General features: G+C 48.6%; 1 protein-coding gene across 1 annotated transcript; it reads right to left on the bottom strand.

Moving 5' to 3' along the window:
- Window positions 1-2,111: 2,111 nt before the first annotated feature.
- Spsb4 (splA/ryanodine receptor domain and SOCS box containing 4) lies at window positions 2,112-66,664 on the bottom strand. The gene is made up of 3 exons (XM_026385010.2): window positions 66,062-66,664; window positions 50,863-51,710; window positions 2,112-3,409 (listed from the first exon to the last, which is right to left on the bottom strand). The coding sequence occupies exons 2-3, from the start codon at window positions 51,554-51,556 to the stop codon at window positions 3,282-3,284; spliced, it is 822 nt and encodes a 273-aa protein (XP_026240795.1). The 5' UTR covers window positions 51,557-51,710; window positions 66,062-66,664; the 3' UTR covers window positions 2,112-3,281.
- Window positions 66,665-121,896: the final 55,232 nt, after the last annotated feature.

Below are 121,896 nucleotides of genomic sequence, written 5' to 3'. Positions count from 1 at the left end.
CATGGGAAAAGCAAGGAGAAGAGGGATGGCTTTTACCCAGAAAGAGGAAGCATTAGATGGGTAAAGAGTGAACCAGGAACTCACCAGGGACAGTGCGAGGTGGAGACCGGGCCCCTCTGGTGCCCGCCATATGTGCTCTTGGAACACAATTAACCCCTGCCAGAAATGGGTCACAAAGAGGGGGCCAATCTGAGAACATGCCCTGGATGGGAGGCTGCTGGGTTAGGATGGGGGGTGGTCGTGAAGCTCCTGGATGCTTCCACACCCTGGGAGCCTGGTGCACTTGTATGAGAGCTCACGTGTGTGTGTGCGCGCGCGCGCGCACACACACGGGGCGCTGATCCACAGGAACCCGGCAGGTGTCGCTCACATCCACAGTGCGCTGAGCTGGGCCCAGGCTGGACGGCAGCCTCAGCTTGGGGACTCCGGCTTTGAGAGTTGGTGAGTAATCAAGGAGGGCTTCCTGGAGCTCCCAAGCCCTCCCTGATCACGTTCAGGAGCAGGAGCCCTTCTGCAGCCCGGCCCTTGCTGCCCCATCTCCTCCCAACATCAGGGCCTTTGCTGTGCGTCTTGGGTCTCCCCAGCTGTGATCTGACAGGGCAGGGTCTGATGCTCCTCTTCATGTTCCCAGGTCAGTGCTGGGGACTTGCAAATGCCCACTGAGTACCTGAGGCGATGAAAGGGTAGGAGACCCGGAGGGATTTCAAGGCCAGGCCCTGGGCTTTGGGCTCCTCCCCCTGGGGACTTCCCTGGGGCTTGGGCACCCCAGCCCCAAGGGCATTTCCACACACTCCTGCTCCACGGGCCTTCCTGAGCCAAGTGTCTGGTCCAGGGCCATGTGGGAGATACAGGGCAGGACCCCTGCTCTCCTGAGGCACTGGGCTTGCTGGGCAGAGGAGGCCACAGGGCAGAGGAGGCCACAAGGGGCTCCAGCCCAAGTGCTCAGGACAGTCCTGGGTACTTGGAAAGGCATCCTTGGGCTGGAAGCAGGAGCTCACTGCTCAGAGCAGGCAAGAGTTGGTGAGTAATCAAGGAGGGCTTCCTGGAAGAGGGCAGATCCAAGTCAGATCCTGGAGTGGGTGAAGGAGATAGGGACATTGTTGGGGTGAGGGAAATGGCATCAATGAGGCTAGGAAACAAAACCAAGACCCATACATGAAGGTTGGAAAGTGGTGTTGAGATGGGACCCCGTGAGTTGGAACAGGATGGGTCCTCAGTCACTAGCTACCTGGTCCACCTCCCTATGCAGAGGAGAAAAAACCTACCAAGGTCACTTGGACTCCGATCCAGGCTTCCTGACCTCAAAGACTGAGGCCCTGCCTCTGCCTGCAACTCCTACAAAGAACTACCCCAAGACGGAGACCAAGCCCAGGCTGAGGGTAGGTGGGGAAAGAAGACTGCCCCTGGGGGCATGTGCCACAAGTCTGGTTCTTTCCCCTTGTACCCAGGAGGGGTGTCATCCCTTAAAATAGCAGTCTGAAAATGGCCTCTTCCTCCAGGAAGCCTTCCTTCACATCCCTCCCCCCCAACCCAGGGTTGAGCTGTCTCGCCTTCTGATGCTGCACTAAGATGTCTCCCCAGGGACGGGATCCACAGACTAGAGCATGGCTCCTGGAGGCTGGCACAGTGCACGTTGCTGGCTGGTGTTAATGAATGAATGCAGAGCCAGTCTTGACCCTGACCCTCGCCTGACCCCGACTCCGGCCTGACCTTGATTCCTAACCTGCAGAGCCTGGTGCTGCCTCACACTTGCCCTTTAGCAACTTGCATGGCTTCTTGGTGAGGATGAGCCATATCCACTCCCACTTCCAGATCTACAGGTGGCTGATAGGGTTTGCCCTGCTTGCCCCTGGACCCCTTGGGCATCACAGCCCTGGCATCGGGAGCCTGAGTTGGTTTTCTATGGTCATGGCCAGCTGTGCGAGGGCTACCTACGCCCTCCTCCAGGGCAGGCCTGGGATCTCTGGGGTCTGGGAGCAGCAGGGACCACACCCAGAAGAGACGAGGGGCTCCTGGAGAAGCTTGTCACGCCTGGCTTCTGTGGGACTGAGGACAGACCAGCCAGAGATGGAAGGCGCTCTCCTGCCCCTCCCCACAGAGCACTTCACAGCTGAAGGACTGAACTGCAAACTTTATTAGAAACGCTCCTCATTCATGGTCAAGTTCACATTGATGAGGGTCGGGGGGGAGGCAGAGCCCCAACTGGGGCTCTGGTGTCCCACTGCTGTGACAATTTCCAGTTACCAAGGAGTCTGGGTGCAGAGCATCTGAAACACACCAGAGATGCCGGACAGTGGTGGCAGCAGCAGCAGAATGGCTTTGCAGGGGGACCAGACTCCCATGGGTGGCCGAGCAGGGTCCCCCGCCCATGTCCACCCTCCAGGTACCCGCTAGGTCCCAGACTGATAAATAAACAGCACACGCCACACACACAGTTGAAACAGGAAACAAACCTGTGGGACTCTCCTAAAGTGAAAAAATAACTCGCTCAGCGACAGCCAGGCTGCACCCAGAAGGGTAGGCAGCCCAGAGGCCCTGGGAGGGCAGCTCAGCCCCAGGACCTCTTCAGACTTGGGTGTCACAATGCCTCTGTCCCCTTTAGCACCTGTAGACTAAGGGCTGTCCTCCACACACTCCTCTTTTAAAATGCAAAAGCAACTTAAGATAATCATCATCACCGAGGCTCAACTGTCCTGGGAGAATCTGTCAGAAGCATCCTCCCTGAACAGAGGGGACAGCCGAGCTGCAACTCAGTGGGACGAGGGCGTGGGGCCTGGGGCCTGGGGCGGGAGGGCGAGTAAACAACGTCAAGAGGTAAGCAGGAGGCGTCTAAAGTTGCTTTGTCCACTCGTCCATTCTGCTGTTGGGCATCCCTGGGGAATAGTCTCTCAAAGTGGCCTCAAGTCCTAAACTGGCGTGACAATCCTGCTAACCTTGGCCAGAGGTGGGGCCAGGAGGGGTGTGGGCAGCGGCTACCCTCATTCTTCTCAGCCCTGGCCCGGTTCCCCTGACCCTGCCTGCAGGGGACACGGAGCAGAAGTCTCCCGCGGCATGTTTCATTTACTCTCTTGAATAGGGAGCGGCCATCGGTCCCGATCAGTACCGGGGGCCACGGCGACCCGGAGGGTGGGCGGGTGGCATCGCCTTAGGGAGGCGTCGACGGCAGGGCCTGCGGCGACAGACGATTCTTGTCCGAACTTGTCCCACGTCCTGGCCTTTCGGACCCCTCCTGCGCGGGCTGCGTGACCGTGGCCGGCGGGCAGGCCGGCCACCGCGCTGGGTCACTGGTACTGCAGGTAGTTTTTGAGAGACTGCGGCAGCGGCAGGGAGCTGATGTCCTGCAGGCGCCGACGGCCCAGGGCGGCGCGGATGGATCTCCGGCACAGGTCCATGAGCGGCAGGGGCTCGGCTGCAACGAGAGGGCAGAGGTGAGAGGGCAGAGGTGAGAGGGCAGAGGTGAGAGGGCAGAGGTGAGAGGGCAGAGGTGAGAGGGCAGAGGTGAGAGGGCAGAGGTGAGAGGGCAGAGGTGAGAGGGCAGAGGTGAGAGCCCAGCGCAGCTCCCCCCACTGTCCAGCCCCCGCCCCTGCGCTGGCCGTCAGGGTCCAGCGGTCTGCGAGCTGGAGACCGCGAAGATGTGGATCCAACTTGAACGAAGCCCACAGGACAAAGGAGCATGGAACCAACTCAACAGGGGTGACTCATGCTATTTAAAAAACAAAAAGGAAAGACCCAGTGCCCACGGCAGGGGTGACTGGAGTTCATCAACTGTGCCACCGTCTACTTGTGACAGTCCCTCTGCTTCTGCACCTGCCACTTGGCTCGGTCCCCTCCCTACTCCTGACTGATGACATCTTCTAACTTCTGAGCTCACTTGCCAGGCGTTGGCCTCCTGGACCTTACCACCCACACCTGCCTCCCCTGGTGGCGGATCCTCCGCAGGACAACTGTGTCGTCACCCAGGTCCTGACCGCCATCCTCAGGGACCCTCCCCACTCTGAACTCAAGAGTGCACTTGGCCTCTGCTCCCTGAGACTGTCGGGCAGCTGGGCAGAGCAGAGGAGCCCGGGGCCCTGCCCGGCCGGCCTTCTCAGCCCGTGTCTCCATCAGAGTGGCAAATAGCTTGGTCTCCAGCTCAGGGGCCTTTGCACAGCTGACACTGGGCAGAACAGAGCCCTGTCCAGTCCTGGCTTTGACATACCAAGTCACATTGGGGTTGACAGGAGAAACCACAGGAAATGCTCCTGGGAAGGCAGGTGGCACCCAGGAGGTAAATGTGGGACAGGCCTTGGAGACCCAAGCTTCCAGTGGGCCAGGCGGCTTTGGCGGGGCAGGGTGCGGTGGCCAGGGCCCAGGCCGGCCCTCACCTGCATTATGACCAAGGCAAGGCCGGCTGCTCAGAGCCTCACTCAGCTCCAACACGCCAGACCCACCTCAGCTTTGGGCTCACAGCCATGTTGTCAAAGGCCCAGGGATCTGCTGCCCACGCTTCACCAGGGGCCTTGGGTCCCCAGGCACCCTCTGCCCTTCTGCCCTTCAGCAAGGCAGGGGCAGCCTGCCCTCCCCTCGCTCTGGGCCACAGCCCGGCCTTGCTGGAGCTCCCCGACTCCTCCGGCTGGCTCTGGGACTTCTCAGTCCCCAAGTGTGAAAGCTGGGGAGCAGGGGTGGGGGGGTGAGGGCCCATCCCTCGCCTCTTCTGGGAGAGCCTGGGCTGGGGTGTGGGGAGCTGGAGTGGTGAGAAGCTTAGCTCGGGCTCACCCCAGTACCAGGCCAAAGCCAGACTCTTTCAGCAGCAAACTTGACATTTCTCTCACCAATACCAGACATCTTTAATGACTCGTTTTGCAGATGGGGGAATCAAGGCATGAAGAATATCCCTGCGTCAGTTAAGGACCTCTCAAGAGGGTTTGGAGGGATGCCTGAGATCCAGTGCCTTTTGCAGACACTGGGGATGAAATCACGTCCAACTGCCTGTGTGTGATGCTATCACAAAACACTCGAGACTGGGTAATTTATAAACAAGTAGTTCTGGGGGCTGGGGAAGTTCAAGATCAAGGTGGCCCTTTGTGGCTGCATCCTCACATGGATGACTGGCTACTTCCCTCGAGTCCTTCTATAAGGCCCCCCATCCCACTTTCTTGAGGCCCCCCTTCTTTCTTGATATTGTTGCATCGGGTTTTTGTTTCAATATGAATTCGGGAGGGGACACGCATGTTCAGACCACAGCAATGTGCGCGTTCATCAAGCTCTACTTAAAACTGCTGCTATGGCTGGACTTTTAAATGCCCCCAAAGGCCATGTGCTAAAGGCTTGGTCCCCAGCTGAGGCTACTGTGGGAGGTGGTGAAACTAGCAGGTGGGACCTAGAAGGAGGAAATTAGGTCATCAGGGTGTGCCCTTGCAGGGGACTCAGGGGCCTCATCCCCTGTCTCTCCTGTGTTCCTGGCTGCCATGAGGGGAGCAGACCTCCTCTATCACACGCTCCCTGCCATGATGTTCTGACTCACTACAGGTCCCAAAGCAATGTGACCAGGCCACCATGGACTTGAACCTCTGAAACCATGAACCAAAGCTAACCTTTCTATCTTACAAGTTGACGGTCTCAGGTATTTTATCACAGTGACGGAAAGCTGTCTCATACATTTGCAGGACCTGAGCGGGGAGCTGGGCACACAGAGCCTCCTGGGGCTCAGGCAGCCTGGGGAGATCTAAATAGCTGGGGATAATTTAGAGGGGACTGTGATTAGGAGAAGAAATTTTGAGGGGAGCTGGCAGAGCCAGGAGAAGGCATCCAGCCCAGCCTCGGGTGTCTAGGATGGCCACCTGGAGGAGGCTGAAGCTTTAGAGGATGAACTGGCTGCACCACAGGGTGAGAAGGCTGTTTATTGGTTTTGAAGTCACCCCTCTAAGGGGTATTTAAAAATCCTCTTTTGTGTAACATTGGAGAAAATTCAGAGTTTTCCCAGATGATATTTTGAGGAAACAATAGCAAATTGGTGGATAAAATCTGGTTAAAAAAAAAAAATGTGAGTTTCCTCACCCTACTGGGAGCAGGGGCTGTACCTGAGGTACCTTAGCCAGGTGTCTGTGGGTGCTGGGGGTGTTCAGCAGACCCATCCACACCTTGCAATGCTGTGTGCATCACCTGAGACCCGGGCAAGGCCAAGGTGGACAGGGAGGGCCATGGTACTCGGCAGGGGCTGTGATGGGCCCACGGAGGGCCTGGACTTCACTGACAGCTGAATGACTCCTCCCAGGGCCAGCCATGCCACCTGGTGTGGCTTAGCCACAAGGTGTCCCCCTAAAGCTCGTGTGAGACAGTGCAAGAAGGTTCAGAGGTGAAGTGATGGGTGGTAACGCTGCGGCCCAATCAGTGGATGAATCCCCGATAGGGATTAACTGGGTGGTCACTGCAGGCAGGCGGGGTGTGGCTGGGTCCCTGGGGGAGTGCCTTTGGGTTTATGTTTCCTCCTTGTTCTCTGCTTTCTGGTCACTACGTGGGCGGCTTCCCTCCTGCCTCACCTCCGCCCGGGGAAGGGAGCGGCCTTCTGGGGACCGAGGCCTCTGAAACCGTGAGCCCCCTAGTAAACTTTCCTCCTCTGATTTTCTTGTCAGGTCTTTTTGTCACAGCGGTGGAAAGCTGACCAAACCATAGCCCCAGGGCCACCGGAGGAGCTGGCGGCCACATGGATCGGGGCCGTCCAGGTTGAAGAGGCCTTCTAGGGTCCCCAGTCACTCTGCCCCCCACCCCTCCCCGGGCTCCCCAAGCCTGGGCTCGTTCTGTCCTGGGCTGTCCCTGGCCATCGGTACTTCTATCTCCTCCATCGAGGGTGAGTTCCCGGGGACGGGCCAGTCTGTGTGGGAGGACATGGAGAGGAGCTCTGTGTGGGAAGGGGTGACACATGGCCCTGGCAGGAGGGACACCCCACAGATGAAAGCCTCCTGAGGAACACAGGACGGTTCTCAGGAAGCCAGGGCCGAGATGCCCCTTCACGGGTGGTGGGAGGGTGGGTCGGGTCGACCTTGGTCACCCCCACAGGACGGGAGGCCTGTGTCAGCATGCCACGTCCGGCTGGGTGCTCTGGACCCAGGCCACCCATGGCCAGGGGTCCCCTCCAGCCATGTCACAGCCAGCAGGGGGCTGAGCCTAGTTCAGAGTCGGGTGTATCTGGCTTTGGGGCCCTGTCTACTCCCCAGCCAGGGGGGTCTTGCAATGGAGCACTGACCAGGGGGCCACCACTGTGATGCCCCCACCCCAGACCAGGCTTCGAGACCTTTTCTCCTCTCAGAATGCACCTTTCGATTTCTGTCCTGGAGAGGCAAATCCTAAAGACTAGTGTCCCTCAATCATAATTTATTAAAAACAACAACAGCAACAGAGACAACAACACCTTGCGGTGCCACCTGACAAGTGTGAATAGACGTCCCACAGGACAGGCTGGGACACACGCTTCGCTCTACCGAGACCCTCTCCTGCGGGCTAGCCACCGAAGCACAGAGGCAGTGCCCCCCACCTGCCAGGCCATCACCAGGTTCCCAGAGTGAGTTGGGCCTGGAAGAGGCGAGGAGCCAGGCACCCTGTGGTTTCGGGCCTCACTCTGCCCGGCGGCGGCCATAAGGAAGCCCCCACCTGAGGCTGACCAGCCATCCCTGTATGCATGGGAGGGATGGTGGGTGCATGAGGGGAGAGCAGAGAAGGACGTAGCCTGTCCTGAGAAGTCACTTGAAAGAAGAGCGCAGTTCTGCTCCTCCACTTGCAACCAAGGCATCCCTGTGGAAGTCGGAACAATGAGCTCTCGAAATGGCAGCACTCTGCAAAGGCACCGTGGTAGATCTCTCCTCGGCTAGTTTCATGTCCCTAAATTCTGATCCGAATGAAGTGACAGGACATGCCCGTGAATGTTGTCAGAATTGAGATGGAGTTACTTTTTACAAATCCTCAAAAAAAATAAATGAATACAGCTGGAGGTCACCCAGGAGGGGACCTTGTGCACCCGTGCCTTCTGACAGAACTGTTCACAGAGACTGCCACACCGCCACCTCGCGCAAAGGCCACACGGCCTTACCCAAAGAGATGCCAGGAATCTGCCCAGCAACTGGCAGCCCTTGTGCGTGGCTAATCCTTGGAGCCAATATTATCGCTTCCAAGTGTCCTAAGCGTCCTCATTTCACACAGAGACACCTCCCCACCATGTACGACCGCCTGTGTGCTCCCACGGCAAGACTCTGCTGTTCCCAGATGGACGTCACCCCCTGTGGAGGGTCTCTGACTGCTGCTCAGCTTGACGTCCCCAATTCCACATGTACTTAGCTCCTGCTCTTATACAAATGAGGGCCCTTGTCACATGGACTTCTGCCCGGGCTGGCTCTGCTTTGGGATTCTTCTCAACCCTGCCCAGCGGTCAGTGGCCAGCAGCACTGGCCTCATCAGGGACCCTGAGACGCAGGACCCTGAGCCCCACCCAGCCCCACTGCACAAGAGTCAGCACTTTGACAGGATCCCCAGTGATTCTGACATGGTGCTCGACAGGCCTGGGCCATGGGGTGCCTTACAGACACCCCGACATGCTGTGAGTGGAACCAAGTTCCCCTTCCTGCCTGTGGCCATGCCAAGACATGCTCCCAGCCTTTCCTTGGCCCCCTAAGTCCGACCCCCTGAGCCCTTTCACCTCTACACACTTGTGTTCGGTCTGAGCTCTCGTCTTCATGTCCAACCCTCTGGTCACTTCCTGATCCCATATGAGGAGCAGCCTTGGGTCCCCATCCCCCCAAGACACACCGCTTAGCCCACAGCGGACCTCCCTGGTATGGGCTTTCAGCAGTGGACCGATCCCAGGATTCTTTGGGACAACCGCAGTTTGAGGTCCTCTGTCCAGCCGCCAGACCTCATTGCCCTGCCTTGGTGTTTGGGAAACACGGTCTTCCTCCCCTGCTTCCCGCCCGTCCTGGACCACCCTGGGCTGCTGTGGGATCATCTCCCATTCGTGCTGGTGTCCGGGCACTGTGGGCAATGGGCTCTCAGCCCTGGACTCTCTGCAGTGGGTATCGTGGCTACAACAGCAATCAAAGCCGAGGGTCTGGCACGGGGCAGCTGAAGTGAGCCTTCATCTCTGCAGAGGACGGCCCGGCTCCTCTGAGGCAGGCAGTGATTTTTTTTTTTTTTTTAAGTAGCCCTTTCATTCTGCCCTAAATTAGCTGGGTCTCTCCAGCAGGGTCCCCTTAGCAGATGGATTAGTAACAGGCTGTGCCAGCTCCACTGTCGGGCAGAGGGGTGCTCCTGCCCCAGCTGAAAAAGTAACCCAAATCCAACTGAATGCAACTCGAAGCCTGCCCCAGGGAGCCACATGGTGGCTGGTCACCCTGGCCTTAGAGAAGGAGCCCCGTCGCCCGGGGGTTGGAGCGGGGGTGTCTCTGCTGGCATGCACCCTGCACATGCATCTCCCCAGTTTCCTCTGCCCCTGCAGCCCTGGAACCACTGGCCGTCCCTCAGACAGTGGAAGAAGCACCCCCACCCTGAGTGGCCAGGCACAGGACAGAACAGTGCTTGCAGACACAGCTGTGCTCCACCTGCCCAGGACAGGGCCAGGGTCCTCAGGGAAGGGGCCCCATCTCCAGGGTGCACCCCTCCCAAAGAAGAACTCGAAGCGTGGGGCAGCCGGGTGTGCCACTAGCTGGCCTGTTACTTGAGTGGACAGCAGTGACCCCGGGAGGAACTGGAGTAAGAGTTTAGGAATTAGGGTCAACTGAAAAATCGAGGCATTGCTGAGGCGCATGCACGTGAAAACCCCGTAAGAAACAGAGCAAAGGAAAAGAAACTCCAAGTTCAAAACTCAGGGAGTGGTGACCTCGACGCGGGGGTGCAGGGGATCTTCAGCGGCAAGGTCTAGCCTTTGGGCTGCGCGGTGGATTCAGAGATCTCCTTCAGCTATAAAGGAGCAGGTAAAAAATGTTAGAGTGAGAGGGGGCCGTGGGTGGGACCGACAGCAGCAGTGCCCTGTGAACGAGGGTCCTGTTTAACCTGACGCTGTGCATCCCAAGGTCATCAAGCCCAGAGAGGGAGGGAGCAAGAGTGAACCAGGACAGTCACGAGCCGGCCCCATCAAAATCAAACCAGAGCCTGGCCAGACGGGGGACCACAGCTGACTGACGTTGGCGTCATCATGGAGACCCTGCAGGGCGAAGGACGCTGGAGGAGGGACAGCCCAGACCTGGAGTGAAGGCCTAGAGCCCAGGCCTGGCTTTCCAGGGCAGCTGCTTCCTCCAGGAGTGGGGAGCGTGGGAAGAGGGGCGAGGGGCAGGGTCAAGGTGCCAAGCAAGGCCCTGACCTGGGTGGAAAATCAGCCAATGACAGGGCATTAGTGTCCCTGGGGACAAAGTGAAAAAAGAGGCGGCTGGCGTAGAGACTGAGGACCAGACACCCCGCGAGGACGCCTCTGGGCTGAGAACCACGGGTCACGGCCAGCAGGGGTCTGGGCAGGTCAGAGCAGCTGCGCCCAGGGGACCCGGGGCTCCAGCCCCACCCACCGGCCCCTTCTACTGCCCAGGACCTTCCTTTGAGGAAACCTGGAGTGTCAACAGGTCTCCACTGTCCATTTGGGGGCTCCTACTGGATTCTTCAGCTGAATTTTGGGCAATAATAACAATATGAACGTGAAGCGCTATAGCAGGACGCAGGACGTCCCACGTCTGTCACATGCACTTGGTCCTCACAACAACCCAGGAGGTGGTTACCATTATGGATGTCCAGTTACTGGAGCCCATGGAGGCACAGAGAGGTCAATTAACAGGCTTAAGGCCACAATGGAGTGATGAAAATGGGCACTCTCTGCTGCGGCTCTTCTGGAGGGGGCGGGGTGGAGGTGAGGTGCCAGTCACTGCAAAGGGCACCCTTCCAGCAGCCGCATGGGTTCTGCTAGCCAGTCTCAGTGGTCCCCTGCCCTGCTCCACGTGGTAGTGCTCCCAGTTTCCTGGGCAGGGGAGATCCCCAAAGGGACTGGAGGGGACACAAGCCACAGGTGAGCTTGAGTGGCCCAGACAGTACAGGACCTTGCTGATGGAGGACAGTTACTAATGGGTCCAATCTGCCCGGCTTCTCCTGGGATTCGGACTCTGCAAGGGGGTCTTCCTCCCAACCCCTGCAGCCAACCATTTGAACCACCACCCTAAAGCCCCTTTCCGAAAGAACCTGGGCTCTGCTCCCCCTCAGGCACCGAGGTGAGCTGGTCCCGCTGGCTTGGGCTGTCCAGCGGACAGCTAAGGTCAGGCCAGCTTCCTCCCCAGGGAATGTGGCAGTGCTAGCCTCCTGCTGAATGGCGTAAGCCCCAGGGGGTCACATGAAGGCCTTCTCATGGATCTATCGTGTTTACTTGACCTTTCCAAGTGTGAGCTCAGAAACAGGCCCAGAGGAGACGGTGGGAACTTGTTTTTCTTAAGTTAAGCAAAACTGATGAGTAAACTGAATTCTTGGACAGAGTCCGACTGGTTTTCTCACCAGCTCCCTCCCTACTTCAGTCCAAGGATGCAGTTGGACTCACAGAGGCACCAGTCCTTATGGGATAGCTCCAGAAGAGGAGAACCGCGTCCGTCCACTAAAACCCGGTGAGCCACGAGGCCTGCGGGTAAGTATTTTCAGTGTGCCCACAGCCATGGTGCAGAACAGGGGCCGGCAGGTGGGCAGCTCTGACTCTGTTTCCACTTCCTGTTTCAAGCAGATGGTTTCTTGTGTTAGGTAACTTCTAAAACAGTTCATGGCCAATGCACGGAGGAGAATCAGCTCAGGTGGCACAAATGTGTTTGCATCTGAGACCAGAGGTCGTAAACCCCAGTGCAGGTGGGGCCAGGCAGGCACCTCAGTGAATCCTGGGGGGCAGGGGGAGCGGGGCCTGTGCAGACCCAAAGCATCCACAAGGGACTGTCACTTAGCTCCTGGCAGGAACATCCTTCTTTTTAGAAGAGCAGATTTTCTGCTCTTCTAAAAAGGTTAGAAACGCTGACTTTTTAATGTGACACTTAGGTTTGGTGTGACCCACAGAATATTTCTAGGCCTAGGCACCCTCAGCTGACACTGTGGCTCCTGTTGCAGGGCGAAACCCATCAGCCACCTTTATTGGAAGTCGGCCCCCACTGTTCCCTGGGGGGCAGCCCTTCCTGGGTGTCTAGAGTATCAACCACAGAAGCACAAGCTCTACAGGAGCCGAGAATGTCATCACTGATCTTTGTTGGGAACAAGTCTAACTAGCTCTCTAACTATGGGACAAAGTCAGGACAGCACTAAAACCCCTCTTCTCTCTCTGTGGTGTCTAGATGTGGATTCTGAGTGCGACGATGGGAGTTCCCACCAGACTAGTAGCCCAAGACCCCCACTTTCCTTGCATGGGCTGCTGTAGACCACCTGGGCATTAGGGGGCGCTGCAGGGACACAGAGACTAGCGGCAACACTGACACCAGAGACACGAAGCCAACCCACTTCACTTTGTGCAGAGAGGTCGGGTGTCTGTGCCTAGCACTTCACCCACAGTGATTCATTCAGTCCCCGCAGCACCCTGTGATGTGGGGACCTTTGTTACCCCCATTGCAGAGGTAAGGGGACTCAGGAGCAGAGCGGGATGAGATTTCCAGGGTCACCCAGAGAGTCTGGGCGGAGCCCTTGGGCTGTAAGTTCCTCGCCTCACAGGACATTATTCAGCACCCAGAACACCTGAAATGCCTACATCTATTTTTTTTCCCATAAACCCAAACATCTTATCTCTTCTTTTACCCCAGATAAGGAAAAGCAGACATTAGAGGTGTATGGACAAAAATGTACCAGCAGAGAAAAAATGACAGATAAAATCAACTTTTTTTCTGTTTGTGTGTGTGTGTGTGTGTGTGTGTGTGTGTGTGTGTGTGTGAGAGTTGGAAAAAGGCAGAACAATACCGTAGTTCAGGTAGTGGCAGAACCAATTTCCCAGAGGAATACAGACTAGGGTCTCCTTGGCCCTGGGTAACAGCAGTCATCATCCAGCCCCAGGAGCAAGGGTCCTCTCTGACCTTCAGATGCACCTTCTCCCTGGGCCTGCACAGCCAACACGACGGAGCACCACCCTCCCATGGCGTTTGCAGTGAGGAAAGCCCTCCTGGGTCACTCTGGGGGCTTAGGGAGCAGGGTCTGGCACCCTGAAACCCGTGTAGGCTCACTGATGGATGGCCCCGGAGCAGGCGGAGAGAAATCAATGCACATGGTTCCCGCAGTAAGAAACAGGAGCCCCTGCACTGGCTCAGTTGCAAGCTCACGGTAAGAAAATATGCACAGCGCTGGTTAAAGATCCACAAATTGGCTCATCCTGACAACAGGCCCTCATCTCTTCCTTTACAGAAGAGGGGATGAGGCATGTGAGTCCCAGGGAGGTCCCTACTGCCCAGGGAGCCTGGGAGCTGGGTAGTGGTCAAGGTCACGGGCAGTCCCACCCACCTCCCTGTGCCACTCTGGGCTGCGCGTTCCAGCTGCAGGGTGAAAGTTGGTCTCTCTTCCGAGGCGTGGAACCCTTTTGCCCAGTGACACTGCAAGAGAACCTGGGTCTGTTTGGCAGACAAAAGAGAAGCTGCTCTGGTGGAGGGGCACCTCGGGCTCCCACAGTGGGGCGGGGCTCTGAGGTCTTCCAAGGAACGTCGTGTTGGAAGTGAATGATGTGACAGAAACCACAGACTCGCCGACGGAAAGGGCTCGCTCTTTTGGTTTAAATATAATAAATGTGAGAATACAGGGCTTACACTGACAAAGCACTTTGTCTTTTCCAAGGACCTTCACAAACGCCCCATTGGCTGTCTGAGTGAATCGTTCCAAAAACACACTCAAGGATTAATGACGCCCTATAGAACCGTGAGTCCTACGACAGAATACCCAGGAAACCGGGAGAGCTGCTGATTTCAGCTCTGTGCAAACCGGAGAGTTCCCAGGCTTTCCTTGGTTGGGTTTCAGCAATACGTGGCAGACTGTCACAGTGCCCGCCTGCCTCATCGGTCCAACCTGGGGGCCAAAACAACCAAGTACCAAGCACTCACTGCGCACCTGGCTCTATGCTCAGAATTTTTGAAAAATCATCTCCCCGATCCCCTCGTCTCTGAGAGAGGCACTAGGGGTCCCTTGTCTCAACAAATCAAGTTCCAGAATGGAGAAACTAGGCTGCTCATGTCGTGCACTGCATCACATCCCCCATGGTTGGGACAGTGCCTGCAAACACATTAATATTTCTCCAGTGAAACCTATGAATATTCACAGCGAGTGAACCAAGGAATTCCTATAAATAGCCGCACACCAGTTCAGGTTGAGTCTTGCTGTCAAATGAGTTGGCCCCAAACTTATGAATATAATTCTGGTTTTCAGAACAGAGTCCAGAACTTGTATCTTCATTTCACTAGTAGATGTGGTTCTGAGAGGTTCAGTGACTTGACTAACCGGGACCACGGCTGGCGAACACTGGAGATGGGATCCAAGTTGAAGACCGGACTTCAGCCACTTTCTGCGTGGGAGAGACAACAGGTTTGGGAGGGGGTGGGCAGGGAAGAGCAGAGAGTTCAAATCCCTGCTCTGCCTCTTAGGAGCTATGGGATCCGGCAAAACACTTCACCTCTAGGCCTCCCATTTTCTATGGAAGTCATTAAGGTTGTTCTCAAATATTCTAGCTTTCACCCCAAGGGACGTGATCAGTTTATGCTTCTCTACCAAGTTAGATGTGGCCGTGAAATGTCAGTGAGAGGCATGTGTGTCACTGCTGGTTGGAAGTTTTCAGAGCCAGCAAAGAAGTTTTGCTTCCTTCTCTCTTTCTCCATCAGTGACCTTTAGGGGCTGCTCCTCCAGCCCTGGACATGAAGTGAGGGTACCAAGCTTGAGAAGTAGATCCTCCAGCTGACCAGCAAAAGGCACACAGAGGGGGTGAAATCCAGGCTTTGAAGTCAATGAGATTTGGGGGTGTCTGTTACTGCAGCAAGACCTGGCCTATCCTGACTGATACAGGTTCCTTCTCTATAAGACACATTGTGCAGAAACTGAGGGAGATAGAACCCAGAAAGCTCCATGACAGTATCTGGCAATGGATGTCTTTGATTCTCCCATTCTCAGCACCAATTTCCCCAGCTGTCAGAAACAGGAGTAATGGCTAACTTGCTCTGCTTTAATTAGTGAGACTGTGTGTTAACCATGAGGTATTAGTGGAAAGGATTTTCTGAATGTATACAAAAATATTGGATGTTGACTTACATATTGTCATATGCATCCCTCCTTCTACTCTAATGGGGAGTTTGGGGAGAGGTGGTGGGAGTTTGGGGACAGAATCCAGCCCCTGTTTGGGAACAGTCAGCCTCCTGAGGACTTCATATTCCTAATGGAAGTGAAAGTTGTGGAACAATAAATATTTCCCAAGGCGGGGCTGCAAAAGGTCTGCCAGTGTCTGGAGGAGGTCAGAAGGGCCAGCTACTCTGTGGCCAGCTGCGGAGCACACAGGCCGCACGGATTCGTCCTCAGGCCAGCAGAGGGAGTGAGTGAGGCTGGGAGGGAGGCGCTCTGTGGGGCTGTGCAGTTGCCAGGGGACTTGCATTAGACCCCATTTAGCAACACCGATTAAGGAGCTATAAATAGCACCTGGGCTCTCTCCCAGGCCATAAAACACACTTGCCTGCCCTGCTCCCAGCCTTCAGCCTGCCTTGCTTAATTGGGACTCAAAATAAAATACCTGGAAGGCTGCAGTGCTGATGGAAGGCCTCCGTTGCCATGGTGACCATCACTGGGCCCAGGATGGGGCAGAGGCCTGACCTAGGGCTGCTGAGGCAGAGGAGGGAGCAGGAGGAAGGCAGGAAGGGTTGGGGGGACAAACATGGATAAGGTCATGATGGATGCTTGACATCACACATGGAGGGGCTGCTGGGCGCGTGGCCTACTTCCCCTGATGGCTGCAAAGAATAGGCAGCTTGTCCATCTCCTGTTCCACCCAACGGCCTGATGCTCGAGGACCACTGAGGCGAGGAGGAGGACCTGGCTATGAGAGGCAGAGGTTCAAGTTTGAACCCTGGCTCAGTCCCTGAACAGGTCAGCTGGGTGACCGGGGTCTGCTGCCACCTTCTCTGGACCTTCTACTGTAAAACCGTCCAGTCTCTTCCATGGCAAACGAGGAATTGAGTGACAAGGTCTCTGAGCTCCACAGCCGAGCTCCCGGCATTGGCAGGGAGAAGGCGGAAGCTCTCTGTGCTGAGTCACCTCCAAGATGCAAGGAGAACAGGAGGCGTGCACATGGGGGGCGGGGGTGGGGTGCTGCTGTTTGTGTGTTTGTGGGGAATATCTTAGAAGAATGTACAAGAATATGACAGCCTTGGTGGCCTCTGGGGAGGGTGGCTGGGAACAGGGGAAGGCAGGAGACTCATCACTGTCAGATTTTAATTAAACCATATGCACATATTTCAATAGATAAAATCTAAATTTAAAAAAATATTCTGGACTTCAAAAGACCCTGGTTTTAAGGACTACGACGTAAATGATCAGTTGGGCCCACAGGGTTGCCCTTCATGATCTGGTCTCTTTGATGATGACCACTGTCTCTCCGTGTGCACCTTTGGACTTCTTGTCAGGTCCTGAGCTCTGCTGTGTGTTTTGGAGTCTGAGGCAGAGGTGGGAGGACTAACTGAGGGAGGAGGGAGAGGAGGAAGAGGAGGTAGAGGGACGGAGCCTCCACTAGAGCTGTCCCCTCCCCTGAAAAGCTCTGTGGCCTCCGTGTAATAGTCACTTTACATCTCAGCTCCAACATCCCCTTCTGTGCCTGCCTCCCCCATGCCACAGCTGGGCCCCTCACCTGGCCTGCCGTCTTCTCCCCGCTGCACTCCCCAGGAGCCTCTCCTAATGCTCCGCCCACTGGGCCATCAGCATTTGGTGGCTGCCCCCATCAGCTAGGGGCTGTTAGAGTCTCTGCCTGAGGGATCTCACACACTCCAGGCTTCTATCCCGGTGTTCCCTGGCTGGTTCTGGAGCCTCTGCTCTCAAGCCACTTCCTCTGCTGGGCAAGCTACTTTTGACCTTAGCTTGAGCAGAGTGCACTCAGGGAGGAAGGGAGCCAGAGGTATCTCAGTAGATGCGCCCAGACTCTGTGCCTGCTCCGCGTGTCTGCCAGATGGTGGAAAGGTGTCATCTGGGTGTTTGGAATCCTTGGGAACCAGGAACTCAGGAGCAGGAGCTGCCAGGCAGAGGGCCCTGAGCTCTGCTGTGTGGCCTCAGCAAGTCCCTGACCCTTGCTAGTCCCCACCCACAGCACGGAAGGCTTAGACCAGAATCCCTAGGGCCTTGCCCCCTTGGACACTCTATCCGGAGTTCTAGCCCAAGCAGGGAAGAACACCGAGAGGAGCCATGAAGACAGAGAAAGGGAAATCTCCAGGGAACTTCAGAGACCAGAGGAAGGGCAGTAGGGATGTCCCGCTGGGCCCAGGTGACATCCACGTGTAAGACATACTCCCAGGGGAACCCCAGTGAATTCCCTCTCTTCTTCCAGGCCTGAGCGGAGGTCAGCGATGACGTGCCCGTGTGTCCCGACTGATGGACGGCAGTGCGGGTAGGAGGGGTGCGGGTCTCGCCCAGCCCCCTCACTACTACTGAAGGAGCATTTCCAGTGAGTGAAGGGACATCGACCGCCCGGGCAGCCTTGAGTTTCACTCGGGCTTCTGTGGAAGGTAAATCATTGATGACCGTCCTCCTGCTGACCCTTCTGTTGGTCACTGATGGGTTTCTGACGGCTCGCCTCCTGCGCCCTCTTCGTCCCTCTTTCAGTAACGTGTCTGCAGAGCCCCTCCGGGAGGCTGTGGGTTCCGAGGCCGTGCCCCGCCCCTCCAGGGGCTGAGCCAATCAGTGCACGCCAATCCAGTGGCCACAGCCATTGGTTCATGGGTGGGCATGTGAACCAAGCAGGGCCAATCAAAATGCATCCCAGGACTTGCCCCAGGCAATGCAGGTCCAAAAGTTCTGGATCCTGCTGGATGAGGAGGAAGCAGGTGGGGGCCCCAGGAGCTCCTTTAAAAGTCATTTGGGATCTTTGATACCCACCAGGGCTTCTGTAAGAGGTGCATGAAGGACAGGCTCAGGGTGGCACTCTGGGACGTGTATCAAGGGATCCATGTGCTATTTCATGTGGGTTGGGCATGAGGCCTAAGGCCCATAAGACATCTCCCTAACAGAAAGGAGAAGAGATAGGAACTAAAGGCCGGAACCTGGCAATGGTGCTGACCCAGGAAGCCGAGGTTGGAGCAAGATCTGCCTAAACTATACAGTAATAAAAACACCTTCATTCCCTTTTCTGACGTGGGGTAGTTTGGGCCAGGTTTTCTGTTCCTTGTAATAAGAGAATACCACCAATAAACCGCCCCACTGTGCTAGGCCCATTCAAGACCTTGAACTTGATTTCCTGGACTATGAGTCAGACTTCAAAATCAGACTGGCCTGGCATTGAAATGCCACTCTGCCTAATGGAGACACATGCTGTATGGTGGAGGATTTCTGCTCTGTGAAGAAAGGCCTGGGGTGAGAAGTGACCTAAGGAGACGGGAGTCAGAGCTGGTCCCCAAGAGAGCAAGAACCCAGAGTGGGCTGCACTGGGCCACCTAAGGCCAGGCTGAGGAACACACTGGGAAGAGAAGGTGCAGCTTTTATGGAAGGGCTGAGAGCTCTGGCAAACCCTCCTGACCCAACGTCACTCCCCAAGGGAACCCGCAGACATATTACTGAAAGAGGGATGAAGAGGGTGCAGGAGGCCAGCCATCAGAAACCCACCAGTAACTAACGGAAGGGTCAGCAGGAGAACGGTCGTCAATGATTTACCTTCCACAGAAGCCGGAGTGAAACTCAAGGCTGCCCTGGCCGTGTCCCTTCACTCACTGGAGATGCTCCTTCAGTAGTAGTGAGGGGGCTGGGCGTGACCTTACCCAACATCACTTCCCCTATTGGTGCCTCAAAACCCGAGGGGGGTCTTTTTCCTCAAGTTCGGTGCATTCCAGGGAGGAAACAGTCAAGGAATGTCCAGGTTAGAAGGGAGTTTCTGGAAAGAGTCCAAACAGGAGCTGCACAGCCAAGCATCTGTGGCCCAGGGGGCTCAAGTGCTGACTCAGAGCTGCCGCGGCCAGACTAGAGCAGGGCAGACTAGGACCCCGGTCTAGTCTCACTTCCAAATCGGAGTCCCTTCCATTGGCCGGTGGCTGATATCTATCTAGTCATCTTTGCTCTGGGGAGTCACATTTCCTGTTATGCACTAGTGAAGCCACCAGGTGGCGATATAGAGTCGCCTCCAAAAATGTGGAACTCTGACCTTCATAGATTCGCCTTAATGAAAATGTATCTTTATTTTATCTCAAAAGGTAATTAGCATATAGAACTATGACCAATTAGATGATCATAGAAAGACCTGAGAATTATAATCGGGGTTACATACAAGGTCTCTTCCTGCTTCTTTTTAACCTTGCCAATGAGTTTACAAGACTTTGAAGTCAGACTGGCCTGGCATTAAAATGCCACTCTGCCAGTTATTAGCTGCATGTTTTTGGCAGGTCATCCCTCTTTGTCCTCCAACTGCCCATCTGTAACAGCAGGCTCAGTACTTCTCTGAATAGGGCTCTCGTGAAGGAGAAGTTCATTGTGTCCACAGGGCTAGCATGTAGTAGGTGTTCAATAAATCTCTTCTGAATGAATGAATGAGGTGCCGACAGAAATGCTTGGCTTCATACAGCTAGTGCCCAGCAAATGGCTATTATGACCATAGGTAAAAAGGAAGCCCATCTACCAATGAAACCACAGGCCACGGGCAGGGAGAAAGGGGGGGCTTTGTAGGGGATGTGGGAACTCACGGGGAGGCCAGAAGTCACAGCACCCAGGTGGCTGCTGCTGATTCACTGTGCGACACCCCCTCCCCACTACACATCTCAGTTTGGAAGCCCCTCTAGACCTGCCCTGCCTGGCGGCAGAGTTCACCGGCACACTCCCGTGCAGGCTCTCCTGTGGTGACTGGGCCCCGGCAGCCCAGAGGTGACACCCCAAGGGACACTGACTGAGTCTGACTTGTGTGCTCCTGGGCTGGCTGCCCAGGCTCAGGGACCCTTTTCCTGGGTTGGTGAACCCTGCAGATGGCTTGGTCCGTGCCACGCCCCTTCCAGAGCTGGGGTCCCACGCCTCCCCTCCCCCAGGCCTGGCCAGGGGCACAGAGGTCCTCTCAAAAAGGAGCCTTGCTTCCCCTCAGCGCCCTCGACTGCTGCGCATGTTCTGGGAGGCTCTATTTCCCAGCCTGAGTGGGCAGAGCTCACACCTCGTAAAGCCACGGGGAAAATATTTGGCTGGTTTCGTAAACCGGGGCCACAAAGGCTCCCTTGTGACAGGAGGCTGTGCAGCCTGCACCGGCTCCCAGGTCTGGGCAGTGGGACCCGCAAGACACCACTGCCCGCCTGACACCGGCCACCTGCGTGCAGGCCACAGGCCTGGCAGCCTCCCTACCCGGCCAGGCTGTCCCCCCCAGACTTCCAGAACGCGAGCTGCCCAAACACACCAGGCCAGGGCCAGGCTGAGGAGTCCTGGGGGCTGCCTGGGAGGCCTCAGAGAAGCTTCTGTGCCCTGGTCAGTGGAAGCCGCCCAGGAGGGGTCTGCAGCATGTCCCAGTCCCAGTCTGGTCCCAGCAGGCTCCTCAAGGAAGCCACCCACACACTTCTCCTGCCAAACTGCACTTGGCGCCCCTCACCCAAGAAGTGTCCCCTCGGCATCACCCCTGCTGTCCCTAGACCATTCCTGCCCTGTCCCCGCACAAGGACCTCTCCGTGTGATTCTGACCCCCAGGGACCCTTCCCGCCCACAGACAGGCCACTCGCTGCCGGCACCCCTCATTAGATCATGAATCAGTCCCTTCTTGACTGGGGGCCTTATTATTGAAAGCTGTGATTATCTATTTCGATGACACCTCATTATTTGAAGCTGTCAGGGAGAGAGCTTTTCCAACACCAGGGATTTTTTTCTGATCTAGTCTCCTTTTAAGTGACCCCTCGACTTTGAGTTGGATCCTTCAGTGGGAACCTCTAAAGCGCATGACGCCCTGGTCTGAGGCCCACCTGCCCTAAATTCGGGCGCATCCCTTCTGGAGGACTCGGGATTAGAGGACAAAGTCACCTCTGGCACTGTGACCTGGGGTGGGCCCCACGCCTCTTTGCTGAGTGGCTGGGCTTGGGGAGCTCTTGGTGTTGCCCTTGGGTCCCTCCGTCCCTCCGTCCCTCCGAGGGCAGGCAGACCCTGGGACTTGGTTGAGGTCTTGCCTGTGGCCTCCCCTACCTGTCCTCGGTTGTAGTTTCTGCTCTGTCTGGGGAGGGAGGCCGAGGGCCAGGCAGGGTGAATCTGAGTCGGTGTAAATGAACTGCAACAGCATCTTAGTCCGTTGAGAAACTGCAGAGCAGGAGGGTTCCTACCAATGCCGCCGAGTCTCTTCCATCCACTCTCAGGATCGGCCTGTGTGGAGCTAAGGGTGCCAGACAGGAGCTGTTCCCATGTGGGTGTTCCCTCGGGGCCACACCCCACTGTGCCCACACTCTGCCAACATGGTGCCTGCCCGTCAGGAATCGGCCCTATCGGACTTACTTTGGGCTGTGGCCTACCTCAAGCTCCCAGGGATGGCCTCTTGCCTTGCGTTGAACTGGGGACAGGGGGCAGGGTGGGGTGTTCAGTGGTAGAACTTCCTTCGAACGAGCAAGGCCCTGGGCTCAAGCCCCAGTATCACAGAAGGAACCAAAATAAATGTGCATCTTGGGAGGCGGGTTGCTCGGCCAGGGGAGCAGGCTGCGGGCAGCCCACAGCAGCTCCAGACTGGTAGCAGCCACTGTCTTCTGAGGATGCCCTTGGGGAAGAGAGGGGATTTCTAAAGACTTATAGTGAATACTTGTCCCGTCTGATCTCCGGTTCTTGGAACAACAGAGATGTCAATCGACCCTGCCCAGCGCACCTGCTCCTCGGGAGGGCGGTGAGAACCTGTCCCACGCCTCTCCCCCAGCCACCTCGGGTGTTCCCGGGATTGCAGGCACGTGGCCCCGCCTCTGCCTTCAGGTCACGTGCCCCCTCCCTGGTGTCCAGATTTCCCCTTGCCATAGGAGAAGGCGGATCAGGGACCAGCCTGACTACAACGGCAAAGACTTGATTTCCAAATAAGGTCCCCAGTGGAGGTACAACCTGGGGGTCAGGACTGGATCACAGGACTCGTGAGTGTGGCTGGTGGCCACCACTGCCATCGACAGTGGCTTCTCGGGCCTGGCCAGGACCAGTCAAGACACAGGGCTGAGGGCTGTCTGGTTGATGACAGTCCCTAACAGAAGGGGATTCTCAGAAGGCGGTAACAGAAGGGTACCTTGTGACCTGGGCTCGGGGGCCTCGAGAGGCCAGCCCGGGAGCAGCACAGGCCCATTCTGAGGTCTTCACTAAACCCGAGTTCACAGTGACACCGCTTCCCTGAGAAAGTCACAACCAAGCTCACGCAACACCAAGTCCCCGCGAGCCCCGAGCCTCTCCAGGGCATAACCAGCCGGGAAACTCTGCAGCAGGTAGGAGGGAAGCCTTCTGCCGCCCTCAGCAGCAAAGACCTGAAACAGCTCCTTGCCCTCGACCCCCTGACTTCATTCCCAACAATCCACCATGTTGCTGTGAATGAAAAGCACAGAAGAGGTTTAAGAAAAGCATTCGCTACAATTTATCATAAAAGGGAAAAGAAACAAACTAAATATACAAAACAGAGACACTTCATTGGACAGTGGTAGAATGAAATGGTGGCCCACTATCGAGTCATTCAAAATGACATTCTCCCACCAACGCCACTCACGTATCGCTGTTTTGGAAGTATTGGCCAAACAATTGGATGGGGAAAAGGAGACAAAACTGTCATTATCTACAGATGATACAGGGGTTTGTCTAGAGTGCCCCAGAGAACCTGGAGAGGGCCCGCTGGAGAAATAAGAATGCAGTGAGCAGGTAATCACAATCATCAACAGTCGGTCCCTCCAGACAAATACCCAGTTAGGAAGTATGGAAGATAGGATTCCTTTCAAAATAAAAATAAGAACAATGAAATACCTAAAGATAAATATGAAAAGAATCTCATAACAGTTAAAATTTAAATACACCAAAGGATGTAACAAAAAACTTGACTAAATCAAAAGACTTTTTTGTGCTTGGATTGGCACAGTCGATGATTCAACATGTCACTGTTCCCCTCAACAAGTCTACAAGTGCAGTATGATCTCAATTAAAATACCTGAAGAATTAAAACTACACCGAGATTCCATCTCACTCCAGGCAGAACAACTATCAAGAATACAAGCCACAATAAATGTTGGCAAGGATGTGGGGGGAAAAGTTCCCTCAAAAATTGCTGGTGGGACTGCAAATTGATGCAACCACTCTGGAAAGCAGTTTGGAGATTCCCCAGAAAACTTGGAATGGAACCACCATTTGACCCAGTTATCCCACTCCTCAGTATATACTCAAAGGACTTAAAATCAGAATACTATAGTGACACAGCCACATCAATGTTCATAGCAGCTCAATTTGAAATAGCTAAGCTATGGAACCAACCTAGGTGCCCGTCAACAGAGGAATGGAGAAAGAAAACGTGGTATATATACACAATGGAGTATCACTCAGCCATAAAGAAGAATGAAATTATGGCATTTGCTGGTAAGTGGATGGAACTAGAAACTATCATGCTAAGTGAAATAAGCCAATCCCCAAAATCAAAGGCCAAATGTTATCTCTTATATGTGGATGCTAATTCACAATAAGGGGAGGGGGATAGAAGTTCATTGGATTAGATAAAGGGGAAAGAAGGGAGGGGAGATGGGAATGGCAAAGACAGTAGAATGGATGGGACGTAATTCCACGGATATATCAATACATGAGCAGTGTAAGCCCACGTCATGTACAACCACAGGAATGGGAAATTATACTCAATGTATATATAAATATGTCAATACACTCTACTGTCATGTATAACTAATAAAACAAAAAATAAAAAATAAAATACCTTCGAGATCTTTACCAAATTGATTACAAGTAAAGAAAAAAAACCAGAAAAATACTTAAAGAGTAACGAGGAGGAGTGATCATCCTGGTTATTAAACATTTTTAAATACAGTGCTTCAGTAATTAAAACCCTTGGGTTCTGATGAAGGACTGGTCAGTGGGTCAATGGAACGTTCCTTTCTCTAAGAATCGGGAGACACTGGCTGATTGGTAAGAAAATGGTCTCGTGAGACAGAAAGGGCATAGGTCTTAGAACCAGGCAGGACTGAGCTGTCCTCCCAGCCTGTGACCTGGGGCATCTCTGAGATCTGCTCTGAGCCTGTTTTTGTATGGTGTGAATTAAACAAGGTAACACACGTGAGGTGCTCAGAGGAGGGTCTCCAACATAGCCAGGGCACCGTCACTATCACTGAGTTTATTATGGGAATCTGCCCTTCTTCTCGGGAGATATGTTCCAAGACCCCAGAGGATGCCTGACTCCACAGCGAGCCCAGAGGCCAGCAACTGAGCGCCTCGTCCATCTTAGCTCAACACTGGTCATCACTGGGACTGCAAGTTTTTGTAGTTTGAGGCAAGAGAGCAAAAGTCACATTAAATTTCTTTCTTAAACTCAACTTTGCAGATAAAAGAGGCACTAGCGGGGCTCAGCAACTTCAGCGTATGTTTGTGTTATGTTTATTTCTCTCCTTATTAAGCTGAAAACTTGGATCTTTTCACTTAAAGGAGGCACTGAGGGCCTGGCCTTCTCTGAATTGCCAGGGTTGCCTGCGCTTCAGGGCCCTTATTAAGTAACATGAGTGACATGAATTCAGGTAGCCACAGCAGAGAGCCTCAGAAAGGACCGGGGACAGGGAGGCGTGGGTCTCTAGAGGGAAGCACAGGCAGTCTCAGAACCGTTGTCCCTGTCCCTTGAAGGCCTTTAACGCGGGTCCAGGGGTGCTCTTCAAGCTCTTCCCGTGCCCAGGCTGGTGAGAGCTGATTATGGGCCCCAGGACCCTGGCAGCACTGCAGCGATGACTGCGGAGGACCGCAGGACACTGGTTCACGGGAGGCCAGAGCTGGTGTTAAAAGCCCCCATGCAGGGGAGGCCTGCCCCTCCAGCACCGTCACAGGCCATCAGGGAAGGAGGCAACAAAGACAAATGGCGTTTCAGCGGGGCGGGGTGGGGGGGCGAAGTGTAGCTCTGGAAGCCACATACAAAGGACCACAGGTAGAGGACAGGGACAGGAAGGCAGATCCAGGAAGGTTACAGGACGCTCCTTCAGCTGATTGGCAGGGGCCAGTTCCAACCCAGGGACACTCGTTCCAGGCACAGGGCTCTGGATTGCAAGTTTTTCAAGGATCTGAAAAAAATATCTGAGACCTGGGCTGAATTTGTTGGTTCGAAATTACTGGGAAAAAAATGTGAAATTAAAATTAATACATGTTTAATGAAACATCTACCGCCAAGAGGTCAAACACAGCCCAACACAGCCACCGCCTCCAGGGAGGTTATGTGTTTTAACATGTTATCAAGAAGTCAGTAAATACGTGGGCTGAAAAAGAGAAAATACAAAGAACATGGCATCAGAATCCCAATGCCCTCCAACTCTAGGAACGTCGGCACCGTGCAGTGAGATGGAAACCATTAGGGACCTCCTCAGGTCCTGCTTTTAGGACTAGGAGGTCCATCCAGCGGCAACCACTTGGTTAGGTAAGACCCACGGAGGCTGCATCAGAAGTATGAGGGTGAAGGGAGGCGAAGGTACCCCAACCTGGGCCTTGCCAGGGCCACTGTCCACCACACCAGCTCTCCTGGGTCATGGAACTCACTGACCCTCTTAGTACCACTGCTGGCTGCTTCCCACCGGGGCCCTGGCTGGGCACCAGATGTTCAGGGCGGCTCCTCCTTCAGAGGGCAGCACAGAGGCTTCTGGCGAAGGCCGAGGCACCCCTGTCCCCTTGCCCCAATCCCGGGCCTGGCTCCACCCCAGATGTGCTCAGGGGAGTCCCCTGGCTGCCCCCCTGGTTTGGATCCAAGGTCTTCACTGATGCCACCTCAGCTCCCTGGTCCTCCCTCACCCTGGAGGGGCGGCAGCCCTCAGGGCCAGCTGCAGGCCCAGCCTCCAGAGCAGGGGCCCCAGGTGGGCTCCCCAGGGTGCTGCTGGGAGGTCCCAGCCATCCCTGTGCCCAGGGTCCTAGCTGCTTCTCAGGAAGGGGGGAGGACACAGACCGCACATCCATCCTTCCTCCCCGGCTGGGACACTAGTGGGTGAGAGTGGGAGCGGGCGGGACAGGTGGCCGGAGGACTGAGGCCCCCCCAGCCCCCGCACTGCAGCAGCTCTGTTTGGCGTAGCCATGATGCTGGCCGCTCCCGGCAGCCGCCCAAACAGCACAGAGGACACAGCTGCTCAGGAGCTTATGGTCTCCAATTTTCCTCCTCAGAGCAACCCGGCAATCCTTCCAGAACATGCCCTCTGCAATCTGGGCCTGGAGACCCTCCTGGGCTCCACACAGGGCTGCGGCATCCCCTTGCACCCAGCACCAGACACACTTCTGTACGGTTCCCAGGGACTGCCCCCACCCGGCCTGCCCTGGCCTCCACCCAGCCTGAACTCAGACAGGAGCTGAGCAGCTGTGCCTGCATGGGGCCTACTTCCGGGCCAGCGGCCAAAGGAGGTTTCTCTGCATCCCCACCTTCTCTGTGGGACAGCCCAGCCACAGGGACAGTGGCTGAGGACTGGGACACAGGACAGCCCATGCAGGAGAGCAGGAGGGGACCTGGGAAAGTCATCTCAAGGTGGCTATAGGAGTGCAAACCCAGGGGCCAGGTGACTCCGGCGAGGACAGAGGGCCACTCCCGGGGGCCGGATGTGCAAGAGCAAGCTCCAGACCAAGAACTCACTGAGGAACAGGGTGAGTCTGCCTCAGGCCCCTGGGAGTGGAGGGTCCTTGACCAGCCACTGTCTCGTCCCAATGAAGGGCCAGCTTCCTCCTGAGAGGCAATGAGTGGTTTCCACCTAAAGTCTTCTGTTACTGCACTTTGGGGTGGATTAAGAAAAGCCAGGCCTGGTGGCACACGCTGATGACCCCACCTACTTGGGAGGCTAAGGCAGGAGGATCGTAAGTTCAAGGCCAGCCTTGACAACTTAGTGAGACCCTGTCTTCAAATAAAAAATAGAAAGGGCTGGGGTGTGGCTCAGTGGTGGAGAGGACCCCTGTACAAACGGAAAAAAAAATAACAAAGGTCCAGAAGCAAAAACAAGGTCCAATTTGGTCTCTTCAAGAGCCTGACTCAGGACTCGTTCTGCCCAGAGGCCTGCTCGGCTCCACCAGCCACCATCTGCGCTCAGGCCACGGAAATTCCTGACCTGGTAAGGATGGGGAGAGACTCCTGGGGACATCTGCTGGTGGCCAGCATAGCTCTGAGACCCCTGAGCACAAATTCAACAATCCATTCACCCCTTCCCAAGCGCCTGCTCTGTGCGGCCCCCAGGCTACAGGTGCCGAGATCTGCAAGCTCACAGTCCCGTGGGAGGTCCTGGCAGACAGGGCCTATGGGACCTGGAGGAAGAAGGGCAAGCGACCCCCAGAGGGCCCTGCAGCCAACCCCCGAGACCAGCCTATGGCAAGTCCCCTACAGACACTCAGCAGCATGCCCAGCCACCAACCCAGGGAGCAGGATGGGCCAGTGGCCCTGGATGTCATGTCACTGAACGGGCAATGCCAGTTTCCCTTCCCACAAGGGGAGCTGAGACTCTGAATGTGGCAGTGACCAGGAAGGACCTAGGAGGGGAGCCAGGGGTGTGGGCACTGGGCTCTTCATGCTGGCCGAGGGGGAGGCCCTCACTTCCTGGTCTGAGCCGTTGCACACTAACATACGAGGCAGGCGGGGGGTAGTGGGGACAGCGCAGGCCTTGAAGTTGACAGGCTGCCCTTCCCCAGCAGTGCTGGTGGCCAGGTGGCTCTGGAGGCCTGGAAGCTTCTTCTTTGGCTGTGACTAACCCACTGTCGGCCTGGAGTCCCCGAAACCTCTCTGGGCCCCCTCTTTGTCACCTAAGATCTAATGTCACCTTTGTTGCTTAAGATCAAAGTTAAATCACCCTCCTCGGGAGGAGCAGCAGAATGAGCATGTTTTTGGAAGGAGACAGACCTGGGTTTGAATGCTGGCTCTGCCCCTAAGTAGCTGGTGACCTTGGGCAGGTGAAGTGCCCTCTCTGAGCCTGGATTACCTCATCCTATAAACTGCAAAAGAAAGCAACACCTACCCTGAGCATCTGCTGGGAAGACTGACCATAGGAAAAGTGCTCTCCCCAACCTGAGGTGTTGCTGCTGCAAACACCACAAATTGCTGCCGTCTTGGTGTCCAGCTGACATTTTAGGTTAAGTTCTGAGAGGCCCTGATTCTCCCCTCAGACTCCTAGGAAAGGTAAAGGCGGCATATTCTTGCGTGACCTCTGTGAATGTCCCTTGCCATCAAGGTCGCTCCACCTTCGGTCTCCTCTTCCCTCCCCAAGTGGGGCTCCTGATGCCTTTCCCCCTGAGGCAGGTCAGGCCCAGTCCTCAGCCCTGCCCACGGTCCATCTCTGAGGCCTGCACCCGGGGCCCAGCCATGGCGCAACCAGAGCCTCTGCTGGGCAGGGCCTGGGGACAGAGGGAGGCGAGCAGAGAGAGAAGGAGCAGTGGCCTGGAGACAGCTGTGTGGCCTTTACCTCTCTGGGCACCATCATATAAGGGGAGCAGCCCCTTGCTGCAGGGGTCAGGGGTCAGGGGTGGCTAAGATAGTGAGTGTGCTGTCACACAGGAGAGGTTCCTTCCCTCTCACTGCCTTGGGACAGCACCCAGCTGGCTCACCCTGCCTCGGTTCCCTCCCTACTCTCCCTGCTCCAAGATGCTGAGGGCCAGAGGCCACCCTATCGGTCATCAGGCTTGGGAGGCCCTTGGAGATGCTGCCAGTCCCACAGCATGAGTCTGAGCCCCGGGCGGGTCATTTCTCCAGAGGGCTGGCTGGTGGGATGTCCAGGGAAAGGGGCACTGCAGTGGCAGCGGCTGCCTGAGGGGGCCCTGCTGGCCTGAGTGGCCGTGGCGGAGATGGCTGTAGCCCAGCGCAGGGGCTCTCCTGCTGCCCCAGGGTGCAGCCATGAGGAAGGCTTGAGATGTGACAGCTTCCATCAGGCCTCCCGACTGATAGCCTGTCCCTGGTCAAGACGGTAGAAGTGGTCAGTGAGGGGAAGGGCTTTGGTGAGGCCAGGGCTGGTTTCCTCCTGAAAGCGTCCCTTCCTGTCGCTAATGCTGCCAACCATCACATGGCTCTCGACCACGCCCGCCAGGGCCACTCGCTCTGCAGAGAGCCACTCCATGCAGAGAGTCAAGGGTGACCCTTGCGTCTTGCAGAAGAGAGGGCTGAAGCGTGGAGATTGGATGACTTGGCCCCGGGTCTTCCAGCCTCGGAGGGAGGAAGCTGAAGAAACCTGAACCCGGTTCCACCAACTCCAAACCACCATTCTGCATCCTGCAAAACCAGGCCATCCCCGGGCCTGCCCTGCTACCCTGGGCCTGTCGCTTCTCCCGTGTGTCCGCCGCTCCGCTGACCACTAGGAGCAGCAGCAGCGGGCGAGCGGCCCCCGGGGCCACGGGTTTGCCTGAATAGCTCTGGTGTGCCGATGGCCTGTCCTGCAGGAGAGATCCCTTCCCTTTAAAAAGTCAACTGTCCAGAATGGAAGTCGCTCTGCCCTGTCACCTGTCTGTGGGTTTCAGCCTGTGTCCCCTGGCCACAGCATGAACCTGACCTTGATGCCACCTGCAGTGGTCACGGCCATGGGCCTTGTCCTGAGCAGAGCTGCACCCAGATTCTTGGAGGCACCAGCACCAGCTCTCCCTCTGAGAGCCACCGACAGCACCAACCAGCGGTGGCAAGAGAGCAGAGAAGTGGGAGCCCAGGCCTTCAGGGGCCCCAGCTCTGCGCCCACCCCATGGCCCCCTGGCCCCTCTGAGCCCAGGCTCTCACGGGTCAGAAGGGAGACCGCGTCCTGCTTACTGCTCAGGACAGTTGGGATGGTCTATTCACAGCGACAGCGAAGCTGCAAAGTGCCCGTGGAGAGCGTCATTTTGATTGCGCACAGTGGGTCTGCTCCCACTTTATAGAAGGAGAAGCTGAGGGCAGGTTCCAGGCTCTTCTCTCCAGCAGCTCTGCTCTTCCCCTGAGGGGACGTCACGCTATTTGGTGGCTGCAAAAAACATCAGTAAGCCACCGGTCCCAGCTAAGAAAAAGAAATTATGATTTTAGGATCAGGAAGACCTGGCTGGGCGCGGTGGCGCACGCCTATAGTCCCTGCAGCTCAGGAGGCTGAGGCAGGAGGGTCATGAGTTCAAAGCCGGCCTCAGCAACCTAGTGAGACCTTGTTTCAAAATAAAAAGGGCTGGGGATGCGGCTCAGTGGTCACACACCCCTGGGTTCAGCCAACGACAACAAGAGAACCAAGGTCAGGCGGCTCCACCTCTGTCTGCATCGTGCCTCCTCTCGGACCCTGACGGGCTGAGGGCACCTGTCCACCCTCGCGGGTCCAAACTGAGCTGCAATCGCCACCCGGCCCCACCTCATTTAGCAGGACTCCCTCCTTCCAGCTGCTTGGGCCCCGGATCTTGGGCTCGGCCTTGACTCCTCTCCAGCCTCCACTTGGAGATGATACACAGAACCGAACATTCCCAGAGCTGCAGCAGCTCTCACCTGTGCAGAGAGAGCCTCTGACCTGGCCTCCCTGCCACCGTGGCCCTGCCACCAACTATTTTTCAAGACCACAGTTAAAGTGATTCCCACAAAATCATGGCACACCTCTTCCAAAAGCCAGGGTGACTCCCCATCCCACTCAGAGACGAGACCAGACCCCACACTAACCTGCCAACCCCTCGCCCGCTTACTCTCTGGTCTCATCCCCGCTCTTCTTCCCCTTTCCATGCCTCAGGGCCTTGGTACCTACTCTTCCCTCTGCCTAGAGAGCCCGTCTCAGGGATATCCACACAACCAAATCCCTCGCCTTGTCAGTTTCTTTGCGCCAATGTCACCGTTGGTAATGAGGCCTTCCTCAACCACCTTACTCAAAATTGTAAATCCCAACAGCCCCTAGTACACTTCCCCTTTTCCCATTTTTTTTTTTCTCTGAAACTCTTACCACTAGACAATATTCCACTCTGTGTTTGCAGACCACATGTTTGGCGGCCTCCACCTACTGGAACGTAAGCTCCACCAGGACAGGATTCCATCTGTTCTGTCCAGTGCCTGGATTGCTGCTTGGTACACTGTGGGTGCTCGATTCATGTGTGTAGGACAAATGGATGAAAGGTGACCTGCCTGGGTCATGTGGTGGGGGCAGAGGCGGGAACTTGAAGTCTGGGCTGACCCCAGGGTGGGAGGCTGGTGGGGGGAGATGTGGGAAGAGCCGTCGGCATTTCCCTAATTTATAAGCAGCCTGGAAGGGGGCAGGTGCAGAACCAAGAAGGCGCAGCCAGCTCCCTCTGCACTCTCCCAGCCTCCCGCCCCCTGCAGTGCACATTCTCCAAAGCAAGAAGAGCAGGGCCAGAGCAGGCCAGAGTGGCTCCCCAGGGTCACCCTGATGATCGATGGCACATCAACACCCATGATGTCTCCAAAATCCCTGAGAACTGGTTCCCAAAGAATAAGTTACAGGCTCCTGTCCAGTGGGCCTGTCCCTCATCCGGTTCCTGCCCTGGAGCTGCTGGTGGCTCAGCCATGTGCAGATAGATGTCCATGAGGAAAGATCTGCTGCAGCTCCAGGTCCGTCCAGCCCGGCTCCTCCTGCACCTGCTTCACGCCAGCCCGGCTCCTCCTGCACCTGCTTCACGCCGCACCTGGACTCATGCTGTCCCCTCCTGCCTTCTCTGCTCCTGTGTCCCCTCTCTGAGGCGTGTGGCACCTGGGGTCCCCACTGGACTGTCCTCTGCTGAGTGTGTGGCTGACCCCTGTCATCCAGCCACATCTCACCCCAGCGCTGGTCTGGCCCGTGGTGCTGGTGGGAGTCTCAGCCCTGGCCTGGCAGCAGGGGACCCACAGAAGAGGACATCCCTTCCCGAGGACCCGACACCCTGGCTGGGCTGGTCCCAACCTTGGGGCACGTGGGTGACTCTGGAGGAGGCTAAGGTTGCAGGAAGAGCTCCCTGGCCGAGGACCAGCCCTGAAGTCCTCCTCCCAGTGGCACTGGTCCCCTCCCCACCTGTTGTCCCCATGGGTGCTTTGCCAAGGTTAGACAGGGACCCAGATGCGCCTGCACAGCCCACAGCCCGCAACAACCTCTCTGATCCATGCATGGAGGGGCCTGTCCCATTTTGGGGACAACAATCTCCCCAGAGACAAATATTTGGGTACATGCAGCTTTGGGGACAGGAAACAAAAACAGGGAGGGAGGAGAGTGAGACAGGGAAGCGAGAAGGCAAGAAACGACACGTGGACGGGTCGGACTTCGGGGGTGACCTCAGCTCCTTTGTGGACCCCTCTGAGCAGCAGTTGGGTGCACCTTGGAGCACGCCAGGGCGGCTGGAGCTGGGCACACACTCGGGGCCTGCTCCTGAGCATGGGGGCCCCAGTGTTTCCTTCCATCAGTTCCCTGTGGTCAAGCCCAGTGTGAGATATTAAGTGGAAAATTCCAGAAACCCGCTGTTCCTAAGCTCGGAATCACTTCTCCCGCAGCACACCATGCCTGCCCTGTCACGGCCCGGTTGTTGCTGGAACCTCCTGCTGTGACGAGTTTGTCAGTCAACGTCACCACGGGCAGGTCTGCACTGGGACACGAATGGGCCTCTGCGGACCTCCTTTGTGGGTTAGATGTGAGGTGTCCCCCAAAAGCTCATGCGTGAGACAAGAATGCCCAGAGGTGAAGTGGGGGGGTTCTGAGAGCTGTGACCTGCTCTGTGGATTCACCCACTTGAGTGGACTGAGTGGTCACTGTGGGCAGCTGGCTGTGGCTGGAGGAGGTGGGTAACTGGGGGTTGCCCCTGGGGGTCACGTTTAGCCCCTGGTCAACTGAGCTCTCTCCCGCTCCCTGCCTCCTGCACTCAGGTTCTGAGCGGCCTTCCTGTCCCGAGGCCATCATGTGCCTCACCTGGGCCTCAGCCATGGCCCGGGCCAACCGTGGACGGAACCTCTGAAAACCATGAGCCAAAATAAACGTTTCCTCCTCGAAATCCTTCTCATCAGGCCCCTTGGTCATAGTGACGAAGACCTGACTAACGCAACCGCTCAGTCTGTGTTACTTCTGAGTGTCCCTGGCACCCTCCCCTGAAGTCGGGGCTGATGGCACCTGCTGTCCATGGGGGGCGGGGGCAGCTGCTGGCCCATTTCCAAGACAGTTCCAGGTCCAGATGGAAGCTGGAGTTCAGGTGGTCTTGGTGGCCACCCACCACCCAACGGCACAAGTCTGGTCACCCGGCACTGGTCCCCAGCGAGGAAACACGGAGCCGCCCGGTTGGCCAATGGGCTTTTTGTCTGTGCTGGGGTCACTTCCATTTTCCTGCTCGCTGAGCACAGCTGCACCTCGGACAGACAGAAGGACAGAAGAGTCTGTCCTTGGAGGTTGTAGGCACAGAACTGCGTCAGCCCCACCTGCCACAGACAAGCAACCCCAACTAGGTGTCTGGGGACATCTGCTGTCCCACCTGGTCCTCTGTGGCAAGAGGGCTCCGCAGTGTGGGGCTGGTCCTGGCTGTGTGACCTTGTGCAAGCCACATGGCCACTTGCATCTGAAAAATGGGTGCCATGCATGGGAACCACTGAGACCAAGTGAGCGGGCTCCTGGGGACGGCTGCCCAGGGCTGAGGGGCTTCTTGCTCCAGCCTGGGAGTCTGTGTACCTGCCTCCTCCGGCCCCATCAACCCACCCAGCCACGTCCACACCGCAGGCCACCCAGCCCCACAGGGCAGCCTCCTCCTGGACAGGCACAGAGAGCACCCTCCAGGCCAGGGCAGGCGCCACAGGAGCACCAACCAGGAAGGCTCAGACCCTGGCCCTGCACCGCGAGTCACCCTGGGCAGTGGGCCCAGAGCGTGGTCCTCTCCACCCTGCTCCTCTGCAGTCAGAGGTGGTCCCAGGCAGGACAGCCAGACCTCAGCCTTGTTTCCCACCAGCGCGGGACCCAGCAGGTCTCCATGCCTCCGTTCCCCAGGGAGGAAGGCCAAGAGCAACTGGCCGGTCACACTGTTATGAGATGACCAAGGTGACCCGTGGAAAGTGTCGTCCACCAAGCCTGGCATGCGGCACCTTGGTGTGTGCCGTTTTCACTGGTCCAGCCACCGTCACAGCTGCCCTGTCCCCGTGCTCACTCTGCGTGGGAGAGGAGGAAGGCCACCCAGAGCCACAGCCCAGGCCTGCCTGAGCCAAAGGACTGTGCTCTTAAGAGTTGTTCCCACCTGAAAGCACTCTCCATGTGCCCTGTACATCCACTGACACATGTAGGTGTCACATGTCACAGGAACTGTCACACGTCTGACCTCAAGACAGCTTCCTGTGGTAGGCACTGTTGCTATCATCCCCACTGCACACATAAAGGAAGGGCACAGAGAAGTCAGGTAACATGTGTAAGATCACACAGCAAGGAAGCAGTGGATCTAGGATGGGAGTCTCCACATTCAGAGGGCAGATGCTGGGCCCCTAACTGCTGCCCCCTGTGTGTCTTCCCTGCTTGCCGCCCGCAGGACGGGGTGAGGTGTGCAGAGGAATGATGGAACTTTCCTCAACTTCTTTCTGGAGGATCATGTTCTGCAACACCTCTCACCAGGGGGATGAGGCCCAGCTGCCTCGGGGACACTGTCCTTCTGTCCTGTCCTCCTGGTCTGAGCCAGCCGCCCAGACTCTTCTGCAGAGCAGACTCCGGCCTTGCTGAAGGTCACGGGCGCCTTCAGGAGGCCGTAGATCAGAAATAAAATCAGCCTGCAGAACACCAAGCAGCCACCGCCCGCATTCTGCTGGGCTCTGCGGCCGGAGGGAGGCTGGCCACCCGCCCAGCTGTTTGCAGGAGCGCACCACACACCTTGGGAGCCCTGGGGAGAGGCCAGCAGCAGCCAGACAGACCCTGGGGTGCACACTGCCAGCCCCACGCCCATGCGGGAGGGAGAGGACACTAATTGGTCATAGTACTCTTTCCCACAGAGACGAGTGAGGTCTCTGGATCCTTTGCAGAACCATAGGAAGTACCTATTGATCAGAATCATATTTTCTAGCTTCCTTGCAGCTAAGAGTGGCCATGAGATAGCACTGTGGCCTTTGAGCTATGGGAAGAAAGGGTATATGATGTTTCTGAGCCATCTTTTTAAAGAGAGGGAGTGTGCGGTCCTTTAGCTACTCTTCCATCCTGCCTGGGCTGTGTATGCAGGGGTTGGAGTTCTAGCAGTCATTCTGGACCATGAAGCAGAGAGCTAAAAGCTAGGAGGGTAGAAGGAGCAGCAGTCAGAAGGGGTCCCACAACACCCGTGGACTGCCCATCTCCAGGCCTCTCTTCCGTGAGAGGGAAATGGACATGTGCTCTCATCTAAGCCTACCCTATTAGGTAGGTGTGGGTGCAAACAGCCAGACTGTTTCTTACTGATAGATTTCCATCTCCTCTACCTGTCCCAGGGGCACCTCCAGCAGGCTCTCCCTCCGGCAGGTCCCCGGATCCATGGAGTTGGCTGCCGTCCTGGGCCTGTGCCGTCCACTGTCCCTTCCAGCTGGTCAGCCAACACAGACCCATCCTTCCAGACTTAGCTCGGGTGCTCCCGGCTGGAAAGCTGACCCAGACCCCGAGGTTGTAGGGCCTCCGTCTCCTGGGTTCCCACAGCACCTGGGCCTCCTGCCTGCCTGTGGGCATCCCCTACATCATCTGTGCCCACAGCTATCTGTGGGGGCACTGGGCAGCCTTCCCCAGGGTCCAGGCAGAGGAGGGATGATCAACATTTGTAGGAAGAATAAGCAACGTGTGAAGGAGTGTCCGGGGAGCCAGGCACACTGAGCTCGGAAGCCCCAGCATCTGTGGCCCGGGAAGGCTTCCTGGAGGAGGGGGGAGGCAGTGGCCGGGCACCAGCCAGCGCGAATGTCCCGCAGACCCTCAGGGGATCTTTACACGGCTCAAAGGAATCTCTCCAAGGTGCCCCTGAACATCGTGGAGAGGTCACCCCCCAGCTGCTTCAGCGCCTGGAAAGCCAAGTGGTGGTGATTGACAGGGCAGCTGCCTGCGGGGGCTCCAAGCCCGGGCAGGGGGGAGGGTCAGCATTGTTGGAAGCTGAGCTTACCCTTCCTGGCGCAGGGCGGCCATCTGGTTTGGGTCAAAGGTCTCCAGGGACTGGTTTGATTTATAGGCCAGTGCACGGCACGAAGGGCACAGGGCGGCCAGTGCTGGGGTAGGAGGGAGGCCAGCCAGGGGCCCAGACACAGGGCAAGCACCCTGCTTCTGCTCCCAGCCTCAGGTTGCTTTCTAACAGAGAAATCCAGCAGAGGAAACTCCACCACCGAGGAAGCCAGGAAGCATTTACTGCGTGCCCAGCACGGTCCATGGGGCCTGCGGGTGCGCTGCATTCTGGACACGGAACAAGTCCCCGAGAGCCCTGTCCAGCAACACCTGGCATTTCACACTGACACGCTCAGGGACCACTGAGCCGCATCTCACGGGCAAAGGCTTCAAAGCGCAGAGTCCTGTGACACTGGACCTAGGAGTCGCACCCAGCCTCTGCCCTCTGAAGCGTCCTTCCCCACAGTGGGCGCATCTGGAATCTGGGGGACAGGGAGGTCACAGGGGCTGAGGCAGCACAGGGGGCCCTCAGACCCCCACGCCCGCTGCAGGTGGGCTCGGGCAGCAGAAGCCCCACAGTCAGGGTGGGCTGAGGTTTCCAAGGGACTTGAAACAGCAGCTGGCCTCGCAGAGCCTGGCAAGAGGACCACTTAGGCCACATGCAGACATGGCACCGACCTCGAGGCAGGAAGAAGCACAGACGCAGTGATGGGCCTGGGGTGCTGGGTGCTGGGGAGGGCTGGGAGCCTGCACTCTGGTGATGGGGGAGCCGGGGAAGTGGGCTCTGGTGAGGGAGGCCGCACATGGGGCATCTCCCTGGGTCTGACCCCTCGGCCTCCAGCTGCAGCCTCCCCACTGGCAGAAGCCTGAGAACAGCAGCTGAAGTGGGACCGAGGCCATACCCATGTCCTCTGCAGGACATGTTCCAGGACCACAAGGGGCCCCACCAGGAGCTGGAGGAGGGGATGGGGGCAACTTGGGAATAACAGTGACTGTCCCCTCTGAGATGCCATGGTGCGCAGTCCCCAGGGCCCCTTCTAACCAGTTGGGGGGGCCACACACGTGGCACTGTACCCAGAGACCCCCGCCTCCCTAGAGACACAAAACGCCTGCCAGGTGCCCCTGCCTCGCCAGGGCAGCCAGGGCTCAGGCGGTCCCTGGGCTGGTTCTGGACACAGAGGTCAGAACACACACCTGAAAGCCACATCCAGAGGTGTCCAGGACATCATGCTGAGACCAAGCGAGGAAAGCAGGATGCCACAGAGTTTTCTGGGTGCTTCAAAAGCTGCAGCGTCTCGGGAACACAAGACGCAGAAGGGACCCTTCGGGACATACTGAGTAGGAGGCTCCAAACCTGGGTCTCCAAGTGCCAGTTCTGGTCTGAGGCCGGCTGGCCGCTCACAGGCTTGGCTTTCTCATCTGTGAAATGGGAATATTAAGGGGCCACCACAGGACTAAGGGGACAAGAGGAACTTCAGGAGAGCGGGCAGCTGGACTGGGGCCTGGAGACAGGCCCCCGCTGGTCACTGTGACTTACTTCGGCATGCAAGCCCCCCTCTCAAAGCTCCCTCCGTCTGTGGTGGGGGGCTTCATGAAACCCCAAAGCCAGAGCTGAAGCTGGGAGCCTGTCTAGGCCGAGGTGGGGGCCATCCATCACCAGTGAGCCCACCAGAAATGTCACCTCCCGGCAAGGAGTGCAGATGAGGAAGCTTATGGGGGGGTGATGAAACCTGACCCAGGGGCACTTCCTGCCCAGCCACCCAGGGGAGATGCTGGCAGCCCCGGCCTTTGACCTCGGCCCTTCACCTGTTCACCCCTGGCAGGGTGGGGGCAGAACCCAAGACGGGCCCTGGTTCAGAAAATGACAACCAGACCCAGCCATGTGCTGACAAGACGAGTGTCCAACATCTCCCAGGCATAAACATGTGTGACCGGAGGCCACCGGGTCAGGAGGGAAAGGCAAGGAGCCAGCACGGGCTCCCCACCCAGTGGCCACCAGCGCTGCTCCGCTTGACTCCAGCCAGAGAGCAGGGACGAGAGCTGTGTGTTCAGGAGTGTGGGGACACAGGATGGGCGACCGGGTCCCCTTCCCAGAGAGTCTCCTAGAGCACCAGGGCCCTGTGAGCTCGTCGCCATTTACCAAGGGCTTCTGCAGGTCAGTCACCTCTTCCCATTTCACCCCCGAGGAAACAGGGCCTCAGGCTCGGCGGGCTCAGGGGCTTCCGAGCTAGGAGGAGCAGGACCTGCCTCCCCTCCATTCCCCACCCTGGAATCCCTGGCATCCCTCCTGTCCATCCATCCCCCTGCTTCCCACCCAGGACCTCTGACATTCTCTGAAGGTTCCCAGACCTGACTGACCCTTCCACATGCTCCAGGTCCCTGAACTGGCCCTGGGGCCCTGGAGGAGTTGGGGTGAGAGCTTCCCCTCCTCACCGCACTGGCCCCAGAGTCATCCCCAGAGGGCAACGGTGCCCCTGCTCTCTCCATCAGGCTCCCCAGTTACCCCGCCCCATGGCCCTAAAGCAGCGCGGCCCAGAATTTGTGCCGTGGTGGAAACGGTCCACTTCCTGTGTCGTCCAACTTGGCGGCCACCAGCTGCATGTGGCTAAGGAACATGTGAACACAGCCAGAGCAACTGAGGAACTGGAGCTTTCGTTTTATTTAATGTTACTTAATTTTAATTAAACGGTTGCTTAGTGAAACACACGTGGCAAGTAGCTACCACGCTAGATAGCCCCCCAGTGCAAAGGGTGTCACCAAGGAATCCGACGTGCGTCCCTCCATATTAGAGATCATACAAATGCAAAGACTCTTTGAGGCCTTCTTGTCCAATCACTTTCTTCCTTTGGGGGAAAAGCCAAGGTGCAGAGGGAGATGGTGACTTATCCAATGTCACACAGCCAGGGGCCAAGCTGGAATCTGCTAGGTTCCCAGTCCGGTGCCCTTTCCACGACCTTCCCTACCCCGGCCTCTCGTACACCCAACACTAGACTCGTGAGAAAGTCCAGTTAGTCCGAGTCAAGGATGCGTGTGCAGCCTCCACACCTCTGAGCAATCCATTTTGGCAAAACACCTTGAGCAGCCTAGCACGGTGGCCCATGACGGCCAAAAAGGACACAAAAGCACTCAGTCCACCATGCACCTCCTGGGTAGCTTGCCCAGCCTGGGAGTGATGAGAGCCCAGGCCAGCCTCGGGCCCTGCCATCCCAGGGGACACAAAGGGCAGGCAGAGCTCACCTGTCCCATTGATGCCTTCCTGGGGTCCAGCCAAGAACATGGACAAGCCAAAGCATGGAGACGGGGTGGCCTGTGCTTTGGCTTTGGCTATTGGTGTGGGGAGGCTCCAAGCCCTGGGTCCCCCACCCACCACCTAGATAGGAGAGACTGAAATGCAAACGTCCTGCCAAAGGACAGCGCTGGGCTGGGGGTGGCGGAGGCCCCCGATCCTCTTACAGAGGCCCTGCTCCTGGCTGGGCTGCCAGAGTCAGGCTGAGTAGATCCAAGGAAACCTACACTTAAAAAAAAAAAGCCCCAGAGTCAACATAGTGGACAAGCAAACGTTTCCAATCAGCTCTGCCACTCACAGGGTGACCCCGGGTGAGTCTTTCCCCCTTCCTGGACCTCAACCCACTGTCTAAAACAGAAAGGTACGCCTACCAGAACCAAAGGCCACCACCCCACCCACCCTCCAAGCAGGCCAACCGAAGACCCGGGAGGCCTGTGCCCATGGAAAACAGACTGTGGACAGCGTTTCCTGAGACAGGGATCGGCTGGAATCCGTAGGGCATGGTGGGCCAGCACCCAGACCCTGGGCCTTGCGGCGCACACTCTCCAACACACCCGGCCTTGCTGGCCGCCTTCTTGGTCATAGGCTCGTCCCCACTGACTTGCTCAGGACCACCTCCACCCCATCCCTGGGGCCTCAGTTCCCCACCCCAGAGAGGACCACGGCCAGTGGATGCCCCTCCCCCACCTTCTCCAATTCTGTTCTCTTAATCACAGTTCTCTATATCTGGATTGATCCAAGACATTTTTTTTTTCCTGTTCCCATCTGTCTCTCCCTCAAATTGTCATCATAACGTCCCCAGGGCCCCATACATAAGAGATGTTCAAAAAACATCCACTGAGTGATGGTTTGGCTAATCCTCTGACCTTGACCACGGCTCCCACCAGACCCAGGGCTCCAGGGCCCGCCTCGCTCACCCCCACAGCTGCTCTGGCTCAGGGTCAGCAGGAACAGAAGGAGCAGGTACCTCTGCACCTCTCAGGCAGGGCTGAGTGTGGCTGAGGAGCCAGCAGTGGTGCCGAGACCCATGTCAAAAGGGTGGCCATGGGCAGGTGCCACTGATGTCCATCTACGATTCCTAGCTCACTGGAAACTCCTCAGGACCGATTTCCACGACGTCTTCTCAAGATGCTCGCAGCTTGTGGTCTTTCTGTTGTGTGCGGATGCTGCAGGAAGCAGGGGCTCTTTCCCTGGACACTGCTGATCACCCGACAGGTAACTGGGTGGATTCTCAGCTCTCTGGCCACTCATTTAACAAGGCTTACTGAGAACCCACCAGGTGTCAGGTGCTGAGGACACAGGGCAGTGGGATGACCAGCCCTCAACTGTGAGTAGAGACACTCAGGGACCCAAGAGGGCTCGAGGCTGCACCCACCCCTTCTGAACTGCCACTGCGGTTCCTCCCTGTGCTGAGGGTCAAGCTGGAGGCCTCTCAGGATGTCCTGGGATGCAACAGGTAGAATAAGACACCCAGGATGCCCAGTACCGACGGCTCAGGCTGGGTGCACGCATTTTTTCCTTTGGAAAGGGAAGCAGCTGAACCCTGCTAAATGCGTGTTTCCTTAGTGCCAGGACCCCCAAGCTTGCTCCAGCCCAGACTGCAGGCAGACCTCCCCCCTTCTGCCTTGGGCTGCGTCTCCCACCCAGTTCCTGGAAATCCAGGGCACAGCTGCCTGTGCCCTGGGCCCCCACCCACCCAGTGGCCTCCTCTGGGCAGGTGTCCCAGTTGCTGACCATGGCCAGCGCTGGGCTAATGGCACCGGCCAACTGGGAAGCTTATAACTAGAGCCGCTGCAAGACTTCTGATTCAACAGGAGGATGACAGAGCTGCTGTTTCCCAGGCTCCAGGGGATGCTGAGGTTCTGGCAGGAACATGAAGGGACAGACTCCAGGATGCCACAGCACTCCCAGAGCTCAGAGGCCCAGCCCAGAGGCAGCCAATCAGAGGGCAGCAGGAGCCTCTGCCAGCACCCTCAATTCCTGGAGTCTGACTGGCCTCCGTGAAGCTTGTAATCCTGGGCCCTCACTCCAGAACTGCCACCTCTAGGAAGATGAACAGAATCTCACATGCCCCTCCTAGCAGGGCTCACACATCCAGTGGAGGGCTGTCACCCACCTCACCAAACAGCAGGGACAAACCTGCTCCTGTCTGTGTCATGAAACGTCACAGAGGGGGCAAGATCTGGAACTCAGCTGTGGCTGCAGATGGAGCCACTCAAAGGAGACTCCTTCAATGACTCAGAGGCTGGGACAAGGCAGAAGGAAGGTCTTTGCTGGCAGCTCTGGCCCCTGTGCCTCTCTCTGGGGGTCATGGGCTGGGAGGCACCAGGGAGGGGCTCAGGTGTGGCCCTGGGGGCCCCTGGCAGGCAGCCCTGCCTATCAGGATTCCCAGCAGGCAGGTCACAAATGGGGGCTCTCGCTGCACTATTTATAGGAAGCAGCCACCGAGAAGGAGAGGAACCTGGAGACCGCGCGGCCGTATTTTCCAAGCCCACGGCTGTCTCGGCTTAATTTCATCCCAAGCAAATAAATCATTAAGGAGGCACCGAGTCCTGGAAGATCTGACGAAGAAAGGCCATTAAACGGCACAGCCTCCCCTTGAATTATGGAAGGCCTCCGACAGCAGCCTTATTAGTGTCTGGGCCAGCCTGTAACTCATGCTAACTGCCCCCGGCCTTAACCAGGGGACAAGCCTGGGCGAATCCGCTGCTCCCTGACCGTGGGCAAGTCAGCGTTGCTGCCCGCCTGGCAGGCCGGCAGGCTCCTCTCTCCCCCTCATTTAAACATCCCCCTGAATTTCTCTGGCTCCATCCACCACTGTCCCAGCACCTCCCACCCAGAATCATCACCGATGCTGATCAGGGGGTCTCGATGAGTGTAGCCCGGCGTGCTTTGTTCAGAGGTACTTAAGAGCCGGGGAAAGGGGGACCACACAGTGCCAGCTTGGTAAACTCCTTTGATAAGCACCCTGAGCCCCAGGCCTGGCACCACTAGCAGCCACAGGAGACATTCAATGTGACCACATGAGTGCCCAGCGGAGCCCAGGTGGAGAGGTGCAGGGCGTGGAGCAAGGACGAGATTCCAGCCCTGGGACAGCCACCTCCCCAGCAGGTGCCATCAGCTGGCCCTTCACCTCCTTCAGTCTCATGGGAGAAATGGGCTGAGAGCATCTCCTCCTCCTCCCTGGGGATTCGTGGAGCCTCAGGGCTGCGGTCTGCAAGGGTGGGAGGTTTTCATGAGATGACGCAGGAGAGGGGCGGAGCAGCGCTGGGCCCTGGGCGGGTGAGTTTAACAAAGAGATGTTTCCATTTGTAGTAATCCCTTCCCAAACAAAGTCACCCCCGCAGGAAAGCTCCTGGATAATCCCGTGGATTTACTGTGTTCCCCGCATGGGCAACTGGGACAGTAAACTGAGTCACCTGCTGGTTGGGGGTGGTGAGGACCAGAGGCTGGATAGGGAAGGGAGGAGAATCAGAGGCACAGCTGGACTGCTGGGACAGGGGGTGAGGCCCCAGGGGGATGGTGGACAGAACCAGGCCCCTGGGCAGAGCCAGGCCCCTGGCATGGGGTTTTACTGGCGTGGTAGAAGTGGGCCATTTCCAACAAAGAGGTCAGCGCAGGCCCAGGCGAGGGAGAGCAGATGGGCCCGGCTGCAGGATCACCCAGTGTGGGGGAGGGGGACGGCGGGGACAAGCCCTGATGGAGGCACCAGCCCTACACCACGCCTTCCACATGCAGTATCCTCAGCATCACCTGGGAGCTGGTCGGAACACAGGCTCTTGGGCCCGGCCAGCCCTGCCAAGTCAGTGGGCACTTGACCAAGACCCCGGGGGCCTGAAGGCACACTGGGGTTCAGAAGGCACTGCTGACGATTCTGTGGGATCAGTGCCATCCCCAAATCCACTTTCCAGGGAGGACACGGACGGTCCAGGGAGCTAGGAGGCTGATGCCCACGTCACCCAGGGAGAAGATGGCAGAGTCCCTGTGACTGTGCTAATCCCCTGGTTCTGGTGTCTAGGAGGGGATTAGGGCAGGTTCTGACGTGCAAGAGGCAGTGGGAAGCCACGGGAGAGAATGGACAGAAGGGGAGACACGTGGCTCGACTCTGCCCAGCTCCAAAGGCCTCCTCCCTCCTGGTCCCCCGGGTCCCGGCCCATCACTGTCCCCCCTGTCCTCAGCACCACATCCTCCATCATGTACGCTGGTTTCTGATACAGAGGCATGAACTGCATGGCTGCCTTTCTCTCTGGGTTTTGGGAAGGAGCATTTTCAGTGGGGACTGGAGGCCTGGGTTTGCATTCTGGTTCTGCTGCTGATTGGCAGGTGACCTTGAACAAGTCCTTATGGCTCTCTGGTCCATTCAGCTCCCACCTGTAAAGTGCAGGTCTGGCGTTGTCTGCTGGACAGTGTGTCTTCTAACTCGGGTCCTTTGGCCCCGCCTTTGTCCCTCCACCACTCCTGAGAATGCAGACCCTCCTTCTCCTCCCTTTCCTTCTCTCCAGTGGTCTTGTAGTGGCCAGCCCATGGCCAGGCCTAGCACCCGTCTGCTCAGAGGCAGATGCTGCACCTCAGGCCTGCCACTATGGGAGCTTTTCCCTGAGGAGTACACATGTACACAGCTGCTGAGTGTCCTTGCTGGTAAAGTCCACCAGGCAAGTGCCCCTGGAGCTATAGGCTTTCAGAGAAACACCCAAACGAGACACTTAGAAGGAAACTTCTAGGACCGCTCAGATATTTTAAAGAGATGAGTCAAAAGCCTCCCAGAACCAGCATATGCCCTTGTGTGACATCCCTCTGATTGGGATTGAAGTTTAATAACAACAATTATTTCCACATTTAACAACACTGTGATTTACCAGTCTGTGGAAGCAGAAGTAGTCAGAAATTAGACAGAATTACTCAGAAAATAGACAGAATTATACCTACCATTTTATCAGCACCTATTATGTGCTGTATACTAGACCAGTCACTTTTCTGGCTATAATCCATGATTCCAACACGGTTTGGCAAAATAAATTGTCCATTTTTCAGATAATCAAACTAAGGCTCAGGGGTAAAGTAACTCACTCTGGATTACAGCTAATTAGAAGCAAATTAGAATTGGTGCTGGGCTCCCTGAGCCCTGGATCTGCCAGGAGACCATGCTGTGGCCTGGGGTGATCACACCTGATTTCAAATGCTGTTGCCTGCATTTCAAAATCCCTTTCCTGCAGGCTGGGCTTGCGTGAGCCTACTAATGAGGGTGCTAAGTGTGAAAATCCTCCTCAAAGTCTTTTCTATTCAGCCGAAGTCTGTTGCTTTTGTGGGTAACAAAGGGTGAGGGCCAGTGTGTGAATTGAAATGCCTGGCCCATCACACAGCCTCCCTGGGCCTGTGTGTGGGGACAGATGTGCCATAGGAGTGCACAATGAGAGGTGGGAAGGGTCACACAGGGGTCAGACGAGGCGGGCAGCACCCTCTGTTGTAGCCAACTGTGACTCAGATCCTGCCATGGCAGGTGGTGAGAGGCCAAGACGTTAAGATGAATTTACTAACCACCTACTCTGCACCCTGTTCCGCGGAGCGCCATGAGAGGGGAGACCAAGAAGACTAAGATGCAGTCCACCTCAAAGAGTACCTTCAGCACAGTACCAGCAGAACCTCGAATCACATCACATCCATTGCGGCCCTACTGTATGCAGGTAAGTCTCCTGGGCACTTATCATGCAGACGCACATCCTACGTGAGGACTGACTGGGCTCTGTGCCTCCAATAATTTTAGTGCCACAGTGTCTCCAGCCTTCTTGGTATCAAATTCAAGTGATTCCACTATTTTTTTTAACCTAGAAACCAGGTCAATCACAAGCATTCACAGGTGCCCAAGATGAGCTGAGAGGTGTGGTTGGAGCTACAGGACAGGCACGATATTGACAACCCCCTTCACTTGGCCTCTACAGGGGACCACATGCTGGGCCACGCTTCATTTCCAGTGCAGAACTTGGCAAGATACGGATAATTATTCCCACTGCACAGATGGGAAAACTGGGGCTTGGGAAGGTTAAATAGACAGATGGGGGGAAAAAGGGGATTCAAATTAAGATCAAAGTTTTATTCTTAAAGGAAACTGCCTAATTGTCCCAAATAGGGATCTGAATAATTAAATGATGATAAAACCACACCATAAAAACACACGCAGCTATTAGTACAATGAGGCGGCTCTCCATTAACTGATATTTAAGCCATTAAATATCCGTGGGGGGAGGGGTGAGATACAGAGCAAGGTTTACAGCATGATCTAAGATTCCCTGTCATCAATACTTCCAGAAGGACGTGGTGGCTGCCGGCAGGGAGCAGGGCTGGAGACCTGGAGTATGGGTGGGGTTCTTCATTACACCACGGTTTGGAGGGTATCCATTGGCTACCAAACACACAGCTTGCCTTTCAAGGGTTCATATGCACACCCAAAGCCCCCCTTCCCGTTGCCCACGTGTGACATGCCCCCTGGACGCCATCCTGCTGGGCTCCCCTGCCATTGAGGGCTGAGGGGGTACCCATCGTGGGAAGATACTGAATAGTGACAGGGAGCACCCAGTGCTGAGCTGACGGTGTAGAGACAGCCCTGGACGGAGACCAGGAAGTGAGCTGGGGTCAGGACCAATTGACAGAGGAGGGGACAAAGGGGAGGGCAGGTGAGGACCATGGCGGAGGAGCCAAGGACAGATACAGGAGGCTGGGGGACCCGCCACCCCAGGGAAGACACACAGAGTCCAGTGCAGACCAGGAGGACAGCTCTGGCAAGGGGACGGTGTCCTTGCAGGCATCTTGGTAGAAAACTCTCTCTGGCCTTCATGGACACTAGAAGCCTTGGCTGGCCGCCAGCCTCCTCGGCTGCGCTGTTGCGCCAATAAATACTTGTTGGCAGATCGATTAAACCATCTAGGAATGACGTCTGGAAATACGGCTTCTTCTGCCTGGCGCAGACGGACAAGCGCCTCGTTTCCACGAGGCTCCAAGATGCCTCGTTTCCACGGTCCTCCCAGGGCAGCCCTGAACGGGGACATATTGGAGGCAGGACTGGCCCAGGCAGCAGAAGGGCAGCAGAGGAGTGGTCATAGCTATCCCTTGTAGGTCTGTGGCCTTGGAAACCCAAGACTCAGTTTCCTCCCTTATGAAACGGGGATAATACAGTGACACTGCCTCACTTATTATGACTAAATTGTTTTGAGTAAAATGAATAAATAGTCAGCCTAGGACACAGAACATGGGTAGAATCCAGCAAAAAGTGTAACTATTAATACCTCCATATCAAAACTGCTCCGGGGCTGGGCGTGGTAGCACACACCTGTAATCCCAGCAGCTTGGGAGGCTGAGGCAGGAAGATGGCGAGTTCAAGGCCAGCCTCAGCAATAGCAAGGTGCTAAGCAACTCAGTGAGACCCTGTCTCTAAGTAAAATACAAAATAGGCCTGGGATGTGGCTCAGTGGTCAAGCGCCCCTGAGTTCAATCCCTGGTACTCCCCCAACCAAAAAATAAATCTGCTCTGGGGCCCCAGGGCCATGTGTCTGCCTGGGGCGGGCGTCTCCCCTCTTCCTATGTCACTCATCACAGGCCACCAAGAACTCCACAACCTGAGAAAACCACCAACATGTAGAAAGAGGAGCCCAGGAACAATTCTGAAAACCAACTCAGAGCAGATTCCAAAGGACTGGCCTACCCCGGGGGGCCCAACCTCACAGCAGTTGGGACATTTTCAGTGACATTCCCCCATTAGCGATCAATCACGCCTGATTCCAACCACCGCTGGGCCTGTCTTTATATGACTTGGCTTTTCAGAACACCCTGCAGAGTGCTGTACTAAGCCAGGGCTTTGAGAGATGGAGATGAAGGGGTAGGAGGAGGAACAATAGCAGAGAAGATGTGTCGGTGCCTCATCCAAACTCACTGCAGAAGGCTGGGGTCAGCCCTGGCTGCATGGCCACCCAGCCAGGTGAGCAGACCCTGCTGAGCCTTCTCTCCCTGCCTTGGCAGACGGCTGCCATCCAGGCTCCCGCAGGTACTATCTGGGCAACCTTGAGCGGCTCATGCTCTCTGTGCCTTAATTTCTTCATGGTGAAGTGAAGATGATATGACAGGTATTCGCTCAGAAAGTTGTTACAGGGATGTGGCTCAGCGGTAGAGTGCTTGCCTGGCCTGCAGGAGGCCCTGGATTCAATCCCCAGTGCTGGAAAAACAACACCCCCCCCCCAACACACACACACAACACAGTTGTTACAATGATCCAATGAGTTAAAATGGCTGAGCACTGCATAAGTGTTAGCTGGCGTTCTTATTGCCATTATTATTATTACTTGGGCCCTTGACAATCTGGGACAGCTTCCCATTTGCCTGGTATAGGTACCATGTTTCTCAGCTCACTGGGATGCCAGAGCCCCTGGGTATCCTGCAGCTCTTTGCAATAAACTCCCAGATGCGGGGCTCCATTTCACTCCACGCTGCAGCAAAAGAACAATTTCACTTGCAAAACTGACAACAGACATTATGTGTTTGCAATATGAAATCGCATCTTGTTTGCCAGAGGAAATCGCATTGCCAGGAGCTCCCGTCCCAGCAAACACGTGCTTCTGAGTTCACTGCGGTTAAGGCCTTTTTCTAAGCCTTGCTTTTACAGTCACAAAAAATTCAGAAATTAAAAGTGATATCCATTAACTTACTTCCGTCTCATTAGAGGAAAAGCCTCTCTGAAAACCACTTCCATTTTATTCCATAGATGAACCCCAGAACCTACCCAGATCACCTAGTTAACTGAAGCAGCGGGCCCCAATTGCTGGGAGTCTGCTCTGTGCTGGTGAGGTTTTATTTTTGTTTTGTTTTGTTTTGAGGTACTAGTGATAGAACTCAGGGCCTTGCACATGCTAGACATGTGCTCTACCTCTGAACGCCACATCCCCAGCTCTTCATATTTTATTTCGAGACAGGGTCTTCTTAAGTTGCTATGGCATCAACTCAGTGGTCCTCCTGCCTCAGTCTCCCTGCTAGTGAATTTTATCATCCCCATTTTGCAAAGGAGAATGCTGAAGTTTGAGAGAGGAGGTCAGGATTGCTGAGAGCCTCCTGCTGAGTGCTGCTGCAGTCTAGCCCAGGCCTTCGGGGGCTGCTCCTCTTCCCCCCAGCAGAGCTCTCTTCCACTATAATCCTGGGGGGAAGGAATCCCAGGGAACATCCCTGTCTTTTCTCTCCCGAGCATGTCTCTGACCCTGGTCCCCCACTTCCTAGTCAGGGCTATCTGGGGACCAGCCACCATGTCCCCAACTAACACTGGCTCAGAATTCTCCCTGTCCACAGGTCCCCACTTTGGGTCTCCTTCCCTGCCCAGAGCCAAACTATTCCCAGTCCCTAGAGATCCATGGTGGACTTTGGCCCCAGTCATTCACTACAGGGACTCACAGCACCTTCCCAATCACTACCCCACTCCTGGGACTCCACTGCAGCCTGTTCTCTGGCCACCCTGTGGTCAGGGCTGGTCCCATGCTGAGCTGGCCCTTTCTGTATCATGTCTTGCCCAAGGTTGAAAACAGTATCCTGCCTGCAGAACAGGCTAGTGCCCCACCAGACATGCCAACCCTCCTCACTAAATGGGAAATGCCAGGTTTGTTACAGATGACACCCTGGCCTCTCTGGCCTCCTGGACGGGTCCTCCAGATTCTGCCAAACTGAAAAATCAAGGCCAGGGGAGAGGAAGATGAAAAGCTCCAAGTTTTAGTCCCACTGAGCTTCTCCAACTATTGCAAGGACCTGAGCTTAAAAATGCCCAAACACAACTGTCCCTCCATACCCGGCCTCCCTGATCGTGGTCTAGGAGGAGACCTAGACCCTAACATCCAGGAGGGAGCCACTGGTGGCCGCCCTCCTCACATCTCAGCTTCATATCTGAAGGCCAAGCCATGGTCTGAATGGTGTGAGTTAACCGCCAAGAGGAAGCCCATCTGGGGGTCTCACCATTGGCTTTGGTAGCTCCCACTGCCTGTTAGGCCTTTAATCCTGACTATTATATTATTGGTGCCACCATATATGACGTCACCACAGATAAGGAAATGGCTGGTACTGTCCCATTTTTTAGAGATGAGTACAGTGAAGTTTATGGAGTTAAGTGGAGTCACCTAAGACAAAACCACTAAGTGTTGGGGAGATATACAGGTGGAAATAAAGAACATCAGACTCCAGAACATTGGTATACCTGGGCCACTCTCTGGTCCAGTGACTAATTCCAGCAAGTAAAATTTCCCATTCCACTCAACAGTGTTTGCTGTTTTTGTTGGTTTGCTCACCTCTGGGGTTTGCCTGGTCACCCTGTCTTAAGAGGACCCCAGACACTTTCCATTAAGACTAATTATTCCCTTCTCAAGATGTACTCTTCCACTCCAAGGTTTATCCAGTAAAACAAAATGGAGTAACGCTTTGCCATTCCATGACACTCTTAGTGCAACAACCACAAAAATAAAATATGAGCAAAAACACTACCAATCATACCAAACAGCTGAGCGTACCAGCTGATAGGCTGGTGTGTGGAATGAGCAGCCCACAGTGCCTGATTCCTGGCCCAGCTCAGTCTAGATTCAACTGGGGACATATGCCCTCCTGGCCACCAAGCTAGCTGGTAAAGTTTCCAGTAGCTGCTAACTTTAAAAATGGGGACAGTTCACACAATCTAGATTTCTGGGTGCTTTTGGAAAAATCCAAAGATGTGACAACATTGAGTTTCCATTCCTATGGGGAAATCGTCAACTGGGGGATGAGAGACAGTTACTCCTTTAACAGTTCACCAGCAAGAGCTGAATTTGGGGGTTCAGCCCCTGCATACAGCAAGTGGTCAATACATGACCAATGCTAAAGTGGCTCATCACTTATCAGTAACTGGGGTGCATGGCATTTCAGCCCAGGAACGGTCTTCCTGTTACCTTCCTTCTGCTGTGACTAGCATGGATTATTCTGGGCACCCCTTGTACAGCCAGAAGGAGGGGTAATGAACATCTCCATGCAAAGTCACTGTGCTAAGCACACACAGCAGCGTGTTTGATCCTCACAACAACCCTAAGCTAGATTGCTCCCACCACTATTCGGCAAATGGGAAAATGAAGCACAGCCCAAGCCACCAAGCCTGCAAAAAGGTCAGGATTCAAACCCATGGCTAACCACCGCCCCTGCACAGCAGGATCATCCCAGCGGCTGCTGCACTGGCTCCACCTCCGGTCTCCTTTCCCAACTCCCAGGACCACAGGCAATCTCTGAACCCCCCTGCACCTCACCGAGCACACTTACGGTCAAGGCCATTGATATAGCGCATGGTGACTTCGCAGTGGCCCCACACGGCACTCACCACCGGGTACAGCTTCTTGCCCTTGAGGCCTCGGAAGGCCACGCCCAGGTACTGGCCATCCACGATGAAGCTGAGCGTGCCCTCATCCATGTCCAGCACCACCAGCAGCGAGTCGGGCAGCGCAAAGGCCTCCTCGGGTCCTAGGAAGGCCGGGTAGGCGACCCCGGGCCGGTTCTTGCCGTCGTGGTAGAGGCGGCTGCGGCCCAGGTCCCAGCCCCACGACTCGGCGTCACTGCCCACCAGCGCCGTGTAGCCCACCGAGTGCAGCGGGGCTCGCGCCGTGGCCACGCCCACCACCGCGTGGGTGCCCCGCTGTCGCGCGGGCCAGTGGATCTGCCAGGCGTGCAGGCCGCGCGCGTGGCCCACCTTGCCGCGGATGCCGTCCGTGCTCTGCGCCACCGGGTGCCGGTGGAAGGTGAGCCGATCGTCCTCCTTGACGAAGACGTTGAGGGAGCGGTCCTCGGGGTTCCACGCGTGCCGCAGCTGCACCGCCAGCCCGGCCGCGGGCATGTCCAACAGCTGGTCCAGCCGGGCGGGCCGCCCGGGCTCTGCACCTCGAAGCTCGCGCTTGGCGGGTCGCAGCGCAGGCTCCCGCACCTCCACCGACTTGAGGCTCCCGGAGAGCTTCTGGCCCATGGCTCACTGTGGGGAGGGGGGCCACTGCAGGCCACTGCTACCTCGTGGGAGCTTCCACTCCCCGTAGCCAGGGACAGACCACAGGGCTGGGAACCCGGTTTCCGGACCGCAGACCTCCACAGCCTCCACTGGGCTGCGGCAGGGGCCCAAGCTCCTAGAAAGAAGCAAAGGGCACGGGTTATAACAGCAGCATCAACAGCCAGTTACTATTTCATTTATGCCCATGCCTTGGCTGAGCCCTTGTGCATGCATAATAATAATGATAATTAATATATTCATATCTGGCATTTATCGAGCACCTGCCATATGCCAGACACTGTTGTAAATGATTTAGATATTAGCTCATTTAATCCTTAAGATCTCACAGTAAGACACAGGTTATTATTAATAACACATAGGTTATTATTCCAGACATAGGATAAATAATTAGCCAAAGTCCACTACTAATAAGTGAAAGAGCCAATATTCAAGCCAAGGTCACCTGATTTCAGAATCTGTGTTCTGCATTAGAGCAATCATAACTAATCATTTTAGAAATAAGGGCTGAACCCAGGGAAGCTGGGGCCACAAATATTTAGGGTGTGGTCCATGAGTTCCCAGACCTGGCTGCCCTAGGGAGCTTAAAAAGCATCCTAAAAGCCCTCGGTGGTGATCAAAGTTACTCGAGAGGCTGAGGCAGGATCACAAGTTTGAGGTCAGCCTTGGTAACTTAGCAAGACCCTGTCTCATAAGTGAAAAAGGCTGGGAACATAGTTTGGTGATAGAACAATTGGTGGGTACCCTTCACCCACCACAAAAAAAGCATCCTAAAGTATAGCCAGGCGTGAGAAGCAAAACAACAGAACCAGAATCCACAGGATCACCCAGGGACAAGAGCAGGAGGCAACCCTCTGAGGATCAGGTGCCATCTCCATGGGAAGACCAACGGGGACAAAGTGGGTAGTATACAAGAGCTGGTGTCCAAGCTCTGGAGCCAGACAGACTGCACCCAAATCTTTCCTCTCCATGTTAGTTTTGTTTCTCTAAGCCTCTCTCAGACTCTAAGTTCCTCATCTGTGAAATGGGGATAAAATACTTCCCTCCAGGTGGTCTAGGAATCTGAGAGACTATATTATAAAGGGCCACCCTGGGCCTCTGTGGTGTTTCTCCTCTGGCTCTGTTCTCTGGGCATCCTGTGTGGACCCTTTTTCCTTGGATGTGCCAGTACTTTCTTTGGTTTATAAACACTGTTAACAGCCTTTACCCCCAGTTTGCATTCCCCGATGCAAGATTCTGGTTTTCAAGGAGGAGAAATCGACCACTAGAAGACCAGCTAGAACCCAGGCTGCTTGGGCTGCTTGGACAGGCCCTGGGAGTTGAGAGAGGAGAGCTAAGCCTTGCAGACCAGAGGCATGTGCCCTCCCCTCCCTGATCTGAGAGCTGCTGGGCTTGGAACAACCTCCCTGAGAAAGGTAAGGAGATAGGGATGTTTTTCATGCCCTCTCACCCTAACAGTGGCACACCTGAGCCAAAGTCCAGGTGGGGAAGAGAAGAAACCTGAAACTACACAGCACGGACTGGGATCCCCTGGGCTTTTTTTTTTTTTTAACCCTCATTTTATTCTGGACTCCCATTTTCTTTCCATTCTGTTGTTAGACCTCAGCTTCAGCTGATGTTGACCCTATTCAGAGGGCTTTGGCTAATGTTTGACCTGAGGAATAGCAGAGCATGTGGAAATGTGGAGCACTAGACAGTTTTAAGACGGCAGAAGAAAGTTACTCATTTTCATATCTGAAAGCACCCAAAATGAAGAAGAAAGAAGAACAAAAATGCAAACTCCCTCTTCAGCAAAACTAAAACACATTTGTAATCCCAACCACAGTTTAAAGAGAAGAGCTGTCAAAAGCAGTCAAGGGCTGTCCAAAGCAGTGAAGATCCAAAGTGGGGGGAGGTAACACCTTGAGAAGACACCTGTGGCTGGAGAGTTGGCAGAGCTACCCAGCAGCTGATATTCCTGAAAGAGAAAACCAAGGGTTCCAGGAGCAGCAGGAACAGTCTGGCAGTGGCCCCTGCCTCTGATGTTTTAGGGGATGATGAGGGCAGGACTGGTGGAGGAAACCACCAACCCGCCATCTTTACAGGAATCTGTGTGTTGGTGAGGTGGTTGGAGGAGGGTTCTGAACTGGAAGAAACCACAGCCACAGACCTCTGCAAAGACTAAAAGAAGTCACTGTAACAATCCTGGGAACAAAGTTTCTGTGAACCAGAGAGTAATCCTGCCTTCCTAAGCTAATTCCTAGATTGTTTGCAAAATGCTTGTTCCTCTTTCAAGGAAGAACCAGTACAGGATACAGTTAAAGAAGCTATTAGAGAAATAAAGGAGTAAAAAGAACAGGGGGAAAAAAAATGGCCAGTCAATATCACTCATCATAAAAAATGCTGTCACAAAGCAGATATAAATTGTAACCAAATTTGCAAGCTAATTTTGTAGTTGCTTATTTTAGGAGGGAGACAACTGGAACAGTCTAAACAAAACATTAAATCCATTTTATATAGTTATTATAAGAATAACCTTCAGAAGTAAAAATAAAATACAAACCTTCCAAACTGTCAGAAGGAACACAACACAAAACCAAATAGACCATATACTCAAAGATTTTGTTTTATGAAGCAACTGAAGCAAAAAGACATAGAGACATAAAATGTGGTAGTAAAACTAAGACCAAGGTAATAATTATGTCAGTGTATGCCCATAGAAACTAGAAGAAAAGATCCTAAAATTGGGAAATAAGACAAAGGACCCAACCACATGCTACATGCAAGAGACACCCCCAAAGCAAAGAGATTCAACAATTGTGAAAATAAAGGAAGAGAAAGATATAACAGGAAAGTGTAAACTCAAAATAAGAAGAAACTGTACATAACTATATTATGCAGGTAAAGCTGATTTCAGGGAAAAAGATTTAAAATCAGACAAAGAAGAATACATTCGTAGTCTTTATTAGATTTTATTGTATCATATTTAATATTCTTTTTTATATTACACTTCAATGTATTTTTTTCTTTTGTTTGTTTTGTTCCAGGGATTGAATCCAGGGACACTTAACCACTGAGCCATATACTCAGTCCTTTGTATTTTTTATTTTGAGACAGGGTCTCACTAAGTTGCTTAGGGCCTTGCTAAGTTGCTGTGTCTGGACTTGAACTTGTGAACCCTCCTGCCTCAGCCTCCTGAGCTGCTGGAATTACAGGTGTGGGCCACTGCACCCAACTTTTATTGTATTTTAGATGAAGAATGTGATCTGTTGTTGAAGATCTAACACACCAAATAATAGCACCAAAATTCAGAGCAAAAACTAGAGGAAACACAGGGGAGGGATCTCAGAAACACACTAGAGGTAGGTAATTTTAATTCCCCTCTCCTACTCATGACAGATCAATGGATCAAATTAAGTAAAGACATAAAAAAGCCAAACTTGCATAATTAATAAGACAGATCTAATTGATGTGCATATCCAATGCTATACTTTGAAAACATAGGAGGCATGTTCTTTCAGGTGTTCCTGGAACCATAGAAAACATTTCCCACATGTTAGGCCACAAATAAAACCCTATCCAAAAGCAAAAGCAATACTGTCTGATAACAGAAAATGTAGAAACAAATCACAAAATTATAAATCACAAAACCCTATCACTTGCACATTTTTAAAAAATCTCTTTGAACAACTTGGAAAAAAAATCCATGTAAAATTGCAGAATAGCTGGAAAAAAGCAATAAGGAAACATTCCACCCCTTAGAACCCAGGGGATGCTTGTAAGCAGCACCCAGAGGAAATCATTGCTGGAATACCCAATGTTAATAAATTTTTAACAATGAAAATATATGAATTAAACATAATGAAATGGAGAAGTAATGGATCTAATCAAAAACCCAAGAGCTGTTTTCTTTTCTGTTTTTTTTTGGGGGGGGGGGCGATGGGGGAAATGCTACACAAAAACAAACCAATAAAACATATAAACCATCTCATCCAGCCTAACCTGCCATGTTATCTGTTCTTATTAACCATTATATTATTACTGTTAATCTGTCATGTTTAATGACACGTCCTCTGAATGTAAGATAATGAAACGTCACTTCACCTGTGTGCACTTCCTTCCCTGCAGTCCAATCATGAGAATAACATTGAATAAATTCCAGCTGGAGTCCAACAAGGTACCTAACCAGTGCCTCTCCAAACCATCAAGGTCATTAAGAACATGGAAGGCCTGGGAAAATGTTACAGCCAGAGAAGCCCAAGATGACCAATAAGAACCACACATAACGTGGTATCCTGGATGGGATCCTCGAACAGCAACAGAACTCTGGGTAAAAAATGAAGGAAATCTGAATACAGTGTGGACTTTAGTTAATAATAATGTGCAGTATTGGTTCATTAGTTCTGATAATGTGCACCACTAATGTAAAAGGTTCATTATAGGAAAAACATTGTGGGTATATAAAACATGTCTGCCCTGTTGGTTTTGGTTTGTTTATTGGTTTCACTTTTTGCAGTGCTGGGGATTGAACCCAGGGCCTCGTGCATGCTAGGTGAAGTACTTGTTTTACTTTTCCCAAAATCTAAAATTATTCTTTAAAAAAAAACTATTAATTTTTTAAAAATTAATCAATTTCTCAATTTTAAGACATATCAAAGAATGTTGAAAACTAAAATTCACCCACCTCTTACTTCATTAGTCATGAATCGAATACAAACATGTAGTATTTGGATGAATTTTATTTTTAAAATATTTAAAATCTATAAAATATTTTGAATTTTCTTTTAAAAATTGTTGGGCTGGGGATGTGGCTCAAGCGGTAGCGCGCTCGCCTGGCATACACAAGGTGCTGGGTTGGATCCTCAGCACCACATAAAAATAAAATAGAGATGTTGTGTCCACAGAAAACTAAAAAATAAATATTAAAAAATTCTCTCTCTCTCTCTCTCTCTCTCTCTCTCTCTCTCTCTTTCTCAAAAAAAAAATTGTTATTGTGGGCCTTTATTCAGATTAATTTATCTCAAAAGATTATCATGTTCAAATATTACTAAATGTACTTTAAATGCATGAGTGCAATGACTAAATTTAAAAAAAAAAAAGCTTACAAACCACTTAATCTAATTTTTTTTGTAGCAGGGATTAAACCAGGGATGCTTAACCATTGAGCCACATCCCCAGCCCTTTTTTATATTTTATTTAGAGACAGGATCTTGCTGAGCTGCTGAGGCTGGCTTTGAACTTGCCATCCTCCTGCCTCAGTCTCCAGAGCAGCTGGGATTACAGGCGTGAGCCACTGCACCCAACTAATCTAATAATTTTAAAAGGGCGGCCAGAGAAGGCATGAATATGCAAAATAGGAAAAATGGGGAATAACAAACTCACAGAGCAAAAAAACACTTACAAAAGAAATTGGGCTTTGTGATTAGCAAGAGGAATATTTGTTAGACAAGTTACCAACAAATATGTAACAAACTCCTACAAATGAGTAGGAACAGACCATCCCAACTATGAAATTCGAGAAGATGTCAACAAACAGTGCACCCAAAAGGAGAGATCAACGGCTCCCTTTAAAGAGGCTCTATGAAAAGCATCATGGGCAAGAAACAAGTTGAACTACAATGAAATGTCATTTTTGTCTCATCACACAGTGGAGGAGCTGTGGAAAAGAAGGCAGGTTCATATGTTGCAAAAGTGAATACTGCCACACATGGTGGTGCACACCTATAATCCCAGCAACTCTGGAGGCTGAGGCAGGAGGATCCCAAGTTCAAAGCTAGCCTCAGCAATTTAACGAGGCCTCAACAACTTAGTGAGACTCTGTCTCAAAATAAAAGGGGCTATAGAGTTGTGGCTCAGTGGTTAAGTGCCTCTGGGTTTAATCACCAGTACCAAAAACAAAACAAACAAACAAACAAACAAAAAACAGTGAATGTTAACTGGTGCATCTCGGTGGCGGTCAAATTAGCACCATCTTTAAAATTGCAAATGCACATATGCATGTACCTTTCGAACTTACAATTCTACTTCCCTCATTTACTCGTATATGTTCTCAAAGGTGCGAAACTACATTTCACATACGGCATGCATATACAACATTGTTTGTAACAGCAAAATATTGGGGGGGGGGCGGGAAACAGGAGATAAACTAAAAGAAAATGTTGAATTCATATAATGGATGCTATGCTGAAGAAAATAATGTACTGATACAGAAGATTCAAGAGATAAAGTTGAACAAACAAGGTGCAGAACAATGTGTTCCCTGCTGCCATTACTGGAGGAGAAAGGAGAAAGAGGTGGCAGAAGGAATAGGACAAAGGACAGGGTATTTAACTCAAAGGGCCATGTGGAACTGGGGACCAGGTGTGTCTGTAGGAAAACTGGAAGCCCCAGAACAGTCTAAAAAGACAACTGGCTTTCCTCTGCTCCCCACAGAGCTTCACCCTGACTTTGCCAAGCCCTCGAGCCTCAGCCAGGTTATGGGGACAGAGCAGGATCCCGTGCCTGAAGTGCAGGCTGCATAGTGGGGAGCCCCTGCTGGACCAGCATGCACCCAGAAATACCATAAGTTTGTTCAGAATTCCCAGGGATGTCAGCTGGGAGGCAAGGGGGCTGCAGTCTGCCAGCCCTGTTTGGTAATTCACTGAAAGACGCCTTCTGCTCCCATAATAACAGACCCAGAATCTGAGGTTCCGAGGAAAAGCAGCCTGACCAACATCATGTGGCTGAGAGAGCTGATCCCGTCCTGGGCAGCCAAACTCAGTCCCCCTCTGCTTCCACTCCTTTCCACTCTCTCCATCACCAACCTCAAATGTCAGCTCTTCCTCTGGGGGGCGGGGGGTGGGGGTGGCTGCCAAGTTCACATGCCCTGTGAGGCAGGCATCCAAGGATCACGGCTTCTTCATTCAAAAGAGGAAGCAGCCTCAGAGAGGTTGCGTGATCTGTCTGGGGTCACACAGCCACTCAGTAGCAGGATGGAGGATGACTTGATGGACAACACTGTCACTCTCACATCTTCCTCCACACTGTTTAGAACAGCGCCCCCTCCGTGGTGCCTACTGTCCCCAGGTCCGTGTGGTCACCAGCTCCCCCTTCCATACACTTTGTTGATGAGCACACCATGACAGCTTTGGAGGCGTATAAAAGACTGTCCCCTTGCTGCTTCCCCAATGCAGGGCCCAGAGCAGTGGGCATGTCCCCTGATGGCGAGCCATTCATTCAGGAGGACCAGAAGCAGACCATATAATGAAGCACAGGAGACCTCCCAGGGCTGGGCTCCCTGCCTGTCTACGGGGACCTGGGCAAAGACTTCACCCCTCAGACTCATCAGGAAAGTGCTGCTTTGCCTGCTTTTGCAAGGATGGAGGCTGTCACTAGCATCACCTGGTAGAGGGCGGGGCAGCCAGGAGACCCAGCAAAAGGTGAAAGCCTTGTCGCCATTTCACCACCTGCAGGCAATCTGCTGCAGACTGATTTCCTTAATGAGTGTCCAGAACTCTCCCTGTGAGGGGCTTTGTGGAGACAGAGCCCCTGGGAGGTGGTCAGTTCATGAGGGTGAGTTCCCCCTCCCTCCAAGAAGCCTGCCCTGATCCACTGGGCGTCCAGCAGCCTGCTCAGATCTCTGGTGTGCCCCAGGACAGTCAGAAGACATGTCTTTCTGGTCCTGCTTTTTTTCTCCCTGAGGGCATTTCTGAGGACAGGAAGGTTTTACCTGCACTTCTGTGCCCAGGAAGTGTGCAAAACCAGGCAGAGCACACACACAGAGATGGTGGAGAAATGATGCCAGGCACAGGAAGGGCTCACTCTTGGCTCTTTTCCAGGGACAGAGCAGTGAAAGGTCCAGGGCTGGAGTTAGGAGAGGGGAACACAGAGCCTGGCTCTGCACATAGTCACCCTCTCTGAGCAGCTGCCTCTGGGCTAGATCCAGTCCCTCCCATTGCTAGACACTTCTGTGCACCTTCCTTGCTTGTAACCTTCATTTTTTTTCACTCAACAAACAGTGGGTGCCTGCTCTAAGCCAGGAACTGTGTACCTGAGAGCTGGGAACACAGCACATGGCACAGGGCCAGGCACATAGGACCTATTACAAAATGTAACTTCCTTATGGGAAAAACACCATCTCCAAATTGCCAGAGGGGGCCTCCCCCACACTCTCCCAGACCAAACTTAATGTCTTCTGTCATGCTCGGATGGGGACGCTTAATGACATTATCCTGAAGGGTCCACTCTGGGGCTGTAATCATGGCTGAGCAAGAAAACAAAACTCAAGATTGCTCAGTGCCCTCCCCAGGGCCCTGGCGGTGTTACTGTCACAGGGAAGTGAGGTGTCAGGGCGCAGCTATGGCATGCTATTTAAGAAGCCTCGGTGCTTTGAAAATCGTGACTATCTTAGAGGCCCAGGAGTGTCTGGGTGGGCTCATTGGGCAGGGGGTCTGGAGGGGGACATGTCTGCTGCAGGCATTGGCGATGGCTGGGTGACATGGCCTCTCTCAGCGTGGCCTCAGGCTTTGGATTTGATGGAGCAGGGGCAAGGGCAGGCTTCCTAGCTTCCTTTAACCACAGTCATGATAGCGCCCCTGGGGATCCGCCACTGCAGGAAAGTAGGAGAACCAATCATTTTCCTCTAGGGACAGCCCACAAAGGGGAGAGGCCTGGTGACAGGTGTGAATAATGGCAAAGACTGCAAAGAGAAAGGAGGCCCTGAGCACCCGGAATCCCCTCAGCAGACTGCACGTTCCTTTCAAATACATGTCACCACGCTTGTAAAGATGCTAGGCCATCTAATCCTGCTCCCTGCCTCCAGTCCTCCGAGGGCTTACCTTGTCCGCTCCTAGCCCTAACCCTCCCAGAATGTCCCATGATGCTTCCCCAAACCATCTCCCTCAGTGAATCTCTGTCCTCTATCCCTTTAAGCTCCCTGTGGTTCCCTAACTTGCTACTGCCACCGTCCCTTCCCCTCCCCCAGGCACACATCTGTGCAATTCCATTGGGCCTGGGCACTGGCCACCTCAGGGGAGCCCCACCCCCCTGCTCTCAGAGCTTCTGGGATTGTTCCCACCACAACAGTTATATGGCAAGGGGCCAGGCTGGGGACAACTTCAAGACAGAGGCTGGGTTTCCCTTATCAGAGTCCCCAGGACTCCATCCACATGATTTAGAGAAAATGGTGGGTGAACGTCTAGGGACACACGGTGTGAACAGAGGAATAAAAGCGACACACTGCCTTGAAAAATCACCTGCAAAGAACTTGGAAAGCAGAGCTACATGAGCTCAGGCCATTCATGTCATGCCTTTCCTCCTCAATTTGCACCTGTTTACAATGGTGCCAATAATGTCTTCCTGGGCCTGGTTTCACAGGAAAGTTTTTAAGATTTTCTTGATACAGATATTGAGTAGAGGGTTTGTTTTATTTAAAGATGCTCACTCAGAATGAATCCACCAGCAGTGGACACACTTAAGAACCCTCAAGTTTTTTTTCACAGATGTCCATTCCCTCTCCCCATCACACACACACACAGGGAGTTCACACTCTGACCGGCTGGGCAGCCCTTTCGTCCCCAGTGCCCACAAAGACAGCCATCTGTCCAGTTCCAGGTGGATCTGACTCACGCCCCGTCTTCCTGGAGCGGAATCAATGAGGCTTCCCCGGGCCTCCCCTCCTCCTGGGGTTTCCATGGGAATCCTCCCACGTGTGACTGAGCCAGGAGACCCCAAGGTGGAAGCTCAGCTGTCAGCCTGGGAGGAGAAGGGGATGGGATGAGAGAGGCTTGCTGGGCGGGGACCAGGCCAGCCTGCTCTGCAAGGTCATTTGAAAGAGACATAGCTCTGAGCTAGTGAGGCCATGTGCAAGCCTGGTCACCATGCAGCTGCCCCAGCACCCAGAGGGCTGCCCCAGGACAGCCAGCCTCGGTGAGGTCCAGCATGGCTCAGGCTGGGGCAAAGCATGAAAAGAGGAGTAGGAGGAAGACGCTCCTTCATGGAACCCTCTGGAGAGATTTTCTATTAGGAGAACAGGACCATCCTCACCTCTAACCTCTTATTTATCTCCCAAGATGAACTCTGCCCTTCAACTCAACTGTCTGAAATCAAAATGCTTGAAAGAAAAGCACAACTCTTCCAGCCTCAGGGTTTATCTAGGGGACCATAATAGGGATCTGCTAGTGTTTCTGAAGGTCCCTCATTAAGCCTGCATGTCTCTGGGGGACATTGGGAAGCCAGCTATAGAAAGAGGGAGAAAGGGAGACCCACGGTGGGGAGAGGCTGCGTTTGGGAGGCAGCTGCTGCAGCCCCAGGCCTCTGGGACTTGCATTTCTCCCAGAATGTGGCTAACAGGTGGTTGTGTCTGCAGAGCTAGTTGGGCTGAGCTGGAGAAGGCAGAGCTCTGGTTTATCCTAATTTCACAGCATTTCAAGCCTGGTGGGTGACGCTGGCCCTGCTCTGGTCTCTCCCTCTTTACACACTAACACGTGGAGGTGCAGAGCTTGGAGCAGCAGCTGTCCTGCCTGCCCATAAAGGGTGCACCCCCAAGGTCACATCTTCAGATACAGCCCCCCTTCTCTCTGCAAATTCACCTAGGACTTACACCTCTAGCCCTCTGCAGAGACTCCCAAGCTGGGGCTCCTGCCGTGGCTTCCCTCAGCACCAGGCTCACCTATTAGAAGCTTCTGGTCACCCTAGATAGCATGCTCCTCGGGCCACCTTGTAAAGTCATCTGGCCTCTTTCCATCTGAAGCCCCCCACCCCCACCATGGATACACTCAGTGTCTTAGTGCTGGGGGACATCTGGGGACCCACTGGAACCTCAGAATCACAAGTCCTAGGCTGACCCATGCCCCTTCTCTTTCCCATGTCCCAGGTACCCCTCTGCACACCCTTGCTTTTGCTGTGGATCTCCATCTCTCCGCCTCCCTCACTCAGTGACTTCAACTGTCCCTTAATCCAGACCAATCAGCACTGCCCTAGGAAGGTCTTTGCCTCCCAACCCACCATGCTGCTGAGAGGGTAAACCCTACCACCTGCCTGTTCTGCCCTCCGGGCAGCTTCTCCAAACTAAAACTGTACCCCTTAGGTTGGCACTCAAGGGTCCCTGAGACCTGCACTTGCTTATTTCTCCCATGCTCAGTCTCTCTTCAGGGCCCACCTCAGAGCCTTCAGGGCACATTCTTTTCATACACTGGGCACCCTGGGCCTTCCCACCCTCCCATGCCTCACTCTCCCTGTCCCATTCTGTGTGCAGCCCTTGGTCCCACTCCTCCACCTCACCGTGCCCTCATTGTAGCTGATGTCTCCTGGACCATGTGCTGCATGTCTTGATGCCAGGGCGGTGCCCAGCCAGTCTATTTGTCTCCCAGACTAGCACACACCCTGCACCTGCTACATCTGGCTGTGTTAAATCCTTGCCAGTCTGAAGAAGGAATATCTGCTCTACACCTCTTGTATGGCTTGCATTTTTACCAAGAAGTTTTTTCACGATTAAAGTAGACATTTTAAGTGGGGATTAAGTTCTAAACTCAATGTGTGAAGTAAAAAAATCACATGCAATCAACACTGCCCTAGGAAGGTCTTTTGAAGGTCCAGAAAGTTCAAGATAAATGATTTGGGATGTGTCAGTCTCTTTCCCCAAGTCAGAGCCAGATAGCTGTTTCCTGCAGCCTCTGAACACATCCATATTTCTGAGCAGCAGCAGGAAAACCCAGTTAGCTTATTTAGGAACCATGTTTTATTTAAACTGTGTTGCTGAATTTTTAATTTTTTATTATTGATCTTTTTTTGCCAAGTATGTTTAGTCATATTCACATAAGTTAAGTGCACACATTATGCATTTTTTAAAAAAATGACTACCAGGAAAGACTTCTGATGACCTTGATCTAGGCCCCTCTGCCCTCAGGAATTCCCACATTGAGTGAGTCATTCTAGCTGGGGTGCTGCTGCCTGAGACCCCCTGTTCCTGTACTAACAGAGAAGGGACGGACATTCCAAGAGCCTCGATTTGTGACAACTGGCCAGAGAGCTTAGAAAAAATTAACTGTGACATGGTGAGTTGTACTGGGTTCTTTCCCAAAAGAGCAAGAAACCCAGAGCTCTGGCCTGGGACCTGGCCACTGCCTGGGCTAGAAGTGAAGCCCCACTAGGACAAATTTGCATGAATGATAAAAAGGTTCCAGTCCCATGAAAAGCTAGGGAGACAAATATGCTATCAGGGTGACCCGCAGTGAATAAGCCCATGAAGTGCTGGAGTAAAACTAAGAAGGCCAGGAGGTTAGGGGGTGGCCAATGGGGACAAAGGAACACAAGGGGACCTGGAAGACCCTGGGAATGTCCAGAGTTTACTTAAAGTCTTTGAGGAGGTTCTAAAAGTGAGGAAGAAATTGGGTATATTTACATTTTTAAAATGATAAATGGTTATTACTATTTGATAAACTGATATGTGGAAAAACTATAAAAGCATTAAAGCTATGAAGCTTTAGCCTGTACTTTTCTTCTTCCGTGAGGTAGGACACCCTGTCATAGGTTACAGTTGGTTTCTGTTTCATTCTCTCTGTGTGTGAATTGTCTGTGGTCTTCAAGCCTTTGGTCATGTGCTTGTTGACTTGAAGACTTCTCCACATTTGAAGAGATGAGCCTGTTGCAATAGGAGTGGCAATTCTTTGGACTCTTTATAGTGATTTCTTTTCCTTTCAGATTTTATTTCTACATCTTTGAATTTAATCCATCCTTAAAATAGAAAAGAAGTACAAACTGGAGAGATACTTGAGTGAAATGGCTGGTAAGTTGGATTTTGTTTGCCATTTGCCCCCCCCCAAGGTGGCTTAAATTCATTTTATTACCATTTTAAGGAAGTTTTAAGGAGGGAATCAGAAGGTAATTGTCTCAGAGGAATGTGGCCTTAGGTAAAGCATGTTCCTGACATGCTTTTGACACTTTGTTTTTCTGCAAACTCATTTTATCTGCAGCTTTCAAAAAATAATGAAGGAAAAAAAGAATCAAGTCTTTAATCTAAAAAATAAATAAATAATAAAGGTTTGGGGGGGGAGAGATTTGAGAGAAGGATTTGGGGGAGCTCCCATCAGTGGGGGGGATGGAAGCTGCAGAGTTTAGCTGGAGGACAGAGGTGCCAAGGTGGAACAGAGAAGATGAACTATCTCTAATGCTATGATCTCTTCCCACAGGGCCGGGGTGGGCAAATTGTGAATCATTTTAATAGCCTTCCCCTGAGTCATCTCACATTTTCCAGATTTAGGCTCATCAAATTGGGGGGGGGGCAGAAAATGAGTAGGTGGATAGGGGGCTCAGATTCCTAAGGAGAGGGGAACTCCTATCTTCACCCCCAAATCCGGAGGAGGGCAGAGTGCCAAAGAGCTGGGAGAGGTTAGATAACTTGTTCAAGGTCACACTGCTGGCTGGTGGTGGAGGCAGAATTTGAATGCAAACCCTGCTCCAGAACCCAGAGTTTCCCATCTCCTCAAGACAGAGGTACCAAAGTGTCCTCTTCTCCCTTCCTGTCGGCAGCAGCCAGCGCTTGGCCATGGGGCAGCGGGAGCAGCCACTCCTCCAGCTTCTCCAGCCAGTCAGAGGTCTGGGGCTGGGTGTCCTCTCCTGGCTCAGAGCCGGTGGCGCGTCCAGCGCGACCAGGGCAGACACATTTGCTGCGCTCTCGAGGCTCTGGCCTCCTCTCCCCTTCCCTGAGCCCCCATCCCCTCCCTTCCTAAGCAAAGCCAAGTTTGTATCCAAGCAAGGCCGGGAACTGGCCCCAAGTAGCTCTCCGGCTAGGCGATCAGCCTCCATGTCCCAGCGTCAGGAATAAACCGTGACAACAGCCACCACTTCACTAGTGCCTACCTGGTGCCAGGCGCTTTACTTTCACTGCTCCGAATCTCCGGACTAACATATTTCTCCTCTCAGCCCGCCCAGGAAGTGTTGTCCCCATTACACAGACTAGAGAGCAGCTCTGGAAAGTTGGATGACATGCAGGGATTCGCACAACTAATACTAATGCAAGCTAACGTATGATTGAGAGCTTCCCCTGTGTCGGAACCGGTTTCCATACCATCCCTCAGATCCTCCAGTACCCTTCGAAAACTGGCACAATTCTCATCCCCATCTTATGGATGAGAAAAGCGAGGTCTGACGCCTTGCCCAAGGTCACCCAGCCAGTGAATGACGGATATTGGACCCATACCCATGCAGGGTAATTCAGGAGGCTGTGTGTGTGTGTGTGTGTGTGTGTGTGTGTGTGTGTGTGTGTGTACTGGAGTACACAGAGAAGCAGCGGACTTGGAACCCACCGCTCTAGGGGGGCCCCCCAACGTTCCAGGGCTGCGCGCATACCAACCGCCTTGGACTGCCACAATCCGCCGAAAGAAATTCCCGGGGACAGGAGCAAGACCGACATCTGGAGCGCTGACTGTGATGAGTGCCGGCCCGTATGAAGAGCTGCTGGATTTCAGCTCCCGACCCCTGCGCGTCCCTCACCAGGGGATGGAAAATACTCACCATAAAAGAGAGGGCGAGCGCCTGCCCCGGAGGAATCCCCAGCGCTGGCAGGTCCCGGAATCCCGGGAGAGAAGTCTGCTGCTGCCGCTGCCGCCCACTCAGGGGCGCCCAAGTGACCCCGCAGATGGTGGCTTCCTCCCCAGAGCCAGCGGCGCGTCCTCGCGACTGGTGCCCGGCAGCAGCGCCCTCTCTGCCCGGCAGGGTGGCCTGGAGTTGGGAGCGTTCTTGGCGAAGTTGGCGCTCAGACGCGGCGAGAGGGCACCGGAGGTCCGGCCCAGAGTGGGGAGGCGCCTTTACTGAGCCGATCCTAGGTGCGCGCGGAGGCCCGCGCTCTAGCCGCTCCGAAGCTTGGCGCCTGACCTGGAGGGCGGCGAGTCCCGCGCTCAGGGCGCACGGGCCGCACCTCGGCAGCCGGCCACCGGCGCGCCCAGCGTCTTCGCCAGATTCGTGGGCGCACGCAGCGCTGATTGCAGCGGTGGCTCGGGCCCGGGCTGTGGTGCGCTCATCGCCTTCCCCAGGGGCTGGGCGCCTTTGTGCGCGGGGCGCGCCGGCCGCCGCGGCCAGCCCTGGATGCTGCAGCCGCCGCCGCCTCCCCCTCCTCCTCCGCCGCCGCCCGCTCCCCGCCTTCCCGGCCGGCCCGGAGGCTGCAGCTGAAAGCCGATCCGGCTGAGCTCATCCCTGAAGGCCACTAATCCAATAGCCGCGGAAGGCGCGGCCGCCGGGAACGCCCCTTCCCCCACCATCCCGCGCCCTGGCCGTCCCAGCTCGAGCCGCTGCCGGCGCCGCCACCTTCTCGAGGCCACCAGCTGGCGGGAGAAGGAAGTGGAACCCGCGCCCGCTCCCCTGTGCCGAAGCGGCGCGGTCGCCATTCACTCACCCGCCCGCTTGCCCGCGCACTCCCTCACTCACGCACTCATTCATGCACGCGGTCCTCCCCCATTCATTCAAGCGCGCCTGCAGCGCCGGGGTGGGTGCCCTGAGAGGGAGGAGATACCCAGTCACTAGACAGCTTCTGTGCCTTTACTCAATGCACGTGGGAAACAGCGGCCGGGGAAAGAGAATTATTTAATAAGCCCCTTCCGTAGACACACATGTCCACACTTTATTTCCGAGACCAGGCTCCAACTCATCTTTTAAAGTCCAATTTCATCCCGCACCTGCTTCACGGCGCCTTCCGAGCCCATCCGAGGCGCTGGGAGATGGATCTCTGCTCAGCTGGCTACCAGCGCAGATGGTGGGCGGCTTCATTTCGAGCTTGAGCTCAAAGATAAGGCAGAGGGCGTGGCCAGAGCAAAGGACCGACTCTGATTCTGGTATCTTTGCTTCCTTGGGCAAATTGAAAGCTCCTGGCCTAGGCGCCCTGCCTGTGATCCCAGAATTGACATCAGGTCCATTCCACAGTCATTTGCTGACCCCAACCCTCTCCGTGCCAAACACCTGGCAGAGGGCCTAGATTGGAGAGGGCTGATTTTATCAGGGACCTGGAAGAGGAGTATAGACAATCCTACCCCATGAAGGCAATGTTTTCATGCGGGCTCTGGTGTTCCTTTCCTAAACTGGGAAGGGCAATCTGGGAATGCTTCCTATTGGAGATGGCTACATGAATTAGCCACTGGAAGTAAGGGAACAGCATAGTCGCCTGGACAGATACTTAGCACAGCCCAGAGCCTGTAGATGACTATGCTTGAGTAGGTGGTAACTGGAAGGATGCTTAGGGTTTTGCAAAGGGTTTGTTCTTTCCCCAAGATCAGTTTCCCCAAGACTTTTGACCTTGCCTTCCAGAAAAATCTCTCAGCAGTAGAGGAGATGGGTGGATGGCAGAAATCAGCTTGGAGGAGTGTGAGGAATGGATGGTGCTTCATGAACCGAGTCAGCCTGGCGGAGTGGCAAACAGGGTGTGTTGATAAAGTAGTTATCCTACTTATTCTGCTTCATCATTGTCGGTTTGCATGACTGTCTCCCTCCTGAAACTGTGGTCCCCCTGCTGGGCAAGCATCTGTATCTGATATGTCTCTGGATGCTCTGTGCCCTCACAGAAGAGCTGCTAAGGGAATGATTTGAAAGGATCCAGGTAGCAGTGCACATTGATATCTTCCCTGGGTCTCCTACCTGGAAGCTCCTGAGGCACCTGTTCTCCTGGCCACTGTGGCTAGGCAGAAAGAAAAGAAAATTTGAGGAAAGACCAGAAGCAAAGGGGAGCTTTGAGCAACAAGACTTTTGAGCTGATGGTTTCTCTGCCTGGATCTTACTGCAATCTGGCAGATGGGGAGGGGGATGGTCTTTATTTCCCCTCCTTGCTGGGGAACATCACAGCAGCTTCTAGAACAAGGCAGGGAAGGGCAGTGGCCACAATTTGAGAAATTAGCTCCCCTGGCAACTCCAGATGGGTTCCATCTGGCCTTTTCAAATGAGACTATTCCTAGGGCATAAAAGAGTGGCTGCAGCAGCACCCCCAAGTCTCCTGAAGGCCCCCAAGTCTTCCATCCCCTGAATAGCAAGGAGCCCGGCCTGCTATTCAGGGACCAGAGGGTGCTTAGCACTTAGATTCTGTTCCTCTCCCCAGCTCAGGCACCACCATCCCTATTGCCAGGGCTGTCTTCATAAAAGAAAAACCACCCGTGCCACTCCCTTCACTCTTGGCATTTCAACTCCCTGCATCTAGGCTCTGGGACAGGCAACACTGGGACCCCAGAGCCCCTCTGTGACCACGCTGCCTCTCCCCAACATGGGCCTTTGCACCTGCTGACCTTGCTCCCTATATAGACTCCCAGGAAACCCCAATGCACCTTTCAGCTTCCCGCTTGTGCACATGTCACCCCCTCCAGGAAGTCTTCCTGTCATGCCGGGTTTGACATGGTGCCCTCCAGAGTACATCCTCAGCCCTTTTTTTCTCATGGTCCCAACCTCAGGGTCACTGTTGTCTCTTTTCTTGCCCCCATTCCAAGACAAGGGCAAAGCTGTCTTTTCCAGTTTTAGAGACTTTGAAAACCACGTATATATTTCCTCTTGCTAAGAGCTCAAAGCACAAAAATATGCATTCTTCCCTAGCCCGAGCTGGGGTGGGGGCTCCTTCTCTAAGCTGTAGAGCACCATGTCACCTGACCTCTGTCAGAGCAAACACTTAGGGAATCGCCAGATTCCTGCATTAGATGGTAACTCTTTTTAAACAGTTTAATTGCATGTATTTATGGGGCACAGTATGATAATTCAATAAAGGTGCCTCTGTAGGATAAGATTATGTCTGATTCATCCCAATGCCAATACAGGTTTGTGGGATGAATGACTAAAGACAAAGTAGAAGAAAGGAAAGACAGGTTAGGCAGGCAGGCAGGCACTGAGACTCCACGGCATCTCTTTCCTTCCTTCTTTCATTGAAGACATTGAGTAGTCAGAATTGGGTCAAACATAAATCATTAGCGCTTGACACACTGTCAATATTACCCATGTGTGGCCCTTAATTTACTTATTTATGACATGATGAACACCTGTGCATCCAACCCAAGAACTGGAACATTCCCAACACCATGTGCTCCTTTTCTGGCTTCAATTAGTTAAAAAAAAAAAATGAAGAAAAAAGAAACAAACCACTATTCGAATTGTTATGGCTTATTATTTCCTTGTGTTATTTTTTCTATATGTGTGTGTGTTTGTTTCCTAAAAATTTATTTTATTTAGTTTTAATTGTTTTTTGAAATTTACAAATAAAACGTTAACTGAATATTGTTTCTAGGGACCCAATAGGACTATTTGGACTCAATAGGACTTATGCTTTAAGGATTGTAACTGTAGCTCATTCATCTTCATGGCAGTATAACGGTTCAGTGGATGAAGATACACAACTTATTTTCCCAGTTTCTTCCATAGCCTTGTGAATTAGCTCTCCTTTGGGGCTTCTAGGACTTAGGACCTAGAAGTGTAATGAAAAACAGCACCTCCACTGGCCCACCCAGGTACATCAATGCTAATGCTTGGAGTGGAATAGTTGTGAGTCTGGGTGACCTCCTCATCGCAGTTAGTCTGGGTCAATTCATCCAAATGAAGTGCTCCAATCCAGCTACAAGAAGAGCTGTATGTAATTGCATCATTACATACAAAGTAATCGCATCATTCACTGGGGATCCCAGGGAACCCTGACTCCAATGTATTCCCTCAGAATCACTCGTATACAAATAGGAGATTGGCATATTGTCAGGGCTGCAGATTCCCCAACCATTTCATCTCCTGTTCCATTGTCCTTTTCCTTTTAGATAATTAGTTAGTGAGGCCCAGTGGTCTCAACACCATAGGAAGAATCTGGAAAACACCCGAGAGCCTGCAATGAAACAGACATTTTACCTTATGCGTATATACAACCACATGACCAATGTGATTCTACAACCTGTACCATCAGAAAAATGATAAGTTACACCCCATCTATGTATGATATATCAAAGTGCATAAATGCATTCTATTGTCATGTATAACGAATTTAAAAAAAATTAAAAAGAAAGAAAAAGACAGGTGAGTTCAGTGACAGAGGCACCCAAATTCATCAGTAAGCATTGCACTTGGTGTAGGACAGGATATTAGGGACACACACACACTCACACACTCACACGCACATAGACAGAGGCCTGGAGGTTGTGTTACAAAATGCCTTGGCACACTGGGACAAGGTGGTGGGGTGTGTGTGGCAGATCATGGTAGGGTGGCACATGTCACAGGACTTTTAGCTCTTTAATTTCTATCATTTTCATTTTTCTCTCGTATAAATCTAGATGACAATAACGACTGCATAAAGTTGTAAAGATGAAAGGAGACGACGTATCCAATGGTTTAGCCAATGTTTCTTCAAGCCATGATCTTGCATAAGTTGCCAGACATCAAGGAGGTTCAGATTCCAGTCCCTAACATGGAACGAATGGAACCTTCCTCTGTGTCATTTGTCACTTTGGGATGTGGAACAGCTGTGAACCTGGCAGGAAGCAGAGTCACTTCCTGTGAATGCACCTAAAGCCCAGCACTCAGCCACGCCTCCCCCAAATCTCTTGAAAACCCTCTTCACAATTCATTTTTGGTGAAAGTGGACAAAGGAATCCCCCTCATTTCTCAGGCTCCCTTGCCCCTGGCTGCAGGTGGACTCTGGATTCTACTGAACAGGCTCAGTGGTCAGACACTGAGTGGATACACTGCCTGAGGAAAACTTCCAGGCCTCGGAATCCACTCGGGCTGGTGTGGGGAAGCAGAGGCTCGATGGCAGGAGCTTCCTCATCTCAGCGGTGGCAGGAGCTCCCTTACCAGGCGGTTCTGCAGAGTAAGCGAACTGCAGGTGTATTCCTGAAAACTCAGTCCAGAGCCCAGTTGCCACCTCTCACTGATCTTGTGAACTCTTTGATCTTTCTGGCAAGTCCCGACCTGCATGAAGTACCTGGAGGGATTCTGTTGTCAGCCGTGGAGAGCAACTGCTGTCACCACACTGTGCCCACCTCCCTGACAGCTTTTCCAACCAAAACGACTCTCAGGGATCTTTGAAGCTGGAAGCTTCATTCCGAAAAGTAAGGTGGAGGAGAGATGGTTCTAATGGAATGGAGTTGGCAGCCCTGACATCTAGTCCTCAGGGCAGCATTCACAGCATTCACCAAGTCCAGGGACCAGTGCAGAGACTGGCACGTGTCCTCAACGGATGTGGTTCTGCTGCCCTTAATGTGTTGTTGTTCCTGCCTGGTTGTGGGTAATTTTTTCCTGTATCTGATTTCCAGCCTTCCCATCCACTCTGTATTCCCCAATTTCCTTTATTTTTGAGTCTTTTCATACAGTGAATGACATTGATTGAGTTTTGAATATGGAAGTAGTTTCATATTCTTGGTCTAAATCTCACTTAGTCATGATGTATTTATCTTTTTACTATATTGCTGGGTTCAACTTGCAAGTATGTCAGTGAAGGATAAGTGATCAGGGCTCTTCTTATAACACCTTGGTTTTTAACACAAAGCTAATGCTGACTTTAAAGAATGAATTGAGAATGGCTCCTTTTTCTTCTAGTTTCCACAAGTTTGTGGAGCATTGATGTTATTTCTTCCTTTAACGTTTCGTAGAACTTCCCAGTGAGGTAATCTGGCTCTGGAATTTTGTTCATGGGGAGACTTTTTTTTTTTTTTTTTAAGAAATCTATTATTTTCATAGATACTCAGCTGTTCTGTTTAGCTGTTTTGGAGTGAACTGTGTTTTTTTTTTTTTTTTTTTTACGCCTTTTAAGAAATTTGTTAATTTCATCTTGTTGTAGAGCATATTAGCATTAAGTCACTCTTATGATGTCCTCAACATCCTTTTTTAAAAAAAAAAATTTTAGATGTTGGTGAACTTTTATTTTATTCATTTATTTATGTGCGATGCTGAGAATTGAACCTAGTGCCTCACCATGCTAGGCAAGTGCTCTACCACTGAGTCACAACCCCAGCCCTCAACATCCTTTTAATGCATTTGGGTGTGGTGGTGCATGCCTATAATCCCAGTGACTCTGGAGGCTGAGGCAGGAGGATTACAAGTCTGAGGCCAACCTCAACAGCTTAGTGAGGCCCTAAGCAACTTAGCGAGGCCTGTCTCAAAATAAAACATAAAAAGGAGGCTGGGAATGTTGCTTAGTGGTAAAGCACCCCTGGATTAGTACCAAAAAAAAAAAATCCTTTTAATGCATGTGGAATCTGTAATAATGTCATCTCATTCCTGATATTGGTAATTTGGGTGTCTTTTTTCTGTTTTCTTTCTTTCTTTCTTTCTTTCTTTCCTTATTTCTTTATTTCCCTTTTCAGTCTCATTAGCAGTTCCCCCATTTCATTGACCTTTCCAATGAGTCTGTTCTGGTATCATTTATTTCGGTTTTCCTGATTTCTACTTAATTGATTTGTTTTTCTTTATTACTTCTTTTATTTTGCTCCTTCAGGGTCCACCCACTCTTCCTAGTTTCTTAAAGTGGAAACTGAGACCCTTGATTTGAGAACATGTTTTTTTCTTCTTTATCACAGTCATTTAATGCTACAGTTTCCTTCTAAATACTGTTTTAGCTTCAGCACATACAGTTAGCTATGCTGTTTTCTTTTTTTTTTTCAGTTAAAAATGTTTTGTGATTTAAAATTTTTTTCTGTGACTCACAGGTTACTTAGAGTTACATAGTTTTGTTTCCAAATATTTGGAGATTTTTCCATATCTCGTCCTGGTAGGGATTTCTAACTTAATTCCATTGTAGTCCAAGAATATTCATTTTTATCACTGGGGTAATTTGAATGTATTGAAATTTACTTTTGGCTCAGAATATGTTTGACCTTTGTAAATGTTTCAAGTTCCATGGAAAAGAATGACTATTCGGCTGTTTGTTCTGGGAATGCAATGAGGTTCTATTTAAGTTTCCCTTATCTGTAATAATTTTCTGTACACTGTTCTGAACACAACTGAGAGAAAGATGTTCAGGTCTATGACTAAACTGAAGGTTTCAGCTACTCTTGCAATCAGTGTTTCATAATGTGTATGTTGAAGCTTTGTGTTAGGTATGTACACTTTTGGTTTGTTATGGCTCTCTATTAAGCGACCCTTTTTATGCCTGTGAAACCCTGTTGGACATTTATATAACTATTCTAATTTCGTTTTAAAATTAGAATTAACATGGTTTACCTTTTCTCATTTTTTTTAAATTTATTTTTCAGTCTTCGGGGAAAAAACATCTTTATTTTATGTGGTTCTGAGGATTGAACCCAGCGCCCCACGCGTGCCAGGTGAGTGTGTGTTACCACTTGAGCGACATCCCCAGCCCCTCTCATTTTTTTTAACAACCATCTAAACAGGTCTCTGGAAGACAGCTTATGATTGTGACAAGCATTTGTTGTCTGATTAGGTAATTTCTACCTTTTTTATTTTTTTTGGTACCCGTGATTGAACTCAGGGGCACTTAACCACTGAGCCACATCTCCAACCCATTTTTTATATTTTATTTGGAGACAGGGTTTCACTGAATTGCTGAGGGCCTCACTAAGTTGCTGAGGCTGGCTTTGAACTGGCAATCCTTTGCCTCCCAAACCACTGAGATTACAGGCGTGCACCACTGTGCCTGGCTAATATCTGCCTTTTTTTTTTTTTTAATGAATGTTTTTCTCCTTCATTTATATGTGGTGCTGAGGATCCAACCCAGTGAGTCACACATGCCAGGCAAGTGTGCTACCACTGAGCCCCAGCCCCAGCCCTTAATTTCTGCCTTTTGATTAGGGTATTTAGACTATTATGCTTAATGTGAATATTGATTATTGGGATTACATGTTCCATCTTGCTATTTGTTTTTTATTTGTCCATTTTTTCTTTGTTACATTTCTCCTCTTCCCTTGCTACTTTTTGATTATTCTTATAATAATCGATTTTAAAATTTTATTTCATTTGTTGCTTTTTTGCCTACAAGCCATTATTGTGTTATTTTAAAAGTCACTTTAGAATTTACAGTATACATCTTTAATTCATCACAGTCTACTTTCAAATAATATTAGACAATTTCAAGTAGCGTCTAACAACTTTTGAACGGTATATTTGTTTCTCCTTTTTGACTTTCATGTATAGTTTTCATACAAAATTTTATTCCTACATATGTTATAAACCCCTTAACATATTGTATCTTTTGCTCTAAGCTGTCAATTATTTTTTGAAGAGATTTAAATAATAATCTTAAAGCCTTTATATTTACTCACATAGTTATCATTATCAAATGCCTTCTTCCCTTGTACACATCCACATTTCCATCTGGATTAACTTCTCTTCTGCTGGAATGATCTCCTTTTAACATGTCTTCTTTCACCTTTTGTATATCTTAAAAAAAAAAAGTCTTTTAATTCTACTTTGATTTTTGAATGATATTTTCACTTGGTAAAGACTTCCATGTTGATGGCCTTTTTTACTTTCAGCACTGCCTGCTATGGTTTGAATATGTCCCCTCCAAAATTCCAGTGTTGCTCATGTGACAAGAAGTCATTAGGCCACAAGGGCTCCTCCCCTCCTGAATGGGATTATATCCTTATAAAAGAGCTTTGGGAAGCAGTTCTCTTGCATTCTGCTTCCTGCTGTGTGAGGACATAGTTTTCTTCCCTTTGGAGGACATACCTGTCACCAGACAACTGAACTTGTCAGGGCCTTGATTTTGGGCTGCTCAACCTCTAGAACTGTGAGAAAATAAATTTCTGTTCTTTATAAATCACCTGGTCTCGAGGATTTTGTTGTAGCAGCACAACATCAACTAAGACCATCTCCTTACAACCATTGCTTCATTGTCTTGTAGCTTCCATTGTTTCCTTCAAACAATCTGTTGTCATACTTTTCTTCCATCTGTAACAAGTTCCCCCTTTGACGTGGCTACTTTTAGCCTTTATTTTCAAGGGATTTCCTACCCTTAATTGGTTTTAATCAATGTAATTATGATGTGCTTTGGTGTAGTTTATTTGTCTCTTGTACTGAGGCTTCATTGAGCTTTTTGGATCTGTGAGCTTACAGTTTTCATAACTATAAGGGTTTTTTTGGCCATTATTTTTCAGATACTTTTATGTCCCCCTTTATTTCCCCTAAACACTTCAATTCCACATGCATAGGCTTTCTAAAGCTGACCCACAGCTGTTATCGTGTATGTTATATTTGACTATGCCCTTCATTTTCAACATTTCCTATTTTTGTATCTTCACCCCTTCCTTCTACAACATCTAATCTGATATTAATCACATCCAATGTATTTTTCATCTCATATGTTGTGGTCTTGTGTCTAAAAATTCCCTTGGGCTTTTATTGCATCTACTGTATCTTTATTTAACATGTCCAATTTTTCCTCTAGCTTCTTGAACATATGGAAGACAATAACAGTACTCTTCTTAATGTCCTTGTCCACTAATTCTATTATCTGCATCATTTCTCGATCAATTTCAATTGGTGGGTTTTCTTCCTCATTTTGAGTTGCACATGCCAGCTTCTTTGCATGCCTGGCAATTTCTTCCCACTAGGAAGGAAGATCCTTTGAGTATTCTACCCAAAGTCTGCTCTGGCTGGTGAGAATTGCACCATTCTTGTCCTATGTGAGTCCTATGAAGGTTGTTCCTTCTAATCTTTTGGGTCATATTTTCCAGGGTACTTGGGTACTGATGATCTGTACTCACCTGAGTCCTCCAGGTGAGGATCCTTTGCAAATATCCATGATCCTCTCTTAGTGTAGCCCTTTCCTTTTCAGTATTCTGCCCTGCAAACTTAGTTACCTTGGCCCCCTAATCACAGCTCCATACTCTCAAGTCAAAGAGATTTCCAAGCATGGTCTGGCTTCCTCTTGTTTGCCCAGCAGCTCAGAAACTCCCTCTAGGTAGTTAGCTGGGTAGGGTTTATAAATCATGCTTGATCCCAGCTCTCAGAAGTCACTGCCCTACATTGCTTGTTGTCTAGTATATTGTTTCATATATTTTTTTCTGGCTTTCCAGTTCTATGAGATGGGAAGGCACATCCAGATTCTGTTATTCCATCTTGGTTGCAAGGACATGACTTCCTTTTGTATTTCCTTCTGCACACAGAGTAATTTTCTGATGCTTTCAAAGGAGAATCCTGGCTGAAATGCTGCTTATGTGATTAGTGTGGAGATTGAATGAGAGAACATATGTAAAGGGCCTAGCCCAGTCCCCACACAGAGCAAATGTTCAATTAATGCTGATGTATTTAAGTCAGCGTTTGCTGTGGCAACAAACAACTTCCATATCACAGTGCCTTATAAAAACAAACATGTCTAGTTCCTGGATCTGGCAATCAGTGGATCTGCTTAACTCCATCTGCCATGACTCCGTCTGCCATGTCTCTGCACTGCTTTAGCTCATCCATAGCACCAGGCTTTCTCTTTCTGGGATCTGAGCTGATAGTAGCATCATCTGAGACATGCTATCCTCCTGGTGGAAGACAGCATGAGGTCAAATCAACCATGAAAATGCATTTAATGTTTCCGCTCTGATGTGGAGCCTACTGCATCCTCTCATATGCCATTGGTCAAGGCCAGTCGCATGGTTATAAATATGCATGGGATGCTGTTGTACTCCACCCACGGAGAGTCCTGAAAGAGAAGGGAAATGTGATTCTTTTACAGGACTGGAAGCTGATCATTGAGACCTATAATATAACTTACCGCAGCTGGTCAGAGCAATTAACAGCTTCTTCCACAAGTAAATTTCCCTCTATGCTCTTGTTAAAAGCAATCCTTTGTCAAGAATATTGGCATGAACATATCTCTGTCCATTAGTCTTTCCTTTATCCCAGGCATGGATCTATCCTCGACTGAGGATGTTATTGTCCAGGGGACTCTGGTTTCTCACCCTGAAGGGGGAACTATGACTCCATTCATAACAGTCTGGAAGCCACTGATGCAGGTAAATGGTGAGAATATAGTTTGACTGCAACTAGTATCAGGTCTTGGCACTGGGAGATAACAGGACTGCTTTCTTCAGTCTTCATTGTGCCTCTTCTATCTTGGACACCTGAGTCCTTGCTCCTTACCTTGGTGCAGAACCATGGCTTGGGGCCAAGGCTCCCTGGTCCATCTGAGAAAATCAGCCCATCCCTGGAGGAGGTGGGTCACTTCCCATTTCCATCTGGGAATCCACACCCACTTCAGTCTGACTGGCTCCACCCTTCCCTAATCTCTAAGTTTTGTTTGGTTTTGCGGGGGGCAGGGGAGTCACTTGGTAAGTGAATTATAGGCTGCTAGTAATAGATCTTCTGCTGTGTTATTTAACTACCATGTGTCTGGAGGATGAAGGAACTCGGATTTTCCAATTGCCTACTCTGTGCCAGGTCTCTTACATGCAGTGGCAATTTTAAACCTCACGACGACCTGCTGATACAGGTCCAGGTGTCTCTGTTTTACAGACTTGGAACCAGAAGTGCAGAGAGGTTAAATGACTATTTCAGACCACTGAGATAGTAGGTGGCAGGGCTGGAATTTAAATCCAGTTCTGTCGGCTTCGCATGGTGTTTATTTTGGGTCCTCGAGAGTATTTTAAGTTCCTGGAAAGCGGAGACCATATCTTCTACTTTTTATATCACCCGCAAAATCCAACACGGGGAGATTGGGCACTGGTAGATGTTTTAAAACATGTATCGTTTTTTCTTTAAAAAGAGAGAAGCAGGCAGCTCAGAATTCCTCAAGTCCTAAAAAAATCATGCTGGGTGGAGGGTTGTATAGAAACATTATTCCTCTTGGCTCCTGTTTCTCTGGTGGCCCAATCCTCAGCTGGCTCTTGACACATTAGGCTGCCATCACTATGGGTTGAGAAGATACTCAGATTAATAAACTTCATCAGGACACAGAAGTAAATCCATGGCCATCAAAGAGGGAGAAGTTTGCTCACATTGCTACCTGTGAGCTTCGCTTTCCTCATCCAATATCTCGGCAAAGGCACATAATATCTTTTGGGAACAGAATTTCATGACCCCATTGAATTACCCAGTGTCACACAGCAATAAATATCAGAGCTTAGAATTAAACTCAGGTCCAGCAGACCCTGAAGCCCAGACCGCTGCTATGACATCCCAGGACAACTGTGGTTAGAACCTCCCTGTTGAGAGGAAGAGGTCAAGTCCTCAGTGGGGACAGCTGGCCTAGGGAACACAGGCAGTTAGTAACTGGAAATGTATTCCACCCACACACCGAAAGGTACCCACTCCATTCTACCTGGTCTATTGCCACCTGAGCCGGTTTTTATCAGCTATTACTTGCATGGTTGTCAAACAGTTCATCTTTTTCATTATCTTAATGAAATTATCTTCAATGTCCTTGACATAGTCGCCCATCTCTCTAAAAACAAAGTGGTTTAAGATGAAAACTGCAATTATGATGTCACCTGTTAAAAGGATCTGAGATTCCCGTAACATTAAAAGGAATATGTAATTGCCAATTAAAGAAAAGCCCTCGGGGGGATCCAAGATGGCGGGACAGAGGAGGGTGTGGTCCTGGCTGCTCCCTGGCATGAACCAAGAAAGCAGACAGGCAGCTTCTCCGCAAAGTGGGTGGACAAAAACAGGGGGTTGGGCTTGACTGGAGCCTAAAACTGGACATTCAAACAGGTCGGGGACACAGGAGGCTGGATATAATAAAATAAGAAGATATCCCCGGTGGCAGAGTCACTGCCACAGCCAAGCCAGAAGCTCCAGCCAAAGATGTCCCTCTGTGAGCACAAGTAGAGGAGTAAGGGGATTAAAGGAACCCACCTTTTGGGGAGACGCAAGGTGTGTCTGGGTATGGAGCATTTAGAGAACAGGGACCTTGCCCAGCAAACCTGAAGGACTCACCACACAATATCCAAGTGCGGGGAAAAGAAGCTGCCGTCTCTCCAGGTGGTGCATAGAGGACAAAGGAAGGAACCATTTTGCATCTGCGGCACAGGGGCTGGCAACTGAGGGAACTGATTCCTGGCAAACCCAAGTTTGGCCTGAAATACAGGCCCAGTGAACACACACTGCCTGACCTAAAGTGTGCTTAATGACCAGGAGAAAATCGAATGTGGAGAGAGATTTACACAGGGGAAAACTGGGAGGAAACCCAACTGGCTCTGCCCTCCTCCTCCAATCCAACTGCTTGCAGGACCAGCTGGGAGAGATGAATCTGCTGGACACTCAGAAGGGTGGGGGTGGGAAAAGTGTTTGGAGACTGAACTCAAGACCAGGAAACGGTGGAATCTGCATATAACATACAGGACTAAGAAGAGGCTCCCCCACAACATGAGTGGAACCCAGGGGAGATGCCTAAGGTAAAGTCTTCTAGCGTGGACCAGCAAGTACTGGGTGCTGGAGGTGCGCTGATTTAAAATCCCCAGACCAATTGGCACTCAGCAAAGAGCCTGGAGCCTGCATAAGCCTTAACCCTGCCTCTAGGAACTCCACCTACTGGATGACCCCTCTCACCCCAGCAATCCAGAGGGTGGAGCATCACACTCCAGAAGACCCCACCAAAACTGCTGAGAAGAGAAGCTAAGAATATTTTGAACTCCAATGGAAAGAATTCTTTAACTTTTCATCAATATTTTTTTAAAATTCTTTTTCACTGTTTAATTGTGACCTCAGTAGTATATACATTTATACAGTTTCCTATTTTTTTCTTCTTATCTTTAGCATTTTTGAAGCCATAATTTTACATGGATTAGGTTTTTTCTTAAGTAGGATGCTTGATTAGTATATTTAAATTTTGTTTTGTATTATTTTACTTTCATTTTTAATTTTTTAAAAAAAATTTTTGCTTTATATATTTTCTCCTACCTATATTTCCCTTGATTCTCTCTTTTCTTCTGCCAACAGCCAATCTCTGATGTTCTCTCTTTTTCTCTTCCTTTAATCTTTTACTCTGTCACCTCTCCTCCCTCATAACCATCACATCCTATATCACTTCTGTTCTCTCCCTGTCCACCATTTGAAAATGTAAATCCTTTTGCAAACTTGCTGTTTCTATTAAAGGCCATGACTGATCATATCATTTTTTATTGTGATAATTAACATTGTACATATCATGGTAGGAACTATTTGGTTTAATGCTGTAAATTGTTTGCATTGGTCATTGTTATTTGTTTTCCCTTAGAGAGTGAGGTACTGGAAGCCTTCAGGGACACTATAATCTTCAGGGTAGAAACTCTACTGCCTCATATCCATACTATTAGGGGGTTAGACACAAAACAACATGAAAAATCAAGGGAACAAATCGCCCCCAAACAAACTAAGATACTGCAATAACATAATCCATTGACATTTCAGTCAAAGAAATGTCAGAGAAGGAGCTTAGAGGGTACGGGTTAAACTGATCTGCAAAGTAAAGGATGATGTAAGAGAACAAAACCAGGTATCAAAATATCACTTCAATAAAGAGATAGAGATTCTGAAAAAAAAACAACAGAAATCTTTGATATTAAGGAAACAATAAGCCAAATTAAAAATTAAATAGAAAGCAGACTAGACCACTTGGAAGACAGAGTTTCAGGCAGCGAAGACAAATATATAGTCTTGAAAATAGAGTTGACTATGGAGAGAAGATGTTAAGAAATCATGAATAGAACTTTCAAGAATTATGTGATATAATGAAAAGATCAAACTTAAGATTTATCGGGATAGATGAAAGCTCGAAGATATAAACCAAAGGAATGCACAATCTTTTCAATGAAATAATATCAGAAAATTTCCCAAATCTAAATAATGAAATGGAAAAAATCAAATACAAGAGGCTTATAGGACACCAAATGTGCAAAATTACAACAGACCCACATCAAGGCACATTATAAGGAGATTACTAGCATACAGAATAAGGATAGAATTTTAAAGGCTGCAATAGAAAAACATCAGATAACATATAGGGGGAAATCAATATGGATCTCAGCTGATTTCTCAACCAGCTAGGAGGTCCTGGAATTAACATATACCAAGCTCTGAAAGAAAATGTATGCCAACCAAGGATTCTATATCCAGCAAAATTAAGCTTCAGATTTGAAGATGAAATAATAAATCTTCCATGATAAACAAAAAATTAAAAGAATTCACAACCAGAAAGCTTGCACTTCAGAATCTCAACAAAATATTCCATGAAGATGAAATGGAAAAAAAGTAAAAATCAACAAAGAGAGGAACTACATTAAAAGAATAGTCAATCAAAGAGAAACTAATTCAAATTAAAAACTAGAAATAAACCAAAATGACCGAACACAAATCATATCTCAATAATAACCTTGAACATTAATGGCCTAAACTCACCAGTCAAAAGACACAGACTGGCAGATTGGATTAGAAAACAAAACCAAATAATATATTGTCTCCAAGTGACTCACCTCATAAGCAAAGACACCCACAGACTGCAGGTGAAAGGATGGGAAAAAACATATCACTCACATGGACTGCGTAAACAAGTAGGGGTTTCTATTCTCATTTCAGATAAAGTGGACTTCAAGCCAAAGTTACTCAGAAGGGACAAAGAAGGATAATTAATACTGTTTATATGTGTAAAAATATACATGAAAATATTTGAATGGATATGGATTTGTATATAGTTATTTTTCTTTTGAGATGGATGCTTACAGTTTTGCTAAGTTATAGATATGATTATGTAACTGAATATATATGAAAATTTATGGGTAGGATTTGGGTTACTATTAGGGTACATACATTTATATATGAATATACAAACATACAGAATACACATGTAAAAATACACATAGATATTCAGTAATATTTATAATTTTTGTTTAAAAGGCTCCTGATTATGGGTAAGGTTAGGTTTAGTTCTGAGTTACAGCTTTGTTTTAGGGGATGGGTTATCTATGGAACATATATATCAATATATATGAATATGAATATAGAGGTAATGTTATATATCAAAATTCATATATATATATACTTTTATCTATGGATTTTTTAAAGTAAGGTAAGCAATATTGTTATGTGTGAAATCTGAGTTATGCCTATGGAAATGAGTATATATATACATATATATATAATATCTATGGGTTTTTATGTAAATTTATGAATTTATATCCCCAAATACATAGGTACATTCATGTAAAATGTTATGGTTTGTATGTATAGAGGTTTCTCTGTGGTGTATTGGTAAGTATAGGACTAACGTAGAAAAACAGGGTTTAGGTATTGAACATTTTCATCCTACATAGGAATACAAATATGAATATATATGTAAAAATATACATGAAAATATTTAAATGAATGTAAATTTGTATACAGTTATTTTTCTTTTGAGATGGATTTTTATAATTATAGTATATGATCACATAACTGAATATATATGAAAAGTATGAGCAGAAATTTGGTTGCCATTAGGGTGTATTCTATATATATGAATGTATAGGAATATATATGTGAAAATATATATGGATACTCAAAATAAATAAATAAATAAAGTAACCAATACATTGGAAGAAAGAAAGAAAGAAAGAAAGAAAGAAAAGCATGCTATTGGCTAAAACCACTGATTAGAAGTAAATGTGGAAAAATTCTCTGTGCAACATCATGAACTCATGCCCTTTCTCCTAGGGTCAAAATGAGCTATGTGAGCCTCAGAGAGGTGAATGACTTGTCCAAGGTCACACAGCTAATATTCCCCTGATACTGGAGGATGCACATTTGAAGTGTATGTTATCTAGTCGGTGGATGGTACCGACTAGAATGTGCAAGAATCTAGCAGGACTCGGGTGGTTTTATTGGCAACGTGTCTATACCAGGCTTCCCTGGTTCAGGCTCTCCTCATCTTTCCCTTAAACCTCTTCAATACCTGTTCCTCTCCCTCTTCTTGCTCCCTCCTGCCAGTGCTCTCCAAAGCACACCCAGAGTGATGTGGAGATTGCCCCTGGTCACACTGGAAAGCCTCCCCATCCCTTTTACATTAATAGAACGATAGTTTTAGATGTTGTCCTGTAGCAATACATCCAGCCTCGGGAGGCGCATCCTGATAGGTCTCAGCCATCGCTGGAGACCACATTCCCCTTTACCGGTGATTGATTTAGGAGTAGGCCAATGACCCGATTCTGGTTAATGAAAGTGAAGGGGAAGTCTACTGGGGCTTTCTGAGGATGATTTTTCTCCCTTTATAGAAAGTCTTAGGAAGAGAAATCTACATTATTTTTCCCTTTCTTCCATTATGAGACTTTAACATGAAAGAATATGATGCTTGCTAAGTGCAGTGGCGGACGCCTGTACTCCCAGCGGCAAAGGAAGCTGAGGCAGGAGGTTTGCAAGTTCAAAGCCAACCTCAGCAACTTAGTGAGGCCCTAAGCAACTCAATGAGACCCTGGGCTGGGATGCGGTTCAGTGGAACAACTGAGTTTAATGTTTTTATTTTTCCACAACATCTTTGTTTGTATGTGGTGCTGAGGATCAAACCCGGGCCACACGCATGCCAGGTGAGCGCGCTACTGCTTGAGCCACATCCCCAGCCCTGAGTTTAATCTTTGTACAAAAAAAAAAAAAAAAAAAAAAAAAAAAAGAATAGGATGCAGGCATCTCTCCACCATGAAGACAAGGTGAAGAGAATCGGAGATGCCACCTTGGTGCCCTAATGTTGGCCAGTGAGCCAACCAAGACTCCATTCATGTATTCCACAAGTTCTTACTGAGCAATAACAAGTGCCAAGCACGGCTCCTGACATTAAGGGTTTATCAAGAAACTTCAGTGTTTTTAAAGAGGTGAGTGAGCCACAGGAAACTGGGGAAAGAAATTTCCAGGAGGATAGAAGTGCAGAGGTCAAAACATAGGAACCTGCTAATTGTGATTCAAGTTCAGAAAAGACCAATATGTCTGGTCCCTCCACTGGGAATATACTCTTTCTTGAATAAGGGAGGTAAGAGTGGAATAAAAATTAGGAGGCAATTGCAGTAGTAGTATTTCTGTTATTGTGAGTTCTTGAAATAAAGGAAATAAATTGCACATTTTTCCTAGCTGAGTCATTGATATTGGAGAAATCTGTTGTTGTCAGTCAAAATGATTTGCAATGTTACCTTGATCCTGCTAATACACAGTCTAGCCATGTTGCTACCTTTTTAAAACAAACAAACAAAACAAAACCCCTCCTCATTGGCTTTTCATTAAATACAATATTAACTTCTTGCCTCGACATAATGGTTCTACATGAAGTAATGAATTTCCCAGTCCTTTTCTCTGTTCTCTTGAATCCTAACTGAAGAGGATCTCCTGCCTAAATACCAAGAAAATTTGGCTACAAATAAAACTTGTCACACTTATTTCAAGTAATAACAAGAAGTGATAAGTTAGTCGCTACTCTCACACATTGCTGGTAGGAATACAAACAGAATCACTCTGCAGAAGGAAATTGGCAGCACCTAATAAAATGTCAGAAGTGTCTAACGTTTGACCCAGATAATACTACCTTTAAGAATTTACCCCGAAGACACCTCAAATGGTATGAAAATACATCTGCACAAGGCTACTTATTGCAGCATTTTTTTTGTTGCAAATTCTGAGATATCACCAAAATGCTAGGAAATCGGTTGAATAAATGCTGATGTATCCACACAATTGAGCATTATGCTGCTGTTAAAAAAAAAAAAGTATGCAGATCTTTATGAACTCGTGCAGGGTGAATTCCAGGTATATTGTCAAGCGAGCAAGGAAACTACAAAAGAATATGATACTTTGCAAATAAAGAAGAAGGGTAAACAAGCAAAGATATATGTACCTGCTTTAAAAAAAAAGCAATAGAGGAATAATAACCAGAAGCCATTGAAGGTGATTACTTACACAAGTGAGTGGAGATGGAGAAGAAGAAGGCAAAGTACTTTACTGAGTGCAATCTTTGGTAGATTTTTGTATTTTTTGAAGAAGATGGAGAGATAGATAGACAGACATTATATATAATATATATAGTTAAACTTAATATGGAAGACAAAAAATGAAATATAAATAAATGAATTCAGCTGTATTTCCAAAGAACAACATAGTGAAGGTTAAAAAAGAACTAGCTTAAATAATTCTTAAACATGATATTTGATTATAAACCTTCAGTTTACCAACAAAAAGAACTGTAAAAAGCAATCAGCCTTGTCTTTGAGTTGGATTTGCGTATCTGTAATAGTATAACAATTCTGAAACCCTTTGCTCCGATTTTAGGTCTGAACAAATGCATGTTCTTGGGAACCAGATTCTTGCTGTGGAAGAAAGGAGACAAACTATGAACCAGGAGAGGTGAGCAAAACCTTACAGAGTTGGCTTGGAATCAGGGATACCATGTTTCCCTCACTTCTATGGCATTTTGGCAAAAAGAATGTAACCTAAGTGTAATAATGAGAAAATATCAGACAAGCACAAATTGCAGCCAAAGAATCTACAACTCAGTCGGCATGACTATACTCTTCAAAACTTTCAAGGTTATAAAAGAAAGGGTGAGGAATTGTTCTAGATTAAAAGAGACCAAAGAGGCATGACCATTAAGTGCAATCAATGACCCTGGATGGAATTCTGGAACAGAAAAGAAAAAAAATTGCTATAAATGATATTATTTGGATTATTGGTAAACTTGCAATATGGACTTCCTATTAGCTAATGGTAGTTATCAATATTGAAATTCCAGCTAGACTGTAGATATATAAAGTGATTCTCTATTTGGGGAACAAAGATGGCAAAACAGAGGAAAGTGGACTTTCTAGCTGCTCCGTGACTTGTAGTTGAAGCAGTGGGAGATCCAGGTCTCAGAGAGGTAGGTGGCTGATGGAATTCACTGAAATTCAATGTTGGACAGAGACTCAGAGAGACCTAAAAATTCTGGTGTTTCAAACAGATGACAAGAAAGAATATATGGGTGCCAAGCCAGTGGAGGGTGGTGCTGGGTCACTGCAGAGGGGTGATGTAGCACAAAGGGAAAGAGAAATATCATGGACAAATTTATCCCAAACTCCTGTGGAACAGGAAGACAGTGTGAACTCAGCTGATACGGGAGTGGTGCAGAGAGCTGGTGTGGCAAAGGCCTCGGTGTTTCTCAACTTGTCAATGGAGAGCCCAGGTGGGAGCCATCTTGGGGAGGTCACCCTGGAGTTCACTGCTGCAGGAACCTGGGAGATCTTAGTGAATATTGCCACCCTGTCCCAGTAAGCACTTACTGTGTGGTCTAGGGTGCACCCTGCAGAATGTTACTGAAATAGGCACAGAGAAGGTTGTGTCCAGGGGATTCCGGTCACAGATATGGAGGGGAGTGCGTCTTACTTTCCCTTGGGTCTGGAAGAGAGTTTGGAAAATGAACAGGCAGGTGCAATTACACTTGGGAACTGAGGCTTAGAAGGCCACATGCATGGGCTGTAGAGTATACAAGAGCAGCGGTGCTCCCTCCACCCAGGGTGGTTGGTTACTCCATCTTACAAGAGGAATTTTCAGGAGTCGAGATCCAGACACCCAGCAGAGACTGGCAACTTTCCTAGATCTAGGGGTATGTTGATCTAATCATTCAGGAAGAGTCTGTACCTGAAAAAGTTCTGATCAGACCTAGACCCCAGCCACTGGAGCTTCCATTTAGCACTTTTCATCAGCCCCAATCTAGGAGAGCAGCGATCTAGACTGTTCAGACAAAACCCCAATAATGGTACTTCCCCTTCCATCCTACCTTGTACTGGTGAGCAGCATAGCTCAGAACCATTTCAACCCGCCTGGGTCCCAGGCCACTTCAGCTGGCAGCCTGGCAAGGAACACAAAAGAGGGGAGGAGGGGTTTAATAACCCTTGCTTTCTCTGAGGGGTGAATAGTCCAAGAAGAAACAAAAGGACAGTCAGGCATAGGCAGTGAGTATCTATCCTTGTCCACAGTTGGAGACAAATCTTTCATTTTTCATTAAGAATTATTTTGTTGTTCTTGTATTTACTGATTGGCTCATTGTATATACGTATTTTCTACTTTTTTTCTTTATTGTCATCTTTATCTATTTATTATCCTTACATTATCCTGTTTTGTTGTTACCCTCATTATTGTTATTCTTTTTCTCCTTTCTTCTCCAATAGTCTCTTGTTCTCTTTCTTTCTATATTTTGTTTCATTCATCATTATTATTTTTTCTCCTTCTTTATGACCTTCACTTTCTACCTCTCTCTTGCCTCTTCTCTTTTGACACTTTGAATGTTTTAACCTTTATTTTCTTTCCAAATTTCTTTTCTCTTAATGAACTATGTTCTCACCATATTTTAAAACTAACAAGTTTATGTCATTTTGCCCCCACCATCCATGTTGTCACAGTTATTAGTTTTGTGGACATCATAGTTGACACCTGGTGTTTACTTTAATGCTGTATCTACTTCAGACTTACTGTTGTTGTTCTTGTTGGTTTCTGAACCCATCTATCCTGTTTTGCTGGTTATTAGTATTGTAGATGTCATAGTCAGCACCTGGTATTTACTTTACTGCTGTATATTGTTCACTGCTATTGTTGTTGATGTTCATCTCCCCCACTTCTGTGAGGTACTAAGGATCTAGAGAGACACTTCAAGTTCATAAGGCAGAAACTCTGCTCTGAGATACATTCCAACACATTTAAGAGAGAGTGTACCATACACTACACACAACCTAACCTCATTCAAACTTCAACAATACCTCAAGACAAAGAATAGGGAAAAGAAAAGCCCCAAACCAACAACCAAACCCAAGTAGGAATGACTGGAGACAGGATCAGGAACCACTTGTGGACCTATAGCAACAGTATAGAGAAATAGTACAAAGACTGTGAGCACCACATGTAAGATAGACCTCAATATAGATTGCTCCCAAATCCTTTTAGAACATGCAGAGTCATAAATTCCATAAGAGCAATCACAGAGGGTGTACTCCATTTACTGTGCTATATACAGACAACTGTCTGGCCTACTAAAAGAACTCTACTTTTGTAAGACCTACACAGAAAAAGGGATCCTCAAGGTTTGACATGATACACACAGTGTCAAAGTACACTAATCATCACTGAAGGACTAACAGTGAAACTATATGGAATCAATTTGAGAATATGTTCAACAATTCAAAACAATATGATAGTCCAGGACATTTCACCAAAAGAAAGTTGTGCCTTTTAAAGACCCTCACATATATGTGAAAGATAAATCCATCTCAACATATGTGCATATTTCAACCATGGAATATGAGTAATAAGAAAAAAACAAGGTTGACATCATAACTCCAAGGTTCATAAATTGCCATCCAGTAATGCCAAAGACATCAAAGTGGATGGAAATACCAGATAAAGCATTCAAAAGAATTGTTATAAAAAAGATTAATGAATTCCAAGAGAACACAGAAAAACAACTAATTAAAGAAGTCAATACATAATATGAGGAATTCAATAAAAAGATAGAGATATTTAAAAAACAAATAGAAACCTCAGAAATGAAAGGTACAACAAATCAAGTGAAAAATCCAGTTGAAAGTCTCTCTAATATATATTAGATTATGTAAAATGCAGAATCTTAAAGCTTGAAGAAAATAAGTTGGACAGCCTTCAATATTCAAACAGTAGTGAAGGAAAAAAACAAAACAAGAATTCTGGGACAATATAAAGAGACCAAACTCATAGAGGCTCATAGACATTTAAGAGGGAGCAAAGATAACAGACTAATAGCATTGATAACCTATCCATTGAAACAATATCAGAAAAATTTCCAAACATTGGTACCAAGATGAATATGCAGATACTGGAGGCATTTAAAACCCCAAAGAGAAAAATAAAACTGTAAATAGATAAGAACAGAAAAGAATTTCTTCATGACATAATTAAAATACCAAAATACAGATCAAAGAAAATTTAGAAAGCAACAACAACAAAAAAAAATGCCAAGTCACATTTAGAGAAAAACCTGTCAGAATAACATAAGATTTCTTAGAAGAAATCTTAAAGTCCAGGAGGGTTTCAAACAATGCATTTTAAGCACTGGAAAAAAAAATTGCCAATGAAAATTGCTACATTCAGCTAAGATATCCTTCAGAATCAAAGAGAAATAAAAACTTCCCATGATAAGCATAAACTCATGGAATTCACAACAACTAAGCCAGGACTGCAGAAGATATTTAAAGGAACCCTACACAGAGAATATAAAAACAACCAAGAGAACTCAAATAAAAATAAAAGTCATTAGAAGAATAGATAAGCAGATGAAAATTAGGATTAAAGCAAACATTAGAAATCAATCAAATGACAGGGAGGAATACTGAATGTAAATTATCTCAATTATCCAATTAAAAGACATAAACTGAAAGATTACTGCCGCAGTCTGGCTGGGCACAATTCAGGAGCCACTTGTCAAAAGAAACTAACTTTATTTTTAGAACTACAAAAGCCAAACAAAACAGCTCCTCAGGAAAAAACCCTCAGAGCCCAACTGCCACCACCGGCTTCCCACAAGCCTCTCACCCACACAAACCTCATCACCTCCCACAATCCTCCTGCTCTTGAGGCCGATTGGCTGGGTTGCGTGGGTGGAGCCAAAGAAGTCCCCCAATGAGCAGCTCCGTGGTCTGAAAGGGCAGGGAAACAGCCCAATGAGCATCACCGCAGAGGAGCCAATCAGCTAGATGTCGCTGGGGCCGCTGTGAGCCAATCATCAGCCAGCAGCTGGAAGTTTGCTGGCAGCTGGAAGTTTGCTGGGGCCCCTTTGGCTGTGGCCCTCAACAGATTACATTAAAAAAAAATAAGACCCAACTACACATTGCCTGCAAGAAACACACCTCATAGGCAAAAATACCCATAAGCTGAAATTGGATAACAATGATATCTCATGCAAATGGAATCCAAAAGCAAACAGGGGAAGCTATTTTCATATTCTACAAAGTAGGCTTCAAACCAAAATTATTTTAAAAAGATAAAGAAGATATGATATATTGGTAAAGGTAACTCCAACAAGATATTAAGACTATAGTAAATATTTACATCCCAAATGTCCATGCATCAAATTACATAAAACAAACACTACTCAACATTAAGGTTCACATATGTCCTGATTCAATATATCTCTCTCACTGATAGAGAATTCATCCAGACAAAAATCAATAAAAATAGTACAGAGGAGAGAAATCATACTATAAATCAAATGAACTTAATAGATAATCTGCAATAGATGAATACATTTTCTTTTCAATTGCTTATGGAAATGTCTCCAAAATAGAACATACTTTAATCCACAAAGTAAGTCTCAGAAAATTAAAAAAAAATTGAAATATTTCCATGCATATCATCATGTATAATGAAATAAAATTAGAAATCAATAGCAAGAAAAACGACAGAAGCTATGGAAACACATGGGAATTGAATGATACACTTTTAAATGATCAGTAGGAATCAAAGAAGAAATTCAAATATTTTTAGAATCAAACAAGTATAGAAATACAACATTTCAAATTCATTGGGATACAGTGAAGGCACTTCAAAGAGGAAAATATATAGCTATAAGTGCCTACATTAGAAAAATCAGAAAGATACCAAATAAATAACCTAATGATGCATCTCAAGTTCTTAGAAAAATAAGAACAATCCATTCCCCAAACCAATAAAAGAAATCATTAAGATCCGACCTGAAATCAGGAAATAGAGAATAAAAGATCAATAAAAAAGAACAATGAGGGGCTGGGAATGTGGCTCAAGCGCTCACCTGGCATGCGTGCGGCCCGGGTTCGATTCTCAGCACCACATACAAACAAAGATGTTGTGTCTGCCGATAACTAAAAAATAAATATTAAAATTCTCTCTCTCTCTTTCTCTCTCTCCCTCTCTCACTCTCTCTAAAAAAAAAAAAAAAGAAAAAAAAACAATGAAACAAGAGTTGGGTTTTTTTTAGAAGATAAGTAAGATTAATAAACACATAGCCAAACTAACCAAAAGAATGAGAAGACTTGAACAAATGAAATAAGAGAAAAAATAGAGATTTAACAAGAGACTCTACTGAAATCCAAAAGATTTTTAGAGCTAATTTTGAAAGCTTATACTGTAATAAATTGGAAAATCCAGAAGAAATAGATGAATATCTAAAGACTTATGACTCACCAAAATTGAGCCAAGAAGATATAGAAAACCTAATAAGATCAATAATAAGTAATATGACTGAAACAGTAATAAAGAGTCTTCCAACAAAGAAAAAACAGCACAAGATAGAATCATAGTTGAATTCTACCAAACATTTAAGGAAGAACTCAAATTATTCCATGAAATAGAAAGGAAATGAATACTTCCAAACTCACTCTACAAAGCCAGAATAACACTGAAACCAAAACCAGACCAGGCACTTAAAGGAAAGAAAATTACAGATCAATATCTTTGATGAATATAGATGTGAACATCTTTAATGAAGTATCAGCAAATTGAATTCAACAACACATTAAGAAGATTGTACATCATGATCAAATTGGTTTCACTCAAAGGATGCAAGTTTCAACTTACTCAAACCAATTAATATAATCTACCCTATAAATAGAGTCAAGAACAAAAATCACATGATGATCTCATTAGATGCAGAAAAAAATTCTTTCACAAAATCCAACAACCAATAATGATGAATTCCCTGAAGAAATTTGGTATAGAAGTAACTTACCTAAACATCATAAAGGTTATATATGACAAACTCAAAGCCAATATCATACTGAATGGGAAGAGCTGAAAGTATTTTCTCTAAAATCAGAAACAAGACAAAGAGGTCTACTTTAATCATTCCTATTCAATATAGTCCTTGAGAGTTTTGCCAGAGCAATTAGACAAGAAAAGGAAATAAAAAGCATGCATATAGGAAGGGAAGAAGTCAACTGTTCCTGTCTGCAGTTGTGTGCAGTCAACGGTTCCTGTATTCTATAGTTAGAAGTCCCTAAAAGCTCCACCAATAGAATTCTAGAGATGACAAAAAAAAATTCAGCAAAGTAGTATGATACAAAATCAATATACAAAAATCAACAGCTTTTCTATGCAAAAAGAATGGATCCACTGAGAAAGAAATCAGGAAAACAATTCCATTTACAATAGATATTTTAAAAATACTAATGAATAAATCTAACCAGAGGAGAAAGACCTCTACATAAAAAATTACAGAACACTAAATAAAAAACTTGAAGATGACACCAGAAGATGGAAATACCTTGTATGTTCATAGATACAGAATTAATACTGTTACAATGGACATTCTGAGCTGGGCAAGGTGGCCCAGGCTGAAGCAGGAGGATCACTTTGTGAGATCCTAAGCAACTTAATGAGACCCTGCCTCAAAACAAAAAAAGAAAAATGGCCAGGAATGTAGCTCAGTGGTAAAGAACCCCTGGGTTCAATCCCTAGTACCAAAAAAATAAAAATAGAAAATAAAAAAAAAATAAGATTAAATGGCCAGTCCACCAAAAGTGATCTATAGATTCAATGCAATCCTCATCAAATGTTTGTAACATCACAGGACTGAATCCATGCTCCTCATTACATGAAAACCTCACAAATCCACAAGAAAATTGGTAATATCCAGTAGCAAAATTGATCTAGACTACAAAACTTTAGTGCAGAATAAAAGAGAAAAATGGCATATAAATACACAAAAAGGTGCTCAACTGACCACATAATTAAATATGAAACTAAGAAAAGAAGTATAAGAATTGCCTATCATATTGGCAAAGATTAAAAAGTTGGAAAACATACAATGTGGATAAAGGTATGAGGATGCTGGCGATTCCCAAAGTGGTTGGTACAATCAAAGCCTTAAAGACCTTAGGTCTCAGGCACTCCTACTTTTGGAAGCCATGCCCTGTATCATACAAATACATTAAAATACACACATCCAAAATGAGTATGATTCTTACTGATATTGAAATATTGAAAGCGTTTTTATAATTTCGCTTTTGAAATGACTTGGCTATAAGTAATTCTATGACAGGCTATTTAATTTATAGTAGGCTATTTGATTTATGATGTGCTTCTTAATTTATGAGAGGCTATTTCCAAGCAGTCATCATACATATCTACAAATTCTTACAAAGTGAACAAAATGCAACCTACAAGTTATTTTCTAATATAATGAACTTCTTATGAATAATGCTATTACATATAATATGTTATAGAGATGTTAATTAAATATTTATTGATCTGAAGTTTGCAATTTCCACTTGTGTTGCCCCAACATTTTCCTAGATCTCTGCTGACAAGCTATTCCTGGAGAACATTTTAATGGTTAAAAAAACAAAACAAAACAACAACAACAACAAAAAAAAAACCTGGACAAATATCTCTGGAAGACAATTAAGGAATAGCTGTCAAAATTATAAATGTGCATACATTTTCACCAGGAAATTTCACTGAAATGAAATTTTCCTACATGTATATTTACATGTGTACCCAAATGTCTTTATAAGAATTCATTGCTTCATTATTTTTTATAACAAAAAATGAAAGAAAAAATTTTTAAAAATTTCCATCAGAGATTGCGTGAATCATCATGGCGCATCCATGCATTAGAGTACTGGGCATCCTAAGAGAGACTTGTACATCTGACTGTGCTGGTATAGCTGTCTTTTATAATGAACTAGATGAAGGAAGACACTGTGCATAAGATCCCAACCCCATTTGCCACACACACACCAGTTTTGTTTCTTAAGAAGACACTCTATTTGTACCCACGAGCTTGTGCTTGTGGAATAGTTCTGGAAGGGTATGTGAGAGACCTCTATGGTGGCATGTCTGTGCAGTGAAACAGGCCTGGTGTGGGGAGGAGGGGCCAAGGAGTTATACCCCTGAGGAAGTTCCATAATAATTTAGTAAGGGGCTAAGAGGAGAAGGAAGATGAGGAAGGTGTAGGGAATCTCCCATGAGCTACTTGAGGGGTCTTCACTCGGTACTGAGCCATGGAGACTTTTCCTTGGGAACTACCCCAGCTCTCCTGTGCGCATCAGATTGCCCAAGGCCCGAGATCTCTGGCTTTGCTGAGCTCTGAGCTCTGGGATTGGGCAAAACCCGTTAGGAAGTGGACAGCCCACCTCCTGCCTTATTTGGCAAAGAACATTCCATCGAAACCTTTTATGTTCCCCCATATAAATAAAGCAAGCGCTTGCTCCATCTCCCTCTCTAGTGTGGAAGCTGGATCCTTAGGATTGGCTACCCGTCCTTCCCCCCCGCTGTTTAAAAATGACTTTCTGTGTCCTGTAGTTTTCTCCACTGCCCTCTCAGCCTTTATTTCACAGCCAGCCCACTCCACGAACAGGACCCCCAATTTTGTCACCTGCGTGGACATGGGCGAGAGGAAGGGGAGAAGAAAGAAAAACAAATTCCTAAACTGGACCACACAGTTTGCTGAGTGGTGCCCTGTCCTCTGAGAGCCCTGTGTTTGTCACACTCTAATCTGTTCCCAGGTCTTCAGGTTGTCAATCTCTCCTCTTACTCTGGGTCTTGGCACATGCTGGTCCTTTGCCAGGAATGACCCCACTCGCACAAACACTATGTTAAATTTTATTCCTCTTTCAAATACTTTCTCACTCCTGACCTCTCCCACTGGGCCCAGCTCCCCATAATTGCACTCTTATAACACTTAATGCCATCATGAGTGGCACTAATCAGTTTAAAATTCTTTATCTGTGGGTGCTTGCTTTATGTCTGGTTCCCTTGGTAAATTACTAATAATTATGACCCTATCATCTACTTCATGTCTGACACATAGTAGGTGCTTCTTACAGGCTAATGAGAACATGAATCAACTAAATGGTAGCAGGGGGAAGCGTCCCATCGTGGACGGGACATCGTTTACCCATGTTCAAGTTCTTCCCACACAGTGGCCTCCTGATAGGAGCTAATGGTTTTGCTTTCATCAAAGAAAAACTGTCCTGCACAGGGCCTCCCGGGGACATGTTAGGACACTTGGGAAAGAACACTGTGTTGTGGGAGACTGGAGAGGGTGAATAAACATGACTTTAGTAATTTTATATTTTTTTATGTCATCCTTATTAGAATTTAGTTAAAGTCCACCTTACATCAGACAATATTTTGTGACTTACATGTATGTAAACAAAGATAGGCCTAAAATAACTTAACAAGAGCAACAACCCAATTAAAAGACAAGGAAGCAAAACCTCTGTGAAGGAATCTGTTGACTTTCTGTCCTGAAAAACTAGGACAGAGTTCAGGGCAACGGTAGCCATTGAAAAATGAGGGGGGACCCCATAAAGAAGACATCTAGAAAGTCCCACATTCTGTGCAAAAATTTCTACTCAAATCTCGGTACAATCCCTAACCCATGCATGCCTGGACAGATTGTGAGCAGCCTACTTAAGAAAAATGGAAGTGAACTGGGATTTGAGCTTCCAGTCAAGCAATCGAATTTGAAATTTGAATCCAACAAAGGTACTTGACCACTGAGAATCAAACAAACATAGAAACCAAAATCTAACAGTCTCAACAAGCTTGGGAATACAGCCTGAAATTAACTGACATATGAAAATAAGGAAAATCCCATCAAGCAACAAGGAAAACAGATAAACAAAAAAACCCAAGAGTCCAACATTCAGATAACCTAGATATTCAAATAATCATATAAGATTTTATTTAACTACACTCAAGAACGTAAAGGAAAATATACTCACAATGAATGAAAAATACATGAACTATCAGGATATATACATAGGAACACATAGATAGTCCTCAACTTACAAGGGATTGACTTCCAGTTACTAAACTTCACAATGAGTTTGCCAGGACACAACACTTGTAAATAGAGGGACACTAGAAGTTTTGATTTTTTAGAGTCCCAAAGGAGCAGGAAAAAGGAAATGGTGCAGAATGTGTTTATGATGGTATTAAAGATATTTGCAAATCAGAATATTTTCAATTTATGATGTATTTATCAAGATAGAACCCTCTCATAAGTCAAGAAGCATTTGTAAACATGGACCCAAGTGGAAAATCTAGAAAGGAGAGGTATAATATGTGAAATTAGAAAAAAAGGAACAGTTGGGCTTTTAAAAAGAATTCAAATGAAAGAAGAATCCATGACCTTCACAATACCTCAAGAGAAAGCACTCAGTCTTGCTATGGTTTGTCTTGGAGATTTAGTTGTCCTAATGAATGGCTTAGGTTACTGTCATGGGAATGGGTTAGCTATTGCAGGGGAGTGCCCTCCTGATCATAGAATGAATTCAGGCCACACAGATTGCTCCTTTCTCTTTCCACCATGTTGTCATGAGGCAAGAAGTCCTCACCAGATGCAGTCTTGGGCTTCCCAGCCTCCAGAACCACGAAACAAGTGAAATTCTATCATTTATTTACCTGATGTATGGTATTTTGTTATAGCAGCAGAAAATAGACTAATACAAATCTGAATAACAGGAATAGGAAAAAAAAGAAGTGAATAAAGATGCATGGCCCTAGGAGACTATACAAAAGGTGTCCTTGTAGTTGCAGAGGAGGGGAAGAGAGAAAATAGGGAGAAAATATACTATAAATAAATGTATTTATTTCTATCAAATAATTGGTTGCTGGAAATGACTCCAATTTGGTGAAAGATATGTATTTGAAGATTCAAGTAGCTCAGTGAACCAACAATAGCATAAATATTTTTAAAAATGATATCTAGGCATACCATAATCAACTTGATAAAACCTAAGATAAAGGAAAAAATTCTGAAAGAAGAGTGAAAAAAATTGACATACTAGCTGGGTGTGGTGGTGCATGCCTATACTCCCATTGATTCAGGAGGCTGAGGCAGGAGGATCATAAGTTCAAGGCCAGCCTCAGCAACTTGGCAAGACCCTGTCTCAAAATGGAAAATAAAAAGGGCTGGGAATGGAGCTCAGTGGAAGAGTGCCTCTGGGGTCAATCTCCAGTACAAAAAAAAAAAAAGTAATATAGAGAGGGGAAAATGATTCAAGTATCAGTGAGTGTCTAGTTAGAACCCTATATCCAGTGAAAGTATTCTTCAAGTAATGAAGTGAAAAGAGAGATTTGTTTTAGGTATAAGAGAAAGGGTCACTGGCAGACATACTTGATAAATCAAAAACAAAGACAAAACTCTAGGAAATTCTCCAAGGTGAAAGGAAATGAGACTACATGGAAATTTGGACATTCTGAAAGAGATGAAAAGTATCACCCCTGTAAATATATGGGTAAATACAGAAAGCTATTATTATGGCTTTAAAACTTATTTACTGTCTAAACAAAAACTATATTACTTATAAGGTTTATGACATGTGTAGAAGCAATATATGTAACAACTAAGGCATAAAGGATGAGTTAGGTATGAGAGTAACCCTAAGTAGACTATGAGAGGGAGAGATGGAGGGGGAGAGAGAGAAAGAGAGGGAGAGAGGGAGAGTGGGAAAGAAAGAGAGGGAGAGAGGAGACTATGAAGAGTGAAGAATGAATATTATAGTTCCTACTGAAACTACAAAAAGAACTGCAAGGCTGGAAATGTAGCTCAGTGGTAGAGCATCTGCCTTACATGCACCAGGCCGTGGGTTCTGGGTTCTACCACCATCACTGCAAAAACAAACAAACAAACAAGACATTTAGATAAAAGTCAATTGACAAATCAAAATGGAATGTTAAAAAAGTAAAAGTTAAAAAACTCTGAACTCTTAAGTTCAGAGTTGTACGTGCATGTAACCCCAGCCGCTCGGGAGGTCAGCGCAGGAGGATTGCAAGTTTGTTCAAGGCCAGCCTGGGAAACTTAGACCTTGTTTCAAAATATTTTTTCTTTTTAAAATGGCTGGGAATATAGCTCAGTGATAAAGCACTTGCCTGGCATGTCCAGGACCTTGGGTTCCATTCCCACCACGGAAAACAAAAGCCCAAAGTCCTCTTCTTCCCTCTTTAGGAGGTAGAGGGAAATAGACTCAATTTGAAAGAAGATAGGAAAAAAGGGATGGAAAAATTCTCTTAAAGTTTAAAAATATAAAAAACAGAAAGGAAATCATCAAGTTATTGACCTAAATTCAACTATGATGGTTTGAACCTAGAATGGCCCCCAAGAGCTCACGTGCTGCAGGGTTGGTCCCCAGCTGGTGGTGCTACTGGGAACTGTAGCGGGGGGGGGCCTTGTTGGAGGTGTAGGTCACTGGAGGCATGTCCTTGTGCTCAGCTGCATTCTCCCTCTGCTTCCTAGCTGCCATGAGGTAGCTGCTTTGCTCTCCACATCCTCCCTCTATGATGGTCTGCTTCACCACAGCCCCAGGATCAACAGAGCCAAGTGAGCATGGTCTGCAATCTCTAAAACCATGAGCCAAAATCAACCTTCCCCTCTTTAAGTTACTTTTCTCAGGCATTTCATCACAGCAATGGAAAGCTGACCAACACACCAACTAGATAAACAGTCCTATCAGATGTTTTGAATATCTCTTTAATTAAATGAGAGAAATTGTCAGAGTGTATTTTAAAAAATACACTCAAATGCTGCCTATAAGACAGGCTTTAAAAATAAAATTCCAGAGAAACTGAAAGAAAGTAGATTTTTGAAACTATAACAAGCAAACACCAAGTATTAGAAGGCTACAGTGACCATATTAATAGTATAAAGCCTATTCCAAGCAAAAACAAAGACAAAAAGTATTGCAGAGATAAAGAGTATTGCAGAGATAAAAGGTCCATTTAATAATTATAAAGGGGTCATCAATCATGTAGACATATCAATCATAAATATGTACAGGCTTAATAATATAGCTTCAAAATTCATGAAGCAAAAGTATGAATTAAAGGGGGGAAAAAGGCAATTCCAAAGTCACAGATGACGATTTTAACACCTCTTTCCAAGAAAATGATAGAATAACTACTCCCTGAATCAGGAACGTTGTTAATGATCCGACCAGCACTGCTAGCTATGTTAACCTGGCTAATATTTATAGAACACTGTATTTGATGCCTGTAGAATACACACCATTCAGTCTCCAGGGTATGTGCTTTAGTCAACTTTTTCACTGCTATGGCCAAAAGACCTCACAAGAACAATTAGAGAAGGAAAAATTTATTTGGGGGCTCATGTTCTCAGAGGTCTCAGTCCATTGATGGTCGACTCCCTAGCTCTGGGCCTAAGATGGAGCAGAACACCAGAACAGAAGGCAGAAGGGTATGATGGGGGAAAGCAGACCAGGACATGACCTCAGGAAGCACAGAAAGAGAACTCTCAAAGGCACACCCCAGGGACTCACCTCCTCCAGCCACACCCTACCTGCCCATAGTTACCCACCCAGTTAATCCATGCAAGTGGATTAATGCACTGATCAGGTTAAGGCTCCCATAACCCAGTCATTTCACCTCTGAACAGCTCACACATGAGCTGTTGGGGGATCCCTCCTGTCTACACCACAACAGTATGTTCACCAAGGTAGAACATACCAGGGGCCAAAGAACAGGCTTGAATACATTGAAACCACAGAGATCAACCCACATGATCTCGTTGACATTTATAGCACATTCTACCCCAAAGAGGAGAACATGTTCTCTTTTCAGGGTACATGGAACAAACATGCACAGAGACCATGTTACCAGCTGTGAAACAAACCTCAAAATGTTTAAAAGACTAGACATCATGCAAAGTAAAATCATTTGAATGAGACAAAATTAAACCAAAAATCAGTAACAGAGAATGTCTGTAACATTCATGAAAAATTGGAAATCAAGCAACATATTTCTTAATAATTCATGGTTAAAGAAAAAGTCACAATTCATAGTTAAAAATTTTTTAAATTTCAAAAATGAATAACATTATAAAAACAATATACTGACATCTATGGATTTTTAAAATTAAAGTGAAACGATTATGAGAGGTGTATCCTAATTGGTGGATTAATCCACTGATGTGGATTAACTGGGTGATAACTGTAGGCAGGAAGGGTGTGGTTGGAGGAAGTGGGTTTATAGTCTGCTCCTGTGAGTGATGCTCTCTCTCTGCTTCCTGGTTGCCATGTCCTGAGCTGCTTCCTTCCACCCCAGTCTTCCGCCATGATGTCCTGCCTCCCCTCAGGTACACAGCAATGGAGTTGATCATCTATGGACTGAGAGACCTCTGAAACCCTGAGCCCAAATAATCTTTACCTCCTCTATGTTGTTCCTCTCAGGTCTTCTGGTCACAGAGATGAAAAAAAAAAAAAAGAGCTAAAACAACAATTATTCCAAAAAGCTTTTCATAATTGACAAGTTGATTCTAAAAAATGAAAAAAATAATAAAAAAAAACTCAGAATAACCAAGAACATTCTGAAAAGGAAGAACAACCCAGAGGACTCGCACTACTTAGTTTTATAACTTACTATGAAGTCATAATAATCAAGCCAACTGTGGTATCGGCCTGTGAATAGACACAGATCAGTGGAACAAAATAGGAAGCATAAATAGACCCCATAGATAGTCCATTGATTTCCAACAAAGGTGTCAAGATCAGCCAATGAAGAAAACCTGATCTTTTTAACAGAGAATGTTAGAATGTTTAGATATCCACATGCACAAAAAATGAAATTTAATCTTAAATATGAACATTGATTCACAATGGACTGGAGGGTTCATGTAACATCTTCTTGAACTCAGATTTCGGCAAATATTCCTTAGAGAAGTACACAAAAAGAAAAATAGGTGAAACTGGACTTCATCCAAGTGAGCAGCTGTTCTCCGAAAGATTCCACAGTGACCGGGAGAGGACAAGCCCTGTTGGAGACCTTGGCTGTTCTGGGGATGGCTGGGGAAAGTTCTGGAGAACCAGTGGGTGTATGTGTGAGCTGCAGGGCACCCAAGGTCACTGTGGTCTGCTCTCTTCCATTTATGCAGGTGGCTCTGTCCCCAGGTTCTGAGCCGTCCCTCTGCTCTGGCCTGTGCCCACCTCCACCTCCTCATCTTCATCTCCTCCTCTTCCTCACCATGGCCTTCTTCCTCTTTAGACCCCCGTGGTCACTCTGCTGGCCAGAACTGCCTCCTTTCACCCCCCTCTCCCTCCGGAAGACACGGGAGCCATGATGGTACACACCCCCCAACTCTGAACGCAGCCAGTTAAAAGAAGTAAAAGGGCTCATGGGCCCAGGATAAAAAGCAGCATTCACACAGGGACATCCTGCTGTATGCACTGTAAGTTCCTCCCTATCTGTTATCTCACCTAAGGTTCAGGACCACCTTGGACAGCGGGGTGAGTAATACCCCACTTTACGGAGAAGACGACTGAGGCCCACTGTGTCGTCATACAGCCCACCCCCGAGCAAGTGGTGACAACGCCCTACAGCCCTGTGCTCTGGGTCTCACAGGTGCCTGCTGAGACGAACACAGGCTTTGGAGCTAGAGGATCCTGGGTCTGAGCTCTGCCATTTTCCAGCTGTGTGACTTCAGCCAACTCACCTTCTCTCAGCTTTCCTTTCCTCTGTTCTGCTCAGGCGATGACACTGCCCGCCTCACAGGCTTATGAAGGGTGATCAAATGCACAATGTAAATTCTTTTGTGAGGCCCTCATTTGATTTTCTTTCTCTGTGAAGGCAAATGTGCTTATTTGTGATGATTATTATTATTCTGCAAGACTTTTCTTTACTCATTTTGTTCTGAAACATTAAGACCTAAATGTCCCAAGTCTCGTGTTATGCATGCATATAAAAATGGAACGATCTCCCCTGATTATTTGAAACGATTCTTCATTTTTTTCCTACTTCCTCTGCCTCTCCCCTGGGCTGCTGTACATAACCACACGCCCCTGCCCACACGTTCTCCTGGACAGAGCCTCACTCAGAAAATACCCTGTCAGTACGAGAAAATTCTACCAGAGATGGAACTGCCCTAATAAAACAAGAGTGTGTGAGCTGACGTCCAAAAATGAGAAAGGAAATGGCTCGAAGGAGTCAGATGGGCTGTGGGTAAAGTTCTCATAAATCCAGACACTATTGTGCCTGGGCCTGGTCGGTCCCACACACGGTCTGACCCATCCCTGTGGGTAGACAGTGCCGGGCAAGGCCTGGTGTGCACATCCAGGGAGCCAGGTGTCCAGATCACTGTGTTTCCCCAGGGCCTCGCTGTCCTCCTGCCCCCACTTCTCCTTCCTCAAGGGCCCATCTGGGCTTGGCTCAGAGGCTGACAGGCCACACAAAGGCCAGGCCTGAGGGGTCCCTGAGGTCCAGAGGCGGCCTGGGCATTGTTCTGAGGGAAACCCTGCAGGCCTAGGTTGGAGGGCGGAGCAGGCTGGGCTCAGATGGCAGGCGCCTTGGCCTGACAGATGGCGAACAAAGGGGACACACAAAGGAGGCCAGCCACAGCCCAGTCACTACCAAGGACCCGGACCTCAGACAAGCATGGATGGGAGGGGAAGGGCACTGTCATTTGTGAAAGCCGCGAGCCGGGGAAGAACCAGTTTCTTCCTTTAAATTTCTCAGCCAACTTCTAACCCCCATTTTGCAAATGAGGACACTGGACTCAGAAACGCTTGTCCAAGGACCTCAGTGGGGCCGTCTGCTCCCCAAGCCTGTGTTCTCCATCCACGCCACCAGATCTCTCTGTACGGTGAAGGCTGAGCTCCTGGCCTCTTGCACATGACTCTCTCCAAGGTCAGAAAGACAGAACACTAAAAATTCCTCAACCCGTGGTTTCAGCAGCCAGGAAACATTAGAATTCTCACTGGAAACCAGAGAAGGGATCTGTCCAAGAGCTTGGGGGACAGAGTCCTATCGCAATAGAAATATTTCAGATGTTTAAAATCAGTTTTTCTTTAAAAAAGAGCTTAAACTGATTTCAGTGGCTTTGCTTGTAGCTGATCTAGATGCTCAGGTGGGAGACAGCTGGAGCTTAGGAGTTCAAGGCCAGCTTGGGCAAACACAGACCCTAGTTCAAAAAAAAAAAAAAAAAGAATTTTTGACCATATATTTGGTCCAAGTGACTGGTGGCTCCGCTGAACACATTTTGCAAACTCCTTAAGGTGGCCTAAACCCCACCTCAGTGACTTGCTAAATCTCAGCCTTTCTGATGCCACCAAGGAGGTCTGTGGTGACATGGTGGCTGTCAGGAGGCACTCCCCTGTCTCCAGGGGAGCCTGTGGTACCCACTGTCTCCATCCTTGAGGGTGGAGGGGGAACAGCCACACTTGTGTTGCTAAGTGCCAGGAATTCTGTGGGTCCCACTGAGTCCTTGGATGGGCAGCCCCATCTCCCTGTGTGAATGAGGGGTTAGAGGCCCGAGAGGGCGAAGGGAGAGGGAGACATCTTTATGTCTTCTCTGTGGAGGATCCAGCCCCTCCTCTGTTGGCAACACAGCCTGGTTTCCCTGCTCGGCTCACGGCCTGCTGGGATTTGGGTGGCGCTGCCTGGCTCTGGGAAGGACAGCCCACTGAGCTGGACTCTCACCATATTCAGTCCCTGGGTCACAGGGATGTGGAGGTGATCCGAGCCCCCCAAGGAGAGGCTATGCTGGCCCATTGAGAGCAGAAGGGCAGAGATGATGGCCCACCAACTTCCAGGGGCCCAGACATCCCATTGAGCCATCACGAAGCAGGGCCAGGAGGTGAATGAGGCCCAGGCCAGGGGCCTCTGATCCGGCTTGCTTGAAGCTTTTCAGGGAGGTGAGCAAACAACAGGCAGCTGGGATTAGGCCCCTGGTTCTCCTTCCCCTGTTTCACCTTCACATCTCCGACTCCTCTTCTTTTAAACCTCAAATAAAGATGGTGGGCTACTCGCGCTCCCCAGTCCTGATGCCTGGCCGCTCCAGCCAGGCCTCAGGGGCAGAGGACAGCCCGCAGCAAACTGCTCCCAGCTCCCTGTCCCAACCAGTCTTTCAATCCCCACTTTTTTCTTTTTCTTTCTTTTTTCCCTTTTTTTTTTTCCTGGAGCATTTTAAAGTAAATCTTAGACAAATATTTCACCCTCAAATAAAGACTTTCAGCAGGGCGTGGTGGTGCACGCCTGTAATCCCAGTGGCTCGGGAGGCAGAGGCAGGAGGGTCACAAGTTCAAAGCCAGCCTCAGCAACTTAGTGAGTCCCTGAGCAACTCAGTGAGATCCTGTCTCAAAATAAAATACAAAAAAGGGCTGGGGATGTGGCTCAGTGGCTAAGCATCCCTGGATTCAATCCCCAGTACCAATAAATAAGTAAATAGATACTTTCAAAAAACATTTGCAAAATACTATTATCATATCCCCCAATTATGCTAATTTATTAAAATCATCTCATACCCCAAACATGTTCATGTTTCTCCCATTGTCTTAAAATGTCTTTTTGTAGTTTTTTTCTTTCCTCAAATTGGTGTCTAATGATGCTCCTTCCATTGCATGTGGCTTAAGGTTTTTAATGTCCTTTACATTTATTATAATCTCTGATCATATCCTCTCCCACTTTTTGTCCCACATCACATGTTTGCTGAAGACCTGGAGCCACTAATCCTGCAGAACTTCCAGCCTTCTGGACTTGGCAGACCGTGTCCTCAGGGTCTTTTCTCTGTCAAGTGGTGGATGCGCTAGAGGCTGGGACAGATGGCTCCTTGTGCTTTGGCTAACATCAAGTCTAGAGACCTAGTTAGAGCCAGGTTCAGGGACCTTCACAGGAGAACTTGATGGTGATGGTAGGTATTTTCCACAGCATTGCAGCTGGACGCACAGGGTCCAGCAAGGGGCATCTGGGTGCTTCACTTGGGGCAGTGTTGAAATTGGCCACAGGGTCCAGGTGGATCCTCCTGGATTACCCCTCAGGTGCTCTAGCCTTTAACCAGGTGGTTAAAACCATCTGAAGCAGCATCGATTGCTTTTCAGATCTATTATTTCAATAGGGGCTGCAAAATGGTGGTTTTCTAATTCAATCATGTTTCTTGCTTTTATTTGTTTTTTAATGATTCTTTTTTAAAGATAAAATTTTGCCCATCAACTAATTGATACTTTGAAATACAGTCCATCCATTTACTTCATTCTTTGGTCTCCCTTTTTCTCAGAATGATGACTTATTCCCTATCAATCTTTTCCTTCCTATCAATCTTAAACAAAAAACCCCACAATAAGTCTCCAGTATTAAAGAATATTTTAAAACATATATTTCCATATGTGTATATTTTAATTAATTTTTTTAAAATTTTTAGTGCTGGGGATGAAACCCAGGGCCTCATGCATATCAGGTGAGCACTCTCCCACCGAGCCATACCCCAGCTCCTCCATATATTTTAATCATTATTCTTTCTGATGCTCAAGTCATCTTATTTTGGCCACTGAGAGCTCCTTCCCTTTGGCCTCTGTGTCTTTTCCATGGGGCTTGCCTTCCTGGTAGCTTCTGTGCTCTTTGGTACAAGACATCACAAAGACATTATCTTGAACATGTCCTGTACCAGCTCTGGAAGTGTCAAGTCCCCAAGTGGCCCTGGTTCCTCTGGCCTAAGTAGCGCTGGAGAGAACAGTCATTTAAAAGCCAGTCCTCTCTGGATGTGACGTGGGCCAACGTCTGTCACAATCCACTCCCCGGTCTTTCTGGTGGTGCCCGGGGGGGGGGGGGGGGGGAGGCAGATGCTGTAAACCGACTTCACTGCAGTCAAGATCCTGGCCTCTGGCTGGCCCTGCCGGAAAGGATCATGGAGAAAAGCCCAGAAAAACCAACCCCAGCTGTCTCAGCATCCTTCCCGCAGAGCTGCTGGCCAAGAGCTAACAGGTGTGAGGCGAGGGTTTTCCTAGGGACCTGCTTCCTCTGCTCCCCACGCTGTATCAGGAAGAGAGTGCCACCTGTCCTTACGGAGGACCCCTGGGTGCTGTCGGTGAGTGAGAGAGTGGGTGGAGGAGGGTGAGTGGGCACGACAAGTTCGCACTTAAACCTCACGATGACCCCAGGAGGTAGGTGCTGTTACTGCCACCATTGTACACATGAGGAAAATGAACCTCAGAGGTTAAGTCACTTGGCCAAGGTGGCCACACACCAGGGGGGCTTCAATTAGATCCTTGTCTCTGGACTTCATGGGCTTTGTTCTTCGGATGACCCCCTGAGCCTGAGAAGGGCCATCCTTCTACGGATCACCAGCAGCAACAGCAAAATGACACTCCACTATCCTTCCCTCCTTTCTTATTACCAGAACTACTTAATTTTGGAGAACAAGTTGCTCGCCTGAAAAACTACATTTCCCAGCCTCCCTTGCAGGTGGGGGTTGGCCAAAGGACTGGAGCACAGTTGTGGATGGGACTTCTGGGTAAGCTGCAGGGACAGACAGCTGCAGGGTCCCCCATGGCCCTCCTCCCATCCCTAGCTTCCTGTCTGGACTTTGGCCACAGTCATTGGAGCTCTACAGTCCTCTTGGACCCTCTTGGAAGCCTGGCACAAAAGATAAGGACACAAGCGTAGGAGGAGGCCCGGTCTCTGGTGGCTGCTGGAATTGCCCTGCCAGCTTCAATGGCCTTTCTGTGGACTTCATTTAGGAGAGACAGAAACAGACCTCAGTCTTGTTTCAGACACTCACTTAGGTAGTTTGCCGCAGGCAGATGAGGGTCAAAAGTAGAAGCAATGAGAATTCTATAACTTTACTGAGTCCCCCATACAGAGGCTTTCCGCCTCCCTGATTAAGACTTCCCCTATCGTGACTTTGAAATAAAATTCATATGTAATCACCCAAATCAACATACAGATGCTATCTGAGTGCGGTGGCACCCACCTGTAATCTCAATGACTCGGGAGGCTGAGGCTGGAAAATCACAAGTTTTTAGTGAGACCCTGTCTCAAACACACACATACACACATACACACACACACACACACACACACACACACACACACACACTCACAAACAGATGCTTCTGCATCTAACCTACCAAACATCATAGCCTAGTAACACAACTCACTGTAGGTATTGGTTGTTTATCCTCCTGATCCTGTGGCTGACCAGGACCTGTGGCCCACTGCTGCTGTCCTGCATCACAAGAGATTATCCTACCCCTCATTGCTAATCCAGGAAAAGATCAAAATTCTAAATTTCCAGTGTGGTTGCTACTGAGTAAGTACCAGTTCCATTGTAAAGTCAAAAACCAAAAGTTGAACAATTGTTAAGTCAGGGAACATCTGCAATGACAGAGGAAAGAGGCTTCTATTATAAAAGAGAAAAAGAATTTGTAAAAATATGTATTTCAATGTATGCGTGATTAGGGGCACAGTTATACTCGGACACAATGAAGAAGCCAGATGGACCTACCCCTCCAGCTAGACTCACAGCCAGCCGGCATCTCCAAATGCAGAGGTGGTTGATTTGTGACTCCAGTAGACAGTGGTATTGTCGCTGGTCTTGTGACTTTCTGAAATGCAAATGAAACAAAAACCAATCTTATCTTGATTTATACAGTAGAAAACATTTCTAGAAAGTGCATTGCATACAAAACCCACAAAAAATATTTTATGTTTATATATAAAACAGAGCTCAAGGGTCAGATCATCATGACCAGACTGTTCATGGATGCAGATTTCTGGCAGGAGATTGGGAACCCTTGTGGAGCACAGGACAGTTGTGTGACGTGGGACTGTCTCACACCTTTCAGGGTCTCCAGCACCTGGCCCACACCCATCGGGTGTCCTTTCCAGCATCCTGATGACTAAGCGTATGGCTCAGACTCCCCGAGACCCTGGCAGCCAGTGGCCTGCCCAGGCTGGACATGGCTGGCAAAGAGCCACCCCTGGAATGCAAACACACACTTACCTTTTCCTTCTGGATGCTTCCTGCTCCTCTGGATCCCAGATGCAACTCAGAGAGGACAGACATCATTGTCCTCTTTTCCCAGATGAGCTAGAAGACAACCCAGGAAATTGCTGGTGCCACACCATCGTGTCTTGGGCCTTCAATAATTTTACTTCCAAATCTCTAAGAGACCTAGCAAAGAATAAGGACTATCGTCAACGTGTGGTCTCTGTTTTACACAGAAACACCTAGCCAGTGGCGTGCATTTTTTTCCTAAGGTACTCACCAATGAACTTGGGCTGGGTAACGAATGCTTGGTAAACATGACATCATAACCTAATGAGACTTTGCTCATATCATAAGGACAGAGAGGGAATGCCTCTGGTATACTTCTGCTAATAGCCACTCAGCTGAGATGTGACACAGATGAGCAGGAAGGAACTCTCTCTTTAGGCGCACAGTCCCACTGCCAGCCCTTGGCTGATAATCAGATGCAGGAAGGAGTTCATTATGGCCATTCCCGAGAGCCACAGCATGAGAGGAGTCGATATGAAATACCCAGCAATCCATATTTCTTCTACCAGAAAAACTGACCCACTCTTTTGTCTTCTAGCACTGGTGTGGCTTTGCGGAATGTCAGGCAAGGGTCCGACGGACACTGCGATCTCTCTCCCTTGCAGGCACCAGAAAAACACTCAAGCTACTGTCCCGATCCCTCTTGTTGCTTTCCCATGCATTTTTCTCTTAAAAATAAAGAAAAATGTTTTCTCTACCCAATTCTTTCCTTTCTGATGCAAGATTTTTTTTTTTTTATTCCTTGAAAGAAGAAAAACTGAGACTGGCAGAAGCTCCTCTAAACACAGGCCTAGAAGACAGAAGGTTTAGAGGAGGGGACAGTGACTGCCTTGCTCTAAGGGGACCAGGCAGGGGCCATGGAGGACCTACAATTCCTGGCTTCCTACAGATTGAATATCCAAGCAGCCCTGTGGGTGGAGGCTTCAACATCCCTATTTGGTAGTTGGAAGGTTTCCAGAGCAGGTGCCCGACTGAGGATTTGGACTAGACCCGTCTGAACGAGCAGATCATGCCGAACCTCTGGCACCCTTTGGGGACACTAGTTTGAATGATGTGCCCCTCCCCTATCTCACACAGGGACAGGGTGCTCATGAACTCCTTGGGCATCATTCTTGGTGTGGCACAGTGACTTTGGAATCAGACTCAGTTCCCAAATGAGAACCTGCAGGGGTGCGGGGGGAACGCCAGCAATACCTACAGATCGTTGCCGTTCTGACCCCCACAGATGGAACCAGGGGCACAAAACAGTGGGCTTTCGTGATATACCTTGAAGAACTGCTGCAGAGGGTTCCAAGCTCCAGTGAGCTCTGCCAGGATCTCTCTGTAATCCCGTAAACATTTGCTGAATGGGAGTGAAAGGATAAACAAGAAAGCTGATGAACGAGTCCTGTGCTTCCTTAGCCTGAGAACACATCTCCAGTGAATGAGATCTAAGGAAGGGAGGGACCTGGATGGGCTATGGCAGTCTGTGTTCTCTTTGCCTTGACTGCTTGCTTTATTTATTTATTTGGCACAAGGGACTGAACCCAGAGGCACTTAACCACTGAGCCACATCCCAGTGATTTTTCTTTTTTTAAAAAATTCTGAGACAAGGTCTTGCTAAGTTGCTGAGGGACATTGCTGAGGCTGGCCTCAAACTTGTGATCCTCTTGCCTTGGCCTCCTAAATTGCTGGGATTACAGGTGTGGGCCACAGAGCATGGCCCGTCTGCTTTAAAGTGAAACCCACAGGAACAAAGAGGAAATTGCACCAATAAACACAATATTATTTTAAATCCTTGATTTCCCGAGTGATCTGACAAAGCATATGTGCTAATGCCCACTCAAGTCAGCCTGAAATCTCATCCCCCAACAGCAGAGAGGGGTGAGAGGGGATAAAAAGAGGGTACTGACCACAACTGCAGTTAAGACCAGGATCAAACTGTTTTAAAGACACAGTGTCCCTATTTTGCAGACTGCTCTCCTGTGGGGTAGGGAGTTTGGAAGTACTCATCTTCATGATCTTGTTCTAGCTAAATTAGAGCATTCAATCATAAAATCGTTAATATGCAGCACAAATTTGGAGATATATATAAAAGTAGTAAATCCTATGTGAAAGGGCAAGTATTCCTCATGGGGAATCTTTTTATTCAAATTACATTTAATTTGTCCTTCATCCTTACCAAAGACCACAACAATTCTTCATTTCTGTTCATTTTTTTATTAATTTATTTTTTTAGTTTTAGGTGGACACAACATCTTTATTTTTTTATTTGTATGTGGTGCTGGGCCGCACGCATGCCAGGCGAGCTCACTACCGCATGAGCCACATCCCCAGCCCCTCTGTTCATGTTTTCATTATAATTTTCCAGGCTCCAGGACATCCTAGGAATTTTCTAACATGTGAATTCAGTAGAATTTCAGGGGCGCTCCTCTGGGAATGGGGCTGCTCCCAGGTTCTGAAGGTTCTCAGGCCTGCTCCTCAGCTGGGAGGGAAGAAGCTACTCTGGACCCAGATAGTGGCTCCAAGCCCCAGGGCAGTTGCCGGTCACCCCTAGGGCTTTTGTAGTGATGAACACCTTTCTTCTCTTTAAGTTTCAAGCCATTTCTCTTCCTTAAACCTTTCAACCAGGGAGATGATGGGAAGAAACATTGGGTGGGTTTTTTTTCCCTAAATTATATTTCACCAAAGTTGAGAATCAGGTTGCCTTGGTAATTATTTTCTAGTTGTTTGAGGAATTTAATTATCAGCTGTCCACATTCCTTGCAACGGCACAATCGCTCTCCTGTGATATCCCTTCCCTAAGTGCACAGCCCCAGGATAACTAGCACAAACCCAAAGCAGGGGCCACTCTACAAAAGGCTTGGTCTGAGCTTTCAAAAATAAAAATGAAAGACTAAGAGCAGTCCTGGATGAAGGAGAATAAAGAGACCTAACAGCTAAATGCAAACTGGATCTTTTGCAATATAATCAGCAACCTCTGAGTATGGGCTGTATTTCAGTAAGAGGATTGCACGGATGTCAGTTTTCCGAAATTAGAGCATCACACTATGGTTATATAAGAGCATATGCTAATATCTGTGATTTACTTTTTTTTTTTTTTTGGCAGTACTGAGGATTAAACCCAGGTGTGCTTTTACTGCTGAGCGATATCCCCGGCCCTTTTTATTTTTTATTTTGAGACAGGGTCTCACTAAGTTCTCAGGGATGGCCTTGAACTTACAATCCATGTACCTCAGCCTCCTTAGTTGCTGGGATTACAGGTGTGTGTCACTGTGCCCTCTGTAACTTATCCTTAACTGGGAAAAAAGGAACTGAATTAAAAAGTGAAGAAAATTGAAAATATGTAAACAACATGCCTATGGTATTCAAATCTTAATGAGTGCTATAGTTTGGATCTTGAATGTCGCCTGAAGACTCACATTTTGAAGGTCTGGATACTAGTACTTCAAGAGGTAGAGCCTGGTAGGTGGAAGTAAGGTCACGGGGGCAGCCTGGGAGGAGATATTGGGACTCTGGTTCCTCCTCCCTCTCTCTGTTTCCAGGCTGCCATCTGTTTCTTTCACTATCATGTTGTTCTGCCTTATGATGATCATGGACTTAAACCTTGAACCTGTGCACCAAAATAAACCTTTAATCCTTATAAGCTGATTATGTCAGGTATTTTTGTCACAGCAACAGAGAGCTGACTAACACAAGTTACTGCAAATGTAGAGGCTTTAAGTAGCACAAATTTATTATTTTATAGTTATGGAAGTTGCAATTGGGTCCCCCTGTGCTAAAAATCAAGGTGTAAGAAGGGTTGCATTTCCTTCTGAAAGCCCCAAGAGAGAAAATCTGTTTCCTTGCCTTTTCCAACTTTGAGAAGTTGCCTGCATTCCTGGCTCATGGCCTCCTTCATCTTCTAAAGCCACAGTGGCTGGTTCAGTCTTTCTCACAAAGCTGTTTCTCTGTTCTGAGGCATCTTCCTCTCTTTTCTGTGATAGAGATTGCATGGGACACACACCTGACTTACCCAGGACCATTGCTTTATCTTAAAATCTGCTGAATAGGAGATTTCCCCTGTAACCATAAATTTTCCTCCCCATAAAACACAGCATATTCTGAGGCTTGTGGGACTAGGGGACGAGGAAGCAGACATCTTTGAGGAATCATTATTATGACTAACAGACACACACACACACACACACACACACACACACACACACACATGGGAGTGGAGGAGTAAATGTGTTAAGAGATTAACAAGAAATGAAGGTTTTATGGAAGTTAAGTATAATATTCTGGCACCTTCTGTGGATTTGAAATTTTTTCAACATGAAAAGTCTAATTTTAAAAAACTCTTACAATAATTGGACATTTCAAGCAACCACAAATCCACAATCCCTTATCAGAAATGCTGAAATGCAGAACGCTGAAAAGTGAGATTTCATCATTCCCCCGCACCCAATCTGCCGGGCTTTTTACAGCCTCTGTTCCTTCCCTCGCTGGGACCAGCCGTATGTTTCACTATGGAAATGTCCATGTCCTTTCGTCTGGTTTGCACTGTCTTACCTGCTTATGTGTCAGGTGCTGGGGAGGCAACAGGGACACCCAGCCCTGTCCCTCAAGAACCCAGAGCGGAGTGGGGCAGAGACCCAAGCTGCCTGAGATCAGCTGAGGAGGGGGAGGATGAGGACACTTGAGAGCCACTGGCTGGACAAGTGGAGGGAGGACAGCTGCGTGGGCTCACAGAGGGGGCTTTGAGCCTACCAGGGGAGCTGATGTCAATCATCTGATGGAACCCACAGTGGAGTCTGGAGGCCCGGGGAAGGCGAGGCTCAGCAGAGCCTTATCTGCTTTTTGATGCTGAAGTTCCTGGAGAGCTCCCGGGGGGTTCTGTTAGCATGGAATATTTAATGCAGAACACACATACTCAGATATGAGGCAGGCAGCTTCTAAAATGGCCCAGGAGTCAGGCCGCTTGGTGTTCACACTCTGTCATTCCTTCCCCAGGGTGCAGGTTTGATGCAGTAACTTGCTTCTAAGGCAATATGGTGGAAAGTGATGGCCCTCCCCTCTGAGAACAGGTTTAACCGACTCCGGCTTCCTTCCTGATCACCTTTTCTGTTCCACCTCTTGCTCACTCTACTGAAGCCAGCTGCCCCGGGCAGGCAGCCATGTTCCAGGATCGGAGGGTGGTGGCCTTTGGCAGAGAACAAACCCCGCATTCCAATCACTCCAGAGGAACTGAACCCCGGCAGCAATCACAGGTGGGAGTGGGGAAGCAATCCCTTCTTCAGTCCTGGGCTGATATCACCCCAGCTGACACCTTGTGCATGCTAAGAGTCCCTGAGATGGTTGACCCAAAGCCTTGACCCATAGAAACTACGAGATCATAAATATCTGTTGCAAAATTACGAAGTTTTGGGGTAACTTGTTATGAAGAAATAGAAAATGTTTTCTCTCGAAAGAGGTAATTATTCAGAATTTTGTGTTTATCCATCCCTTGGTTTTCTGTATCAAATTAATATGTACAAGGTTTACCTAAAGAAATTTTGCAAGTTTTGGAACTTCCTAGAAACAGCACCTTGTTATGATAGAGGTATCCTAGGTTGACCCCTGTGATTTACTTTTCTCATTTAAAATGAAGTTCCTGAGGTTGAGCCACGTTGATGGCGGAGTTCATTCATTTTCCCTGATGTGAATCTCTCCATTCTCCTGTTCTTGGACTCTCGGAATGTTTTCTGTGAGTTGCTATGGCAACCAAGCTGCTATGAACATTCCTGTGTGGTTCCTGGAACATATGAGCTCGGGCTTCTTGGGGTCTGTATCTAGGAGTGGAAGAGCAAACTGATATTTTTCCAAAGTGTTAATAACAGTTATAATCCTAGTTGCTGTGCATTAGAATTCCTTTGCTCCATACCCACTTAATGTCGTCCAATTTATTAATTTTTTGCCTTTTTGAAAGTTGTAAAATGACATCTCACTGTGATTTAATTTGTAGTTCCCTAGTTACTACTAAGATGAACTTTTTTCTCTCATATGCTTATTGCATAATAGGTCTTATTCTTCTGTGAAATGCTTATTTAAGACTTTCTTCCTTCTTTTCTTTCCTTTCCCTCCCCGCCCTTCCCTCCCTCTCTTTTTGTATTGGGGATTGAAATTCTAAATCACCAGGGGTGATTCACCACTGAGCTACATCCCCAGCCTTTTTATTTTTTATTTTGAGATGGGGGTTCAGGGTATTTTTAAGTTGCTGAGGTTGGCCTGGAACTTGTGATCCTCCTGCCTCAACTTTCTTAGTGGCTGAGATTACAGGGGTTTGCCACTGCACACAGCCTTATTTGTGACTTCTGTCCAGATGTTTATTAGGTTGTCTTTAACTGATTAATTCATAGATATGCTTTATATGTTGATTCTAGCCTTTGTCAGTTTATGTATTGCAAATATATTATCTCAGTTTTGGGAGTTTCATTCTTTGTGAAGTATTTTGAGGAAAGGAAATTCTAACATTTATTTATTTTTTGCTGTACTATGGACTGAACCCAGAGACTTTAGCCCTTTTGATTAATTTTTAAGACAGGTCTCTTAAATTGCTGAGGCTACCCTTAAACTTGTAATCCTCCTGCCTCAGCCTCTCAAGTCACTTGGAATTATAGGTGTGACCACCACACCTCACCTAAAGTTGAATGTAAGCTAATATGTCAATCATTTCCTGGATGGTGTGTCCTTTCCATATCTTGTTTACGAAAACCTTTCACTCCACCTGTAATCCCAGCAGCTCTGGAGGCTGAGGCAGAATTGCGAGTTCAAAACCAGCCTCAGCAACTTAGCCAGACCCTAAGCAACTCAGTGAGGTCAAATAAAATGCGAAAAAAGGGCTGGGGATGTGGCTCACTGGTTAAGCATCCCTGGGTTCAATCCCTGGTACCAAAAAAAAAAAAAAAAAAAAAAAAAGAGGGAGAGAAAGAAAAAAAGAAAAGAAAACCTTCAATAAACCTATAGTAAACATCATACTTTTGTGACCCATTATAGTAGTTCCTTTAAAATAAAAACAAATCAGGAATGCCCACTATTACTATACCACTTTTACTCAACATTGTACTTAAGAACCTAGCCAGAAACAACTAAAAAGGAAGAAAATAAGTTATTGTGATTATCAACATAGAAAATTCACAATACTTTTTTTCAATATTTATTTTTTAGTTGTAGTTGGACACAATACCTTTCTTTTAATGTGGTGCTGAGGATCGAACCCAGGGCCTGACATGTGCTAGGCGAGCGTTCTACCACTGAACCACAACCCCAGCCCTGAAAATTCGCAATACTTTATAGACAAAATATTAGAGCTAATATAAATCAAACGACACGCTGGATATATAGAAAGCACTATTTTATAGCAACTACCAACAAAATTAAAAAATTTTTAAAAATGGCATTTATAATAACAACCATTTAAGACAGATAAAAATGTATCAAGAAAATAAGGAGAAAATTATAACACTTCTGGAAAACTCTCAAAATCCTGGATAATTAGAGAGCTTGGCCCTGGAATGGTATCAGTTGCCTCTAATGCACCTATTTAATCACAACAGAATTTTTTGTCAGAGTTTGTTAAACTAATCCAAAACGTGCATGGTAGAGCAAGGGACCTGAAGAGCCGAGATTCTTAACTCAAAGACAGCGTGTTTTGGGGAAGGGACACATAGAGCAAGGGTACAGAAGGCAGAGCTGAGAGACCTGGGCAGATACCTAATGGGTATTTAGAGGTAGGGTGTCACTAAGTTGCTTAGGGCCTCGCTAAAATGCTGAGGCTGGCTTTGAACTTGTGATCCTCCTGCCTTAGCCTCTGAGCCACTGGGATTACAGGTGTGGGCCACCAGGCTTGGCTACTGAAGGTATTTTTTATTTATTTTTTAGTTTTTGGTTTTAGTTGGACACAATACCTTTATTTATTTATTTTTATGTGGTGCTGAGGATCGAACGCAGGCCCTTGCATGTGCTAGGCGAGTGCTCTACCGCTGAGCCACAATCTCAACCCCTGAAGATATTTTTTAGATCAAGTTAAAGAATTTCCCTTCTAGTTCTAGTTTACAAAGTTACCATGACTGAATATTGAGTTTCGCCGGATGCTTTTCCACATCCATCAGGATCATATGTTTTTTCTTCACTGACTACTAATGTGATTAATTACAACAATAACTTCTTTGATGTTAGGTGAACCTGGAATTCTTGGGATTAACCCATTTTGGTCATAATTTCACAATTCTTGAAAAAAATACCATTCTAAATGCAATTTGCACTGGGTTTATTAGATCCACGAGAAAGGTTGGCTTGTAATTTTTTCTATACTCCTCTTCTTGCCTCCTTTTCACAATCAAGGCATTCTAATCTGAAAAATGAGAGTGTACCTTTGCTTTCTCTTCTCTGGAGAAAATATTCATAAGTTTGGAATAATCTGATCTTTAAGTGGTTAGTAAGTCATGATGATTAAAACCAAGGATCTCTGTGTGTGGCCTCTGAGAAAATTTTAAACTACAGCTTAATTTTCTCCTTGTAAATCAGTATTGTTAGTTTGGGTAAATGATTCTTATTAGGAATTTTTTTCATCTAAATTTGTGAATTTTTTTTTTAAAGAGAGAGTGAGAGAGGAGAGAGAGAGAGAGAGAGAGAGAGAGAGAGAGAGAGAGAGAGAGGGGAGAGAGAGAGAGAGAGAGAGAGAGAGAGTGAGAGAGAGAGAGAGAGAGAGAGGATTTTTAATATTTATTTTCTAGTTCTCGGCGGACACAACATCTTTGTTGGTATGTGGTGCTGAGGATCGAACCCGGGCCGCACGCATGTAAGGCGAGCGCACTACCGCTTGAGCCACATCCCCAGCCCCAAAATTTGTGAATTTTTTATTAAAACATTTGCATAAATACACAGTGAAGATGAATTATGTTTGTTTATAATGGAAATCCAAAATCTGGTGGCTTGAGTGGATTTCATCACTAACTAGTGTAATGAGAAGACCCAAGGTGGCTGTCCACAGTGGTCTGTGGCTCTGCCATTCTACCTGGGACTCTTGGTTCTGCTTTGTCACATGCTGGGTGCTTCTACTCTGCCACCAGGTGGCTGGCCTCAAGCACAACGATTGTACTCCGGGCAAGATGAAGTCAAGAAGACAAGGGTCCACACAGCAATCAATACTCCCCCAGTAACTGAGCTCTCTGACAGGGTCCAGAAAAAGTTGAGAACGGCTGAGAGTGATTAACAGGCATCAGAAGCCAAGAGCAAAAGCCAGAGAGCTTCCTTGGCAGTCTCCAAAGAAAGGCTCATTTTTTTGCAGGGAAGAGCAAGAAAACTGAGGGCCAGGCTCAGGATTTAATCATCCGAATAGTCAGTCTCTAAAATTAAGCTCCTAACCAAAATAGGTCTGCAATGCCCAGGTCAGGGCTGTGACTGGGAAAGAATGGGGGCTCTGACACACGTGACAGGGTCATCTGGGTTGAGGCCCCCGCAAAACTTAAATCCTTATTCTCTGCAGACAACAGGCAAGGTAACCAAGTAACCTGAGTACTGTAGATGCAGCTCGGCCTGGCCCCAACAGCTGGGGCTCCTGTCTAAGGAGCCTGGTCTAGCTACTGCTGCCACCTAGTGGTCAGCCTTCCAGCGGCTGAGACCAACACCAAGTAGCTGGCTTGGCACCATTCCAGGAGGGTTGAACTGTGAAACCATTAAGGGAGATGCTGACTCTATATGGTCTCCTGCATTTGAGAAGGCCCAGCAATTTGTTCTAACAGGGGTAGACACATATTTCAGGGGATTTACCTCTCCTGCCTGCAAAGCATCACTCTCCGAGATAACATTTCAGGGAAGGAGTGTGGGATTTGGCCCGTGTCATGGGATTCACCAGCTATATCTATCATACAATGCACCATCAAAAGCTCTGGCTTCAAAGAGCATTGCAGTGGTCCCCTAAAGGCACAACCGAAGCTCCATTTTACAGGTGACAACTTGGGACACTAGCCTCCAGGATGTTGTATACAAACCAAAGACTGTTAGGCAATTCTGCATCCCTATTAGAAGAATACATGGGTCCACAAGGGTGAGCCCACTTACTACTTCCAGCTACTGAGTTTTATTTTCTTGCATCTCTGCAAATTTTGAAGGTACTGGTCCCCAAGGGGAGGAACACTTGTGCCAATACATAAAATCAAGAGCCCACTTGGACTATAAGTGGCCTCTGCTGCGGTGGCACTTCAAGCTCTTGGTCTCTAGAGGCCAGCAGGCAAGAGGAAGAGTCCTCATCTTATTAGGAGGAGTAGCCCCTAATTATTAGGAGAGAGTTAGGGCTTCTCTTGCTCAGGAGTGCAGGGCAGAGAACAACACGACCCAGAAGGTCCTCTCAAGGTCACCTGGTATTCTTGCTCCATTTTGGTGGCAGCTAGACAAATAGCAGCAGACCTGTACTGCAAGGGGTATAGTCACCAGATGGAGACCCTTCAGAGGTAAGGGTCGGGATCATGCTACCCTATAGACCAGAGACCAGCACAAGTGCGACCTGAGCGTGAGTGAAATCTAGAATGGACAGCAGGAGAGAGAATGCAGCTCCATGACCCTCCACAGTATTGGGGTCTGCAGCGGATCTTGTGGACCTTCCTCTTAGGTTCTCCTTGGAAACCGCATCCCACTGGGCTCTGGAGCTGCTTTCAGAAGGCAGGAGGAGGTGGATCTGAGCAGAACCAAGAGCCAGAGACGGGCAGGAAGCTGTGTCCTCCAAGTTGTTGCATTTATTAGCAGAACTTGTTGTTGTTGTTGTTGTTATCTTTGCAGCATCTGTAGTCCTTATAGGGTCTGGATTTAAAAACTATTTTGTTTCATGCTGTTTCTCAGGTGACTTTCTTTTTTTTTTAAGGGAGTGGGTGGGGTACTGGGGATTGAAATCAGGGGCACTTGACCATTGATCCACATCCCCAACCCAATTTTGTATTTTATTTAGAAACAGGGTCTCACTGAGTTACTCAGCGCCTTGCTAAGGCTGGCTTTGAACTAGGGATCCTCCTGTCTCAGCCTCCTGAGCAGCTAGGATTACAGGCATGCACCACTTCACCAGGCTAAACTGATTTAAAAATTTTTTAATTAAAAAAATTTTTTTAGTTGTTGATGGACTTTTATTTTATTCATTTATTTATATGCAGTATTGAGAATCAAACCCAGTGCCTCACACATGCTAGGCAAATGCTCTGCCCCTGAGCCACCACCCCAGCCTCTTGAACTGATTTTTATAAAAGAATTTTCACATTCTCCCCTATTACAACCATGAAAGTTATACCATTTTTTGCTCTTTGGTGGCTATCGTAGTTACCTCAATATGGATACTTAAAATTTTTAAAGTTTTCAGCACCCTGAATAACATGTTCTATAGAACATTTAAATAATTCCATTTCTCTCTATTCCTTCCTTCAGAAAAAATTTAACACGATACTATCTTGTTTTTAAAAATCCCACTGTTTATTACTTTTATTTGGCAAATCACCTTTTGCATTTGTCTACCAACTTACCATTTCTTCCCCTTACATCTTAGGTCTTTGTTCTGGTATTTCTTCTCAAGTTTATCTTTCAGGGGCTGGGGTTGTGGCTCAGTAGTAGAGCACTTGCCTAGCATGCCTGAGGCACTGGGTTTGATCCTCAGCACCACATACAAATAATTTTTAAAAAATAAATAAAGGTCCATCAACAACTAAAAAAATTTTTTTAAAAAAAGTTTATCTTTCAGAATTTCCTTTGATGAGCTTCTAGTATAGCAGACTCCTAGTTTTATTTTCCTGAAATTTCTTTATTCTATTCTTATTCCTTGACCATCACATAGGCAGAGGAAACCCCGATCTTCACTTTGGTGTTTGGTGCACTATAATGTCTACAGGCAGGTGTGAATCCTGCTTAGGATGTGTTGATTTCATAGAGCTACACATTCATGTGTCTGGTCTTGGAAGGTCTACATCTGTCTTTTTGATGTTGTTGTAATCCCTCATAGGGCTGGCCCTATGGGATCTCACCAGGTAATGCCTGCAGGCCTACCTTAGAAAGTTTTCCTCTAAAGATTTGGTTCTGCTCTTTTTTCTGCACAAAAGAATCCACCTCCCTCACCCCTCAAGCACCTTAGGATGCCTGCGTGACTCCTCTTCAGCCCCAGGCTCCAGTTTCTCCTGGATGTCTACCCCAGGCCTATTCTGGCCACTTTATACCAAAGATATATATATGTATATGTACTAGGGACTGAACTCACGGGTACTTAACCATTGAGCCACCTCCCCAGCCCTTTCTGAAGCAGGATCTTGCTAGGTTGCGTTGGGCCTCATTTAGTAACTGTGGCTGGCCTCAAACCTCCCAACCTACTGGGATTATAGGCGTACCCCCATGTGCCCTGCAAAGGTTACTGGGGATTGAACCCAGAGGGGCTTTACCCCTGAACCACATACCCAGCGTGCCCCCACCCCCAACAGCACCTGCTTTAAGAGAAAGTCTCCATGCTGTTTAGGGCCTCGCTCAATTGCTGAGGCTGGCCTTGAACTTGTGATCTTACAGCCTCAGCCTCCTATTGCTGGGATTATATACATCTGGCTCCAAATGTTCATTTTTACAGCCTCCATTGTTTTTTGAAACATGTTGAGCACGCTTACTTTATGAACTATAACTTGGTCAACAATATCTTAAAAACTTTTTATGTATTTCATTCTGTGTGTGGCTTTCACCTGTATGTGCACTTTCCTGGAAGTTTTTGTTTTGTTTTGGCACATTGATTTTTCTTAAAACATGTATAAACATACAGCTAATGAATTAACCACTACCCAGCTCAACATGTGTTCCTACCACTCTAGGAAGTTCCACCATGCCCCTTGTCAACTCTCTCCTCCCCACCTCCTAAGTAATCACCAATTCTAGCACTTGGCCCAGCCTTGCCTGTTCTGGACCTTTGTGTAAATGGATCAGACTACGTTATCACGTGCGGCCTTCTTTCATTTAACAATTTTGATCACATTATCCAGAAATTGTTTTTACTTGTACTGTTCCATTGTATGGAAATATCACTATTTATTTTTTGGTACTATGGATATTTAACCACTGAGCTAGTCCTTTTTATTTTCAAGACAGAGGTGTCTCTCCAAATTGCTGAGACTGGCTTTGAACTGTCAATCCTCCTGCATCACTAGGATTGTAGGCATGCTCCACTGTCTCTTGATGATCACTTATTAACTATTAATAGTTAGTTAATTAATATTAATAATCACTTATTAATAATTGGTGGACACATTATTTCTATTTCAAACACTGTTCCCCCTTCAAGTAAAAAAAGTGCAGTCATAAGAGCAAATACAGCTTTAAATTTTCTTAAAAACTGAATGTTTCCAAAGTAGCTATACCATTTGACATTGGCACAGGCTGTGTGAGGGACACTTGTTTGCACATCTTGGGGTCCTTAGTCTCCTGGTTTCGCGTCACTATCACTGTTTTATTTCCAATTTGTAATACTAATCACATTAGGCATCTTTTCATATGCTTATTTTCTTTTGTGAAATGACACATCAATTCTTTGCCCAGTTTTTGCTACAACAGATCCTGTGGGTGTGGTATAAATATTTTCTGTCTGTGGCCATGTTTTTACTTTTAATGATTTATTTATTTTCCTATTAGGGTTAGTGCTTTTTGCCTACAAGTTTATTATTTTCTTCCACAGGGTCTGCAATTCTCTCATCTTTAGGCCTATGATCCA

The sequence above is a fragment of the Urocitellus parryii genome, chromosome 2 (genome assembly GCF_045843805.1).
Source record: "Urocitellus parryii isolate mUroPar1 chromosome 2, mUroPar1.hap1, whole genome shotgun sequence".
Taxonomy (NCBI): Eukaryota; Metazoa; Chordata; class Mammalia; order Rodentia; family Sciuridae; genus Urocitellus; species Urocitellus parryii.
This window is presented reverse-complemented; position numbering and strand designations above follow the sequence as displayed.

Bases quoted from the DNA above. Each gene is read 5' to 3' on its own strand.
- Spsb4 (XM_026385010.2), bottom strand. From the start codon at position 51,556: ATGGGCCAGAAGCTCTCCGGGAGCCTCAAGTCGGTGGAGGTGCGGGAG. The intron at 3,410-50,862 runs GTAAGTGTGCTC...CTCTCGTTGCAG, and splicing joins CTATATCAATGGCCTTGACC to CCGAGCCCCTGCCGCTCATG.